This window comes from Capra hircus (assembly GCF_001704415.2).
Source record: "Capra hircus breed San Clemente chromosome X unlocalized genomic scaffold, ASM170441v1, whole genome shotgun sequence".
In the NCBI taxonomy this organism is placed as follows: domain Eukaryota; kingdom Metazoa; phylum Chordata; class Mammalia; order Artiodactyla; family Bovidae; genus Capra; species Capra hircus.
The window spans coordinates 10,380,247-10,524,425 of NW_017189516.1; the positions used below are offsets into that span (position 1 = coordinate 10,380,247).

Here is a 144,179-nt window from a genome sequence, read left to right on the forward strand (position 1 = left end):
TCTTTATAGTCCAACTCTCACATCCATACATGACTACTGAAAAACCATAGCTTTGACTAGATGGACCTTTGTTGGCAAAGTAATGTCTCTGCTTTTTAATATGCTGTCTAGGTTGGTCATAGCTTTTCTTCCAAGAAGCAAGCATCTTTTAATTTCATGGCTGCAGTCAACATCTGCAGTGATTGTGGAGCCCAAAAAAATAAAGTCTCTCATTGAATCTCAAGGAACTCCCAAACAGTGAAAATAATCTTGAAAATTAACAAACCTGGAGGTCTCACATTTCCTGGTTTCAAAATTCACTACAAAGCTATACAGCAATCAAAACATTGTGGCACTGTGTAAGGATATACATAGACCAATGGAACAGAGTAGAGAGCCCCCCCAAACCCCTCACATCAGTTGATTTTTGACAAGGATGCCAAGACCATTTATTGGGAAAGGACAGTCTCATTAAGAAATAGTGTTAGTTTTCTCCCAGAGCTGGTTCTTCCCTGGGAAGATGACTTCAGGGGTGGCCACTCCCCTGTTCCCCATCCTCAGCTGAAGTTTGATGGAACAACTGGTTATTCACATACAAAAGAATGACATTAGACCCTTACCTTACACCGTACACAAAAAGTAACTCAAAATGGATCAAATACCTAAAATATAAAACCCTTAGAAGCCAACAACAACAACAGCAAATTCAAAAATTGATAAAGGACTCAAATAGGCATTTCTCTAAAGAAGATTTATAAATGGCCAACAAGCACATGAGATTTTGCTCAACAGTACTACCCACAAGAGAAATGAAAATCCAAATAACAATGAGATACTACTTCACGTCCACTAGGAAGGCTATTTTATATATATATATAAATTTATATATTTATTTATATATATGAAACTAACAAGCATGGTTGAAAATGTGGAGAAATTAGAACCCTCATGCATTGCTGGTGGGAATGCAAAATTGTCCAGCTGCTATGGAAAACAGTTTGGCAGTTCCTCGAAAAGTTAAACATAGAATTACCATATGATCCAGAAATTCCATACCTAGGTATACACTCAAATGAATTGGAAACAGGGACTGAAACAGATACTTGTACACAAGTATTATTCACAGCATTATTCACAATAGCCAAAAGGTGGAAACAAACCAAGTGTCCATCAACAGAAGAATGGTTAGTAAGTAATATGTGATATATACATACAATGGAATATTTTTCAACCACAAAAAAAGAATGAAGTTCTGATACATGCTACAACATGGATGAATCTTGAAGACATTATGCCAAGTGAGAAGCCAGTCAAAACTGGAAAAATACTGTATGATTCCATTCATATGAAATACTTAGAGTAGTTAAATTCATAGAGTCAAAAAGTAGAATAGCGGTAACTAGGGGCTAGGGACAAGAAGAAATAGGGAGTTATTGCTGACTGGGTACAAAGTTTCTGTTTGGGTGATAAAGGGTATCAGAAATAGTAGTGATGGAAGCAAAACATTGTGAATGTAGTTAATGCTAGTCAAGTATACATTTAAAATGGTTAAAACAGCAAATTTTATGTATATTTACCATGATTTAAAATACACACACACACAGCACAGCACATCATAATCACATTGTTTACAACTGGTGATAAAGAAAAAATCTTAAAAGCAGCCAGAGAAAAAAGATATGTACAGAGAAATAAAGATAAAAATGACAACAGGTTTCTTGTGAGAAATATAAACTAGATGTAAACCAGAATTCAGCAGAGCAACATCTTTAAAGTACTGAAAGAAAAAAAAATGTTGCTAACTTAAAGTTCTATGCTCAGGGGCTATAATGGGGTAGCATGAGGGCTTCCCTGGTGGCTCAGTGGTAAAGAATCTGCCTGCCAATGGAGGAGACACAGGTTCGATCCCTGATCTAGGAAGATCCCACATGCAGCGGAGCAACTTAAGTCTGAGCGCCACAACTACTGAGCCTGTGCTCTATAGCCCAGGAGTGGCAACCACTGAAGTCCAACCATCCTAGAGTTCTTGCTCCACAGCAAGAGAAGCCACAGCAATGAGAAGCCAACTCACTGCAACAATAGAGTAGCCCCTGATTACCACAACTAAAGGAAAGCCCTCAAACAATGAAGACCCAGCACAGCCAAAAAAAAAAAAAAGGGGGGGGGGAGGGTAGCATGAGCCATCCTGAGCTGGAACTGCTCTATATTTTGACAGTGGTCGTAGTGGCACAAAACTACATGCATGAGTGGGGTAAGGAGAGGGTGGGACAAACTGAGAGAATAGCATTGACATATACACTACCACATGTAAAACAGCTAGTGGGAAATTGCTGTATAACACAGGGATCTCAGCCCTGTGCTCTGCAAGGACATAGAGGGGCTGGATGGGGGAGTGGGGAGGAAGGCTCAGAACGGAGGGGAATATATGTATACTTATGGGTGATTCACATTGTTGTACAGCAGAAACTAACACAATACTGTTAAGCAATTATACTCCAATTAAAAGATAAATTAAAAAAAAGAAAGCATTGGTTTACATTTGTTAATCCCAAACTAGCAGATGCAAACTAGTTTATACAGGATGGATAAACAGCAAGTCTTACTGTATAACACAGGGAACTATATTCAGTACCCTGCAATAAACCATAATGGAAAAGAATATAAAAAAGAACATATATGTGTATATCTGAATCACTTTGCTGTACAGCAGACATGAACAGAACATTGTAAATCAAGTATACTTCAATAAAATAAAAACAGATTGGTAACTGTAAAACACGTGTGATAAAATTGCATAGAACTAAACACACATACAAACACAAGCCCAGATGAGCATACAGAAAGCTGGTGCAGTATGATAAGGTTTATGGATCTATGTGTTTCCTGGTTGTGCAGTACACCATAGTTATGTAACATGTTACCACTGGGAGAAACTGCGTGAAGGGTGTTGGGATCTCTGTATTACTTTTTTTTTTTTATCAACTGTCTGTGAATCTATACTTACCTAAAATTAAGAAGTTAAAAGAAAACCATATATTTATTTAAAAACAAAGAAAGGGGAAAAAAATTAAGTTAAAAAAAAAAAGAAAAAATCCCTAAATCGTACATTTACCCTCTCACCATTTCTTATGGGTCAGGAAACTGGGCACTGCTTACGTAAGTTCTACAGCTCAGGATCTCTCACAAGGCTTTGATCAAAGTGTCAGCCAGGACGGTCTTCATCTCAAGATCTACTTTCACATTCACTCTGTGGTTGTTAGCAGGATTCAGTTCCTTGTGGGCTGTTGGACTGAGGGTCTCAGTTACTTGCCATTTTGGCCTCTCTGCTGGGAAGGTCACAACATGGCAGCTGGCTTCCTCAAAGCAAGCAAGACAGTGCCAGCAAGATGCAAGTCATGCCTTTTGTGTTTTAGTCCTGGAAGCAACATCCCATCACCTTTGCTGTATTCTGTTAAGTCACAAGGTCCAGGCCACACTCAAGAGGAGGGGATTATACAAACACATGAATACCAGGAGGAGAGGATCATTGGAAGCCATCAGTGCTCCACAGTAGCCAAAGAAAATAATTTGAAGGATGAATAATTAGGTCATTTGACCCCTCAGATATAATTAAGTGCATAGTAATTAAAAGTTTTATGGTGGTCTGAAAATAAACAAGAAGATTAAACAGAATGGAATAGAGTCCAGGAGACTCAAGCAAAAAATTGGAAAATTAAATGTCTATCAATAGGTTGTTAAAAAATAATGAGGAAAACTGGAGAAATCTGAAAAAGATTAGTGGGTTGTATTACTGTCAATATCCTGGTTGTGATATCATACTAGTTTGGCAAACTATACAAGAGATCACTGTTATTTTTTACATTTACCTCAATGAAAACTTAAATTAAAAAAGAATAGCTGTGTGGCACAGCCAAAAAAAAAAAAAAAAAGAATGAGGGGTGTGTATGTGTGTGGAGAGAGAGAGAGTGAGATACATTCACAATATATTAAGTGTAAAAAGAAAGTATACCTGTCAGACTTGCCAGTGGTTAGGAATCCACCCACCACTGCAGGGGACATAGGCTTGATCCCTGGTCTGGGAAGATTCCACATGCCAGGGGGCAACTAAGCCTGGGCACCACAACTACTGAAGCATGGGCTCCAGCCACAAGAGAAGTCAACACAATGAGAAGCCTGCACACTACAACTAGAGAGTAGCCCCTGCTTGCCACCCATGAATAGCAACAAAGACTCAGAGAAGCCAAAATTCAATGTATTTTTTTAAAAAGTATACCTCTCATCTAACACACACACATGCACACACACAAAACTTCTAGATCCTCACATTCCCCTTGAGATATTATCTCCTTTCTCTCTTCCCCTTAATAGGAAAACTCAAGTGTCTATTACTCACTGTTGCCACTTCTCACCATCCATTCTCTCTTAAACCAACTTTAACTAGGCTTTCACTACCACTGCTGCATGGAAACGGTTCTTGTCAATAATACAGTTACTTTCATTTATTTAAATCCATTTTGCCTCAGTTCTCAGACAGCATCTTACTGGACCTCTGAGCAGCATTTTATATAGTTGATCATGACAGTACGTCTTTGTTGTTTATCTATTTTATATATTGTATGTGGTTAGGAATCTGCTAATCTGTATCTGCTAATCTCAAACTCCTAATTTATCCCTTGCCCTCTTTCCCTTTTGGTAACTATAAATCTGCTTTCTCTGTCCGTGAGTCTATTTCTGTTTTGTGAGTAAGTTTGTTTGCATCATTTTTTTAGATTCCACATATAAGTGATATCATATGATATTCATTTTTCTCTGTCTGACCTGCATTATGTATTATGATAATCTCTAGATGACTTCCTTTTTAAAATTCTTTTCACTTGGCTTCTAGAAATTGTACTCCCACCTCCTAGTTTTCTTTTTACTTCACAGTCTGTTCCTTCTTGACTTCCTTTAATGAGTCCTCTGCATCTTCCTGGACTCTCTATTATCAGAGGACCTCAAGATTCAGTCCTTTAACCACTTCTCTTCTCTGCATTCAATTCTCAGGCATCAATCTCTCCTAACCCTATGGCTTTAAATACCATCTACATAGTGATGATTCCCAGATGCATATCTCTAGCCCCAACCACTCTCCTCAACCCCAGACTCATAGAGCCAATTTCTTATTCATCATCTCCACTTGGGTGTCTAAATGGCATCTCACTGGGGAGGGAGGCTCAAGAGGGGTGGGACTATACATGCTGCTGCTAAGTCACTTCAGTCGTATCTGATGCTGTGCAACCCCATAGACGGCAGCCCACCAGGCTCACCCATCCCTGGGATTCTCCAGGCAAGAACACTGGAGTGGGCTGCCATTTCCTTCTCCAATGCATGAAAGTGAAGTCGCTCAGTCATGTCTGACTCTTCGTGACCCCATGGACTGCAGCCTACCAGGCTCCTCCGTCCATGGGATTTTCCAGGCAAGAGTACTGGAGTGGGGTGCCATTGTCTTCTCTGGGATATATATATATATATATATATATAAATAATTATGACTAAAGCACATTGTTGTATGGCAGAAAGCAACACAACACTGTAAGGCAATTATTCCCTAATGAAAAAAAGAAATAAATACAGAAGTTAGATTTAAAAATTAATGGCATCTCAACGTAATATGTCAAAGGGTATTAGTTGCTCAGTTGTGTCTGACCCCATGGATTGGGGCCCAGCAGGCTCCTCCATCCATGGGATTTTCCAGGCAAGAATACTGGAATGGGTAGCCATTCCCTTCTCCAGGGGATCTTCCCGACTCAGGGATCAAACCCAGGTCTCCCTCATTGCAGGCAGACTCTTTACCATCTGAGCCGCTAGAGAAGACTAATATGTCAAAAATGGAACTCTATTTTCCTCTCCAAACCTTCTTTTACTTCAGTGTTCTCCATCTCACTAAATAGGATCTCCAGCCTTCCAGTCTCTTAGGCCTGGGAGTCACTCCTGACTTCTTTCTTTCATACCTCACATCCAATCCATTAGCAAATCCTGTTGGTTCTACCTTCAGAACACATCCCTACTCTAATCCTTTCTCACCATCTCCATTACTACCAACCTCATCCAAGCTACCATCATCTCTTGCCTGGATTACTACAACTGCCTACTAACTAGTCTCCCTGCTTCTGCCATTGTCCCCTAATATTTACCATAAAGCTTAAAGTGAAAGTGAAAGTTGCTCAGTCGGGTTCGACTCTTTGCAACCCCATGGACTATACAGTCCACGGAATTCTCCAGGCCAGAATACTGGAGTGGGTAGCCTTTCCATTCTCCAGAAATCCAGGATTCCTTTCCAACCTAGGAATTGAACTGGGGTCTCCTGCATTGCAGGCAGATTCACCAACTGAGCTATCAGGGAAGCCCAAAGCCTGAGAGATCCCTTTAAAAAAATAAAATAAAAATCATGTCACTCCATGCCTAAAACCTTCTAACAGCTTCCCATGCCACATGAACTTACATAATCTGGCACCTGGAAACCTCTCTGACTTCATCCCCTTCCTCTCTCTCCCCATGTTTACACTACAGCAGACATGATGACCTCCTTGCTGTTCTTTTAACACGCCAAGCACCTCAACTATCTCAGTGTCCTTGTACTTGCTGTTCTCTCTGCCTGGGATGATCTTCCCCCAGATATCCACCTGATTTATCTTTTCAGTTCATTAAGTTCTCTGCTCAAATATCACCCTCTCAGAAAGGCCTTCCCTGAACACTCTGTCTAAAATAGCAACTCACTCCCCTCCACACACACTCTCTCTCTACACCCTTACCTGACTTCAGTTTTTTCATAGTACTTATCACCACCCTCCACATACAGTCATCCCTCGGTATTCTGGGGGAGGGGATTGATTCCAGGACACCCTCCCCAACACCAAAATCCCTGGATGCCTGAGTCTTTTAATTGCATATAACCTATGCACATCCCTCCATATATTTTAAGTCATCTCTAGGTGATTTGTAATACCTGTGTGTGTGCTCAGTCACTTCAGTCATGTCCGACTCTTTGCAACCCTTATGAACTGTAGCCTGCCAGGTTCCTCTGTCCATGGGATTCTCCAGGCAAGAATACTGGAGTGGGTTGCCAATTCTTCCTCCAGGGGAATCTTCCCAACCCAGGGATCGAGCCCACCTCTCCTTTGGCTCCTGCATTGCACGCAGATTCTTTACCTGCTGAGCCACCTGGGAAGCCCATTTGTAATACCTGGTACAATGAAATGCTATGTAAATAGTTGCCAGCATGTACCAAGTTCACGTATTGCTTTTGGAAACTCTAAAGTTTTCCCCTCAAATATTTTCAAGCCATGGTTGGTTAAACCGTGGATTTAACACCCGCAGATGTGGAGGGCCAAGAGTATTTGTTTACTGTCTCTCTCCCCTCAGGAAAAAGGGGATTTTATTTTATTCTGTGCTATATTCCCAGCACTGAGATTACAGCCTGGCAGAGTATTCACTCAATAAATATTTGTTGAATGAATAAATGAATTAATGATTTCTAGACTGAGTGATTTCACTTTCACTTTTCACTTTCATGCATTGGAGAAGAAAATGGCAAACTACTCCAGTGTTCTTGCCTGGAGAATCCCAGGGATGGGGGGAGCCTGGTGGGCTGCCATCTATGGGGTCGCACAGGGTCGGACATGACTGAAGTAACTTAGCAGCAGCAGCAGCTCTTAGAATAGGAAGTAACTACATAATTGAATAAATGTATCTCTATACCCCAGGGCCCAGCTTAGATGGTATCAACAAACTTTTGTTGAATCAATGAAAAAAGTCTATAAACATGCTATAAGTATTTTAAAAAATCTGATGATGATCCCATTTCTCCCTCTAGTTATTACTATTATTCTCCTTCCCTTCACAGCCTTCCAATTATCATTTCTTAGCCTAAAACTTTTTTAAAATAGGTATTTTTATTTATTTGGCTGTGCCAGATTTCAGTTGCAGCACGAGATCTTCAATCTTTTTTTCTTTTTCCACCATGTTGAGTTTATTATTCCAGTGGCACTAATACAGCTGGAGGTGCTCAGTGACACTGTGCGGGCGGGGTTTCCTGCCTTCTAGCTTCTGTCCAAAGAGAACATCTACCCGCTTGTTTCTTGCCCCCTTCTGGAGGAAAATCCACTAGGGGCCATTTACCCGAATAAACCTCTTACTGCGTTTATTTTTAACTTTTTTTGACATTAAGTTTCCCTCTCAACAAAAAAGTATTGGTTGTCCCATCCCCTCACCCATCCCCACCGGCCAGATAAGTCCCTGCTCCGAGGGCACTTGTTGCCCCTGAAATCTGGGAATAAATATCGAAAGAAACAGCATCAAGTGTTATCTTTATTTCAGCATGTGGGATCTTTTTTTTTTTTTTTTTTTTTTTTAAGTAGCAGCATGTGGGATCTAGTTCCCTGATCAGGGATGGAAACCCAGCCTCCTGCTTTGGGAGTGCGGAGTCTTAGCCACTGGACTACCAGGGAAGTCCCAGCTTAAAATTTTTTGAAACATATCACAAATACAAAACAATATATACATATATACTCATATGACTTAATTATTTAAATCATATATATGAAGAATAATAAAATCATATATGTATGTGATTTAAAGAATAATAAAATGAATACCCATGTAACCCACCAATCAGCTTGAGAAACAGAACATTGACAGAGATTTTAAAGCCCTCTGTATGCCCTTCTGCATTGCATTCTTCTCCTTCCCTGCAAGACACAACTGCCCTGCAGGAATTTTGTTTTTCTTGATTGCTTTCTCACCTATGGTTTGGAGTTTTACATACATAGAATCATTCTGTATGAATTTTTTTGAACCTGACTTTTCTGTAGGATGTGTTTGTGGGATTTATCCATGTTGATATTGTAGCTGTAGTAGGTATTCATTTTCACCAATGTGTAGTTTTCCATTTTATGATTATACTGCAATTTATGAAGCCAAATGTCCTGCTGAGGGACATTTGAGCTGTTTCCAGCTTCTTGCTATTAAGATCACTGCTGCCATGAACACTCTTGAACTCTTGTACATGCTTTCTTGAACTTCAATGCAAGACTTTTTCTAGTGCTCATGGCCAGGAGTAGAGTTGCTGAGTCAGAGAGCATGATCATTTCAGATTTACTCAATGTCAAAATATATCCAAAGTGATTGTATTAATTTACCCTTCTGCTAGCAGGATTTTCATTGCACAACCTCCTTGACTACAGTGATATTATCAGACTTTTTAAATATTTGTCAGTCTGATGGGTATAAAATGAATCTCTTTGTGGTTAAATTTTGCATTTCACTGATTACTGATGAACTAGTTCATCTTTTCATTGTTTGTCATTCCTTATTTTTCTGTGTTTCATTGTTTGTCTTTTGGCCAGTTTTCTATTGTGTGGCTTGTCTTTTTCTTACTGATATATGGTAGTTAAATATACATTTCATACATCCTATATATATATATACATTTTATATATTCTTTATATATATATATTCAGAATAGTTATCCTTGAAGTTATCAATTAAGTTAGAATACTCTGTCACACCATACACAAAAATAAACTCAAAATGGCTTAGAAATTTAAATATAAGACATGACACAGACTTCCCCAGTGGTCCAGTGATTAAGACTCTGCCTTCCAAAGCAGGGGGCATGAGTTTGATCCCTGATTGAGGAACTAAGATCCCACATGCTGTGGGGTGCAGCCAAAAAAAAAAAAACATGCCACCATAAAACTCCTAGAAGAGACCATAGACAAAATATTCTCTGACATAAGTCATACCAATGTTTTCTTAGATCAGTCTCCCAAGACAATAGAAATAAAAGCAAAAATACATAAATGGGACTTAATCAAACTTAAAAGCTTTTGCAGAGCAAAGGAAACCATCTACATAAAAAGATAAGTCATGGAATGGGAGAAAATATTCTGCAAATGATGCAACCAACAAGGGCTTAATTTTCAAAATATACAAATAGCTCATACAACTCAATAACAACAACAACAAAATTCAATCCAAAAATGGGCAGAGGACCTAAATTGACATTTCTTCAAAGATGACATTTCTCCAACAGGCACATGAAAAGATGCTCAACATCACTAGTTATTAGGAAATGTAAATCAAAACTACCTTGAGGTATCACCTCACACCTGTCAGAGTGGCCGTCATCAAAAAGTCTACAAATAAAATTCTGGAGAGGGTGTGGAGAAAAAGGAACCCTCTTACAATGTTGATGGGAATGTAAATTGGTGCAGTCACTATGGAAAACAACATGGAGGTTCCTTAAAAAACTAAAAATAGAGTTACCATATGATCCAGCAATCATACTCATGGGCAAATATCTGGAGAAAACTCTAATTTGGAAAGACACCTGCACCCCAATGTTCAGAGCAGCAGTATTTACAATAGCCAAGACATGGAAGCAACCTAGATTTCCATCAACAGATAAATGAATAAAGATGCAGCATATATATATATATATGTATGTATGTATGTATGTATGTATGTGTGTATGTGTTTATACACATATACACACCCAATGGAATATTACTCAGTGATTAAAAAAGAATGAAATTAAATAATGCCATTCACAGCAACATGGATGGGCCTAGAGATTATTATACTTTATGTACTAAGTCAGACAAATATCATATGATACCACATATATGTGGAATTGAAAAAAAAAGTTTCAAATGAACTTTTTTACAAACCGGAAGCAGATTGACAGACATATGGTTACCAAAGGGGAAAAGGGGGGGCGAGAATAAGTTAAGATTTTGAGATTAACAGATACAAACCACTGTATATAAAATAGATAAACAACAAGGTCCTACTGTAGAGCACAGGGAACTGTGCTATATATCTTGTAATAAAGTATAATGGAAAAGAATCTAAAAAAGTACATATATATCCATTTATACATATATATTGTTATATATATATATATCCAGTTATATACATATTCAGTTATATAGAAATATTCAGTTATATATAAACTGAATCACTTTGCTGTACACCAGAAATTAAAACATTATAAACCAACTATACTTTGATTTTTAAAATAATTATGTCTTTTGATGAACAGAAGTTTGTCTTTAAAAAAAAAACAATGTTAAATATATCAAACTTTTCTTTCATGGTTTGTGCTTCCTATGTTTTGTTTAAGAAATACTTCCTCATACCAAGGTTACAGAAATATTCTCATATTTTCTTGTAAAAAGTTGCAAAATTTTGCCTTGTACATCTAGGTCCTTAATCCATCTAGAATTGTTTTTTGCTTGAGGTATGAGGTAGTGATATCATTTCGTTTTCTTTTTCCTATATAGATAAGCAACTGTTCCAAAGCTGTTCATTGAACAGTCCATCCTTTCCCTGCTGATCTGCAATGCCACTTCTATCTTCTAGGCTCTCTTTTCTGTTCTATTGTCACATTGCTGATTCCTGTGTCAATTTCAAAATCTCTTAATTATTGCTTTATAATATATTTTGATATATGAAAGTTCAGATTTCCTCACCTTCTTTGTCTTTTTGGCTATTCCTCTTCCATACAAAGTTTAGAATTATTTTGTCAAGTTCTATGAAAAACCCTTATAGAATTTTGGTGGAAATTGGAATCCATAAATCAATTTAGGACATCTTTACACATTTACAATATTGAATCTTCTTCTTCATGAATCTGGTGTCTATTTATTTAAGTCTTTAATATCTTTTAGTAAAATTTCATTATTTTCTTCATAAAGGTCTTAGAAACCTTTTATTTAAAATTATTCCTGGGCATCTTATTATTTTTGTTATTTTAAGTGGTATATATATATTTTAAAATTATATTTCTGTCCAACAATTCTTTGAGTCAGTGAAAATCTAGTACTTCCTACTCGTACCACTCCAAACTGGCACTCTAACTGCCAAATTCAATGGGTGCTTTTTAGTTCTTACTTGACTTCTTTTACACATTTGCTCACTGTTCTTTTGCAATCACCCTGCTGACTCCCCTATCTTTCCTCACGCATTAAATATTGGCTCTTTTCCCCAGAGTTCTGCCTTTGGCCCTGATCTCATTTCCATCATTTCAACTGCCATCCGTAGGCTAATGAAATGTGAGGGAATTGAAACTTTCCCTTTCCTATATCAAGATGCATTATAAAGCAATAATTAAGAGATTTTGAAATTGGCACAGGAATAGGCACATGTGACAAAAGAACAGAAAAGAGAGCTGCAATTCTGGATGCATTAAGGACTTAGATGTGCAAGGCAAAATTTTCAACTTTTTGCAAGAAAATATAAGAGACCATTTTTATAACCTTAGTATTGGAAAGGATTTCTTAGATAAAACATAGGAAGCACAAACCATAGAAGAAAAGTTTGACATATTTAACATTGTTAAAAGACAAACTTCTGTTCATCAAAAGACATCATTTTTTTTTCTTTTTTTTTTTTTTTTAAAGACATCATTTTTAAAAATCAAAGTATAGTTGGTTTGCAATGTTGTTTTAGTTTCTGGTGTACACAAAGTGATTCAGTTATACATATAACTGAATATATATAAAAACAATATATATGTATATATATATATAACTGAATATATATGCATAACTGAATATATATATATACTCAGATCTTTTACATTATAGTTTATTACAAGATTTTTAAAAATTAAAGTATATAGTTGTATTTCTTTCCAGAGTATTTCTATACTTATTTTTTTAACAAAACAAAAAAAAATGGTCATACTTAATTTTGTATACTGCTTGTCTCACTTGACATTGTAGCACAAATATTTTCCCACTTCCCCTGTCCATCTTGTGGCTGTATCTTAATTTAATTCTTTATTGTTGAACACTCATGGTTTCCTTTTTTTTTTTTACCATGCTGTGCAGCTTGTGAAATCTCAGTTTATCTCGGTTCCCCGACCAGAGACTGAACCCAGGCCACAGCAGTAAAAGCCCAGAATCTTAACCACTAGGCCACCAGTTTTTAATATTAAAAATAGAATGCTCCAATTTTTAATATTAAAAATAGAATGCTTCGATGAACATTTTTTACATAAATCTTCGTGTTCATCTCTGATTATTTCCTTCAGTTCAGTTCAGTTGGTCAGTCGTGTCCGACTCTTTGCGACCCCATGAATCATAGCACGCCAGGCCTCCCTGTCCATCACCAACTCCCGGAGTTCACTCAGACTCACGTCCATCTAGTCAGTGATGCCATCCAGCCATCTCATCCTGGGTCGTCCCCTTCTCCTCCTGCCCCCAATCCCTCCCAGCATCAGAGTCTTTTCCAATGAGTCAACTCTTCACATGAGGTGGCCAAAGTACTGGACTTTCAGCTTTAGCATCATTCCTTCCAAAGAAATCCCAGGTCTGATCTCCTTCAGAATGGACTGGTTGGATCTCCTTGCAGTCTAAGGGAATCTCAAGAGTCTTCTCCAACACCACAGTTCAAAAGCCTCAATTCTTCGGCGCTTAGCCTTCTTCACAGTCCAACTCTCACATCCATACATGACCACAGGAAAAACCATAGCCTTGACTAGACGGACCTTAGTTGGCAAACTAATGTCTCTGCTTTTGAATATGCTATCTAGGTTGGTCATAACTTTTCTTCCAAGGAGTAAATGTCTTTTAATTTCATGGCTGCAGTCACCATCTGCAGTGATTTTGGAGCCCCCCAAAATAAAGTCTGACACTGTTTCCACTGTTTCCCCATCTTAATATAATGTTTTTAAACTGGAGTTACTGATGGTGGTGCCGAGGCATGAGAGGCTAGTATGAGCGAGAAAAGGAGAGAGCGCGTGCAGAGACTTGGTGGTGCATAATGGATATTTTTTAACTTGGCGAGATGTGTCTCTCAATCCTGTGGCTTTGGTGAGAGAGTGTGCAGAGAGCAAGGATAGCAAATAACGTACGAATGTTTTTGCATTCAAAGGACATCCACATCTGTTGGAAGACTTTTAAGTGAGTTTTGTTCTTAGATGACCCACGTTAGCTGAATGTGTTAAGTGAAACGATACTTGTATTTCCCCTACCCCTTTGTCAACTGCTGTGAATGTTGTATGGTGTGTGTTCTCTTCTGTTACTGATCTGTAAGTGTGGTAATGTGAACTGAAGCTGATGGGTTGAGAACATGGACTGAGCTTGTGGTGTGCTTTGCAGGAGTACTTGGAAGCAGAGTTCACCAGTGAGCTCGGGGTGTCTCAAAGCAGGGTGGAAGTTCTCATGTCTGTTAGCTACCCATAAGAATGCTGTTTGCTGCAGTTCTGTGTCCTGTGCTTGGATGCTTTTTATAAGAGTTGTCACTGTTGGAAATTCTTAAATAAAACTGATTTAAATTTAAAAAAATAAAATAAAATAAACTGGAGTTACTCGGTGCAAAGGGATGAAAATTCTTAAGGCTCATGGTGCAGTGTCAAATGGCTTTCAGCCAAACTGTACTAAGTTATACTCCCACACACAGTGTGTCAGGGCCTGCTTTATCATATCTTCATTATAACATTTTCTTTAAAGCAGTATTGTGTTCAAAAACATGGGTTTCAGAAACAGATAGTCCTGTATCCAAATCCTGGCTCTACCATTTATAAATATGTGACTTCAGAAGGTCACCTAATTATTCTGATCTTCAGTTTTCTCATCTGTAAAAATGGGTTTACTATCACCAACCCTGAGGGTTATTGTGAGGATTAAAGAAGATAATGTATTAGGTTGAAACATATTAAATCACCAACATTCAATCCTTTTGACCTATAAAAATGTTTTTTATATAGTTCAGTCTAATACATAAAATATGCCATCTGGCATATTGTGTGATCAATAAATGATAGTTATTGAAGTTATTATTATGGAAATAGGATAACAAAAACATTGCCCACCCCCTCTACCTCCCCACCCTCCCACCCCCCACACCCCGGCCTTAGAAGAAATAAGCAGAGATAAACTCCTAAAGAAAAACTTCTGGCCTTTTTGCAAAAACAACAGAGGCTCCAAGAACAAAAGGGACAATGGGAAAAAGAGACTAAAATTAGAGGGAAAGAGTGGGGAGACCACCTACCCTTTCCCAACTGGAAATATTTCTCGTCATTTACATTCAAATGTCCTTACTTTGTGAAAGATGGGAAAATACAAATTTCCTAAATTTGAAAAAGGGAAATGAGGAAACAAACTATATAAAACAAGGAAGCTATAAACATAAAGAATACGTTTTGAGTCGATGTTTAGCTATTGCAAAACAGGGAGAAGGGAGAAATGGTGTAAGTCAATGTTTCTCAAACTTGGTCTCATAATAAGAATCACGTGGGACGCTTTAAAGCTCGTTTCCAAGCCCACATCCTAGTCAAACTGAACCATACTGTGGAGGAGGGGCTGGGAAACTTGTTAAACAAGTACCCCAGGGCATTATGATAATCAGACAAGTCTAGGAAACTGCTGTACAAATACCTGCAGCTTTCAAGAAGGCAATAACAAATTCATAATTAACTCCTGGGTGAAGAATAAGGAAGTGGTTGGTGGATAGTGTAGGTAATAGGTAATACTGGTAGTAATAATACAATTAAGAGGAGTTGAAATGTAAGGAGTCTGGCAGAATTGCCTGTAGTTCTATAGCAGTTATCTCAAATTGCAATTCTCTGCTATTCCTGAATGAATCCATTTTTCTGGTAAAATAACTGGCTGTTTTATTTTTAAGGTCAACATCTTCAGTGGACGTTCATACAAAGCAGCCTTTCCCAACTTTCCTTTTTTTTGAAAAGTAATATTCCTCTCCTTGGTCTCTGGTTTGCTATAGTTTGCATGTCCTTAATTACCATTCCTCTGCCACTCCTAAGTAAACTCATATTTCTGGTAAAAAAGAAAAAAGTAAGAAATCTATCACAGGTTCACAACTTCCTTGTTATTTCTCCTCCTAGGAGGTGGAACTTAATTTCCCCTCACCTTGAGTGTGAACTAGACTTAGTAACTTGCTTCTAAGGAGCAGTATGTGGGAAAGAACTAGTAATTTTATAGTGCAGAAACCTGGCAGACAGTTCTTTAACCAAGTGATTGAGATTTTACATCACTGGTGATAAGTTATCTTGATATTCTGTCCACCACCTGGTGTGATGTGACGAGAAATGAGAAATGCACGTCACTGCTGTGGCTTTCTTCCTCCACATGCATAACAGCAGGATAATGAGAAAAATATCAGACTAACCCAAATTGAAGGCCATTTTACAAAATACTGGACCAGTACTTTTCCAAAGCATCAAGATCATAAAAGACAAGAAAAGATCAAGCAACTTTTACAGACTGAAGGAAACTAAAGAGACATAATGATTAACTGCAATGTGGTATTCTGGATTGGATCCTAGGAAAGAAAAAGGGCGTAAGTGAAAAAGCTAGTAAAATTTGAGTGGAGTCACTAGTTTGGTTAATAGAACTGTACCTATGCTAATTTCTTAGTTTTAATAAATGTACCATGCTGCTGCTGCTAAGTCGCTTCAGTCGTGTCCGACTCTGTGCGACCCCATAGACGGCAGCCCACCAGGCTTCCCCGTCCCTGGGATTCTCCAGGCAAGAATACTGGAGTGGGTTGTCATTTCCTTCTCCAATGCATGAAAGTGAAAAGTGAAAGTGAAGTCGCTCAGTCGTGTCCAACTCTTCACGACCCCATGGACTGTAGCCCACCAGGCTCCTCTGTCCATGGGATTTTCCAGGCAAGAGTACTGGAGTGGGGTGCCATCGCCTTCTCCGAAATGTACCATGGTAAGATGTTAACATTAGAGGAAATCAGGTAACGATACGGGGGGAATTCTCTTTACTATATTTGAAACTGTACTGTTAATCCAGTTATTTCAACTTAAAACTGTTGAAGAAAAAATATAATTTGTTATGTGGTACATGCTCAGTTGCTCAGTCATGTCCAACTCTTTGTGACCCCATGGACTGTAGCCCTCCAGGCTCTTCTGTCCATGGAATTTTCCAGGCAAAAATACTGGAGTGGGTTGCTATTTCCTTCTCCAGGGGATTATCCCCACCCAGGGATCAAACCCATGTCTCCTGCGTTGCGGGCAGATTCTTTACCACTGAGCCACCAGGGAAACCCTTCTTACGTGTTTGGTACACATTTAATGGTTTTACTATTCTTTATATCTAATATATCCATTATGTTCTTTTTTTAAGTATAGTCGATTTACAATGTTGTGTTAATTTCTGCTTTACAGCAAAGTTATTCAGCTATAGAGACATATACATTCTTTTTAATATTCTTTCCCATTATGGTTTATCACAGGATACTGAATATAGTTCCCTGTGCTATAAGTAGGACCTTTTTCATCCATTCTCTGTATAATAGTTTGCACCTGCTAATCCCAAACTCTCAATCCATCTCTCCCCTACTCTCCATTAAATTTTTATACATATGAACTATTTCATAATTTAAATACCAATAAAGGAACAATGTAAGGGGTCTAAAATAAGCCATCTGTGGAAGGGATATATGAAAAATTTTTAAATAATTTTATTTGGCTGTGCTGGGTCTTCTGGATCTTTGTTGCTGTGCGGGCTTTTCTGTAGTTGCAGTGAGCAGGGGGCTACTCTAATTGCAGCATGCATGCTTCTCACTGCAGCGGCTTCTCTTGTTGCAAAGCACAGGCTTCAGCAGTTGCCTCACTGCTCAGTATCTGTGGTTCCCAGGCTCTAGAGCAACAGGCTCAGTAGTTGTGGTGCACAGGCTTAGTTGCTCCACAGCACATGGGATCTTCCCAGATCAGGGATTTAATCTATGTCTCCTGCATTGGCAGGTGGATTCTCTTCTTTTCTTTCTTTCTTTCTTTTTTTTTTACTACAGAGCCAGCAGGGAAGTCCAGCATATAAAAAATTTTTAATACTCCAGATTCAATAAAGTTGAGTTGGGATAAGCACAGGATGGACTGTTTCTGTAGGTAAGAACCTTTTATTTTAGCAAATATACTGAGCTCCATCTGATGAAATGAGATACTAACAGAATAAAGATAGTCTGTAAGTCACCAGGTAAGACAGTCCAAGGTAGAGGCCAAAGTCATCAATACTCTCCAGCACTGTGTAGGGGGATGTTCTGGTATCAAATCCATTCCTATACAGAAGGTGTATACATGAGGTTATCACAGCTTGATCCCAGTCACTCAGATCAGCCCATGTAACAACCAGATTTGTTACCAGATTGCTTCCTGATGTGATGCAATAGGAAGCACACACCATCACTTACGAAACATCTTGTTTCTCCCTCTCCCTCGAAAATAAAAGTATTTTGAACATGAATAATTAAACCTCCTGGTCTAACTGCCCAGGATATATTTACAGAATATACAGGGAATAGGAGATTGTTGGGGGTGCAATCAGCCACACTGGAAGAAAGTGAAATTGACTGGTTTTCTAAACAAACAAATGCCATTTTTTTTTTTAAAAGAGGTGGAACTGTTAACATTTAGAAACAACTTAAAAGCCATGGGTTTTCCTGGTGGCTCAGTGGTAAAGAATTCGCCTGCCAATCCAGGAGACGTGGCTTCAATCCCTGATCTAGGAAGATTCCACATGCCATGGAACAACTAAACTTGTGCCCAGGGACGGCAACTACTGAAGCCCACATGGCCCAGAGCCCAGGCTCCACAATAAGAGAAGCCCCTGCAATGAGAAGCCTGAGCACTGCAACAAAGAGTAACCCCAACTCACAGCAACTAGAGAAAAGCCCGTGCAGCACAGAAGACCCACAAATAAATACATTTATACATAAAAAAAGGCATGTGAACCAAATACAAAAGAATACTGACTTCAACAAGCCAAATGTATACCTTTTTTTGGCGACATTTGAACACAGGTGGGGTATTAGATAGTTTGGGGGGATTATTGTTATTTTTGATATATGATAAAGGTAGGGGAGTTCTTAAAGTTTTTATCCATAAGAGATGCATATTGGAAAATTTTCTGGCAAAATACAGTATCTGGGATATGTTTTAAAATACTGCAGCACCTCTCCAGGGCTCCCTCGGTGGCTCAGACAGGAAGAATCTGCCTGCAATACAGGAGACCTGGGTTTGATCCCTTGGTTGGGAAGATCCCCTGGAGAAGGAAATGGCAACACACTCCAGTATTCTTGCCTGGAAAATCCCATGGACAGAGGAGCCTGGTGGGCTACAGTCTATGGGGTTGCAAAGAGTTGGACACGACTCAACAACTAACACAAACACACACTAAGCACCTCTCCAAGAAAAGGAGGAAGATTAGATGAAAGAAGACTGGCAAAATGTTGATAATTGTTAAAGCTAGAGGAAGGGTTCATGAAGGTTCATTATACTCCTCTTTCTACTTTTAGGTATATTAGAAAATTTCCATAGTAAAAATTTAAAGGTAAAATCCAACTTACTGCCCTGGTTCCAATTGTCTCCTCACTGAGCAATATTCTTAATACAGTATCTTCTGATGTAGACTCGTCAACTAGTAGAGAATGTACTAATTAGCAAATATGAGTACTTGCCTATTTGTTAAATTTCTCATTGCTGGTTGATAAATTAATAAATGTTTACGTATTAGTTGGATTTAAGGTTTAGACACAGCTTCTGATTGGTGAGGCAGAGACCATGGGCTGGAATGAATGCTACCAGTGGTCAGCTCATTGGGCAGCCAATTGGTCTTCCTTGAGTGGACATATTACCTCCCAACAGTTCTACATTCACTTTTTTACCAACATGTCTTGCTTTCCTACTTAAACTGAAACACTGGCAGATGGTGATTTAGGAATTGATGAACTGTAGAATTAGAACAAGGGAAGGTCCACCTCTCTTCTCCTATTCATCATTATTATTCATAATAATAAAATAAGAGTTAAGAGTTAACATATACTGAGTGTTTACTATGTGCCAGACATTATTCAAAGCACTTCACAATGTAGTTTTCATTTAATCTTTAGGATTATCCTTCTATCCTGCATTTACAAATGAGGAAACTAAGGCCCAGGCCCATTGCCTAAAGAGCCCTATGAGTTTGACTTAAAAGCCCTAGAACAGGTTATCTTCATCTGAAAACAATGCTGAAGTCATCTGGTTTACTTTGCAAATCACATCCAGGAATGTCTATTATCTCAAGGCTCTGAAGCAGCATATCACAGAGACTCAGAAAGTAAATATCTCCCTGGCAAAATGTACAAGGGTAGTATATGTTGGAGAACAGAAGAGTGAATGGAAATTCAGTTATTATTTTGTAATGAGTACTGAGGGAAGGGGAACAGGGCAGTACAGCCTCAATCTATCTGTATACTGAGAGACTGTCTTTTAAGTCTTGGGCACTATCTGTGGTAGGACATGACACCTAGGGAAAGTGCCAGGCTGTCCTCTTTACACAGCTGCCACTGAATCAAAAGCAGTTTAATTGCTTGAAATTTGAATAATTAGAGGTTTGCATGGAAAAGCTTGGAATTTGTATGTTACAAAATGAAGAGCCCTTGAAACTAGAAATTAATTGACTAAACTGGTATGTAAAATGTGTATAAACTGAGTGGATGTATTACTGTGTAACTTACTTTGAAATAATAATTTAAAAAATCATCATGCTTGGATGGAGTTAAAGGGAACAACTTCTCATTTAGTTGCAATTTCTCATCTCACCTTTTTTTATTGTTTGCCTTTTATATTTATTTATTTTTGCACTTTATTGTTCAGTTATACATTTTAATATGAACACAGTCGGTTTTTAGTTTGGGTAAGTTGATCTGATAGAGTAACCTTCACCTTTTTTAAGAATTTATATTTTCTGGCAAATTCTGCCCAGTCTGATATTTACTGCTCACAGTTAGGAGAAGCCATACTTACTTGCTGACCTGAGAGTTAAATATGATAACTTATTGTTTGATTCTAAAGTAAAAAAAATAAAATGAAATCATAAGAGAAAATGAAATGAGAAGCAAAAGTTTTAAAACCCCAAGTTTTGGGAATTCCCTGGTGGTTCAGTGGTTAGGATTCAGTGTTTTCACTACTGCTGCCCAAGTTCAACCCCTGGTGGGGAAATTAAGATTCTGCAAGCCTCATGGCCCAAAAAAGAAAAACAACTGTAAATTTTTATTCTAAACTTGAATTTCAGAAACACATCCAGAAATTTGGAAGAAAAGCTAAAATAATATTTAAATTACAAAAGATAGTGGTGAATAAATTCTTATGCTTTTTTCATATTTGTAATACTTTGGCTTTATTATAGTACTTGGAGCTGTCTAGAGCAGGGGTCCCCAACCCTGGACCAGTAGTGGTCTGTGACCTGTTAGGAACTGGGCTGCACAGCAGGAGGTGAATGGCAGACAAGCAAGAAGAGCTTCATCTGTATTTATAGCTGCTCCCTATCGCTGACATTACTGCCTGAGCTCCGCCTCCTGTTAGATCAATGACATTAGATTCTCACAGAAGCATGAACCCTACAGTGAACTGTGCATGTGAGGGATCTAGGTTGCGTACTCCTTATAAGAATCATCCTGAAACCATCCCCCAACCCTGCCCTATTCCATGGAAAATTTTTCTTCCATGAAACTGGTCCCTAGTGCCAAAAAGGTTGGAGACCCCTAGTCTAGAGCCATCAGGTATTTGTTTTACTTTAAATATATTTATTTACTTGGCTGTGTTGGGTCTTAGTGACACATGTGGAATCTCAGTTTCCTGACCAGAGGTTGAATCCATGCCCCCTGCATTGGGAGCATGGAGTCTTAGCCACTGAAGCACCAGGGAAGTCCCTTGTATTTTACTTTTATTTGACTGCGTCATTAAGAGTTGTTTATTTGAAATAAAGGAGAGTCAAGTAAACTGAAATGTTGTTTTCTGACCCTGCCAGAAAGAGAGATGAAGTCATTACATGGTTCTGAAGCTTTCCCCTCTGTCGGTGTATATTCTCATCTAACAGTGACTCACCAAGGCACTGATTTTCAGCCAAGGGGATAATAAAACTGTAGGTGTGAGTGAAAGTAACTCTCCATGTGGGGGGAGAAGACTAACAGGGAATGGGAGTTTGAAAATGCCTCAAGTAATTCTAACAAACCCTCCTCTCCAGAGTATTTCTATTTAGTCTGGAATATGACTAACTGGTATTTGCAATTTCACATTAAGATCAAGATTTCACTTTAAGTTGCTAAAATAATTTAAATTGGTCTAAATGTGTGAACTACTGTCTATTCAGAAGAGACAATAACCACAGCTAATACTTATTGGGTGTGAACCATGTGCCAGGCACTGTGCTGAGCACTTCATAAGCACTATCTCATTTAATTCTCACCACAACCTTAGGAAACTGAATGTTACTTAATTGCTAGTAAGCTGTGGAAGCCACAAATGTAAGACTGTATTTCAAACCACTACAAACACTATTTCTAAGACACTTGGATATGAAATGTGGGATTTTGTTGATTTTTTTTTTCTTTGTAGTCCAGAAATAAATTCTACTGGAATCTGGAGTTACAGCTGGCAATTAGAAAGTTGCAGAATGAAAATGCATTGCCCCAACTTTTCTATTGTAAATTGACTATCCAGCCTATAACTAGCTTATGATTTGCAACTTAGATACTTTTGGAGAGTAAATATCATGAAATCTCAGACTACATCTCTTTTTAGTTTCTTAACCAGGAGTCTAAGAAGTACCTGATATTATATACAAAACTTATGCACACACTGCTATATTTAAAACAACTGACAAGAACCTATAGCACAGCACAGTGAACTCTGCTCAATATTCTGTAATAACCTAAATGGGAAAAGAATCTGAAAAAGGATATATATATATATATATATATGTATAACTGGATTACTATGTTAACACACCTGAAACTAACACAACACTGTTAACATATTCCAATATAAAGCTTTAAAAATTCGAGACAGCAAAAGAGACACAGATGTATAGAACAGACTTTTGGACTCTGTGGGAGAGGGAGAGGGTGAGATGATTTGGGAGAATGGCATTGAAACATGTATAATATCATGTAAGAAACGAATCGCCAGTCTAGGTTCGATGCAGGATACAGGATGCTTGGGGCTGGTGCCCTGGGATGACCCAGAGAGATGGTATGGGGAGGGAGGCGGGAGTGGGGATCAGGATTGGGAACTCATGTACACCCGTGGTGGATTCACGTTGATGTATGGCAAAACCAATACAATACTGTAAAGTAAAATAAAGTAAAAAAAATAAAAAAATAAAAAATAAAAATTCTTTAAACAAAAAAAACTTTATGTATATTTATATTTTTTGTGGAGGGAAAATTCAGTTTTTACCCTATTTTCAAAATTGTCCATACTCCAAAAACTGGGTAAGATCCATTGTTTTAACCATTGTTAGATAGAAAACAATGATAAAAGGCTGAAAATTCCTTACTGATAAGAAATCAATTAGTTTTAAGTTTACATATTGAGGCCTAGGAATTTTTGTAATGTATCAGTAATATTGGAAAAGCTTTATCAAATTGTCCAAATCAGGGATTAGAGAAGGATGGGGTGAGGGGTTGGAACAAGTCTCCCTATCACTTGTTTTTTTGATTAAGTCGTGCCCAACTCTTTGTGATCCCATGGACTGTAGCCTGCCAGGCTCCTCTGTCCATAGGATTTTCCAGGCAAGAGTACTGGAGTGGATTGCCATTTCCTTCTCCAGGAGATATTCCTGACCCAGGATCAAACCCATGTCTCCTGCATTGGCAGGCGGATTCTTTACCACTGAGCCACCAGGGAAGCCCAGCTGGGAGGCTTAAAAAAAAAAATTCTCCTTCTAGACTGGTGAGCTTCACCACTACATACCTAGGAGTTACCTCACACACCCCTCCCAGAATCTAGAACCTTTGTTTACTAATAAAAGTTTATCTTAGTTCATTTCAGTTCAGTCGCTCAGTTGTGTCTTGACTCTTTTCGACCCCATGAATCACAGCACGCCAGGCCTCCCTGTCCATCACCAACTCCCAGAGTTCATTCAAACTCATGTTCATCAAGTCAGCGATGCCATCCAGCCATCTCATCCTCTGTCATCCCCTTCTCCTGCCCCCAATCCCTCCCAACATCAGGGTCTTTTCCAATGAGTCAACTCTTCGCATGAGGTGGCCAAAGTACTGGAGTTGCAGCTTCATTAGTCCTTCCAATGAACACTCAGGACTGATCGCATTTAGGATGGACTAGTTGGGTCTCCTTGCAGTCCAAGGGACTCTCAAGAGTCTTCTCCAACACCACAGTTCAAAAAACATCAATTCTTCGGCACTCAGCTTTCTTCACATTCCAACTCTCGCATCCATACATGACTACTGGAAAAACCATAGCCTTGACTAGATGGACCTTTGTTGGCAAAGTAATATCTCTGCTTTTCAATATGCTATCTAGGTTGGTCATAACTTTCCTTTGAAGGAGTGTCTTTTAATTTCATGGCTGCAATCACCATCTGCAGTAATTTTGGAGCCCAAAAAAATAAAGTCTGACACTGTTTCTGCTGTTTCCCTATCTATTTGCCATGAAGTGATGGGACCAGATGCCATGATCTTCGTTTTCTGAATGTTGAGCTTTAAGCCAACTTTTTCACTCTCCTCTTTCACTTTCATCAAGAGGCTCTTTAGTTCCTCTTCACTTTCAGCCAAAGGGTGGTGTCATCTGCATATCTGAGGTGATTGATATTTCTCCTGGCAATCTTGATTCCAGCTTGTGTTTCTTCCAGTCCAGCGTTTCTCATGATGTACTCTGCACAGAAGTTAAATAAGCAGGGTGACAGTATACAGCCTTGACGTACTCCTTTTCCTATTTGGAACCAGTCTGTTGTTCCATGTCCAGTTCTAACTGTTGCTTCCTGACCTGCATACAGATTTCTCAAGAGGCAGGACAGGTGGTCTGGTATTCCCATCTCTTTCAAAATTTTCCACAGTTTATTGTGATCTACACAGTCAAAGGCTTTGGCATAGTCAATAAAGCAGAAATAGATGTTTTTCTGGAATTCTCATGCTTTTTCTATGATCCAACAGATGTTGGCAATTTGATCTCTGGTTCCTCTGGCTTTTCTAAATCCAGCTTGAACATCAGGAAGTTCATGGTTCACATATTGCTGAAGCCTGGCTTGGAGAACTTTCAGCATTACTTTACAGGTGCATGAGATGAGTGCAATTGTGTGGTAGTTTGAGCATTCTTTGGCATTGGAATGAAAACTGACCTTTTCCAGTCCTGTGGCCACTGCTGAGCTTTCCAAATTTGCTGGCATATTGAGTGTAGCACTTTCACAGCATCATCTTTTAAGATTTGAAATAGCTTAACTGGAATTTCATCACTTCCACTAGCTTTGTTCACAGACATGCTTCCTAAGGCCCACTTGACACTATATTCCAGGATGTCTCGCTCTAGATGAGTGATCACACCATTGTCATTATCTGGGTTGTGAAGATCTTTTTTGTTTAGTTCTTCTGTGTATTCTTGCCACCTCTTCTTAATATCTTCTACTTCTGTTAGGTCCATACCATTTCTGTCCTTTATTGTGCACATCTTTGCATGAAATGTTCCCTTGGTATCTCCAATTTTCTTGAAGTGATCTCTAGTCTTTCCCATTCTATTGTTTTCCTCTATTTCTTTGAACTGATCACCAAGGAAGGCTTTCTTATCTCTCCATGAGTTCTCGGAACTCTGTGTTCAAATGGGTATATCTTTCCTTCTCTCCTTTGCTTTTTGCTTCTCTTCTTTTCACAGATATTTGTAAGGCCTCCTCAGACAGCCATTTTGCTTTTTTGCATTTCTTTTCCTTGGGGATGGTCTTGATCCCTGTCTCCTCTACAATGTCACGAACCTCCATCCATATTTCATCAGGCGCTGTCTATCACATCTAGTCCCTTACATCTATTTGTCACTTCCACTGTATAATTGTAAGGGATTTGATTTAGGTCATACCTGAATGGTCTATTTCCCTACTTTCTTCAATTTAAGTCCGAATTTGGCAATAAGGAATTCATGATCTGAGCCATAGTCAGCTCCTGGTCTTGTTTTTGCTGACTGTATAGAGCTTCTCCATCTTTGGCTGCAAAGAATATAATCAGTCTGATTTCGGTGTTGACCATCTGGTGATGTCCATGTTTAGGGTCTTCTCTTGTGTTGCTGGAAGAGGGTGTTTGCTGTGACCAGTGTGTTCTCTTGGCAAAACTCTATTAGCCTTTGCTCTGCTTCATTCTGTACTCTAAGGACAAATTTGCCTGTTTCTCCAGGTGTTTCTTGACTTCCTACTTTTGCATTCCAATTCCCTATAATGTAAAGGACATCTTTTTTTGGGTATTAATTCTAAAAGGTCTTGTAGGCCTTCATAGAACCGTTCAACTTCAGCTTCTTCAGCAGTACTGGTCAGGGCATTGACTTGGATTACCATGATATTGAATGCTTTGATTTGGAAACAAAGAGATCATTTTGTTGTTTTTAAGATTGCATCTAAGTACTGCATTTCCAACTCTTGTTGACTATGATGGCTATTCCATTTCTTCTAAGGGATTCCTGCCCGCAGTAGTAGATATAATGGTCATCTGAGGTAAATTCACCCATTCCCGTCCATTTTAGTTCGCTGATTCCTAGAATGTTGACGTTCACTCTTGCCATCTCGTTTGACCACTTCCAATTTGCCTTGATTCATGGACCTGACATTTCAGGTTCCTATGCAATATTGCTCTTTACAGCATCGGACCTTGCTTCCATCACCAGTCACATCCACACCTGGGTGTTGTTTTTGCTTTGGCTCCATCTCTTCATTCTTTTTGGAGTTATTTCTCCACTGATCTCCAGTAACATATTGGGTACCTACCGACCTGGGGAGTTCATCTCTCAGTATCCTATCATTTTGCCTTTTCATACTGTTCATGGGGTTCTCAAGGCAAGAATACTGAAGTGGTTTGCCATTCCCTTCTCCAATATCCTGATAATTAAAAATTTGCAATTCTATATTTTTTCTAAAGCACTTATGTTTACCAAAGGATCATTATGAATATTGTTACAAGGACTATGTGTATCAGAATTATAGGTATGCATACTGAAAATGCACATTTCAAGCCCAGGAATTTAAATTTACAATAAGCAACCCCTATTTCCATATTGCTGTGATGCTTGTTTTAAAAACAGTTGATACAGAGGATAGCATTAATTTGGGAATGTTGCTGCTTATTTAACTTATATGCAGAGTACATCATGCAAAATGCTGGGGTGGATGAATCACTAGCTGGAATGAAGACTGCCAGGAGAAATATCAACAACCTCAGATATGCAGACGACATCACTCTAATGGCAGAAAGTGAAGAAGAACTAAAGAGCCTCTTGATAAAGGTAAAAGAGGAAAGTGAAAAAGCTGGCTTAAAACTGAACATTCAGAAAACTAAGATCATGGCATTTGGCCCCATCAGTTCATGGCAAATAGATGGGAATAAAGTGGAAACAGTGGCAGATTTTATTTTCTTGGGATCCAAAATCACTGAGGATGGTGACTGGAGCCACAAAATTGAAAGACACTTGCTCCTTGGAAGAAAAGTTATGACAAACCTAGCAACGTATTAAAAAGCAGAGACTTCACTTTGCTGACAAAGGTCCATCTAGTCAAAGGTATGGCTTCTCCAGCTGTAATGTATGGATGGGAGAGTTGGACCATAAAGAAAGCTGAGCACTGAAGAACTGATGCTTTTAAACTGTGGTGTTGGAGAAGACTTTTGAGAGTTTATCCCCTGGATTGCAAGGAGATAAAATCAGTCAGTCCTAAAGGAAATCAGTCCTGAATATTCATTGGAAGGATTGATACTGAAGCTGAAGCTCCAATACTTTGGCCACCTGATGCAAAGAGCTGACTTACGGAAAAGACCCTGATACTTGGAAAGATTGAAGGCAGGAGAAGGGGGTGACACAGGGTATGAGATGGTTGGATGGCATCTCCAACTCAATGAACATGAGTTTGAGCAAACTCTGGGAGATAGTGAAGGACAGGGAACCCTGGCATGCTACAGTCCAGGGGGTCACAAAAAGTCGTACATGACTTAGTGACTCAATGACAGGGAACTAAGATCTCTCAAGCCACATGGTGTGGGGGAAAAATCACTTGGAAAGAAAAGAATCACTTGGGGTATCTGTAAAATATACAGACCACCAATTTTCCCTAGGCATTGTGATTCAAGAAGGTTGAACTGGGGCCTAGGAATCAGTGTTCTTGAAGCACACCAGTGATTTATCTTCAAAGTCAGGGGAGAATATTAGATTATTATATTCAGCAAATATTTGCAACATAATTCCTAAAATTATGTTGCCAAAGAAGCTTAACTAAACTACCAACAGGAAAAGACTGGCTATTTTTACACTGATACAGAACTCATGTTTTGGAAACACAATCCTGAGGTCACCTTTTCAAGCTCAATTCTACTCCCACTGAAAAATTTCCCACTACTTTCAGGATATAGACAAAACTTCTTACCAGGGTCTACAAATGCCAAGAGGTATGGTTTCCTTCTTACTGCTTCTCTATCCAATACTCATCTTTCTGGTCTTAAAGGTGACCCTTCTCCAGTCCAGTTTCCCCATTAGTAAAACAGGAATAGTAACACCTATCTCAGATGGTTCAGGATCAAATGAGATCAGGTAAGAACTCTCTGTACGGAAGCTGGCAAAGTGAATGGCAGCTATTATTTAATCAAATCAAGCTCTGTTTCTACTTATTCACATTGAGTTCTTCAACCCACCTGCCATCTGGTTTTTGTACCCACCATTACAAGGAAACTATTTTCACAAGGCTCACCAACTGCCAAGTCCAAATGACAAATTTCAGTCTTTATCTGATTGACCTTTCTGCAAGTAAGGGAGAGACAGAGGATGAGACGGTTGGATGACATTACTGACTCAACGGACATGAGTCTGAGAAAACTCTGGGAGATAGCGAAGGACAGGAAGCCTGGTGTGCTGCAGTCCATTAGGTCACAAAGAGTTGGACACACCTTAGCAACTGAACAACAAAAAATGTGTATCCTGGTTTCCTCATACTTCTGGCCAGTCTTTCAAAGTAACTTTCTTGGTTCTTTCATTGCTTCCTTTTTCAGACTTTTATGTTTTATCACAACAACACATGCTTATTTATACACCGATGACAGCTACTCAGCAAGGTCTTCCTTGACCATTAAATCAGAACCTTCACCCCAAACCCTCTCATATCACTTTGTCTTCAGAGTACTTCTCTCACTCTCATTCACTTATCTGTCTTCCTCTCCCATGTTTTATTCACTGCTATAGTCAGAGCACCAACAATAATGCCTGGTACTCACTAGGCTCAATCAATGTTTCTTCACTAATTAAGTGAAATATCCCTCACATTTAATCATTTGTAGATTCTACCTCCCCTCAATTCTCTCAAATCTTTGCCTATTCTTGCATAAGAACAACTGACTCATACTTTGCTTAAATGACTCACAACCATATCCAGTCCTGTTCTATAGTCCATAGCCCAAACTGCTGCTAAAATTATCCAAATCCTTCAATAGATTCTTACTATCTTCAGGATTAAGTCCAGATTCTTTTGCATAGAGAGCTCTCTGTGACCTTCGTGTGTGCTCAGTGGCTCAGTCGTGCCAGATTCTTTGCAACCCATGGACTGTAGCCTGCCAGGCTCCTCTGTCCACGGGATTCTCCAGGCAAGAATACTGGAGTGGATTGCCATGTCCTCCTCCTGGGGATCTTCCTGACCCAGGGATCAAACCTGTGGGTTTCTTATGTCTCCTGCATTGACAGGCAGGTTCTTTATAACACTAGCGCCACCTGGAAAGCCTGGTGGCTCAATAAATGCTGAATGAATGAATGAATCCCATGTACCCATCCAATCTCCTAAACCAAAATTCTGGAAGTCACCTTCCATTTTTCCTTCTCCACTCCCAAATGCCAATTGGTCATCAAGTCCTGTTGACCTGTCCCCTAAATATCTTTCAAATTTACCCTCTTCCTCCCTATCCAAATGCCACAGTCCTAGTTCAACTATATTTGCCACCTTCCAAACCATTCTCCACACTACCACTGGAATTATTTTTTTGTAATTTTTATTACAAAAATAATATGTTCTTATAAAAATTCAAATACAGAAATAAAAGTACAATGCCCCACCCTGTATACAAATAAGCATATAGCCCCTTCCCCTCCAATTTCATTGCCCAGAGGTTATCACTGTCAACCACTTTGTGTAAATCCTTTCAGACTTTTTCCTTTGCATATACAAGTATATATAAATACATATAAATATATACATGTGGTTTTATCATTTATAAAAATGGGATCACACTTGTTACACATGACTCTTCAATTTATTTCATTCAATATACTGAGAATTTCTAAAACACAAATCATATTTTATCACTCCACTAGCACATTTCATTCTCCACTAGCACATTCTCATTAATATAAAATTCACATTCATTAGCATCAAATTCAAAGCTCTTGATGATATGCTTCCTGTCCATCTTTCAGTCTCACCTAGAGCCATTCCAGCATGGAGGGACTGGAACATAAACCACCTTAAATCCTTTCTGGAACAAGGCAGGTACAAACAAACAAACAAACAAACAAGGAACACACTCTGCTATTTGCCATTTCTGGAGTTTGGCCTTTTCATTTCATGTGACACTCTGCCTGGACTTTTCCATCTGGCAAGCTCCTACTAATTCTTCAACAGTCAGCTTAAAAATTATCTCTAAGAAGACTTCCCTGACTTTTTCAGACATGACTGTTCCTCTATTTTCTCCTATGTTTTATATCTAGCTTAATTGCACTTATCTTACAGTACTGTAATGATTTATTAACATGTTTTGAATTTCACTCTCCCTCCCCCAATTTAATGGTGAGATCTTTCAATAAAAGGAATGTGTCTTATTTAATTTTGCATCCCAAGGAGCTGATAGAATGCTTATCATGGAGCAGATGCTTAACAAATCTGTTGAGGATTTTATGATTCTAGGAACATTTACTGAGTACCTATTCTGCACAGAACCATATCCTAAGCATGAAAAGAAACAGAAGACACAGTCTTTGCCCTAAAGAACTTACCATTTCCCTACCATTTCCCCTGGAGGGGGAGGGACAGAACACATTTACATGGCGACATATCATTTCTGACATATATGCTGTTTCAAAGATTTATAATTTATTTGCCTCCAATCCACTTAGGAACAAGGCATTGTATAATCAAATAAATAATAAATAAAGGGCAGTTCAGTTTGTCCAATAGGTTTATGGTTTTAGTGTGGTACAGAGTCCACCAGAACACAATTCTCTGTCCCAACAGGGGGCTGTCAATGGTTACAGCCTGCAAATTAGAAAACTGAGATGATATCATGCTTGGCAATTTTCTAATACATCAAGAGGACATAAAGTTATTAGATATTTCATAATTTCTCTTCCTTCCCCAGGAACAAAATGATACCAAGAGCAATTAATAGAGTTATGGAGAGCATTGCAGAAGGAGGAGAGTGCTCTCTTTTTGTTAGTGGTGGGGGAAGGGGGTTGCCTGGTTTTAAATCAAAGGGTGGCACTGCCCCAGGAAAATCAGAAGAGTTAATTTATTATCATTTACTTATTATTTTTTAAAAAGCTACAGTATTAATTAATTTGGTAGTTTCAGGATCAGACACTGTAACAAATAAATATAAACAAATGGGGGAAAGGTGAGCCACCTAGGCTGGAGAACAGGGAAGGCGGACCAAGGAGGCCGAAAGGAAGCCTCATTCATCAGAGTCCAAGTCACTGTCCCCAGCAATGGAGTGGAAATCCTCACTGTCCTCCTCGTCCTCTGACAGCTGGACCTGGCTTAGTACGCTCGGCCCAGAGCGTTGCTCTTCCTCCTCATCTTCTTCCTCCTCTGATACCTCATACCCACCGATGCTGCTGAAGCTTGTGTCTTGGGTGTTCGACTTGGGATCAGGCTCCTCATAGCTCCCATAACTGAGAAAAGAAACATGTCATCTCTCAAGCTCGGACACCATCCTCTAGCTGACCAGTCCCGTTCTCAGTGCCACCAAGGGATCAGCCCATCTCACCTCCCCTGGCCACTAAAATGATGGCTCTGGACTGTTCTATGGGTACCTGAGAAAAAAATGATCCTATTCTAAAACATCAACTTGCCAACTTCATATACGCAAGAATCTGAATGAAACTCCCCTACACCTGAACAACACGCTGCTAGCTTACGTGACCATAAATGCTCTGATAAGCCTCGTAGGTTTGTTGACCACTTATAGCCTCACTCACCTACATATCCAATTAGTCAACAGTCCTAAAGATTCTACCTCTTCAATATATCTCACCTTTATCCCCATCTTTCCAGCCCTATTCTGCCTGCTTTGGCTTCATTCTTTGAGATCTCTGGCCTGCACCACTGTAATCAGTCTTCTTCCAGTCTTGCTCTCCCCAATTAATTTCTTCACATTTCTGCCAGAGTGCTCTTTATTTTTGTTTGTTTGTTTATTCTTAATTTTACTTAAAAAAAAATCACACAAGTAATGAACGTTTACTGGTTTTAAAAAAATTAGAATATACACCAGAAAAAAAAGAAAAAAATCACCAATAACTCTACTACCCAGAGATAATCTTTCAGTATATGACCTTCCAAATTTTTTCTATGCAGTTTACTTTGATGCTTAAACATTTTTTTTTAATTTACAAAATTGGAATGCTCTATATACTCTTCAGGAATCTGCTTTTTCACTAACGTTTATAATGAACATCTTTCCATGTCAATAAACATACATTGATAGCATCATTTTAATAGCTGTGTGGTATTCCACTGTGTGGCTGTAACATGATTTATTTCAGTCTCTCACTAGAACATTTAACCTGTCTTCAATTATTCCACTATTAGAAACAATGCTGTGATAAACATCCTTGTACAAACATCTTGATGAAGGTTATTTTATTATTCCCATGGAATAACTCCCTAGATATGGAATTGAGAGGCCAAAAAGGATATGCATTTTTTAAGTTTCTGATTTGTAAGATAAATTGCTATACCTTTCTCACCTACCCCATTTTTTCAATTTCTATTACCAACCAGTGGTTTCTGAATGTCCTTTTACTCACATCTTTTCCAACACTGGGCATTATTATTCATTTTAATCTTTGCCCATCTGATAGGTAAAAAATTGCATTTGGTTGTTTTATTGCATTTCTTTGATTCTTAGGGAAGCTAAGTTTTCATAATTTATTGGCCATTTGCATTTCTTCTGTGAATTAATTCATGGCTTCTGCCCATCTTTCTTCTGGGGTACAGAGCAATCTTTTTAAAATACAGATTTGATCATACTACTCTCATTCAATGTCTGCTCAAAATTATCAGGCCCTTCATGATTTGGTCCTTATCTACCTCTTTAAACTGTCTCTATTACACGGATCATGATGAAAAGCACCAACCACACTGAGCTACTTGTATTCTTGAGAAGTGTTTCATGTCTCTGTGTGTTCATACATGCTCTTCTTGGTCTCTGGAATGCCTTTCCCTTTCTTCTTCATTTAGCTAATTCCTACTCTGATTCAGCTTAGTTTCTCTAACCAGCTCCCCTACTCCACTCCTACCCGAGCCCCAGAAAAATCCTGTGGTTTCCTATCACAGCACTTTTCATGTTACACTGTGATCATCATCTGTTTGCCTGTTTTAGACTTCCCACTAAACTGAACTCCTTGAAGGAAGGGATAACATCCTAGTTGCTTTGTACTTGTGACAAATATTTGCTCGATGAATTAAGACTCTTAACTGCTTGCCGGATGTGTGCTTAGTCGCTCAGTCATGTCTGACTCTGTGACTCCATGAACTGTAGCCCCCCAGGCTCCTCTGTCCATGGGGATTCTCCAGGCAAGAATACTGGAGTGGGTTGCCATGCCCTCCTCCAGGGGCTCTTCCCAACCCAGGGATTGAATCCCAGGTCTCCCTCATTGCTGGTGGATTCTTTACCGTCTATGCCACCAGGGAAGCTTGCTGGATACCTTTGGCTTAGATGTATCATATTATCTTAACATATCCAAAGACAAATTCATTTTTTGCCTCCTTTCCCACTCCATCTAATACCTGTATTCCCTCTTTCTTATGTCAATGACATTCGCATTCATTATGTATCTAATCTCCTTACCTCTTAAATCCAAATGATCTATCCTCTAAACAGCTCTTAAATATGTCCCTTCCCTTTCCTCCACTCCTAACAGATCCTAGTTGAATTTCTTATTATTGCCCTGAAAGTGAAAGTGAAGGCTGCTCAGTCATGTCTGACTCTTTGTGACCCCATGGAGTCCATGGCATTCTTTAGGCCAGAATACTGGAGTGGTTAGCCTTTCCCTTCTCCAGGGGATTGTTCCAACCCAGGGATCGAACCCAGGTCTCCCACATTGCAGGAGGATTCTTTACCAACTGAGCCACAAGGGAAGCCCAAGAATACTGGAATGGGTAGCCTATCCCTTCTCCAGCAGATCTTCCCAACCCAGGAATTGAACCAGGGTCTCCTGAATTGCAGGTGAATTCTTTACCAACTGAGCTATCAGGGAAGCCCAATCATTGCCCTAGAGTTATTTAACACATAAACTTGATGTTACTTTCTTTTCCTTAAAGTGATGATTCTCATTAACCACAATCCACATGTCTTAGCACACCAGTTAAGGTTCTCTAACGACATAATCCCTTGCTGCTTCTAGAGTCACAACTCCCAACAACTTCCCTTTGGTCTGAAATTTCTTTGCTATATTTCTGTGCCTTTGAACATACTGTTTCACCTCTAAGGATCTCCTCACCTGCTGCCACTTATATACTTAGTAGACTTCTATTCATCCTGTAAGGCCGAGTTCAAATGTCCCCTCATTTGTGACACTCCCTGATTACTCCAAGCACAGTGAGACACTTCCTCCTCCTCAGTGTGACTTGGCACTTTGTACTAAACTTATGCTATATAGCTCTTCTCACACTGTATTGCAATGATTTTGTATCAGTCTCTACCACTAGACTGTGAGCTCCTCAAGGGCGGGATATGTCTTGCTCCTTTGTGTATCCCCAAGGGCCTAGCATAGTGCCTGGCCCTAGTAGGTGCTCAAGCAATGTTTGATGGATGAAAGTAATATGATGCTGGGCCCTCTGACATCACAGCTGAGCACTGATGCCACAGCCCCCGTAGCATGTTGCTATCGATTACCTGATATAGCTATCCTCCAAACCATGAGAAGCCTCCCCACCGTCTCCCTCATAGGACATCATGCTTTCTTCATTTTCCATGCCCATCCTTGTGTTTTCTTGAAGCATGCGGGGCTGTTTGGGTCTTATCCCACCAGATCCTACATCCGAGTCACTTCCACTTTCACTCAGCTGGATAGCTATGAAAAGAGAGAAATCCTGAGATAAGCTTGACAGAATTAACATCTTTGGCTTAGTCCTCCAAAACTAGTTAATCCCATGCATCTACACAGGTATCTTGCCTGGACTCTTCACCTCAGAGGACTGCCTAGGGTCAACACTGACAAGATTTATAGTTTTGAAAATGAATTAAAAAACCATTTCAGTCCAATCTGTTTTTTTCCCCTATCATCTCCTTCTATATTCTTCCCCTACTATGGCAATTAATTCACAAAACATCTCTTTTTCTTAATTTTCTTTCCCTATTGCCACATATAACACATCTTTCTCATTTTTATCAAGTATTCAAATCAAACTTGCTGCTTTGGCATTGCTTTTCTGACTATCATCTTTTTCCACCTATGCTGTATTTTTTCACCTCTTCTAAGACCAATGAATTTAATCATCCTATGAGTGAATGCTCAGCACCCTGAGGTCTATTAATGGGACTTCAATAAAAGAACAGCTTTTGGTAACAGCATATGTGGCCCAGAGCTTCCTCTGAGCCCTGAGTGTGCTATGGTGGGCTATGTACCAGAGAAAGGATTATCTCCTTCTTCATCACTCCCAGCATCTTCCTCATCATCTTCTCCTTCAGACATAAGCAAATCCTCATACAGGACACTGGCTTGAGGCTGTTGCACAGTTCCTTCCTCTTCATCTGCAAGATCACCATCTGCATCTTCACCTTCCTAAATAAGACCAGTTGAGACCATTAACTGACCAAGTAAGAGACCAGAAGCCACCACCAGCCGCCCCCTTGCTGCCTTATAAGATATAATTTTGGTGGATAGATTTGGTCAGCTGGTTCCAAGGATTAAAGTCATACTGGGCCTCACTATAGAGACCCTATGGTGTCACCTGGGGACTTGGCCTATCCTGTACTTCTGGGGCACCTACCATATAAAGGTATAATGAAACCATAAGCTTTCTGTAAGCATACTCACTGGGGCTGGTGTCTTAGGTTTCCCATCCTCCTCCTCATCATCATACCCTTCAATATCTACATCAGAGTCTTCCTCGCCCAGCCTACCTCGGCCCTGGTGCATCTGAGTAAGGAACACAAATAGCACATCATTGAGGGACACGCCGGTAGGAGGAGTTAACCAGGGGCTCTCACCCAGGACAGATGCTCCTCCCTGATATCCCGGCCAACCCCACAGCTAGTGGGGACTGTTACACAGCTCAAAGCATGTGCATTTTCCCCCATTCATTCTTTGGAAATCACAGGTAGGGTAAAAATTAAACCCAAAGAATAGGAAGGTCCTTGGTCTGTTATTAGTATAGCATCACAAGGAGACTTCCTTTCTAAACAAGCTTTCCCTAGCTTGTGTTGGACTCTTTGGGACAGAAAAACCCTCCTGGATTTTGCACTCGCCAGTGGAACCTTGACCGAGATCAGCTGATAAGATTTCTGGCTTCAGATCAGGAGTATCTGCTGATACCTCTAGAAAAGGCCAATTTAAAAAACTTAATTTTAAAAACAACTTTGATAACAGATGTACAGTAAAGTAGCAGGGCAATTATTTTGAACTATGTCTCTGAATGCAGCTGGTCTTTCCAGTCAGGCTACTCTGATGCCTCACACACTTTTCACACTTGTGTCTTAAGTTCTGCTGTGCCTGACTCTGCCCATGATGACAGAAGACAAGCCAGTCACGTGACCTGCCACCGTCCCACCTTGGAATCACATTTCCAGGCTTTCACTCCCAGGGCCAAGGGGTCTGATCATCATCCTTGACACATGTTATATATCACCACCATCACTCACCCATCCCCTACCCCTAAGCATACTACCAATCTCACTAAGAGAAAAAGACTATCCTACCTGTGTCACCTGCTTTTCTGGAGTGGCAGTGGGAATATCCAGGACAGACATATTGCTCTCATCTTGAAATACAGAGGCATCTCGAGACATACTGAGGGATGTGTTGGTATCATACAAATCAGGAGGCTGTGGCACAAATCATACAACTTAGCTTCTATTTAGTAAAGGGAGTAAAAAATTCAGAGAACTCCCCTTTAGTGCATTCACTGAAGAGAATGTCATGCAGAACAATCCATTTAAGGAAAAAAAAAACATAGTTTTGACACAGCGTTATGGGCAAGTTTTGGGGTATCTCACAAATCTTGTTCATTCTATCAAAGAGGCATCCAATGTATATGATCAGAAGCCTGAAGTAGAAAAGCATCCAAGCTATGGGACAATTCTATGTCCTAATAGCCTCTCTGGTCAATAACCTAATTTCTTCTAAGTGTGGTCTTATTGCTTTTAGGCCCAGGGCTCCACACCACTGCTATTCTGACTGTTTTGGTGTAGAGACATCTAAAATGGGATAAAGAAATGTCAATTCCAACCAGAACATGGAAAGGGGTAATAGCTTCTGAGCTCACTAGAGGATAATACGAGGCAAAATAGCATGGTGAAAAACCACAGACTTTGGAGTAAACTGTCCTAGGTTTGAGTCCTAGCTCCACCATTTGCTAGCTGAGTAACTTAAACAAATAACTTAATGTCTCTAAATCTTAGTTTCAACTTTAAAACATGGATGGTAATGTTCACCTCACATGGTTGTTGGGAAAATTAAGAGATGTGTATATATGCTCCTTACCCCATGCCTGGCAGTCAAAAAATTATAGCTTCCTTCCCTCTTCCCTCTCCTAAAGTGAAGAGGGATTTAGCAAATGGACTATTTAGTGAAAGGAGGGTGTGCGAAGTAGCTTCAGTCATGTCTGAGTCTTTGAGATCCTACTCTGTCCATAGGGATTCTCCAGGCAAGAATACTGGAGTTGGTTGCCATGCCCTCCTCCAGGGGATCTTCCTGATACAGGGATTGAACCCGAGTCTCTTATGTCTCCTACATTGACAGGTGGGTTCTTTACCAATAGCACCACCTGGGAAAGGAGGGCAGGAGGGACTAAAAATTAACAGGCTAGCAAAGCCTGCTCATTTAGGAAAGGGCTCTCTAAAAAGTTGGCTGAGGGTAGAAATATCACACAGTTATTAAAAATGTCTTCAAAGACCATTTAATGAAATAAAATGCTCATAATATAATGTGAAGTGAAAACAAGACACAAAATAATAATGACCAATTTCACATTATAAATGCACACACACGCACATTATAGATTTGAAGAAACACACCAAAATGTTCACAGTGGTTTGGTTCTTTCTCAGTGGTGGACTTGATTTTTAAGTAATTTATTTATTCTGTATGTTTCCCAATTTGTCACAATGAACATGTTACTTTTATCAACAAAGAAGCCACATATGTGTTACTTTGCTGTTGGTTTTGTTTTTAAAGCAAACAAACAAGGCTGAACGGGAACAGGGTTCTGGAGAAAGGAAAAACTGAATTCAAAAGGATTACAAGTGCAGATAAAGTAGTTGTGGAACAAAAGAAGAGAAAATTAGGGAATGAAACACTATGTGGAAAAATATACAGCAAGCAATTTTAGATAACATGTCAAGCTGAATGTATAGTGCAATATAAGCTGGGTAGAAAGAGTTGAGTGAAAATACATTGATTACCACCCATTTAGAGGTGGCAGTAAAGTATGATTACTGTCACATTTCTACACAACAAAATTGTATTAAAAAGGCAAAGGCAAAGCACTCGCTCAGTCATGTCTGACTCTTTGCGACCCCATGGACTGTAGCCTATCAGGCTCCTCCATCCATGGGATTCTCCAGGCAAGAGTACTGGAGTGGGTTGCCATTTCCTTCTCCAGGAAATTTTCCCAACCCAGGGATCGAACCCGGGTCTCCCACATTGCAGGCAGACGCTTTACTGTCTGAGCCACCAGGGAAACTTACACACATTTTAGTATTTAATAGCATTTGGGTTTGAGAGTAATATTAAGTAAGGACAATCACTCACATGCATCTTCCTCAGGTTCAGAGGTAATGAACTGGGCTTACTAAATGTGTATATATGAGTGAAGGCAATGATAAGAGAGTGAACTGGAATAATGAAGAGGCAATACCTATACCCTACTCTTACCAGGAGATCCTTTAACTGCACCAAACAGCTACTGCTCAGGAGGGAGCACAGTTGCCAGGTTTTCCTCAGCTATTTTGAGACAGTATGGGAGGGGAAGGACTCACCACAGGGCTAGACTGATGCTGTCATAGACCAGAGCAAACCATATGCCGCTCTCCTGAGGAATGATGGCTAAAACCCAGGCTTTAACTTACCAGAAAGGGTCTGTGGAAGCTGCTGGGCCTATTAGCAAATAGGACCTTCCTGGGGAACATCACTCACCCAAGCCCCCTTGACCCAATCTGCCCACATACTCCTAGAGCTTTTCCTTGTTCTGGGCCTGGAGGAAGTATCTTAGGGCTCTTTGTATTTGGCCCCTCAGTGACCTAGGTTTTAGGGTGAAAGAGAGAGTAAAAGATAGATAGGGAGACTGTATGAATGAGATATAGACAGCAATTATCCAACAAAGATCACACAGGCTGCATTTATTAGTTCAGAGTGAAACCTGAGCAGAATGAAAAAGTTTTCCAGTGGGAATTGGGAGAAACTTGCATTAGAATATTTGTAAATTTGAAAGAACCTCTGAGAACCCTGTAGATGACTTTCATACACATAAGGAAATAAACATTTACGAATGTCTACTGTGTGCTAGGCAAATGGCCTCATTTAATGTCTACAACAATCTTGAAAAGTACATTTTAGAGAAATGGAAACTGGATTAGAGGGGTCAACTTCCCAAAGTTCACAAAGCTAGATAGCAGCAGAGCTAAGACTCAAAGCCAGGACTGTTTTATACCAAACTTCATGTATTTTCCACTTTACCACAGTGCCTCCAACACAGTTATAGTCTGGTTAAGTCCTAGTCTTCAAATATGCTGGCCCTCTAAGAGTACAGTATAGATGAAATACTCTTAGCATTTTCAAGGGTCAGATCAGAAAGACTAAAAATTTCTTATTAATCTTGTTCTCTAGTCTTTGACATGGAAATTTAAGAACATTATAAACATTACCTTCTTCATTTACAGGGAGGGAAAGTCAATCCAGGAAAATGGGTGATGTCTGAGCTACACTAAGACAATTCAGAGGGAATAATGTGGCCCATGTCCATACTCTTGGGATGTCACAGAACCCTAATGGGTGCTTCCCAGGTGGTGCTAGTGGTAAAGAACCCGCCTGCCAACACAGCAGATGTAGAGATGTGAGTTTGATACCTGGGTCAGGAAGATCCCCTGGAGGAGGAAATGGCCACCCACTCCAGTATTCCTGCCTGGAGAATCCCACAGATAGTAGAGCCTGGCGGGTTACAGTCCAAAGGGTCGCAAAGAGTTGGACACGACTAAAGCGACTTAGCACAGCATACACAGAACCCCAATGCTGGGGGCAAAGGAACTCCAGGGATTCAAGAGGATGCCTTTGGCCATGGTAGTCAGGAGTCTGGTACTCCTAAATACTGCCTAAATGACTAAGACCCCACCCCATTCATACATCCCACACCTGTCTCTTTTGGATCCAACAAGGCTACCAAGACCCATGGCCCTCACTCACCTTAGCCTTTGAGAAGACAAGAAAGCACACGAAAGGCATATGAAGAGGAAGGACAGAGAAGAAGGGTATCTCAGTAAATACATCTGTTAACATGCTCCCAATTTCCAAAATCAATAAGAAAACTGTAAGAGGAAGTTTCTAGTCCTCAGACTTACCTGAGGTGTGTAAGGCCCTGGGGTCATTGGGTCCAAGCTTTCTAATTCTGCTTCCTCCAAAGCTGCTTCTTTAGCTGTACAAATATCCTTCTCAAGTTGAGTCAAATGCTCATCATACTGAGAAAGAAAAGTAGAGAATTCATTCAACATGTGTTTTAGACATTAAGCAGCAAACAAAAATCCCTGTCTTCGTGGGAGGGAGGTTCAAGAGGGAGGGGACCATGTACATCTATGGCTAATTCATGTTGATGTATGGCAGAAATCAAACCAATGTTATAAAGTAATCATCAGTCAATTAAAGATAAATATAATTTAAAAAGTTAAAGATGAGCACAGAAAAATAAGTTTATAAAAACCACTTTCTGATGAACTTACTAAAGTGATGTCAGCCTGTGAAAAAAATCCCTGTCTTCATGAAGCTTCTATTCTCGTGGCAGGATACAACGATACATATGGTAATAAAGTAAATAATTATACACTTATTAAAAACATTTAGTGCTGGGTAAGAAAATAAAGCAGGGAAGGAATACAGACTGTGGGTTGAGGGTTGAGGTGGGATATTACATATTAAAAAAGGATAGGCAGAGAAGGCCTCCCTCAGCCCTAGGGAACAAAAGGGTTCCAAAAAGTTAGATCCTACAGGGACCTCCTCTTTTTCACTTACTTCAGTCAGTGTCTGGTAACAGATGTTCACAATCTCCTGAGCAGTCTTAGTATACTGACTTTCAGGCCCTATAAATGAAAAAAGAGAATGCCATTACTTTAGCTCCAGAAATGCACTTTCTGTCACCAGCAGTGGTATCCTCTTGTCCTGCTGCTGCTGCTGCTGCTGCTGCTAAGTCGCTTCATTCGTGTCCGACTCTGTGCGACCCCATAGATGGCAGCCCATCAGGCTCCACTGTCCCTGGGATTCTCCAGGCAAGAACACTGGAGTGGGTTGCCATTTCCTTCTCCAGTACATGAAAGTGAAAAGTGAAAGTGAAGTTGCTCAGTTGTGTCCGACTCTTAGCCTAGGTCCAAAAAATCATGCTTCAGCTTTAACTTGGACTCTTGCTCTAATTTTGGAGGTGGAAAATTTCAAACACACACAAAACCAGAGACACTAACATAATGAACTCCCATGTACCTCTTACCCATCTTCAACGATTATCTATAAATGGTCAATCCTGTTTCATTTTACACACCAACTTTCACACTCTTCCCAAATTATTCTGAAGCAAATTCTAGCATTTCATCCATAAATTGTTCACTATGTGTCTTAAAGGACTCTTTAAAAGAAATGAACATGGACAATTCTATAATGGTAGATACATGTCATTATACATCTGTCAAACCCATAAAATGTACAATATCCAGAGTGAACTCTAATGCAAACTATGGACTTTGGGTGCTAATGATGTAGATTCATCAGTTGCAACAAATGTATCCCTCTAGTGGGGGATGTGGATAACAGGGGAGGCTGTGCATGTGTAGGGGCACAGGGTACATGGGAATACTCTGTACCTTCTGTTCAATTTTGCTCTAACTGCTCTAAAAAATAAAATACAGTAACAACTATTGAAAAAACAATGACTGAGGATTTCCCTGGTGGTCCAGCGCCTAAGACTCCATGCTCCCAAAGCATGGGGCCTGGGTTTGATCTCTGGCTGGGGAACTGGACCCCACGTGCTGCAACAAAGAGCCTGCATGCCACAACTAAGACCCAGTGTAGCCAAATAAATAAACGTTTTTTTTTAATTAAAAAAAACTGTATTATACCTAAGGTAGCTAACAACAATTCTTTAACATTATTAAATGGCCAGTCAACATTCACATTTCCCCAATTGTTTTATAAATGCTCTTTTACATTTTTTTTTGGAATTATAATCCAAATAAGGTCCACATACTGCATTGGACAGATGTGTCTCTTTAAGATAGTTAACCTACTGGGTGATTCTTAACCTAACTACACAGTTCCCCATACAGATTTTGTTATAAGTTGTAAATTGGTGGCTTGCAGGTCTATCAGTTTTATTTGGCTCACAAAAAATCAGTTCAGGTGGTGATCAGTTTGTGATGTGAAGAAATATCAAATTATTGTATTATATACCTGCAACTAATATATTGTTGTAGGTCAATTATACTTCAATTTAAAAATCACTTCAGTCTGTGAAAACGGATTGAGCTGCGTACTCATACACTTCTGTATGTAAATTACACCTCAATTAAAAGCTTAAAAAGAGCTTAATTAGTTGGCAACATTTAACAATCAAGAGATTTCATATAAAAACCCAAATGTCTGGCTTCTCTCAAAAAATTAAAAGGTGGCAACACACGGTCAGCATTCTCACGCAGCACCAGTGGGCTGATCTGAGTAGCAGCTGCCTCTCTTAGATAAGGCATGTGTTTCACACAGTCCCTACCAGCTCTGCTTGTTTATGCCTGGAGCCTGAAAGCATCTGAGTTGTTATTCCCTGCCTTAAGTGCTTTATAATATTCTTTAATATACTATTTACTCACCTCCTCATTTGTAAAACAAATTTTTGAGTACCTCTAGGTGCCAGGCATAATACACAGACATGACTAAGATACAGACTATATCCTCAAGAAGCTTATGGTCTAGCACAGTGTGCATGTTAGTCACTCAGTCGTGTCCAACTCTTTGCAACCCCATGGACTGTCGCCCTGCCACGCTCCTCTATCCATGGAATTCTGCAGGAGATCTTCCCAAGCCAGGGATCAAACCCAGGTCTCCTGAAATGAAGACAGAGTCTTTACTGTCTGAGCTACCAGGGAGCCCAGTGAGACAGACTATAAACAAATGAGGTGATACAATGCAGTGAAAAAATACATAAGAGGGTTTAGTAGAGGCATACAGGAGGAAGTGACCAATGCTGGGATGGAAGAGGTAAAGAAGAATTAGGAAAGGCTTCATAGAGGAGGTGATCCTTGACTTAAACCTACTATTTATCAGGATGTAAAGTATAAAAAATATACCCCATGTGACATCTTCGTGCCATAACTACATAACTACTCTGAGTATTGTTATTAAGCTATTCTTCCCTGGTGGCTCAGCTGGTAAAGAATATTTCTGCAATGAGGAAGACCCAGGTTCGATCCCTGGATTGGGAAGATCCCCTGGAGAATGAAATGGCAACCCACTCCAGTATTCTTGCCTGGAGAATCCCATGGACAGAAGTGCATGGTGGGCTACAGTCCACAGAGTTGCAAAGAGCTGGACATGAGTGAGCGACTAACGCTTTATATTTTTTATACAAACAAATAAGTTCACTTAAGATTAAATTTCTCACAAGCATAGGTCCATCCACTCTTCACAAAAGATGTAAAATAAAGTTGTATCCTCACACAAGCTGCCTGTGCCAAACCAGAAGGAAAACTTAAGTCAACTAAAAGATATTCAGGACATAAAGACAGCCAGAGCTGGCTCACAGTCAGGAATAGTTTTGAGAGATAGGAGTCCACAGCTCAAGTTTCTGAGTTCTAATCTCCTAAAGCCACCAGTAGGTTGGTCCTCAAAGTACTGATGGAGACAGACTGCAAAAGTTCTCATACAAGCTTTCATGCTGATTAGAAATGCATGATGCTAGATAAAATAGGCTGCATACAAGTCACAGGCTTCCTTTACTGAGCAAGTACATCAGCAGCTTATGGCAGTATCCTGGCTCATACACCTACAAGAACCTGACTCATCGCTAAAATTCCAGCCTACAGATTAATTCAGCTCTTCAGTTCTGAAACTGAAACATAAACCAACCCTTTCAATATCTCAATCTTCTCATTTATAATGCAGGGAAAAATTAATTTTATACATTTGCAAAGTCTTCTCCCTTAAACCACTTTAAAGATGTGACCTCTTCACTCCCCATTTTCTTTGCAACACATAACTCTAAAGAAATATCCACTAATAATACTCCAGAATATAAAAAATATACTTATTTATATAGCTAATACACTTCTCTATGTGTTTTAATTACTAGCTGTGTCTGTTCTCAGTTTTTGACAATCCACACTCTTAGGAATTCAAGCGTTTCAGCTACTTAACTCTACATATATGAAAAGTAACACTGAAGTATTTTTTAATGTTTTTTTTGGTATCCTTTTATTGTAACCTTTTATTTTGTATTGGTGTATAGCCAATTAGCAATATTGTGATAGTTTCAGGTGAACACTGAAGGGACCCAGTCATACATATACATGTATCCATTCTCCCCCAAACTTCCCTCCCATCCAGGCTGCCAGGTAACATTGAGCAGAGCTCCACAGCACTGAAGTATTTTTGATGAAAGATAGAGGCAGAGTTGGCAAACCACTGTTACCACCACCGAAAAAGGATAAAAATACCCAGATATCTATACTTATACCAGAAATTCTTGAATGGGGTGGTAATGAGAGCTCCATGAACCCCCTGAAACTGCAAACAGAATTTTGTATGTAATAGGTATTTTTTTGAGTAGAAGATCTACGCTTTTCCATCAGATTCTCAAAGGGGTCCATAACCACCTCCATGAAGCTAAAAATTGTGCTCTATATTCTGCAGTAATCAGGTGCTTACTAAAAGTAGGATGATCAGCTTCAGGTTTCACAGCTAAGGAAGAAAAGAGCCATCCAGTGAAAACACATACACAGACAACAAGGCCTCTGTGGGAATAATAAAGATGCTGGGGCTATTGTGGGGGAGAAGAGAGTAAATAGAAACTGAGTTTCAATTTCCCAGTCCCTAAAGAATTACTATACAGAAAATCAGAATTTAGCAAGAATAACTTCCAGAATGAAACAAAAATGAATATGAAAGATAAGGCTGTCTATGAATTACCACTGTGTCTTATAAGAGAACAAGTGACCCATTTGCAAAAAAGAAATGTTTTTGTTTGTAAAAAAGAAAAGTTTTGTTTTTCTTCTCTCTCCTTATTTAGTAAATCATGGCAAAGCAGCTTCAAATGTAAAAAAAAATATTTATATTTATACTTTGCCTCATTCATAAGGACTGGCAGTGGCCTACAGAATCATATGTAATTCAAATTCAATGTCCCTAAATAGTGATAATCCCAGTGACAGCTTTGGAAAGTTGATACTTTACTAAAATCAAAGAAAATTCCTTTTGTCATTTCTAAGTTAATTTCGCTCTTTAGTAATGTCAGGAGAAGAAAGCTACAAGCTTTGTAGTTCTAGTAGTGAGATAGCAAACAAATATTACTGCTATCTAAAAGGTTTCAGAGAAAAAATACCATTAAAGTTAAAAAATAAAATCTCAGTAGCAGTAGAAAGCTTTAAAATCAGTGCCAGATTTAATATATATATAAACACTCACATATTTTTTATTGAGGCATAGTTAAGTTACAACATAGTAATTCAAAATTTTATACATTATATTCCCTTTAGTTATAAAATACTGGCTAATATTCCCTGTGCTATACAGTATATCCTTGTACCTTTTTTATACATAGTAGAAGCCACAGTATTTTTTTAATTGAAGTATAGTTGATTTACAACATCGTGATAGTTTTAGGTATACAGCAAGTGATTCATTTATTTATATACATTCTTTTTCAGGTTCTTTTTCATTATTGGTTTTTATAAGATATTGAATATATTAATAGTTCCCGATATTTAGCTATTTTACATATAGCAATGTGTATCTATTAATTTCAAACACCTAATTTATCCCTTCTTCCACCTTTCCCCTTTGGTAATTGTAAGTTTGTTTTCTTTTTTTAATGTTTTATTTATTTATTGACTGTGCTGAGTCTTTGCTGCTGCAAGAGGCTTTCTCTATTCATGGTGCATGGGCTTCTCGTTGTGGTAGGTTCTTTATTGCAGAGCACAGGGTCCAGAGCATGCAGCCTTGGTAGTTGTGGCACACAGGCTTAGTTGCCCCATGGCATGTAGGATCTTCCTGGACCAGGGATTGAACTCGTGTGCCCTGCATTGGCAGGCTGATTCTTAACCACTGGGCTACCAGGGAAGCCCTGTAAGTTTGTTTTCTATGTCTGTGAGTCTATTTCTATTTCGTAAATAAGTTCTTTTGTATCACTTTAGATTTCACATATAAGTAGTATCATATGATTCTTTTTTACGGTTGAGTGATATTCCATTGTGTGTGTGTGTGTAAATTCTTTTTTTATTCATTCATCTGTTGATGGACATTTAAGTTGATTCCATATCTTGGCTGTTGTAAACAGTGCTACTATAAACACTGGGGTGCATATATCTTTTTGAATTAGAGTTTTCATCTTTTCCAGACAAATGCCTAGGAGTACAACTGCTGGATCATATGTAACTCTATTCTTATTTATTCTTTTTTTAAAAAAATTTTTATTGGAGTATAGCTGCTTTACAATGTTGTGTTAGTTTCTGCTGTACAACAAAATGAATCAGCTATATGTATACATATATGTCCTCTTTTTTGGATTTCCTTCCCATTTAAGGTCACCACTGAACATTGAGTAGAATTTTCTGTGCTATACAGGTTCTCATTAGTTATTTTATACATAGTATCAATACTGTATATATGTCAATTCCAATCTCCCAATTCATCCCACCTTGCCCTTCCCCCCATTCCCCTCTGGTATCCATATGTTTGTTCTCTAAGTCTGTGTTTCTATTTCTGCTTTGCAAACTAGTTTATTTTTAGTTTTTAAGGAATCTCCATACTGTTATCCATAATCAGCAGCCACAGCAGTTTTAAAAGCAAAGTAGAAATTCAATTTTTTTTCTGAAGCATTCATAATGCTATACAGTTCATTCTTTTGCCTTTTTGAGTCATATAGAAACAGAATTTACTTAAACAATATCACATACTTAGATGAATGAAAAATTGTCCACAACAATGTCAAGTGAAAATTGTACAACCAAATATATGCTTTCATTTGTTAAAAAAAAAAAAAGGAAAGAAAGAAAGAAAAAATATATGGTATGTATAAAAAAGGCCCAGATGCTTCACACCAAACCCAACGGTACTCTGGAGAACAGGATGGGGAAAGGGGAAGGACAGGGAGATTTTTCCTTTTCACTTTATACAATTTTATATGGTTTGATTTTTTTTTAACTTTTCAGCATGGAAAATTTCAGTTTAAGTTATATACTTGAATTTTACAGACATAATTTGGCAAAGACTTTAAAATACTGATAATCCCAGAGCTGGAGAGGTTGTAGGGAAACAGACATTCTCCTTCACTGTCATTTTTATTATAAACAGGCGCAACCCTTTTAGAACACAATTTTAGAACATCTATCAAAATTTCCTACAAATGTACGAGGATATCAATTATGATACAAATATACATGCTATGGAATACATTAAAAAGAATGATAGAGATTTCTATGTACCAACAATAAGATAGGATCAGTAAAGACGTTAATTCTCTCTAAATTGATCTATAGGTTTAACTCAATTCCTATTAAAATTCCAGCAAGACTTTTTTTGTAGATATAGACAAAATACTTCTAAAATTTATGTGGAAAGGGAGAAGAATAAGAACACAATTTATAAAAAGAATAAAGTGAGAGGAATCACTCTACCTGATGATAACATTTACAGTAGCTTAGCTACAGTAATCACGGCAGTGTGCAGAGGGATAGGTCAGTGGAACAAAATAAACCCAGAAACAGACCCATGCATTTAGCTGATTTTTCACAAAGGTGCTCAGAGCAATTTACTTAAGTAAGAATAGTCTTCTCAACAAACAGTAATGGAACAGTAGAACATCCATTGGCAAAAAGAAAACGAACCTCAATCTAAATCTCATATTGTATATAAATTCAAAATGGATCATGGATTTAAATGTACAACACTAAAACTATAAACTTTTAGAAAAGAAAATATAAGAGGGCTTCCCTGGTGGCTCAGAGGTAAAGAATCCATCTGCCAATGCAAGAGACACGGGTTTGATCCCCAATCTGGGAAGATCCCACATGCTGCAGAGCAGCTAAGCCCATGTACTGCAACTACTGAGTCTGTGCTCTCAAGTCTGGGAACCCCAACTACAGAGCCCATGTGCTGCAACTACTGAAGCCCAAGAGCCCCAGAGCCTCTGCTCTGCAACAAGAGAAGCCACCGCAATGAGAAGCCTGCACACTGCAACTAGAGAGCTGCCCCCACTAGCCACAACTAGAGAAAAGCCTGCACAGCAACGAAGACCTCACAGAGCCAGGAATAAATAAGTAAATAAATAATAAAACTTTTTTTAAAAAGAAGATATAAGAGAAAACCTTTGTGATCCTGGGTAAAGCAACAACTCCTTAGAGACGTACCAGGAGCACAATGCAAAAAGAAAGAACTGATAAATTGGATTTCATCAAAATTAAGCATTTCTGTTCTTCCAAAAATACTGTCCAAAGACTGAAAAGATACAGACTAGAAAAATTCTTTGTAAATCATATCTCTAATAAAGGAAGTGTACCTAGAATACATAAAGAAACCTTAAAGCTCATTAATCATAAGAAAACAATGCAATTAAAACTGGGGCAGGACTTCTCTCATGGCTCAGTGGTAAAGAATCCGCCTGCCAATGCAGGAGACATGTGTTTGATCCCAAGTCCTAGAAGATCCCATATGCAGTGGAGCAACTAAGCCAATACACCATAACTACTGAGCCCACGTGCTGAAACTACAGAAGCCCACACACTCCAGAGCCTGTGCTCCACAACAATAGAAGCCACCACAATGACAAGCTTGCACACCACAACTAGACAGTGGACCCCACTCGCCATAACTGGAGAAAAGCCCAAGCAGCAACAAAGACCCAGAACAGCCAAAAAAAAAAAAAAACACCTGGGGCAAAGAAACAGATACTTCACCAAAGAAAATGCATGGGTGGTAAATATGCACATGAAAAGATATTTAATATCAATAGCCATTAGGGGAATGCAAAATAAAAACACAATGAGAAAGATGAACAGATACAATTTATTTAAATAGTGGTAATACTAAATACTGCAGAGAAACTGTATGATTCGTTCATTGCTGGAAGAAATGCAAAATGGTATAGGCATTTTGGAAAAGAGCATAGCAGTTTCTCACAAAACTACACATATATCTACCATCTCATTCTTGGGCGTTTATCTCAGAGAAAGGAAAATTTACATTCATACAAAATCTTGTACACGAATGTTCATACCAGCTTTACTCACAATGGCAAAATACTGGAGAACTGAATATCTTTCAATGACTGAATGGCTGAACAAACTTCTGGTATGATGAACACTACTCAACAACTTAAAACAGGAACTACTGACACATACAATAATTTGAATGGATCTCAAGAATTATGCTTAGTGAAAAAAAGGTCAATCTCAAAAATTTTGTACTATTCTTTATATAAGATGCTCAAGTATCAAAAGTATAGAGATGGAAAACAGCTAGGTGGTTGCCAGGGAACAAGGAGAAAGGTGCGTGCACGTGGAGGGACAGGAATACAAAGAGGTATCATCAGGGAGTTCTTTTGTGATGACAGACCAGTTCTAAACCTTGATTGTGGTGGTTAGGTGATGGCATAAAACTGCATAAAAAATACACATGCACAGATGAATATAGATTCTTTTCAAGGTGCAAACTGAATAAGGTCTGTAATCTAGTTAATGATAATGCATCAATTTCCTGATTTTGATATTGAACCACAGTTATCTAAGATGTTGCCACTGGAGGAAGGTATATAAAGGGTATACAGGTCTCTATAGACTATTTTTGTAATTTCTTGAGTCTAAAATTATTTCAAAATAGAAGCTTAAAAAAAGAGGATTGGGATATATTCATGAACAAAGAGAGCAAATTACAGAATAATTATCTATAAAAATGTCCATTGTTGCCAAAAGAAAAAAAAGACAAAAGTTAAACTAATGTGTAATTATTTACCATGTTTTGAGTCAAGTACAGAAAACAGTATAAAAGGATACACACCAAACTGTTACCTCTAGGGAATAAAACCACAGAAATAGGAATGTGCAGGTAGGAAGAAACTTTTCTCTTCTTTTTCAGAAGGAAAGATTTATTACTTGCAGCAAGTAAGAACACTGGGGATCTTTCCCAAAGCAGTGTCTCCAGAAGTTTTAATATTTAATTCTATTTCTGTATCATTTGACCTTTTTTATAAGAAGTATGAATTATTAAAGAGGTCTGTTGTTTAGTCACTCAGCCATTCCAGCTCTTCATGACCCCATGGACCATCATGGGATTTTCCAGGCAAGAATACTGGAGTGGGTTGCCATTTCCCTCTCCAATTAAAGAGGTCTATTTGACAAAAATGCAAATGACAGGTTAGAAAGAGGTAAGTCTAGAAGTCTAGGCTGGGATATTGGCTAGGTGACTATTTATTGTAATAATTTAGGCAAAATATAATGAGGGTTTTAGTGATATGCTAGAAGTCAGGGATTTATTCAACAGGAAGAATCAAAAATAACTCTGAGGTTTCCAGCTGCTACTCAGTGATGCTCAGTTCAGTTCAGTTCAGTCGCTCAGTCGTGTCTGACTCTTTGCAACCCCATGGACTGCAGCATGCCACGCTTCCCTGTGATCACCAACTCCCGGAGTTCACCCAAACTCACGTCCATCAAGTTGGTGATGCCATCCAGCCATTTCATCCTCTGTCATCCCCTTCTCCTCCTGCCCCCAATCCCTCCCAGTATCAGAGTCTTTTCCAATGAGTCAACTCTTCGCATGAGGTGGCCAAAGTATTGGAGTTTCAGCTTTAGCATCAGTCCTTCCAATGAACACCCAGGACTGATCTGCTTTAGGATGGACTGGCTGGATCTCCTTGCAGTCCAAGGGACTCTTAAGAGTCTTCTCCAACACCACAGTTCAAAAGCATCAATTCTTCGGCGGTCAGCTTTCTTTATAGCTCAACTCTCGCATCCATACATGACCACTGGAAAAACCACAGCCTTGACTAGATGGACCTTTGTTGGCAAAGTAATCTCTCTGCTTTTTAATATGCTGTCTAGGTTGGTCATAACTTTACTTCCAAGAAGCAAGGGTCTTTTAATTTCATGGCTGCAGTCACCATCTGCAGTGATTTTGGAGTCCAGGAAAATAAAGTCAGCCAATGTTTCCACTGTTTCCCCATCTATTTCCCATGAAGTGATGGGACCAGATGCCATGACCTTAGTTTTCTGAATGTTGAGCTTTAAGCCAACTTTTCCACTCTCCTCTTTCACTTTCATCAAGAGGCTTTTTAGTTCCTCTTCACTTTCTGCCATAAGGGTGGTGTCATCTGCATATCTGAGGTTATTGATATTTCTCCCGGCATGATGCTAGTAACTCATTAAATCCAGACTGGAAACAGTAAAGGAGTGAGTCAAGTAAAGGACAGAGGGAGAAAGTTGGAATAGAGAAGGATAGTAAAATATTCAGTTTGAAGCATGCTTCAAGTTCCACTGGGACATCCAAGAGGAAATGTTCAGCAGGTGGTTGGGATATATATAGATCTTTGCCCAGAATAGAGTTGAGAGTCATCAGAAAGAGGTGGTGGTTAAACTTGTAGTAACAGGCAGAATAACATTCAGTAAAGGAGACTGAAAAGTAATGGTCTAAGAGGTAAGAGGAAAGTAAGAGCTGAAAGTTGTCATGAAGCCAGTCATACTATAATTTCAAGGAAGAAATGCTCAGTGATGTCAAAGAGTGGGGTGAGGTAAAGATAAGGACTGGAAAGTGCCCACTATACCTGGCAATTATGTGATCCTGTTCACTTGGTATGCTTGGCAGGGTAGAAACTAGATTAAAGCTGAGTGAGACATGAATGGCAGGTAAAGAATAGGAGAGACACATTACATGTTCATTTAAAAAGAAAAAAAAAAATTCTGATCCATGCTACAACATGGATGGTTGAACCTTGGAAGCATTATGCAAAGTGAAATAAAAGCCAGATACAAAAGGACAAATATTCTATTTATTGTATGAGTCTACTCATATGAGATACCTAGAAGAGGCAAATTCACTGAAAGAAAGTAGAATAGAGTTTACCAAGAACTGGGGGAATGGGAGAATGGGGATACTGAGCTTCTGTTTGGGATAAAGAAATGGTTCTGGGAACCAATAGTGGTGATGGTTGCACAACATTATGAATGTACTTAATGCCAGCGAATTATAAACTTAAAAATGGTTGAAAAGGTAAATTTTTATGTCATGTATATTTTACCACAATAAAAACAAACAAAAAGTCAGCTATGAAAAGAATGGATGGTAGCAAGGGGCTGAAGCGATATCAAAAGAGATTTTATTCTCTTTAATTATGTGAGACTTAACCTCTATGTAGGAATACTTATACCTTGGCCCCAAGCTAAGGAATGTTGTTGACAGAAAAAAAGAACCTTAATATTTATTAATGGCCAAACTTACAGACTTAGAAACTAGTATACAAAAATACTTTAAGCATTATATTAACCTGTTAACAATACTATTTTTCAAACTGACTGAAACCTTTAGATTTAATAACCACTTTGCAGGAGGGGAGCACATGTACAATAGTGCAAAACTTTTAAATTAGCCAGGAATAAACTCAACAACAAAAAAAAGTAGATGCTCAATAGCAATAAAAACTATAAAATATATAGAAATAAACAAAAGATGCCTAGAAATTATACAACATAACCTAAAAGTCTTTACTGACAAAGGTAAAAGAACATGTGAATAAATGAAGAAACATGAGCTTCTAGATGGAGAAACATAGTACAAAGATATACATTCTCTTCAAATTAATCCATAAATTAAAATAAGATTTCAAAATTATCTGTCTGTCACTGACAAGTTAGAATTTAACAAAATGATCCTAGAGTTTATTTAGGCTAATTGGGGAAAGATAGTCACATCAGAGGAATTTAAAATTATACAGTCTGAATGATAATCAGAGACACTATCTGGTGATAATAGTGTAGATTAGATAAACAGATAAATAAAACAGAAAGCTCCAAAATAGGTTAAAGAATATATAAGAATCTACTACATGATAAAGGTAGCATTTTGTACTAATGTACAAATGGACAGACCATTCCATAAGTACAACTTGGACACTTTGGCTAATTCTTTGGAAGAGAAAATAAGTTAGGTATTTACCTTATATCTTAGATTCTATTTTTAAAAATCAGTAAATGTTTAAATACTATACATATTAGAAGAAAATATAGTTGGTTATCTCAGAGTAGGGAAGGTCTTTTAAACAATTATACAGAAATCTAAACAGCAAAGACTGATAAATATAACTACATAAAAATGAAATTTCTATGTCAGAAAATACAATACACCTAAAGACCTTCTTGGGCACAACAGAGTAATTGCTACTGAATTAGTCTTCCCACTGTTACCAGAAAACTGCAAAAAAACAAATGAAATAACTGTTTCTGACCAGGAAGTATAGGACTGTCATTTTTGAGAGAAAGGAAATAAAGGAAGTGAGCCCTACAATTGTCCTTGGCTTTCTGCTGAATCCAAGAAAAGCACAGCAGTCTGACTAAGCCATAGAAACAGATACTGGAGTTTGAGGAGCCTAGAACAGTTAGAAATTGCAGGACAGAACTGGAGAGGCAGGAACTCCACAGACAATCTAAGATCTGCAGAAAAGCTCTTAAATCTTTGGCTGAATGCTAAGCTGCACGTGTGTATATGATGAGCTCCACAAAAGAGTCCTATACACAGAACTATTAGAGATCACACAGGGTTGGGAGTTACTCAAACAAAAGTGTAGAAAAAAACTTCCCTGGAGATTTTTTGGGTAAATTTATTGTTTTATCTAATCTAGATTGTAGGGTCCTGCTGAACATTCTAAAACTTCAGGCACTGAGATTTTATGATACGTGATCTACTTATCATAGGTATGATGGTTTCTTATTAATTTTTGGTTTGAAGAACACTGGAGGAGGAACTTGTTAGGAAATTCTTTGGGAAAAGGGGTTTCATCACGAATAGTTTGGCATCATCTATTTGTACAGACTATGCGGGCATGTGTGAGTGCTCAGTCATGTCCAACTCTCTGCAACCCCATTGACTGTAGTCCACCAGGCTCCTCTGTCCATGGGATTCTCCAGGCAAGGATACTGGAGTGGGTTGCCATGCATTCCTCCAGGGGATCTTCCCGACCCAAGGATCAAACTTGTGTCTCCTGTCTCCTGCACTGGCAGGTGGATTCTTTACCACTGAGCCACCTGGGAAGCCCACAGACTATGCAGTTTATCTTAAATTTAATCAAACATTAAGTATTAAGGCCTCTGGCAACTACTTTACGGTTTTGCTAAGACAGGTATAAAGTTTGGGTTGTGTTTTTCAGACAGGATTTCTTTATCTGTATCATTCTCACTGACATGGAATGTTATTTGACTTTTAAGACTATTGTGAATAGTTCTAATCCCAAGTTTTGGGTTTCTCTGATTATTAATGTTCCTTCAAATATAATCTGAACATGAACAGAGGCTCTGTGATTGATTCAGCACCTATGTGGTAGCTGAACAGACCCCCTAGAAGCTTGAACACTAGTGTGCAGTCTATCACCACCACCTCGAGTACAAGACCTGAGTCCTCCAACATGTACTGCATACTTGTAGGTGAAGTATCACTTGTTGCCTGATGATCCTAACCTTAGTGCTAAGCATTCTAGCTATGTACAACTTAGCTCATATGTTATATACATGATAATGAAAGTATGTAAAATGCTATAGAAATATGCCATATGCAATGTGGTATGTGTGAAGAATTTGAATGGAAAGGGTCAAAATAATGTTAACCAGAGATACCATTCTACTAACTTTGCTAGAAAATTTTTTGAAATCAAAATGTTAAAGCAGGGAATAGATTCCACATGGACTTTATTACTATTAATTAGAAATAGAGGCAGGTTCATATCTGGCCAAACCAACACAGTTTTAAATAAAAGTATTATTTTGTATATAGTACCTGATGGTAGGAAACATCTCATATGTGCCTTCAACTCCATTATGGATATCCTTTTAGCACACAAAAAAGATCACATTTCTTATCTCATGACACCACTACCCCTTTCTGCCCTATTCAGAGGTTTCTTATACTCTCACCCACTGGTTAAGGATAAGGGGAAGACAGCCTTCTAGACTGTCTACTGCTGCTACCAAATTATCATTTACTTTCCCTTGGGGGAAAAAAAAAATTCCTCCTACTTTGAGGCTTGTTCTCTACCATGCCAGAGGTTGAAAACGAGTTGCCTTGGAGCTAGATTTGGCCGGTAGATAGATGCTTTTATTTGGCTTTCAGAGTTAAAAATTTTTTCTAAACTATTTGCAAATATGTAAAAATGGGAAATGTCACAGGTACACAAAATCCAGATTTTTAGCTTCTCCTGAAAAATTAAGATACCAAGTGACATGGATACTCATTTCCTTAGGAAACAATCAGATGCAGTAAAGTACAAGCTTCTTTAGATGGAATATACATACTCTTCCAATTTACCTCAATCCACACTTGGCCCACTGCAACTCATTTACATTACTAGCCTGGATCCTATAGGCCACTTGAGTTTGAGATCTCTGCTCTTCACCTTTACTCACCATCATTAACCAACTCACATTCACCAAGGACTTATACACCTGGCACAATCTTCTTGGCTCCAAATCCCTCTCCACTATGATGGGTTACTCTAATGTTCATATGTACCACCTATCTAAAATCCTTGTAAATCTTCATGCCAATGGTTTGCACCTCCATTCCAGCCAAACATATCCATGGCTATATCTAGAATGCTGTCTTTACTGCTAACTGTTAAGCAGATTTTACTGCTTAACCTCTGAAAGTTTCAATTCCAATATCCTACATTTCCTTATCACAGCCTTGTATCCGTCCAGTCTCTTCATTCTCTCTCATCCAAAGGAAACTTGCATCCCCATTAAATCCTGTCTCTATCAGGCCTCTCCTAACTTTAGTTCAAAAACTAAGGCAATGTACAGCAGTATACAAAAGTAAGCTATAGGACTGTTGTTATTTATCTTTCTTCACCAGGAGGTGGGGGTGGGGGGATTTAAAATAACTTGGTAAGAAATTTGAAACATGTTAAACTATAACAGATTTTCCCTAATACAAAATTTGTATTAATTCAAACCTTTATCTACATTTCTCTTCAAATTCTCTCTCCCACCACCTCACTCATTCTTAGCAAAAGACCGTTTGCTATTTTGCAGAGAAAATGAGACACTACTGGGCAGAAACATTCTCAATGTATACATTCCCATTCTCACAGGGATCTTATCTCATATTCTTTATTTTCTTCTCTTTCATCTATACAAAGATCCCCTCTGTCCAACTGACTTGTCCCTTCTAACACATTGATTACAGTCTTCCTTCTTCCCTTCTTAGGCAAATTTCACCCTCCACTTTTTAAATTCTCATTCACTCATATCCTCTGTAGTCTGGCTTTTGATTCTACCACTGCACTGAACTAGCTCTTCTAATGACCATTCTCTTTGGTCTTCTCTGTAGCACTTGATCTGTTGGCCATTTTCCTATTCTCTAGGCTTCTAGAGCATTACTCTCTTCTGGTTTTCCTTTTTTTTATCCTGGTCACTCCCCAGTATTCTCCACCCTATCCCTTAAATGCTGGTTTGGTATCTGTCAAATATATTCTCATCCTACATTCTCTCTTAACAGTGGTTCTTAACCTTTTTGGGTCACATATAACTTTGAAAATCTGATAAAGCTATGGTCTTTCTACCCAGAAAGACATACAAGTGTATTTCAGCTACAGCATCAGGGGGTTCAAGGAATGTACCTGACTCCCTATTTGAACTCATCCACTTATATTTTTATATGCTGATGATTTGAAAAAATATCCATATATACAAACAGTACAGACTTCTCTTCTGAGCTCTAGACCTCTATTATCTACTCAAAGTCTTTACTTGGATATCCTACCTCAATACAACACAGCCCAAATTGAACTCTACCACTTTTCCTCCAAAACTACTCCTCCTTTATTTCCTATTATAGTCAGCCCTCTGTATCCATGGGTGCCACAATGATGGAATCACTGAGCAAAAACATTTGTGAAAAAAATTTCAGAAAGTTCCAAATTGCAAAACTTGATTTTTCTGCACACTGGAAACTATTTACATTGTATTTATAACTATTTACATAGCATTTACATTGTATAGGTATTGTAAGTAATCTAGAAATGATTTAAAGTATATGGGAGAATGTGTGACAGTTAGATGCAGATACTATGCCAATTTATAAGTGACTTGAGCATCTACAGATTTTGGTATCCCTGGGAGTCTGGACATCGAGGGACGACTATATTAGTCAATGATACCACCAGTTTGCCCAAGTCAGAATTCTGAATGTCATCTGACTTATCCACCCTTCCAAAAACCAGATTTTTTAAATTAACAAAAGTACTTCATTCTCAATTAAAAAAAATTCAAACACCTAAGTACAAAAAAGCATAAAGTGAAGATTATCCTCCACCTCTCCCTTTAGTAATTCTGCCTTATGACAACAATTGAACTAAATAGTGACTGAGCCCTTTAGATGGGCTTTTCAGTTCATCATTACTACTGAGCCCATTTCACTCATTTATGTTACCTGTCTGGCCTCCATAGGATATAAATTTACAAATCCTTCTGTATATACTGTTGAGTGATCTAGTTTACATCAATACATATCTTGGATATATTTGGGTATCAGCATATACAAGATACAGCTTTATTTGTTAGCTAATCTACTATTCTGATGGCTAAACAGTATGTACCACAGTTTAACTATTAATTATTTCTTATTGTTGGATATTTTAGAATGCTGTTTTCTTAATTACAAAGTTGCAGTTACAACCATATGTACATTTGCACATATGCCTTTGCAAACTTGTATGAATATTCCTTTGAGATGAACTTGCTTAGTCAAAGGGAATATACATTTATTGTCCTCTAAAAAGTTTATACCAATTTATGTTTTCACCAAGGAAACAGGAGTACTTGGCATCATTTTTAATTCTCCCTGTCCTTTACCTTGGAGAAGGCAATGGCAACCTACTCCAATACTCTTGCCTGGAAAATCCCATGGATGGAGGAGCCTGGTAGAGTGCAGTCTATGGGGTCGCAAAGAGTCGGACACGACTGAGCAACTTCACTTTCACGCATTGGAGAAGGAAATGGCAACCCACTCCAGTGTTCTTGCCTGGAGAATCCCAGGGACGGGAGAGCCTGGTGGGCTGCCGTCTACGGGGTCGCACACGACTGAAGTGACTTAGCAGCAGTCCTTTACCTATACCCTCAATTTCCAACCATTTATGAAGGTTATCAATTCTATTTCCTCAGTATCTCTACCATCTGTCCCCATCTTTCCATTTTTATTGCTTCATAACTTAGTTCAAGCTCTCAGTGCTTTAACTTGGATGGTTGTCAATAGTTTCTTTATTGGTGATTTGTCCTTTTAAAGGCTTAGTGAGACATACTAGGCACCTTTCATGATTTGGCCCCACCTAACTTCATTGGAAGGACTGATGCTAAAGCTGAAACTCCAATACTTTGGCCACCTCATGCGAAGAGTTGACTCACTGGAAAAGACTCTGATGCTGGGAGGGATTGGGGGCAGGAGGAGAAGGGGACGACAGAGGATGAGATGGCTGGATGGCATCACTGACTCGATGGACGTCAGTCTAAGTGAACTCCGGGAGTTGGTGATGGACAGGGAGGCCTGGCGTGCTGTGATTCATGGGGTCGCAAAGAGTTGGACACGACTGAGTGACTGAACTGAACTGAACTTTAAAAACACCTTTATTAACACCCAAACTAGCTCCCACTCTGCACCATACCCAAACTCAACTTTTTGCACTTCCCTGTCCAAGGTGCTCTCATCTTTCTAGCATTTGCACTCTCTATCTGGAAGTTCTTCCCTACTTTTCTCCACTTGACTATCTGCTCAGCACAGCAGGTGCTCAATAAAGAATTAGCTGCAATAATCATCATCCTTTAAATTTTACTCAAAAACTATCTCCTCTCGAAAGAGTTTCCTGCTTTCCATACCAGTAGAAAACTTGGAAAACTACAAAAGATGAACATGAAGATAATCCTAACCTTACATCTCAGAAATAACCACTATTATCATCACTTTTTTTAAAAATGTATGTATCTTTTCATAAAAAGCATAACTGAGATGAAATTAAAGTGATGTGTTTTACTTTTCTCACTTAACATTCTAAGCACTTTTGTCATTAGTTTTTTAGAATAAGCTTTCAATCTTTACACAATAATCTATCATGCAGGTGGCACACTAACTAGTCATTCCCTTTACATTAACCATTCAAGTTATTTCTCATTAATATAAATGACATTATTGTGAATAGCTTTTTCTGTATCTCTGATTAGGACAGATTATCTTACTACATGCTAAGCACTTACAATCATTATTTCCTGTAATCCTCACTGTAGCCCTCTGAGGAGGGTATTATTATTTCCCCCATTTTACAGATGAGAAAGCAGAGTCTAAGTTGCTTGTCCAAAGTCATACTGCTATGAAGTTGGGGCGGGGGGCAATATTCAAGTCTACCTGACTATAAGATCTGTTCACTTAACTATTTTTAAGTCTCAGTGCTGTCAAAGAGCTTTCTAGAAATGTCTCATAATTTTATACTGCATATGTAAGAGTACCTACCTGACTAGCATTTTGAATACTTCCATTAAAAAAGAAACCAATCTCATCTAATAGGCAAAAAAAAAAGATAGTTTATCTGCTTCAATTTTCATTTCTTTGATTACCAGATACAACTGAATATTTATTCATTTTTATTTTGCATTTAATTTTTATCTTGTGATTTGTCTACTGCCCTCTGCTCATTCCAATTAGCATCTTCTGGGTTTTTCTTCTTATTGCCTTACCTAAGCTCCTCATAAACCTGCCCTCTATCTTAAGGCAGCTATCCCCAGGCCAAGCATCATCTCTGTAACATTCCTGCTTGCTTATTACTTGTTATATTCATTTTAAGACACCTGTGAGGCTGCTAACTTCTATTGCCAGAATTTGGGCTGACTAGCTTTTGGTATTTTCAGGAAACAATAATGGAAAGATAAATGACCTGTGTTTCCACTTTATAATCAGCAATAAGAAGGGTACAAGGGACAAAGTAGATTCTTTTAACCCAACCTAGATGGAATAAACTAGAAGGCTCATCTCCTACCACTTCTCTTAATGAAATATATAGGTTCTAGCCAAGTTCAGTTCCCTGAACTTGCCCTGTTCTTTCATTCCTCCATGATATTCTATCCTCTATACCCATAATACCCATTTTCTCATCTGTCTTTCCGGTTGTCCCCTCCTTCACCTCCTCCTCCTAATTCTCTGTCCCTTCTGATGAACTTAACAGCCACACTACTTGGGCTGCTGAATACTGTAGGAGAAAAGTCATATAGACATGCAGATTTTTAGTTGAGACCTCAGTATGCTAGGCAATGCTCTTAAATTCCCTTAGCTCCCTCTTCTTTTTTGCTTCACAAGCTACATGGGATTGTCATTTTGCTGCTTAATTCTTTCAGTGTTCTTCCATTTAGGATAAAGTAAAGGAAATCAGTTCTGAATATTCATTGGAAGGACTGATGCTGAAGCTGAAGCTCCAATACTTTAACCATCTGATGCCAAGAAGCTGACTCACTGGAAAAGACCCTGATGCTGGGCAAGACTCAAGGCAGGAGAAGGGGACAACAGATGGTGAGATGGTTGGATGGCATCATCGACTCAATGGACATGAGTTTGAGAAGCTCTGCCAGTTGGTGATGGACAGGGAAGCCTGGCGTGCTGCAGTCCATGGGGTCGCAAATAGTCAGACATGACTGAGTGACTGAACTGAAAAACTCTTAAGTATGATATATGGCATACACTAGGTCCTCTTATGATTTGACATCTACTTATCTACACATAACCCGTCATTCACTACATTTAACTCTACACTTAATTGCAACCCCAATAACTCATTTCTTAAACTCAAGATGTAATTTCAGGCTTCTGAGGCTTCACATATTGCTATTCTCTCTGCCTATAATGCTGTCTTCTCCACATCCTTTGCTCAGTAAACTCCACTGATCCTTTAGAACTCAGCTTAAGAAAATTCTATTATAGGAAGCTTCCTCTCATCCCACTCTGATTAAGATATTTTGTTTCTGTTTTACTTTGGCACTCTGTGCATGCATCTAGCATTACAACAAGTTCTGTGATTTTTCTTTTGTTTTCCCAACTAAACTATAACCAATTTGGGGGCAGAGAACATATGATTTTATATTTGTAATATCTATCAGTGCCAGCACATACTAAGTGCTCAATAGATGTTTATTTAACAAGTGAGCTGTTCAAAACTGAACTTTATTAACTTGTTTACAAAGCCTTCCTAACCCCTAGGTGAAGGTGCTCCTTCCTCTCCTCTACAGCACTTCGTACATCCTTCTAATATAGCCCGATAAGCTGCATTTTAACTGTTTCTCTTCACTGACTGGACTGTGAATTACATGAGGACAGTGATGTCTTTCCACATCAGTAGATGGGAGTAGCTAGCACAGAATCTGACACATATCATTCAATCAGTTCATATACTGAGCAGGAATTCCATGCTCTAAGGAAGCACACCATGGTCTATGTTATGTTAACACATTTCCCTAAGTTCCCTCAAAGGGCCTGGGGAATAGGTAATCTTTCACAACTCATGGAAAGTAGTGATGGCCCAAAGTGACATCCACATGATTTTTATTCTCATTTCATTTGTCTGTGCTTTTTAAGTTTAGAAAATAAATGTACATTGCTTTGTCATCATTAAACATTATTAGCAAACTTTACAGAACACACTAAAATATATCTTTTTTTAAAAAATGCAGAGTTAAGTCACTTGATTGACTCTGCTGACTATCAAAGCTCAAGCCTGCTTTATGCACTTAACTTTTAATAATGCTAACTAATGTTGGGTGGATATACTGATGGAAAGAGAAAAAAAGTAGAAATACTCACCATTGTATTTAACACTGTTGGCCAGAATAAGGTTGACATCGTCTAGAAAGCTCTCCCGACTCTGATATTTGTGCTTGGAGATATTCTGTGATTAAAAGAAATCAAGGGACTCAGATACACATATAAAGTTACTTGCTTCCAAAAAGGTATTTTAGACCAAATCACTCACTTTACGTATGGTCTCTAAATCCATTGGACTGACAATTACTTTGTAATAATCTGGAACAAACTTCTTATTAACTGGGTGATGAAACGGCCAAGACTAGTAAAAAAAAGCATGAGAAATTAAATGGAAACCATTCTTTATACCAGAGCTTCTCAACCTTCACTGGGTCATAATGTTAAGACCCTGACAAAAGCTATGAACTCTTTTCCCAGAAAGATACATTATCATACAAAACTCTGCATATAATTTAAGAGGTTCATGAATTCTTTTAAGGATTCATGTGCCCTGACAGGGTAAGGACCCCTGCTCTATATTCACAATTAAAATCTCGCATCCCCTAGTCCCATAGCAAAAGGTTCATAGCATTACTGCATACACAACATATGCCTATAACACAAAAGGAAACTCAGTTCAGAATTCCCTAGGGAAGATCATTATAACAAAATGATATAGAGACCCAACATGGTAGCCCTGTCATAAAGTTGCAAAAGGGAAAAACTGAAACAGAAGACAACAAATGCTGGGTAATTATCAAACTCTCGTTTGTTAAGAAGCACCTCTAAATCCAAAGCCTCCCATATTACCTGGCATCCTAATTTCTCTCCCAAGCTACTCAGAAGCATTAAATACTAAATGTCAACAACAGGAATAAAGAACCTCTCTATATCACAGATTCCTGGCGTCTTTGATTTCAATGATAATGCACTCATACAGCAAAAAGGTTTCTTTTTAAAACTATATACCAGTTTGAAAAAAAGAAAAAAAATTACATACCAGTTTGAATTGACAAACACCACACTCCAGACTCCCCAGTGATACACACACATACAGACACTCTTTTGACCTTTCCTTTCCTTTGTACTATCTTCACAATATTCAACACACAGACCACTTACATCTGGAACTGCCATCATTTTCTGGGTGACAATGTTGTCCAGAATAAAAGAAAATGCCACTTGGTCATCATCATCCAGCAAGGGGTTGATTGCTTTCTCTAAACGAGCCAATTTATCTTCTTTCTGACATGAAACAAAGCAAAGGAAACATAAAGGCTTCCCTGAGGTATAATCACCATAGAGTATTAAGGCCAATTAATATTTCTCTTGTCCCAAAAAGTCTAACTTTGAATTGTAAACTCATCTGTTCCAGACAAAAATTCAGCTAAGAAATAATACTCCAGTAAAAGGATCAAAAGAGATGTGTCAACCATTCTTATAGGCAGTCTATCTTCTATTCTTGTAGATCATCAAAAATATACACCTTGGATAACAACAGCTTAGTTCCCACAACAAAAACATCTTCACCAAATTAAGTTTTAATATCACACTCTTTTTGCTGTAAAACTATCACTGAAAACACTGAACACATTATTGTTGATTAGTAACTTTTCTACAAGGGAATCTAACCCAATAAATTTTATTATTTATACAAGGGAATCTAACCCAATAAATTCATTTCAGACTGACTATACTACGAAAAAGTCTGTGTATCAATTGCTCCATGTCTTAACCCACTAAAACTCAAATCTTCTTAAAAATTATCATGGGCTTCTCCTGTTGTAGAGCACGGGCTCTAGAGCTTGGGCTCAGCAGCTGTGGTACACAGGCTTAGTTGCCCTGTGGCATGTGGAATCTTCCCCCACTAGGAATCAAACCTGTGTCCCCTGCATTGACAGTTGGATTCTTAACCACTGGACCACCAGGAAGACCATGTCTTTTGTTTAAGTTTTTTTTCTTTTTTAGCCTTTCTAAGTGGGTATGAAGTATTAACTGGTTTAACTGGTTTGAATTTTTATTTCCACAGTGATCAACCAAACTTATAATCTTTTCATGTTTATTGGCCATTTGGCAATCTTCTTTTACAAAATTTCTACTTCAATATTAACATCATCACATTTATATTTTTTAGGCCTGCACAGCTGCCATATTTTGTTGTTGTTAAGAAGATAAAATACAGATCATCTTTTAAAAATTAAAATTTATCCCTGCCAAAACAGTCTCTTAGCTTCAGCTGGCTTTCCAGGAAGTCAATTTCCTTAGCCCTTTCTGAAGTGTTATGTGGATTTTAGATTTTAATCCTAGCTCTACTATTTAACAGCCACGATGCCCAAGACAAGTTAGTTTCTCCTATGGACCTCAGTTTTTCCATCAACAAAAGGGAGGGAATTAGACTATATGATTTCTAAGGTTCCCTCCAGACTCTAATATATGAAAGACCTGCTTCTCCCTCATTTCTCTAATCTTCTGTTACATTTCCTACTTCCTCAATTCTGGTACCTGTCAGCTTCAAATTCTACTGCCTTTCTCTCATTTTAAATGTCTTACCTCTTTAAGTTTTTCATCACAGAGATCCAGCATTGATTGAGAGATCTGGGTCAGTGAGTGCTTTGGCCCTACATTACAGAGAAACAAACAGGAAGAGATGAGACCACAGACATGGGAAGCAAGAGTACCAACACCTCTCCAGACTTGCACCAACCTAGCTGCTGAGTCAGAGAGATGTATCAGTCTCACCTCCATTTTTCAGTGCCTAACACATACCAGATGCATAATATGGATGAATAAACTAATTTTAATTCTCTCCCTTAGTTGTGTATATCCACACACAGCAGTACAACCTTTGATACTGCTGGCTTTAATACCTTGAAAATAATACTATGGCTAGGGAAATGACAATTTATTTAAGGATGACTAAGGAGATCATCTTTAGCATTCAAAATTTGTGACTGCAATTTTCGTTTGCAGAACTCATGGTCTGTGATGTCCGCCCAGCATATGGCTAATCCAAAGCCTTTGGCAGAAAACAATCTCCATCCTAGCTCAGACTACTACTTTAGTTTCCCTGAAGTCCCTAACAAGAGTTTCACAAAATCCTCCAACTATCACCTACATTCCCTGCTTATGGCTACCCTAGTTTAAGCTCATCATAGGGATAGTTAAAACATTTTCTTCTAAACAGTAATTCTGACTATTTCCTTGCAGTATCCTTTATTTATCTTCCTGTTAATTCTTTCAAAGTAAGTGCTCCCCAGAGCCTAAACCTCAGCTCTATTCTCAACTACTTATTAATTAATTAGCTGGCATTTATTTGTTCACTCAGCAATTTTTTTACAATGTAACTTGCTTTATTTTTTTAATTTAAATTTATTTTAATTAGAGGCTAATTACTTTACAATATTGTATTGGTTTTGCCATGTAACTGTTATGTTCAATGATGAGATTAAAGGGAAAATAAGATACAAGTCCTACCTTAGAGAATTCTTGGTTTAGTCAAAGAAAATGACATGAAAATAAATTGCTATATGACAAGGTATAAGTGCTTGAAGTATCTATGAGTGAAATGATATGATATCTGAAAATATAAATAATGAACAAGACTGGCCATATGCTGGTAAGTGCTGAACTGGGTGAATAGGTGTACTGAAGTTTATTTACTTTCTCTCTACTTCTGTATATGCCTAACAATTTCCATAATAAAAGTTTCTAAAAAGTGAGTATAAGTGCAAATAGAGGAATATACTGATTACTATGAACTGTGGAGGGTTTGCAATAGTTTCAAAACAATTAAATCTGAGTACCAGGAAGGAACAGGAAAGGCTTGTTGTGACTGACACTTGAGCAGTGTCACTAATGAAGAGAAGTCCACCAGGTAGATAGTATTGTAGAAAAACATTCCAGAGGGAGGAAAAAGTGTGCAAAAACATTTAAGTAAGCAAATTCATGGAAACATGAAGTAACACATTTCACAACAGGAATCACAAGTAGTTCTGTACAACTGGACTACAGGTATGTGTGAGGAAGAAAAACCGGAAATGGAACTTGGAAAGGCTGGATGGGACATATTACAATGGTCTCATAGGAGATACAAAGGTACTGAAGATTTTAAGCTAGAGAGTAATTTTTCAAACTTGTATATCAGAAAAAAATACCGTCAACAGTATGAAGAATTAAGGCAAGCAGCAGAGAGAAAGTCTGGAAGCAATTGCAAGAGGTCAAAGAAGAGATGACAAGGGCTTCAACTAAGATAGTAGCAATGGAGACCAAAAGGAAGGGAATTTGTTCTAGCAAAATTTAGAAGGTACAATTTATGGAACTTAGTGATCTATGAGTGCAGGAGAGGGAGAGTGAATCAACGATGAGTAATATTTCTAGGTCGTATAACTGGAAGGATAGTAATACCACTGATGGTGGTACTATTACTATTACCATCATTTGGGTATAAGGAAGAAAGAAGATTGAGCTAGAGGGGGATGTAAGGAGAAAATCATTTCCAAATTTTTACTAACATTGCCCCTAAATGACCCACAGGTACCTCAAGCTCTGCATTTTCAATGTCAGCTCTTACCTTGCCATTCCCCTTCCAAGAGGATTTTTTTTTATGCATTTATGCTTGCCAACTTGAATGATAGTTGGAGCTAACAAATTTATTCTTTCTTTGTATGTGTCAGGTACTCTGCTAGGCCCTTGGAATAGAAAGATGAATAGTCTCTCTAGGAGGTCACAAAGTGGTAGGAAAATCAAATATATAATCAATTATATGTAATACAATAAGAGCTATAAAAGTTGACTTAATTGTGCTAAGGGGCACAGATGATTGAAAAATGGGTACTATGGGCAATGTGATACATCTTCATGAAGCGAGGATATGAGCTGGTCTGGAAATATGAATGGAAAGAGAATAAAGGGCATTCCTTACAAGGGGCAAAGACTGCGCAAAGGAATGAAGACATGGGATAGGATATTTAGTGAAATACAATGCTGAGTGTGGCAGGAATCACATATCTATAGTAGGTATGGGAGCCAGTCACTGGAAATGAGACTAGATAAATGGGTCAGGCCTGCTTGTGAAAGGTATTAAAATCTAGGTACAACTATTGTCCCATGTGTACAGGTGAGAAAACAGAACCGGTTACAAGATGCTAAATAAGTCATCTAAGGTAATTCAATTATTAAGTGCCATGGTTAATCTGTATCCTTAATCTCTATATTTATAGACGAATCTGTGCTCAAGGATACAACTGGAAATCAGAAAATTTTACCCTTTACCTGCGGAAGCTGTATGTACTATATCTTAAACTCTTTAATACTCAGAAAACAGATTTCTTCCTCCTTGTCTTTTCAGTTTTTGAGCAAAGGGGACATATAACAGCCTCTATAACATATTTGTAGATCAAATCAAAGACAAATACAGTCACAAGCACATACTCTGTGGGGGTTCCATCCACAGCGAACGCCTCTTCTATTTACCTAGGCTTACTTCATCCTCCCATACACCACATGCAATTGTTTTATTTTAACAGATACTTAAAATTCTCCAGAGGATACATTAAAAAGTGGGAATAAAAAGCAGCAATATCTATTAAATGATTAAAACCATACGTTACCTGATTTTCATAACCCTCAAATTCACTAATACATTGTAGGTCCTTTCCATCCATCCAATCTAGTCTGAATTTAGGACTAGTAAGGAATTAGGTAAGGATCTGAAAAGTGACCTTTGCAGTCAAAGACAGGTGATTCTTACCATTGTAGGTTGCACTATTTTTCACAATTAGCTCCAAATGCTCCCTGAACTCTTCCCGAGATGGGTAGAGGCGTTTACGCACATTTTCACGGAGTGTCTGTAAGTCCATTGGCCGGGTGATGATCTTGTAGTAGTCCTTTACGACCTTTGCATTGACTGGAGTGTGGAAAGGGTATGTCTGTGCAAACAAGAGCGAGCACCATCCATGAGCAAAGAACATTTGCCATAACCAATTCCTCAAGACTCTCTCACATCTTACCTGTCTCTACCTGGCCATCAACTCTCAAAGGAATCTCTCTAGATGGAGCAGGTCTGACTGTTTCCTCTACTAACTGTTAAGAAATAAATAAAAACTATATCCCGAAGAATAAGGAGTTTGAGGTTCTTAGGACTATACTGCCCTCTATCTGAAATCAGACAGAACAAAGGGCCTTGCCATCCATACTGTAGACCTGAATGCAGTGAACTCACATTCGGAAGATCTCTCATGTCATTGATGATAGACTCCAAAATGGATGACAATGTCACCATGGGGTCTGTCCGGCGCCGGTGAATGGACTTATGAGGTCTCTAAGGAGAAACAAAATATCAGAATGCTTCTTTCAATTAAAAAAAAAAAAATTGGAAACCTTGTAATGAGCAGTACACGTAATTCTCAGGGCAACGCCACAGGGAGAATCTAAGGCTGTATCAGGGCCACGGCTTAGAGGACTGGGGGAATTAATGAGAATCCCATCTGGTCAGAAAGCAGCAATGCGGATACTCACATTCAAATAGTCACAGTGAACAGTAGTTCCAACTCGCCGTTTCTTCTTGGGAGGAAGTTGCTGCTTAGGGAACTTGAGAACCAAAGATTTTCTGCGAACCTCATCTGCACTGTAATAATCATAACATTTTCATAGCATGCAGTCCCTATTTCTAGCCCCCAGAAAAAAATCAACCACAAAGAAAAAGCCCAAAGTACCTCAGCATGAGCCTGGGGAGTAAAAAGCCAAACTAAATGCCAGACATCCACATCCTAAGGCTCAGATCAAGCAAGACCTCATAGTATCTCCAAATTAATAAAGAACTAGGCAAGCCACAAGTTCACCTCAGTTTCCTACTTGGAAGATAAAGGAACTAGGCTAAAGGAATTTCAAGAATCTTTCTATCTTGAACATTCTATCTCAGGATAAAAGGACTAGGAAATTTAACTTATTCAGAATAGAAACAAGGAAGAAATTAAAGCTTGTTTGAAAAGAAAAACTAGGGACTTCCTTAATGGTCCAGTGGTTAGGACTCCATGCTTTCACTGCAGGAGGCATGGGTTCAATCTTTGGTTGGGGAACTAGGATTCCGGATGCCACATGGAGTGGCCGAAGAGAAAAAACTAGTTTGAGTTTCCCGCAATCATTAAAAGCCCAACTACCTACTTCCCATTAATCATAAGATATCAAGATATTATTATTTTCTTTTTTTAATGTGTTGCAAAATGTGACTACTATAGATGTTGATAAATTAACAAGGATAGGAAAAAAACTCTCAAATCTGAACAGAATAAATGAGTATGACTACATATTAAATTAAAAATTACATACTCAAAAAATAAATATATTTTGAATGTAATACCCTGATTGTACAACGTCAGTGGCATATAATCCAAGGACAACAAATTACAGAAAATACCTTGGATCTACTTTACATGTTTGTTGTTGGTGGTAGTATGTGTGCTCAGTTGCGTCTGACTCTTTGCAACCCCATGAACCGTAGCCCGCCAGGCTCCTCTGTGCATGGGATTTTCTAAGCAAGAATACTGGAGTAGGTTGCCATTTCCTTCTCCAAATTCTCAAACTATCTTGCACATATCACAGCATGGGCAACCAAAGAGGATATAAATATAAGCAGAAAAAGAATAAAACTTAATGATGTACAAATAGAGGTGATACAATGTTTAATTAAATCAAGAACCTAAAAAGTGTGAGCTAAAAATAAAATGCAAACTATAGCTAAAAAACAGAAAAAGACAAAGAATCTATAGATATAATTTGTATTGGAAGTATTGAATGAGGTTGTGACTTACAATATTTGTGTATTTCCTAGTTCTATCTACTAAGAACCTAGAAGCAGCGACATCTCAGTGGCAATGAGCACACCTAACACCTAGATATTGGTTCCAAAATACTATTCCCCAATAAAAGGAACCAGGACTCCCTGAGAAAGGGCTGATTCTGGGTCTGGGACAGAGAAATTTCAAGGAAAGCCTGACATCTAGTGCCAGAAAGCAAAGAAGTTTGCAAAATTTATAGGTTCATTTCAAAAGGACACAGGTTCTGGCTTGAAGGGATCAAATCTGGGACAATCTGGGCATTCAAATTAATAATGATGTTAACAGATAATATATTATAGTTTACAAAAGGAAGAATTTCAGAATCCATAGTAATATTCAAAAAAAGAGGGAGAAGTCCTGCTTTACAGAATGTTAGTTAGTATAAAGAATGATAGAATTAGAAAAACAATTAAGCAACCCCCTATGTAATAACTGAGTTAGGTAATGATCATCAATGGATGTTAAAACTATTGAGAGAAATATTGTAAGAGAACAAGATATTCACCCACAAATTAATTACAGTGGGAAAAAAATATCTTTATTACAGAGGAATCTGAGTATTACCACTTTAATAAGATGATCAAAATACTGAGGAAACCTGACATTATATGCTTTCTCATCTGGTGCAGTAAATGCATAATATTACTTCTGCTGCAATCTTGCCAAAGATAAATATAATCAATACAAAAACAGACATATGTAGAATGTGGAATATTTTATGAGACCATTGACCTGGACTCTTCAAAAAATTCAATGTCATGAAAAACAAGGTGGGGAAGACAGTTCTACATTAAGAGAGATTCAAAATACTTAATGTTTGAACTAGAATTGGATCCTGAATGGAAGTAGGGTGTAGGCAATAAAGAATATTGAGACAACTAGGGAAATTTGAATAAGGACTGAATATTAGATACTACTAAATTAATGTTAAATTTCTTAGGTGTAGTAATAGTATCATGTTTGTGCATGCTAGGTCACTTCAGTCATGTCCAACTCTTTGCGACCCCATGGACTACAGCCTGCCAGGCTCTACTATCTATGGGATTTTCCAGGCAAGAATATTGGAATGGGTTGTCATTTCCTTCTCCAAGTATCATGTTTGTTATGTCCTTATTCTTTGGATATGTGTGCTAAAGAATTTGAGAGAAATGTCACGATGCCTACAACTTTCAAATGTTTCAGCAAAAAAGAAAATGTTTTAGATATATAAAGATGAAACAAATGTGACAAATGTTAACGTTTGGTGAATTTAGAGAAAAAACATATTATTCCTTCAGCTTTTCTGTAGGTTTGCAATTTTCAAACTAAAAAGCTGGATTTTTTTATTTAAAAACTTTTCTCATTGTACAGCAGAAACCAATACAACATTGTAAAAAATGAATTAAAAAAATAAAAACTTTTCTACCTGATTATCAAATTCTCTGAGGACAACGGCTAGGTAAGTATAAGCATAGTCTGTCTCCTCAATCTTTTTGGCTGGTCCATTATCAGAACATCTGAGATCAGGGACCTTACAAATATTACAAGTGCCTGGAATTAGAACAGGAAGAACATCTAGTATATACCAGGTACTGTACTACTTGCTTTATATAGTCTCCTTCATTTTATCTTTTTAAAAAATATATAAATTTATTTATTTTTAATTTAATTTTATTTTTTAATATAAATTTATTTATTTTAATTGGAGGTTAAGTAATTTACAATATTGTATTGGTTTTGCCATACATCAACAGTTACCCTTGAAAGGGTGATTTTATTTTGTAAATAAGGAAACTAAGACTCAGAAAAGTTGAGTAGCATGCCCAAGGGCAAGTAGGTGGTGGAGCCTAATGAGTGCTTTACAAGACTGTAATTTCCATTACTGGCAATAATTACCGAGGAAAGTCCATTAAAGTTCCTATGTCTTCAGTTCCACTTCAGAGAACACATCACATCCACCCCTGGCCCCCACCAGTATCGCCAACCTCCAACAGATCTCTCCCACCGCTCTTACCTCTCAATTAGCTGTTTCCCTAGGACAATCTTGGTCCCTTCAACCTTGATAAGTTCCTCATTATCATTATGAATGACTGTCTTTTCCAACTCCTCCTCCTGCTCCTCTGTCATGGCAACAGGGTTGGAAGGGGGAGCATTTGTTTGATAATAAAGAGGGCAGAATTTGTTTGTTCTCATGTGCCCAATGGCACCACAAGCCCCACATTTCAGCTGTAAAAGGAAAAGTATCAACATGTCAGAGATAAGCAGGCTTCTTCATGTTAGCTTTAACAAATACATAGAAGGCAGAAGAGAAACAAAGGCAGGCCCAGAACTTTTATTCTCATAGACTCGTTACACACCTTTCAACCAGAAGCCACTGAACAAAAGTACATGTATGGAAATGACACATTAAAAACAAAATGAAATCCAGAGACTGAACATTACTTTAAAAATTAAGTGAGGAAGAAAAGGCAGAGGATTTCTAAGCCAACTTAAGTTGTAAACTATGAAAACATTAAAAATGCAGAAGAAAGACTACTGGAAGCCCAAGGTTGCATTCAGCAGCACAGGTAGCCAGAATGAGTATATTCCCTGTCTCAAGGAAAAGGCTTAATAATACTAAGTCTCTTGAAATTCCCTAGCAGTCAGTGGTTAGGACTCTGTGTTCTCACTGCAGAGGACCTGGGTTCAATCCCTGGTCAGGGAACTAAGATCACACAGGCAGTGAGTGCAGTGCAGTAAAAAAAAAAACAAAACACTCCACACACAAAAAAGCCAAAACAACAACAAAATAAGTCTCCATCTTAGTTGTGCAACTGACCTGTCATCTGTAAAATGGGATCAATACTGTATCATATAATATCACATACAAGAAACATTAGAATACTTAATGAGCTCAGTACATGTTAACAGTTCACATTTGTTGAGAATTTTACCAGGTATAAAGTGCTTCCCATGTATTACATTCCTTAATACAATACCACTGTGATATAGATATCTTAAAGAAGGAAAAACAGGTTGGAGAGGTTATGGTCACAGTTACTAAATGGCAGAATAAGAACCTGAACCCAGATCTTCTGTTTCCAAGTCCATGGCTCTTTCTACTGTACCACAGCTGCCTCATTTTGTGCTGCACATTATACTGTACAGTGATACCTAAACTATGCAAAGCAGCCTGTATTGTCTGTTTTCTCAGTCACTGCTTTTAATACATGCAATTTAAAAACAAGATGTGTCTACATACGTACATAAATATACACGTCAAAAAAATCCACCACACCTGTCTCCACTCACAGAAAATATTTTCAATGGATGAAGCATAAAATGATACCCAATGACACCAGATTAAATCTGGTATTGTCAGTTCCAGTTGTACTAGCGTTTGTAACACCCAAGTGGCCACATCAGTTCAAACTAGCTTTCCATAGTACTGCCTTCATTCCCAGTAAGGGAGGATGCCAAAAGCTAAGGGAAAAGGTATGCTTTCTTTCTCTGCTGTGTTAGTTATGATCATATTACACTATACTTACTTTTAGGTCAGGACGCTCCTTCATTTTTTTGGGCTTCTTCTCAGGAGGACCCTTAAGCTTCTCCTTTTCTTGGTTTCGCTTAAGTCGCCTCAGTTGCTCTTGAATCCTCCGCCGTTCTTTTCGCATCTCTTCTCGATGTTGTTCATCAAAAAGGGCAAATTTTCGACTATATAAAGGGGAAAAAAATTCACGGATCCATAAGCAAACTTAAAACCAAGAAGACTGTCCTGATAACAAACATCTCAGAACTAAAGTAATATTGAAACAAAAGGGGCTACATGGTACTCCTACTTACCCTGCTCATCAGTCTTCCATGTGCAGAGGGGTACCTCTCAGAATGAGGAGCCCTGAGGAGTCCCTAAGATTTTTGCCAACCAACCAACAAAAACACAAAGGACCCAAAGAGAACTTAAAACATGCCTTTATTTTACAGCAAACTAGGGATTCTCCCTGTGATCTGGCTCTGTTCAAACCCAAAGTTCTAAAGGCAAGATGGTTCTCAATTAACACAGATTTCCAGGGACAACTGTGCAGAATCTTGTTACTAAAATTCAAGTATCCGTCCTCACCCCCTTCCCCATCATTATCATTCTCTTTATCACACTGGCAAGTGGGGAGTCAAACTCACATAAATTCCTCGTCTTTTGTGGTCCGTATGCGCACATAGGCATCAATGACAGCTGGCTTTCGGACCGTCTCACAGCGAACATATTCTTTCCCCTCCTCATCTCGAAATGTGCGATAAATCTTGAGACAGCGGCCAGTGGCAGAAGAATTAAGGCTTGTCACAGAAGCGGTGTCATCATCTCTGTGATTGTTTCCTGATGCTGCTGAGCCTGCTGCTGCAAGGAGAAAAAGACACAGTCCCCCTACCACCTAAATGGCTATTTTCTTGGGGTTGAGTAGAGACCCCAAACTCAACATGCCACAGAACTACTGTTCTATAGAAAGCATCAAAGTCACCACCAGCCCCAAGGATACACTAGTTGTCCTTTCCTGACTTCATTTTATCACTGTCAATGTTCCCATTTTTATAAGTACAGAAAGTTCCGAGAGGATCTCAAAGAAACACGTTTGTCATATGGAGGACAGCAGAGCAGTAGCTGTATTCTGATTTCTTTGAACCAATGCACAAAAGGAAAGTCCAAGCAGGAAGTACTTGATGATCACACCATAGAAAAGCACCCAAGCACTGGGGATGGCGGGGGTGGGGGCTAGGGCGCGGCAGGCAGAAATGATATCACAGAAAAACTCCAGTCTTAAGGCCTAGAGTATGCTTCTCAAACTTTAATATGAATGAACAGGAATCATCTGAGGATCGTGTTAAAATACAGATTCTAATTCAGTAGGTTTGGAGTGAAACCTGAGACTGCATTTCTAACAAGCTTCTACATGATGTAGACATTGCTGGTCCAAGACCACATTCGAGGAAAGGCTTTATCACATCTTTACAAAGTACTCAGAACAACCGAATCACACAAAGCTTTTACAAAGGGAAAACAAAGGAAAGACTACTGTGAGTGTAGTCATTTAAAGCGTTCACCTTCAGCCTTTATCCTCTCTCAGTATCTACATCCAAGTTCTCAATTGCCTGTTTGACATCTATACTGGGGAGTGTGATAAGGACCTTGAAACCCACATATTATACCTTTCCTTCTTAAACCTGCTTTTTTTTCTGAAATGCACTACCCTAATCAATGGTACCACCATCTTTACAGCAAGCCAGAATGAAAGCTTAACATCACTTTGACCTCTCTCTTTTTCTCATTCCCAATGACCACATCTCAAACCAGTTCAGGTCTTCATCATCCCCACCCTCAATTTATGCAATTTAGGGTTGGTGAGTTTAAACTCTTTTTAGAATCCAAGACTCCTCTGAGAATCTTCCAAAAGCCATGGATCTTTCTCCTTAGAAAAAGTACACTTGTACAGACTTCCCCCAAATTCATCCACGGATTTTGTATTAAAAACTCTTACCCTCTAGGATGAATGCCCAGAAAGCTCAAGTGATGTAGAGCACTGACAGTCCTGGTTTGGCCAGGCCTGATACAAACAAAGGCAGTAGCAGACTGGCAGCATCTCTTCAATTTGTGCCCCACAGACATACCTAGAGTCCAGTTTGCAAAATCTCTCTAATTCATCTATGGGCTTTTCTATACTAATCTCCCACTTCTCCTGCCTCCATCTTTACCTTAGTTATTAGTGAGCAGTTATTTACAATTTTTCGATCTTTCTTTTTTTTGTCTGTCTATGTGTAAAGTCACTACCCTCACCCAGTATCATCCTCTGTAGTTCCTTCCGTTCCTGCTCCTCCCGTTCACGTGACAGCTGAGAGCTGGTTTTCTTATTCTGCAACATGTTCTCTATGTTTTTTCCCATTTCCTCAAAGTCACTGTCTTCAGCTGAGCTGCTGTCTGTGTCAGTTGATAAGATTTCAGTTGATGATAAAACCCTAAAAAGGCAAAATATAAATTAAAAAGGAGGGGAAACCTAAGTTTTAAAAAAAGCTGAAGAAACAATTTTAGTTTAGGCTAGAGTAGGAAATTGAGAAATCAACCTTAAAAGAGAAATATTCAAAAATCCACTAAGACATGGAACCCTGAACAGAAAAGCTCCACAAGTTTTCCTAGAAATTCAGTCAACGAGGCAAGTTCAAAATATGAAATAGTATAGCAACTCTTTCAGAATTCTTGGGAAAAGCCTGAGAAACAACAAATCAGCATAGTAGTCATTTTTAATAGGGCATTATATTATCATCCTCTAAACACTAAGCCTCCAAAAAACCCCCACAATCCCCTATCACCACTGAATGGCTGCCAGGCTCAAGTAGGCCACAAGATTTGCCATGGAACCTAGCACTTCTTGCCACTGAAAACCTCTGGCAGGCCTGGATGGGAGTGGAGTTTGGGGAAGAAGGGATACATGTATATGTATGGCTGAGTCCTTTTGCTGTTCACCTGAAACTATCACAACATTGTTAATTAGCTATATCCCAATACAAAATTTAAAAAAGTACAACAAACAAAAAAACAAAAACTTTGCCTATTGTTTTGAAGGGAGTGGGTACCAGAGCACTCTCATGAATAGATACCACCTGAAATCTCAGATACCTGACCACCTAGTCACATTTTTAGGTGACCTTCTCTCCCCTATAAAATAATGTGAGACCCCCTCCCCTTTCCAGCTTAGATCTTCTGCAGTACTAAAACAACACACTTGTTCTGCAGGTCAAAGATGCGCTGACATTCCTCTTTGTAACGCTCTTGATGCTCAGCCACAGAAAACCTTGATCCACGGGCAAATTTACTCATGGGTCCCTCTCCAGAGCGGGCTTGTTCTGTTGACATTGTGCGTACTACATCGATCACTTCCCAGCGGGACAACTTCTTAATCTACGAGAGACACACACACAAATCATTTGGAGATTTCAAAGGAAAAAACCAGTGCACGTGGTTAGAAAGCCTCTAGATCAAAAAAAAAAAAAAATCACCCAAAGCAGGTTAGACAGAAAGCTTTGAGAAAGCTAACTCTTGAAGAAGTCTCTAAGATTCAGTCTACCACAACATGAACGACAAAATTCTCCAGATAGTTCTTAATATCTGCCTCCCAGCTTTCCCCTCTCTACAAAGAGCCCCAGGGAGCCTCTAAGTTTTTCTCTTCCATGCCCACCTCTTCCTCAGGCACACCAAATTTACGTAGAAGTTGCTTGGCATTTTTCAGTGAAAGGCGACGGAGGTCTGCGTCTGTTCCTGTCACTGTCTTCTTCACTGGCTGAGGCTCCTTATCATCCTACCTCAGAAACAAAACAAGAAAGAATCCTAGCAAGCTGAACTCTTTATAGTAGGCATCTAAGATATACTGTTAACATTTCCATGGCTTCCCAGATCCCCATCCATTCATCTCCATTCCTTAACCTCTATTTCTTCCTCCCCTGATTTTTCACCTTTCAGATATTCAGACAGTCTCACCTTCTGCTGTGTTGGTTTGTTTGGAATCTTCACATAGGAGAATCCTTCACCACATCCTGTGGGATCTGCCACCCCAGTCACCTCCAGGAGACACTTGCCCTTCATGGCAGCAATGAAAGCCCGTGTGGTGTTCCAAGGAGCAGTGCGAACCTGAAGTATAAAAAAGATAAATTGAATTTGGTTGGTTTATTTGTCTCTCCCTCACTGACATTAGGCCCTTGAGAAAGTAGTGCTTGACGTGTAGATATTCAATAAATATTTGCTAAATGAGTGAATGCTTGTCAGTGAGGTATAAAAATACAAAATTTTTATACAAAAAGTATAAAAATTCAGGGGGTGGTGAAAAACATTTGCTCTATATCTAGCCACACTTAGAAGGTGGGGATAATAACAATAATGTACAATCTGATGCTTTCTTAAACTATTCACAGAGATCAATAGCTACATAAAGCTGCCCAGGACACAGTCTGTTCTTTTCTATGGTACTTAAATCATGATAATAAGTAAGAGGCCAAAGTCTCAGTCAGTATAAGTAGGAATATGTGGAAAAGTGGTACCCCCTTCTTCAGCTCCATATCACTTGGGTTTGACTGAGAGTTCTCAAAGACAGTGTTGTCCCCACCCTCATGACTTTCAAAGAGTTAAGTTAGACTGATGACCACATTTGATTGTCTAATTGCTCAAACACCTTCTTTAGAATGACCCATATACATACTCTCCCAATTAGATGATAAACATGCTCTACAAAGTATTGGCCCCAGTCTCAGTAGCAATAAACCAAAGTGTATTCCACCTCTGCCACAGGTTTGGTCAAAAAGACCTGTCCTCTCCTAGAACCCTAAATGGTATTTATTGACCACATAAAATAAGCAGGCAATTAAGACAAGGGGAATGTGCTTGTCTAAACAGACTAGAAAAGGTATATGTAACTAGCTTAGCTATAAAGTGGCCAATTCTCTATTCGAGATTCAATCTTGAAGGCCGTCAAAAGAATCTTTCATTTTGGAAATTCTGACATCCACTCATTGTTCACTCTAACCTCAAAAGTACAGTGAATACAACAATGCTTCTTTACTCACTCTGCCTGACCTCACTGACAAGCATTCACTCATTTAGCAAATATTTATTGAATATCTACACGTCAAGCACTACTTTCTCAAGGGCCTAATGTCAGTGAGGGAGAGACAAATAAACCAACCAAATTCAATACTGCATGATCAGTGCCATGATAGGAAAGTAAAAAGTGCCATATGTATACAAAGAAGGAAAGGATGGTAATCCAATCTGAATGAAGGGTGGGAGTGAGGGCAAGAGTCAGAGAAAGCTTCCAAAAGAATATAACTTGCAGATGAAGGTCAGATGATAGAGGAGGGGAGAGGAAATAATCTAGGCAGAGGGAATAACATTTGCAAAATCCTAGAAAGCAGCAGAAATAAATTTAGAGAACTGAATGAACTTTAGTACGTTTGGAGCTTAAGAGTATAAGATGGTCAGTGACAGATGAGAGGAGATGAGAGCTATATTACAAGACCAAAATCACACAGAGCCTTGTGAATCATGTTACAGATTACTTCCTAAAACAAATGAGGACCCAAAGGAAGTCCTAGAGCAAGAGTGATATGATCAAACTTTTGTTTTAAAAGACCAATTAATTTTTTGACAAACGGTACTAGAATAACTGGACATTCATATGCAAAAAGATGAACCTTAATCTAAACACCCTGCATCCTAAACAAAAATTAACTCAAAATGGATCTAAACCTAAAATCTAAAACAATAAAACCTTTAGAATAAGAATAAATCTTTGCAACTTTGAATTAGATAAAATTTTTGACCTGACACAAAATTCGTAAGCGAGAAGATTTACAAGTTAGACTTCTGCTCTTCATAAGACACTGCTAAGATAATTAAAAGACAAGCCTTAGATTGGGAGAAAATCTTTGTAAATCATATACCTGATAAAGGACTAGGACCCAGAATACATAAAGAACTCTCAAAATTCAAGAAGAAAACAAGTAACTAATTAAAAATAAGAATGGGTTACCCATTTAAAAATGGGTTACCATTTAAAAAAAATAATAAAAAATTAAAAAAAAATAAGAATGGGCAAGAGATAAATAGATCCTCAACCAAAGAAGATTACTGGATGATAAGCACATAGAAAGATGCTCAACATCTTTAGCTATTTGGGGAATGCAAATTAAAACTGCAGTAACACACCCACTATAGTTGGGCAATAATATAATAAATGGAAAATAACAAGTGTCGACAAGGATGTGGAAAAACTGGAATGCTCATACACTGCTAGTAGGAATGTAAATGGTATAGCCACTGTGGAAAAGTCTGGCAGTTCCTCCCAGGTAAAACAGAGCTACCATACAATCCAGCAATTCCACTTCTAAATATTTACCCAAGGAAAAAAAAAAGAAACATATGTCCTTATAAAGATTTATACATGGATACTCATAGCAGTTTTATTCACAATAGCCAAAATCTGGGAACAACCAAAATGTCCTTTGACAGGTGATTAAACAAACGGTGGTACATCCATACTATGGAATATTATACAGCAGTAAGAGTAACAAACTATTAATACACACAACCACCTGGATGAATCTCAGCATAATTAGAGTGAAGAACACAGACAAGAAAGAATGTATACTTTTAACAAATGGTACTGGGAAAACAGAATACTCACATATAAAATAATAAAGATGGACCTTTACTTTACACCATATACAAAAATTAATTCAAAAGGAGTCAAAGACTGAAATGTAAGAACTAAAAATGTAAAACTCTTAGAAGAAAAAAAAACAGAGAAAAAGCTTCCGGACACTGGATTTGGCAGTGATTTCTTAGATGTGGAACCAAGAGCATAGGGACAAAAGTAAAATTAGGTAAACTGGACTAGCCTACATCAAAATGTAAAATTTCTCTGCATCAAAGGACACAACAAAGTGAAAGGCAACCTACACAATGAGAGAAAATATTTGTTAATATACACCTGAAAAGATGTTAACATCTAGAATATGTAACTCCTACAACTAACTCAATTACAAAAAAACAAACAACCCAATTCAAAAATTAGCAAAGGACTTGAATACATGTTTCTCAAAATAAGACATACAAACAGCCAACAAGCACATGAAAAGATTCTATCAGGGAAATGCAAATTGAAACACCACCGAGATACCACTTCACACCCATTGAGATGACTACTTTTCAAAAAAAGACAATAAATAACAAATGCTGGTTAAAGTGTGAGGAAACTGGAACCCTTATACATCATTGATAACATGTAAAACAATGCAGATGCTTTGGAAAACATTATGGAGGCTCCTCGAAACACTGAAAATAGAACCACCATATGACCCAGTAATTCCATTTCTGGGTAGATATACAAAAGAATTGAAAGCAGGGTCTTGAAGAGATATTTGCATGCCCTTGTTCACAGCAGCACTATTCACAACAGCCAAGATGTAGAAATAATACAAATGTCCATCAATGGACAAATGGATAACCAAAACAATATTGCATGGTTTGTGTGTGTGTACATATATACCACAGAATATTACTCAGCGTTAAAGAGGAAAGAAATTCTGACATATGCTACAATATGAATGAGTATTAAGAATATTATGCCAAATGAAATGAATCAGTGACATAAAAACAAATACTGTATGATTCCACTTAGGTGAAGTACCTAGAGTAGTAAAATTCATAGGGACAGAAAGTAGAATGGTGGTTGCAGGGGGTTGGGGGAGGGAAAAAGGGGGAATTACTATTTAACAAGTAATCAAGTTTCAGTTTTGCAAGATGAAGAGAGTTCTGGAAATTGGCTGAACAGTGTGAATGTACTTTAACACTACTGACTACACACACAAAGGTTTAAGATGATAAATTTTATGTTACTTTTATTTTAACACAATTTAAAAAAAGAGTACATCATATAACCGTATGATTCCATTTATCTAAAACGCTAAAAAATACAAACTAATCTGTGACAGAAAGCAGATCAGGTGTCAGGGGACAGGGAGAGTTAGAGAGAAAGGAGGAGAGGGGAGAAAGGGATTTTAAAGAGGCACAAACTTGTGGAGGTGACAGGTATACTCATTATCTTGTCATGACAATTTCACAGGTATAAACATGCATCAAAACACACCAAATAGTACACTTTAAACATGTGCCATTTACTGTATGTCAATCATCTCAATAAGCCTGTTTTTTTTCAAGGATAAATGGGATATACTAATAAAGATTAAAATCTCACCTCATCATCAATCTTCATCTGGAAATCTTCCTCATTTTCCTCTTCTGGAGCAAAAAAGGACTTCTCACCATAGCCAGCATCCTGGAAGAGGACAAATCCGTGTGTAAGTCAATCGATAAATTGGAAAATGCAAAGCACAAGTTTCACCAAATACCAAGTACAGAACACCAATGCACAGTTTTGCATAGAGAATGGAGTCTGTAAAGTCTTAGGTATACCTATCACCACTCTACACCCTTAAGCTAACATATGTGGATAGTTAAGGCCCATGAGGAAGCTGAATAGAGATGCTCATTAACTTAGTGGGACACAACTGTGCTGTCCCACCCCAGCTAGATCTTTCCTATTTTGGCCTAATAAGGATATTATGCTTCTCCAAATCACATGTCCAGCACCATCAGCATCTCTGCCCACCTGGAAGGCTGTGGAAAACAACTAAGAAGCACTTTCCTTGCTTATACACCTGTTTTACAAAGAATAGAGATTAAAGCCATCACCCAAATGAATGAGCAACCATTTTCAAGGCAAAACAATATTCCCTAAGTCCTTCACTAAGCCTTCCCACTGGTATTTCTCTACAATGTAGTTTACTCCAGAACTGGTATACATGGAGTACCTTATACAGTTTGACTTTTGAAACAATTAGTAATAATCTAGTATGCATCATTCCTAAGCTAGTGAGAAAAGTTCTTCACCCTCATCTCTCTGAAAAACACCCACAGGCATAGGTGGTGCCCAAAAGGAAAGTGTTCACCTTCAGTCGCTGCTCTGCAGCTATCATGCTGTAATAAGCACAGCACTGCTCTGGAGACACCATAGCCCTGATCTCCTCTTCAGTTGGTAAACGAAAATCAGACTTCAGCACCCACCAGTTTGAATCCATGCCTAGAACAGATAAAAGAAAATGAGACCATTCGGAATTCCAAAGGCCCTTTCATTGCCATTAACAGGAACAGCAAACCAAGACTGAACCAGGCAATGTCCCAGAAGGCATCAGGCTTAGCCAGTCTGAATGTCTGGCCAAGAAAAGCCCTGCTGCTAGGTTTCCTACATCTAAGACATCAACAATCACACTGAATTTCCTGACTGGCAAAATTAAATTAGCAATCAGAGCCTCCATAATTAGAAGATTTGCTACCTCCTTTTGATGACTTCAATTTTTTTTCTATTTTATTAGTTGTATGCTTATCCTTTAACTGGAAGCCTTAATCCTTTCTTGGAAAGAGGCAGAGAGAACATATAATCAGTCACAACTGATGACCTGTGCGTTTGAAGTCAGCGCAGAGCTTTAGCCTCTTCCGGATGCTGCTTTCTGAATGAGAAGGAAAGGCTTTTTTTATATCTTCCATTCGGATCCGTCGTGGGCGATCTTTACTCTTCCAGAATAGGCGGTAAATAAAAACCTGCTCAACATACCAAATTTTTTTTTTATTTGGCAAAATAAGGATAAAATTCCTCACCATGGCTCCTTCCCCTGCTAAGCCCATAATATGTTTTATCTTCCCTGATATGCCCCCAAATCCAAATATCCTTTTATGTACATCCAGACCCCCTCCCTATCCTCTCGTTCTTACCTGGAGAAAGTCTCGAATATGAGTATTGGCCCTTTTCGAGTTGGGCCCAGGAACTTCAAACAAAGGGCACTGCTGGCCAACCACAAAAATATCCACTAATTCCCGAATATAGTAACCTTGTCTTGTGCGAATGATAAGGAAGTCAGTTTCTGGCATCTTATGAAGATAAATTGGAGCACGAAAAAGGTTGTTCTCAAATGCCTAACAAAAATAAAAACACAAAAGTAATATAAAGAGAAGCCTTGGAAATTTAGTAAACTCATGAGAATGGAAAATCAAGCTTGTTGGCTCTCCATCCCCATTATGCCATCTAAGGTCTATCGAGTAACATAAATTAAAATATGGAATATCAAATGGGATTAGACAAATAATATAAATTAAAATATGGAATATCAAATGGGATTAGACAGATAATTTTTTACCCATTGGTCACCTTTAAGAGTCAGTAGTGGGGCAACTATAGGATTTGACACTATAAATGACACTGGCTGTGCTAGCTCACTGTATGATGTCAGATAAGTTACTTAATATCTATGAGCTCAATTTTCCTCATCTACAAAATGGAGATATTTAAAACTCCTATACTCACAGGATTACTATGAAGATTACATCTGAAAATCACTTTATAATCTAAAAAGTACCACACTGCTTATCCTAGACCCCAGCAGAGCCCCTGACATAATATGTGAAATCAAAACATTTGTTAAGTAAACTAATTAAAAAAACAACTAATGAATTAGAAACTATGCTTAAAAAAGACAAACTAAAGATGCAGGACAGAAACATTTGAGCTTGTTTAAGTGGCAGCCAGATGAGGATCAAACTGTCATTAAGAATCTGTCGTTAAGATTCCAAGGAAAGACTTCTCAAAAAAATCAGAAAAGTAGACAGAAAGAGGGAGGATCTTCAATACATAGGTGTGGAAAGAAAATTCTAAATGTGGAAAAAGAGTCACAGGGGAAGATGAAAAAGGATATCTGAGAGACTACAAAAGTAGCCACAAAAGGGTAGGAACTGGTAGAAAACTTCAACAGAAAGTTATAGGGACAGGAACTCTAGGAACAGTATGAAGGTGATACTCAAAATCTGGTGGAAATGGACTATAGATGCAAAGGATTAAAAAAATGTGCTTTGTAGATGCTTTAAGAGAATAAGCAATAGACACAATGGGATAAACTAGGTATAAGAACAGTTAAATTGGTCAAGATTGCCAAGGGAAATAAACTGGGGAGGGGGTCAGGGGGAAACAAGGTAGTAGAGTGCTAAAGATTTCCTCACAGCATTCGTGGACCTCTATACCTTCCCTTAACAAAGTATGTAAAAGCTAGGTTACCAGGAGGTAACAGAGAGGGGAAAAACCATTTCTATACCCATCAGAACAGAAAGGGGAAAAACCATTTCACTATAGCTGGGGTGTGGTTCAATACTCAAAATATACCAATCTTACACATACAAATTAAACATTCATAAATTAACTATAGTAAATTATTAATCCAGTTGACTTCCCTATGCTACCCAGATGTTTTTGGACTTCTTACCACTATGTATTTCCAAAGACTATTTAAAATTTAACTTATAGAATAACATAATAAGGAGCCAGTTTTAATAAAAAGATGCAAAAACAAATTTTTGGATTATAATAATTTTTAGCTTATATTGTTCTTTCCCATACTTTAGTTAAACAGTATCTCAATCAAACAGAATTGGTTCTTTCTGGGCTGACTAGCTCATCTGTCAATTTCCTTAGGAAAAAGTTATAGTAGGAAATAATTCCTCACCTGCAGCAATTGTCCAGGATGGAGTGAGCCTAGAAAAGGAGATGTATGGCAGTAAACAGTTTCTCCATATTTACAATCTGGGGCTCCAGGATCTTTTCCGGGTTTCTATAAAGAATGCAACAGACCCAGTTACTCTCCCAGAACATAATCAATAAGCCTAAATAAAACATTCCATGAGCATAGCATTCTACTAATATTACTAACTGCAAAACAGATACCATTCCTTTCTTCCAATAAATTTCTAGTATTAAAAAAACATATATATGTTCACATATGGTAGCTGAATATTTAACTACAATTATTTATTAACAACAAAGATTTTTCTGAGAAGACTCACTCGCTTATAGTAGTTTTTTATCTTGGTTGCCATGCCAACTTGCATCATTAATGGTCCGTTTTCCTCACTATATTCTGCAAGAATAAGATCTCCATCTTTGCCTGTGAGGTCCTGAGGTGTGCGCATGAAAAACATCTCTCCACCACCTGAAGCTTGCCTCTCTTGTTCTCTCATCTGCAGAGAACAAGGAGAATACAGTACAGCTACTGACAGGACAATAATTACACACAGTGATATTGTTCATTGAAACATCAAAAACTTTGCTTTTTTTCCTATTTTATTGCAAAAATGTTTATGCATAAAGTCAAAACTATGAACACTTATTATGCCACCGCTTATATATTACTTTATATTTTACCATATTTGTTTTAGCTATAACTATCAATAAATTTTGCTGAAACCTTTTTCCTTTTTTTCTTTTTGGCTAAGCTGGGTCTTGGTTGCTGTGCACAGGCTTTCTCTAGCTACAGTGAGTGGGGACTACTCCTTCACTGTGGTGTGTGGGCTTCTCATTGTGGGTGACTTCTCTTGTTGCAGAATACTGGCCCTAGAACATGCAGGCTTCAGTAGTTGTGCACAGGCTTAGCAGCTCTGTGGGATATGGTATCTTTCCAGACCAGGGATTGAACCCATGTCCCCTGCATTGGCAGGTGGATTCTTAACTACTGGACCATCAGGGTAGTCCATGAACCAGTTTTTAAAGTTGAAGTTATCATGACACTTTACTGTATTTTCACATGCATCTCCCAAGAATACGGACATTCTCCTAAATAACCACAATAATATTTTATCACTTCTAAGGAAACAGACAATTTCCTAAAAGCATCTAATATCCAGTCCATCTCCCCCATTTGTATTTCAATGCCTTTTATAGCCTTTTTTTTTTTTTCCTAACCAAGATTCAATCATACCTTTGCCTTCTTTTTGATGTGCTTTAGCAAGGGCTGGACTGAGTGGGGACCTGGTTGAGATAGTGCCCCAAAAGAGTACTTCTTCAGAGGTGGGCGATGGAACTGCCGGAGTTTGATGGGCCCCATGTGGGTAGGAAAGAAGGGCTGCCGTAACTCCACAGCAGGAATTGAATGCTAAGATAGAAATATAAGGGTTCAAATTGAACTCCAGTCAAAGAAAGATTTACTCATGTCTACACCAAAACAAAGCAGTGGTTTGCATTCACCACAGAAAAAAACAAAAACAAAAACAACGCTACTTTTACCTGAATAATATTTCCTCCAAAGGTGCCTCGAAGACCTTGTTGCTTAGGGTAGTAATATTCATCATTGGAGAGATTCCATGGATCTTTCACTTCTGGTTGAGACATGTTCTAATGAACAGGTTATCAAATAAACCTTAGTCAGACTACCCTTCTTCATTACCTTTCTTTGTTCTTCTAAACACCAAATCCCTTTTCCCTTCACAGACCTGCTGTGGTTCCTCCTTGATGACTCCTGTTTTCCCTAACAGAATTCGACTCTTCTTCAGAGATGATTCTTTCTTACTCTCCTTGGAGGGAGAGTTAGAAGTAGCCTCTTCCTTCTCATCCGGAATTTCTAAGGAGGAAACAAGTCACCCTGGAGTTGTTATCCCTGAAGATTCACCTTTCCTACTGACACCTTTGCAATTTCTAAACAGATTTTCATTTCCCCCAAGACCACTTCTAGTCCAACCAAACTACACTCCTAACATCTCCAAGGTACTACTTTCCAACATTTCTACATTATGAGTTTTTCCTAAAACAATACACAATATTAGAAACTGACAGCCGCAACTTTGCTGTCTCAAACTGCTATCTAGAAGCATCCAGTCTTGACCTTCCCAACCCTTCTGATTTCCTCTTGCCTGCTGACAGCAAGCTATCAGTTATGGAGAACGAACACTGACCCAGCCAGTACCATACCCAAAATGAGGTTCTCATCATTGGGATCAAGTGTCAAAATAGGAGGCTCCAAGAACCGGGGCATGGCCTGAGCATCCCAAATGATATTGTCCTCCCAGCGTCCATATACCAGCTCCTCATTGTCAATGGGAAAAATGGAGTACCAAGGCTTGTCATCATCCAGTGTTGCTGCAAAACCTAGTCAAAACATGAGGAAAGAATAAACAAAACATTTCATGATCCCTTCAATTCTAGCAAAGGGAAAAGGAGTCTCCGCTAGTAGTTACTCATGTAGCTACTGAAAAAGAAATTATTGGAAACAATGTATTTCTCACTTTTAAAAAATATTGCAGACAAAAATGTTCACTGCAGTATTTTTTATAATAGTCAAAATTTAAACCACCAAATATTTAACATCAGACTGATTAAACAAATTATGGTAATAAATAATACAGTAAGATATGCTAACAATAAATGTAATAAAGTATATTTAAAATACAATAATAACTAAAAATATGAAGATATCCATATATGACTACTATGTAACCAATAGTGTTTATAGATAGAATGGAAGGAAAAAAGAAAAAAATTATTTCTTATATTTAAAAAATAAGACATTTTTGGTTTTCCACTGAATTACAAAAGAAATCCAGATTAACATAAGAAAATTTGGAAAAGACAGTAAATTTCCTGTTTATATAGTGTGCATATCTGGGCTTTTTTTTCCCATTTAAAATGAGTTTCCCATGTTGTTAAAAATGTCTATGAAGAATTTTATTTTATTTTTTAATTTTTTTATGAAGAATTTTAAATGATATAAAATAACATTAAGTAAAAAGCACAACACGTAAAACTGTACCTCTAGGAATAAGCTCAGCTACATACACATACAGGATAGAACACTGAAAGCCTAATACACCAAAAAGGTAGAGCTGATAGCCTCTAGAATTACCAGTTATTTTTGACACTGCATTGTATTTTCAAAGTTTTCTACATTAAGCATAGCATACCATTTGTGTGTGTGCGCATGTGTACTTAAGGAGGGAAAAAACAAATTCTAGAATGATAAAGGGGCCTTTGGAAACAAAAGTAGACTATAAAGATAAAAGCATTATTATATCTCAGAAATATTTTTAACTTCTAAGTACTTTTCACATTTTTTAATGAGAAATCAGAGTCCATCCTAGCTCATCAATAGTGTAAAAAAAATTACAGACTAGAATCAGGGCTCAGATCTAAAACATTTCACTGTCCCTCAGCAGCAAAGATCACAGCTAAGCTTACTTAGGATGACTGAGGTGAAGGACAGTGTGCTGGACACAGTGGGCACAGATGCAAACCTTGTTGAACATTGTAAGCCATAGCATTCCTAGTCATGCTGGAAGGAAGCCAGCCTGCCAGGCTAGCACGCTGTGGTTTTGTCCCTTTGTGTTTGACATCCTCCCCATCCCAGATGATATCATCCTCCCAGTGCAGCTGTGTCACCATCAGGAAGTTTTCATCAGCCAGAAGATCAGTGCCACTGCTTTCCTCAGGTATCCTGTATTCCTACCAAAGTAGGGGAAGAACAACAAATCCCTGAATGGTCACTGGTCAGAGTTCCCACTTCAAATCCCACAGCAGATAAATCAGATACATCAAATGTGGTCCTGACTTGAGAGACACACACCTGATAATGAAGGAATACCTGCCTCCTCCCACTCCTAGTCTGGCACAACACTCATTTCACAAACAAGAATCCTTGCAATAGGGCCAAGTTGCCAGGGCAATATACCACACCAAACAAAAGGTTTAGACACCTCAATTTCCCACCAAAGAAACCCTACTCAGTACCTCCCCAACTGAAAAGTAAAGTAATACTGATAGGGCTCTGGGCACAGTGATTCCTTTCTTACATACCGTGTTGCTTACGTCCGTCATTCTACATTTCATCACAGGTTCCTGTTCCATCTTTCTTAGTTTGAAGCCATAGTCAAACCCACTGCCATCTTCAGGGACACCCAGCATATCATACCACAGTCGAGCAGGCCCATAACGCCACTCAGCCACTCTTGGTTTGGTGTCTGTCACTTTATCTGTATCTCCAGTTGACTGAGAAAACTTGGATTCCACAGGTGCCATCATTGTGATCTGTAACAGAACAAAGTAGAAGGGGAGGTAGACATCCTGATCCCAGATGCCCAGGCTATAGGGAGTTAATGGGCAGGAGGGGGAACTTAGAGAAGCCATAAGGATGATTCTTGAACAGGACTGGGGTTAAAATGCAAACAATGGAGGTGTATCATGGCACACTCTGCCTATCATTCAACTTTCCTATTCACCAGTATATCACCATCTGCCTGCCCAAAATACTATTACAACAGGGAAGGGATAGCTACTGGGACTGAAATCATGATTACTTAATGATAATAGGCACAGGACACTAAGGTGTTGCTTTCAATTTAGACATAAGCTAGGAAGAACTCATTTGTTGCCCTCCTGGGTCTTAATTCCAGATCTCTATTTTGCCTACTTCATCATCAGAGAGGCACTGCTCTGGAGGTGGTGGTGGGGCATAGTCATAGTTCCACAAAGATTTCTGGTTGACTTCTGATTCTACTGAGCACTCCGTCTCCTGGATCTGCTCTTCCTGTATCAGTTCACGGTGTTTCTTCTTCCTCTTTCTCCGAGCACTGCGCCAAACAGATGGGACATTCTTTCCTGGTCCAAAAAGACGTAGGAAGCGCAACACCTAGAACACAAAACATGTTTCTATGTAAGACACCCAATGTCAGATAGGAAGACAGTAGCTCTGAGCTAGAACTCCTTTGAGAAGTCTACTCAACTGTGAGGGAGGGATCAAGAAATGCCAAACTCAGATTTACAACACCAACCAAGAAAGTAAAGTATTCTTTAATAATTTGGACTAGTTCTTTTAAGATGGAAAGGACAATTCCTAATGAGAACTATATAAATCACATGTATTAATATGACCAAGGCATAAAACTTAAAAAAAGACCCAATACAGTATCACTGAATAAGAAAACCTTTACTTTCTGCTCATTCTATATTCAATATCTCAACAACACAACTCAATATTTACAAGAGGGCAGTGGTTTGGAATGCAGGCATTCTCCACCAAAAGTACCTTCCCAGGACGAAATTCTGGGAAAAGTTCTGTGACACTCGGCAACAGCTTGGTGGCATCGTGCTGCATAATCCCAGCCAATGGTAGGGTCAGCTTTCCATCCTCAGATTCTGTCTGTGCTGCTTCCTGAGGTCCCATCTCAGATTCTGAGTCAGAGGAACTACTGAAGTCCACTTTCTCTGAGGCCAAAGAGGAAGGGGCAATGATGGAGGGCAAGATGATGCCTTCTCCATCTTCAGACACTGCAACAAGGAAGAGAAACCCCTTTGGCATGTAACTGTGAGCATATTTCCTCAAATTCAGCCAACACCCACTCTAGGCTTAAGCATGGCTCAATGGCAGGGGATACAGTTCTAAGCACCCAGATTACTAGGTATGCAACCCGGAAAACTCATTCCAACTCATTATCTCCCACCATCCACAACTCACCTTGTACCTGGTACCCTGGGGTTGTGATGAGAGAAAACAAACACTATTACTACATTTACTACTTTCTATATTAGGTTAAAGAAATGTAACCAATAGAAAAATTACATAACACTTTTATACCAATCAGGCCTTTTCCTGCCCAATTCAGGGACCCATAAACTGGAAACATTTAAGCCCACAGGGTAACCATGAAATTATTTAGCGTAAAACAAAATCTAAGACACAAAGTTACCAAATGCTATTTAGCCTGCAGACTAAAAAGGAAAGGGCTTAAAACTCTCCTAGGAGACATTTAGGTTGACATAAGCCTCAAAACACTGGAGATCAAAGACACTGCTCTTCCCCAACCTTCTAGCCTAGAACAGGATTACTTACCACAGTTGCAGACATAGGAATAGGTGAGATAAGTCCCTGCCTTTGAAATCTCTGAATCTGACAACTGGCTGTAAATGATTTATACCCATTCTAGGTACCTTCTCATTTAATCATTTTTTAAAGAGACTCATCAGACAGGTCATTTCCAAATACCAGTACAGATCAGTTGTATCAGAAATGACTTGAGGAAATTCTATGAAATCCCTGGGCTCTACCCCAGATCTTCTGGATCAGATTCTCCAGGGGTGAGACCCAGAAACCTGCAATTTTTTGAAGACTTGAGGTAACTATGATGGGCAGTCAGATTTGAGAACCACATCAACCTAAACTACTTTTTCTTGAGCCCATGTTAAAATACTATTGTCAAATGTTTTAAATTTTACCTTTAATACTGAAATTTGAAAATTGTATGAATCTCTTATAGAAGTTGTATCATTTGCTAGTGGCTTAATCTGAATAGCCCCCTATGAACATGCCAAAAATCTGGACCAGAAATAGAACTTGCTCCTTAGATAAAAGTAAGTAAGTCTCTACTTACCACCAGCAATTGCATCCTGGTCCTTATCCTTTTTCACTGGTCCTGGAGGTGGAGGTGGAGGAGGCATCAACTTGCAATCAATGTCTTCACAATCAGCATCATAGTCATCCTCATCATAATCTAATAATACCAAGAAAGTGAGTTCAATATCCAGAATGTCACACAACAACCTTGAACTCCCTCGTCACTCAATATTTTAAAGCATCATATGAAGAACTATGCAGATTCCTTGAGAATACACAAGGGGCACAGCTTCTGCCTTCAGAAAGAGATGACACCGTATTGCCAAATGCTGTAACACTACGTATATCTCATACAGGAATTTAGGGAGCCCCCAAGAACTGTTTATCAATAAAACCTCTGCTCTTTCCCCTGGTCAAACACTGTTTCTTTTCAACCTGCTCAACCTCATAATTAAATTTAATAATCTTCTTTCTCTGTCAGTTTAAAACTGGACTTTTTTCTCACCTCCCAAGTCTTTGACACTTTTTCTGTCTGACTTCTATAGCCTGCTATTCCTTCCACTAACCTTCAACCACTGGCATCACTCAATACTTTGTCCTGAACACTCTGCTTTTATTCCTCTATAAAATTCTTCATTCCCTTTCTCAAGAATCGCCTTTATCTAGACTAAATCCAAATCTGTATGTCTTGCCCTGACTTAGCCCCTCTACAATTGTACTGCATGTTCTGCTGCCTAAAGAGCTTTTCCATTCAGCTATTCAACAATTATACTTCACTATCACACTGAAATATCCTTCAACTCTTTTTAATTCCCTTTTGTTACTATCAATACCACCTCCATCCTCATTTTCCCAGCTTACGATTTTAGGCTCCTGTCTCCTTCAACAATCTCTTACACACAACACATTTTTTCCAGTAAATCATTAATAGCAGTCATTAGGCAACTTCTAGGCTCCAGGTATTATGTGCCAGGTATTTTTAGTTATTTTATCTATAATCCTCCCAGTAACGCTACAAAGCAGAAATTATTCTGAGCTACAGAAGTTAAGTGACTTCCTTAGGGTCATATAATTTTAAGCAACAAAGTCAGAATTTAAGCCTGGTTTAACAACAGTGCCTTTGTGTCTTTCCAACACACTTCCTCACTTACCAAGTCCTACTGATGTTTTATCAGCAACTATAAAGTCTGACTCTGCCTATCATTTTCCTCAACTGTCACCCTATTCCAGACCTTGGTAACTTTTGGTAACTTTACATCTAGCTCACAAAAACAGTCTCTCAGTTAGTTGGCCTCTTTATCCTTTTCCTTTATTATTTTCAGCTGCACTGAGTCTTTGATGCTTTGTGTGGGCCTTCTCTAGTTGCAGCACACGGGCTTATCACTGTGGTGACTTTTTTCATCCTGAAGCAGGCTCTAGGCATGCAGGCTCCAGAGAAAGAGGGTTTCAATAGCTGTGGCATGTGGGCTTACTTCCCCCAAGGTATGTGGGATCTTAGTTCCCTGACTAGGGATCAAACCCATGTTCCCTGCATTGGCAGGTGGATTCTTCATCGCTGAACCACCAGGGAAGTCCCCCTTTACCCTTTTCCTAATCAAAATCCCAAAGCAACAAGTATCCCTTTTCATCTGCATTTAGGAAGGGAAGACAAGCAACATTTAAGGAGCTCCTACCGTGACACTGTTCTATGTAGGTGATTTCATACCATGTGATAATGAACTTAAATTCCCACCAAAGTCTTATTAACGAGGTAACTATTAACACACATAAGCAGACAAGAAAATTGAGGGATTATTACAAATGAGAAATACAAGCCTCAGGGACTAAGCAACTTTCCCAGGGTCAAACTAAATATGGAGTTGGGATTTGAACCTATGACATTCTGACTCCAAAGTTCATCTTCTTTTCATTATACTACCCTGCCTCTTATTCAACAATCTATATCAGATTACAATTCTTTACAGCATGAAACTCCAAGTAATGTGTACAGAAAGGTGCTGTCAAACTGCTCTATGGGTGACTTCCCTGGTGGTACAGTGCTTAAGAAACCTGCCTTCCTAGATCAGAAGAATCAATATAGTGAAAATGAGTATACTACCCAAAGCAATCTATAGATTCAATGCAATCCCTATCAAGCTACCAATGGTATTTTTCACAGAACTAGAACAAATAATTTCACAATTTGTATGGAAATACAAAAAGCCTCAAATAGCCAAAGCAATCTTGAGAAAGAAGAATGGAACTGGAGGAATCAACCTGCCTGACTTCAGTATACTACAAACCTACAGTCATCAAGACAGTATGGGACTGGCACAAAGACAGAAATATAGATCAATGGAACAAAATAGAAAGCCCAGAGATAAATCCATGCACCTATGGACACCTTATCTTTGACAAAGGAGGCAAGAATATACAATGGAGAAAAGACAATCTCTTTAACAAGCGGTGCTTGGAAAACTGGTCAACCACTTGTAAAAGAATGAAACTAGAACACTTTCTAACACCATACACAAAAATAAACTCAAAATGGATTAAAGATCTAAATGTAAGACCAAAAACTATAAAACTCCTAGAGGAAAACATAGGCAAAGCACTCTCTGACATAAATCACAGCAGGATCCTCTATGACCCACCTCCCAGAGTAATGGAAATAAAAACAAAAAATAAACAAATGGGACCTAATTAAACTTAAAAGCTTTTGTACAACAAAGGAAACTATAAGCAAGGTGAAAAGACAGACTTCAGAATGGGAGAAAATAATAGCAAATGAAGCAACCAACAAAGAATTAATCTCAAAAATATACAAGCAGCTCCTGCAGCTCAATTCCAGAAAAATAAACGACCCAATCAAAAAATGGGCCAAAGAACCAAAGAGACATTTCTCCAAAGAAGACATACAGATGGCTGATGTTGATGCTCAACAAAACTCATTATCAGAGAAATGCAAATCAAAACCACAATGAGGTACCATTTCAGGCCAGTCAGAATGGCTGCTACCCAAACGTCTACAAGCAATAAATGCTGGAGAGGGTGTGGAGAAAAGGGAACCCTCTTACACTGTTGGTGGGAACGCAAACTAATACAGCCACTATGGAGAACAGTGTGGAGATTCCTTAAAAAACTGGAAATAGAACTGCCATATGACCCAGCAATCCCGCTGCTGGGCATACACACCGAGGAAACCAGAATTGAAAGAGACACGTGTACCCCAATGTTCATCACAGCACTGTTTATAATAGCCAGGACATGGAAGCAACCTAGATGTCCATTGGCAGATAAATGGATAAGAAAGCTGTGGTACATATACACAATGGAATATTACTCAGCCATTAAAAAGAATGTATTTGAATCAGTTCTAATGAGATGGATGAAAACAGAGTGAAGTAAGTCAGAAAGAAAAACACCAATACAGTATATTAATGCATATATGTGGAATTGAGAAAGATGGTAACAATGACCCTATATGTGAGACATCAAGAGACACAGATGTAAAGAACAGTCTTTTGGACTCTGTGGGAGAAGGCGAGGGTGGGATGATTTGAGATAATAGCACTGAAACATGTATATTATCATATGTGAAAGGGATTGCCAGTCCAGGTTCGATGCATGAGACAGGGTGCTCAGGGATGGTGCACTGGGATGAACCTGAGGGATGGGATGGGGATGGAGGTGGGAGGGGGGTTCAGGATGGGGAACACATGTACACCCATGGCTGATTCATGTCAATGTATGGCAAAAACCACTACAATGTTGTAAAGTAATTAGCCTCCAATTAAAATTAAAAAAAAAGAAATCTGCCTTCCAGAATCAATATTGTCAAAATGACTATACTACCCAAGGCAATCTAGAGATTCAATGCAATCCCTATCCAATAACCAATGACATTTTCCACAGAACTAGAACAAAAACAAATCTCAAAATTTGTATGGAGACATTAAAGACCCTGAATAGCTAAAGGAATCTTGAAAAAGAAAAAGGGAGCTGGAGAAATCAGACTCCCTGACTTCAGACTATACTACAGAGCTAGTCATCAATATAGTATGGTACTGGCACAAAAATAAAAATATAGATCAATGGATCAGGACAGAAAATCCAGAAATAAGCCCATGCACCATAGAATCCACCTTCCAATGCAGGGAAGTGGGTTCAAGCCCTGGTCAGGGAACTAAGATCCCACATGCCACAGAGCAACTAAGCCTATGCACCACAACTAAGACCTGATACAGCTAAAAATATATTAATTAATTAAATACCAAAAAAGAAAGAAAGAAAAAAAGAAAATCTGCTGGCCAATTACCTTCACACTACTTATTTCTATCTCCAAACCTTTACGAAGCCATGTTACCAAACCAAAAGGTCCTGCTGCTCCTCTCCGTCAAACCTTATCCTTCAAAATTCACCTCCATGAAGACTCTAGAATGACTGATACATACTTCTAATTATTCCAAAGAAACACCCTTGTAAATCAAGCCGTGTGAAGGGGCCAATGCCAGGGAAGGAGGAAGCTAAGGGCATAGATGAAGGTACCCTCAGAAGACAAGATAACTTGGAAATGAGCTTCCAGAGTATCAACACTATCAAATATAGCATCCTCCTTTTCCAGGAAGTCAACTCATACAACCCAAAAGAACCCCCTATCTAGCCTCTTCCTTACTATCCCTAGCCATGACAACAAATCCAAATCTGAAAATTATAACATTCTCTGAAAACCAGAGCTCCTACCACCTTCCCCTCAGTCTATCAGGATGCTAAAACTAATAGCTATGCTCTGACTTAGCTAGTTTGGCAGCCTTTCAGAACTAAATAAAGCATTCTATACAGAAATATGAGCTGGCAACTGGTTTATGTCTTCTTATTATGAATAATTACATTTAGCATTCGTTTATTTTGCCTTTCCCAAATGATGACAATATTCCTGAAAGTAAAGCTTGTATTTTCTGTTTTTCTAAGTTACTTCTTGTATATACAGTGTAGTTAATCTCTTTATATAAGAAGCACCCAGGGACTTCCCTGGTGGTCCAGTGGCGAAGAATCTGCACTCCTAATTTAGGGGGCCCAGGTTCGATCCCTGGTTAGGGAACTAGATCCTACATGCTGCAACTAAATATCAACTAAAAATCTTGCATGCTTCAACAAAGACTGAAGATCCCAAGTGCTGCAACTAAGATCTGGCAGTCAAATAGGTAAACAAAAATAAATATATTAAAAAAAAGAAGCACTCAAATCCATTAACTGGCTCTGAAGAAACTTAAGTTCAGCTATTTACCAAGGTTTGACCTACATTTCTCCACAAGCTGAAATCTAATTCAAAGAAATGGATAATGAATAAACAATGAACAACTTCATACAAAAGTCCCAAGATGGTATAGTGCAGCGGAAAGAATGAACTATGACCAGAACTGAACTCCTCAAAAATCAGAAAATGGATTTTATTATCTTTGTACAATACTATTACAGTTTATAGCATATAATGGGTGCTCAATGTTTAATAAACTAAAATGTTTAATTAGTCAAGGCCTGCCACTAGCTAATTATAGAACTTTTAATAAAGTTCCACATTTTACTAAAGTTCTCTGAAGTTCAAGTCTATCTATGATGAAGTTAAGAATAAATAATCACTAAAATCCCTTCGAGCTCTAACATTCTGATTCTATAATGTAGCAACTTATACCAAGAAGGAAAACCAATATTGTGAGCAAGCATTAAGTGCACTGTGTTGTCATACAGGTAGTGAGCGACCAACAGAAGCTGAACCAATAAATACATGTGCTCATTTATATATGAACTGAATACTTAATCTTTCTTGAACTACCAATTCCTTGAGGGCAAAGACTGAGTTCAAACAGCATCTAAATTAGTACTGTGAACCGCACAGGAACTCAAATACCAGATGATAAGGAGGAAAGCATTATCATTCTTATTTGGCATTCACCAAGAATTTGGGACTAACCAGTATGAGGAATAAAAGCCTAAGTACAATAATGCTGCCCCAGAACATAAAAAGGATAGCAGCTACTTGGAACTGAGCTGACAAACGGAGAGAAGCAAAGACATAAAAAGCAGGAACAATGACAGAAAGCTTGGATAAAAACAAACTGAACTACACAGCAAGAAAATGTACTAGGGCCTTCCTTGGTAGCCCAGTGGTTAAGAATCCGTCTGCCAATGCAGGGGACTCGAGTTGAATCCCTGATCTGGGAAGATTCCATATGTCTCAGAGCAACTAAGCCTGTGTGCCACAACTACTGAGCCCTTGCTCTAGAGCCCGTGAGCTGCAATTATTGAGCCCGTGCACCACAACTACTGAAGCCTGTGACTAGAGCCTGTGTTCTGCAACAGGAGAAGCCACCCACCATAACTAAGAGTAGCCACTGTTTACCACAACCAAAGAAAGCTGGTATGCAGCAACAAAGATCCAGCACAGGCAAAACATTATAAATAAATAAACCTTTTTTTTTTTTTAAGAAAAAAAGTACTAGAATGTTCTTATTGATGGCACTGAAGAATCACCTGCATGGCAAAGAGGCTGCAAGCTCCCCATTGTCTGCTGATATCTTCGGCTTTCATCTTCTGCTACCTCATTGATGTCTGAATAGTCTACAGCATCTTCTGTACTCCTGACCCATCCTATAAATAGAAGTGGGGGGGGGGTAGATCTAAACAAAGTGCCAGTAACTCTCACTCCCTTAGATAATTCCCACTGAAAAGTACATGTACAGTAAGTGGCTAGCTTCCTCCCCCACCATACTCCCCATGACCCAGACTTCACCTTCATCATTTACCAGGGCAGCATCAGTACCAGTCAATTCTTCATTTGCTGTGAGTTCAGTTATCAGGCTGCCCAGCCCCAAAGCCCCCAAGCCTGCCAAGTGCTTCTTACACTCCTGAAAAAGGGACAGCACCAGAGTCAAAGACAATAACTAAACCTAAGTTTCCCACACCACAAGGTTTATTTCCAGATCCACAACAAAGTTATAAACCCATATAAATGACTCCACAGCATGCTAAAAGAAGCATCACATTTGAGAACTGTGAAGTACATCTTCCACGTCCGCACTGATCAGATATAACACATCATATTCAATTTTATTACCATACTTTAAAGTTACGTAAGGAAAAATTATTCAAGGAACCACCGCCAAGACTAAATAAATTAAATAGCAGATCCGTGAATAAAGTCTAAGAAAACAGGTAATTCCGACTAGAGAAAACAAATCAAGAACTTTATTGTTATCTTTACTGTATGTTGCAGCGAAGGAAGAATACTGGTCAGTACTTTCTCCTTGAGAAAATGAACTTAAATGAAGATAGGTCTAAGAGTCGACTGGGCACAGGAAACAATTTCATCGTTCAATGTCAGTGAATGGTGGAAAAACTATGTAAGCAAGTGTGCACTGGGACCAGAAGGGGCCTGCAATGGATGGTCTGAACATTGGCTGTTCTAAGAACTGGGGCCTGAACCACAGGATTTGGTGCCGGTCTGTCCTCTAGCTCTAGAGCCATCTCTATCTAGTCAGTGATGTCACAAATGCAGACAGTTTCAAGAATCTCCAAGAAGGTTCTCATAGTAACCATTTGAAAGTAATCTCAGTAGCTTAGGCTATTTTTCCTCCAAAGCCACCCACATCAGCGCCGCTTGGCCTACCATTCACCTCTTGTCCCCACCCTCGCCCAGAACTGAGCCCCCCCGCTCTGTTGCTAGTAGATTGTTACTACACAACCTACTAGCAAGACAACCGCTTCTCTCTTCGCATACGTTAAGTGCGCCCTCTTACTAACGGAGGGCCACATCGTCCTCTCTTCTAGTTTCCTAAGCACTCTCAACACCCTAAACTCTCCTCACGCCTTTTCCTCAGCCGGTACATCCTCTAGCTCTATGCCACGCCCATCCCCTCACATCGTCCAAGACGCTTTCTCCCTCCAGCTGCCCGGCTCCATTGATGTTGCCGAAAAGGAAACCAGTTAAAGAAAATGGGCCGCCTCCAGCGGAATCTTCATCGCTATCCGTGTCTGACATGATGGCGGCGGCGGCGGCGCTGCCTCAACGGCTACAGGCGGTTACAAGGCACTGTCTTGTCCCATAGCCCGGAAATAAAAAACATTCGCCCAGAAGTAATTCACTGAGTTCCTGGATACGACTCGCTCCCACCGGAAACGGAATAAAGAACCGGAAGGACCGCCCGTCCTATGAGAAAGGGAGAATTGGTGACACTACGTTACTAGGGGCTTTTGATTGGACAATACGCGAACAGGAGGCTGGATCTGTGAAAAACCGTTGGTCGAGGAGAATGTTTGGTCCCTCCCGCCTCTGCTAATCTGCGCAGGCGCTGTCTCAGTACCTTGGGGAAGAGTGACGGATCTTCCTCCAATCAGAAGGTGATCTGTGGGTCACGTGACCCACTTCCTCGTTGCCACGGAAATGAGAGTTAGAACCGTTTCTTCGGTTTTGTGGGCTTCTGGGATGGCTCAAGTAGTAAAGAATGTTCTGTCTGCAATGCAGAGACACAGGAAACGTGGGTTCGATCCCCGGGTTGGGAAGATTCCCTGGAGAAGGAAATGGTAACCCGCTTCTGTATACTTACCTGGAATGAACAGAAGAGCCTGGCAGGATACAGCCCATAGAATTTGCAGAGTCGGACACGACTGAGCACGCACGTTCACGTTCTTCCCGTCTGCGCTGTCGGCTCCTTTATTGCACGTCCCAAAGAAACTGGCCGTGTATCGCACTGTGCCGAAGGCACTAGTGCAAGTTGGTTGTTTTGAATTGACATTCCCTTATAAAAATAGATTTCCTTCCCTCCTTTTTTGGAAAATATGAAAGTAAGAGATGAGAAAAATGAACACCTGACCCTTCACCTAGATTCATGATTTTAACATTTTGCTAGTTTTTCAAATCCTGAACCATTTGAATGTGGGTTACAGATACTGTGATTCTTCACCCTTAAAAATAGTCTTCCCTAGTGGCTCAGACGGTAAAGAGTCTGCCTGCAGTGCGGAAGACCCAGTTTTGATCCCTGGGTCGGGGAGGTTCCCCTGGAGAAAGGAACGGTAACCCACTCCAGTATTCTTGCCTGGAAAATGTCATAGATGGAGAAGCCTGGTGGGTCCCAATCCATGGGCTTGCAGAGAGTCAGACTTGACTGAGTGACTAACACTTTTCTACATAGTTCAGTTCAGTTCAGTCACTCAGTCGTGTCCGACTCTTTGCGACCCCATGAATCACAGCACGCCAGGCCTCCCTGTCCATCACCAACTCCTGGAGTTCACTCAAACTCATGTCCATCGAGTTGGTGATGCCATCCAGCCATCTGATCCTCTGTCGTTAACCATAATACTATTCGGAAAAGGCAATGGCACCCCACTCCAGTACTCTTGCCTGGAAAATCCTATGGAAGGAGGAGCCTGGTGGGCTGCAGTCCATGAGGTCGCTAAGAGTCGGACACGACCGAGTGACTTCACTTTCACTTTTCACTTTCCTGAATAGGAGAAGGAAATGGCAACCCACTCCAGTGTTCTTGCCTGGAGAATCCCAGGGACAGAGGAGCCTGGTAGGAGGCCATCTATGGGGTCGCACAGAGTCGGACACCACTGAAGCAATTAGCACATCTTTAAAACTTAACGTTAAGTCAATATCATTTAACATACAATCCACATTTAAATTTCCTCAGTTGTCTTAATTGGAGCATTTTACATTTCAATTCGAGATCAACTCAAGGTTCATGCATTTATCTTTCTTTAGCCTCTGAATTCAGAATCCACCAGCATTTTTCTTTGTACTGCATGACACTACCTATTTGAAAGGATCCAGGGAAATTGTCTTGAAAATATTTTATACTATGAATTCGTGTAGCCTTTTCTTCAAAGTGATTCTGGTTAAATATCTTACTGGCCATCAGAAGGCACAATGTCAGGTTGTCCCAATGTTGATAATGCTAAATTTGAGCACTTCAAGAAAGTGGTGCCCAACAGATCTCTCCATTGCAATGGCACATTTTTCCTTTTGTAATTAGTAAATAATCTATGGGGGTGATACTTTGAAATTGTATGAACATTCTGTTCCCCATTGTCCTTACACCCAAAGGTTGTAGCATCTGTCCATGATCCTTTCCTGAATCAATTATATTAGGAGAGGGTTCAGGCAGTTGGAACACAGTTGGAAGAGAATTTCCAGACAGAGCATTTATGAATGGAGTGAGTTTATTATGAACAAAAAGAGATAAAAGTGGGCACTATGAGTGAAGCAGGCCGACCTCCTGACAGACCAAGGAGAGTTGATGGTGTTTGTGGGTTAATAACCGATTTATATAGCCTTAAGACAAAATTCTGGCTGGAAGGTTGACGTTAGGTGATTTTTGGCTGGGATGCTATAGGGTATTTACTGGAGTGGGCATCTTTGCTTAATTGAGAGTGAGGAAGCTTGTTACTGATGATCAGGGGGCTCTTGGCAAGGTTACAAAGGAGCTCAGTCAGCTTCAGAGGTGACTTTGGTTCTGGGCTCTGCTTCTGAGGCCTTGGTGCAATGCCTCATACCTATGGCCTGGGGCAGGATTCAACATTCCCCCCCCCCCTTCTTACTAATGGGCCAAATCTTTGGCCCCTGAACACCCTGTTCATGTCTAACTACCTGCCTATCTCCACGGGACATGGGGACACAGGTCATTGGGGAAAGGGGCAGAGACTGCTCTGGCTTCTTCCTGCTGGACAGGGGCATCATGGGGTCTGGGTCCCGATGCCCACTCTCTGTCAGGGTGCACATATGGAGGAAGATGAGAGTCCATGGAATGACAAGACCACTTGTTCCAACATAATCCATATGTCAGCCAGCTGATGTCCTTGTAGTACCATTTGGAGATTTATTTACCGTATTTTAGAAGAAACAAACTTAACAGGAAGTTAGAGATACATAGCCCCAAGATGAATAGAAGTAGAAATGCTGCTAAGGGGCCTAGAAGAGGTGCTAGCCAGGAGAACCAGGGCTAGATGTTGACTTGTGATGTTGGTATTTCTCTAGGTATGAGAAGATGCAAGAATTTGGGCTCATGAAAATCTTTTCTTGAAAATATATAACAATCTGAGGCCTGTCCTGCCAGTTTTCCCCAGAGCACAGAATGTCTCATTCATGATTTCTACCCTGAACTCCTTTCAGGGGGTGTTGAAAGTCAGCAACTGGAGTGGCTCCTGATTTACTCTTTGTACAGGCAGATGGCAAGTGCCAGTTTTCAGTCGGCAGGGCCCCTTCATTGCCTTAAATTTGACCATGGTTTAGGGGCATTTTATGATCATTTTGTCCCACATTGCTAGGAATGCTCATTCCCAAGTCTAGTGAAGATATTTTGATTGGCCACTCAATGTGCTGTTACTGGACTAGGCCATGAAAGTAGCAAAAGTCCTGGACCTCATCTGTGTTACTAATAGTCTCTTACAGTCCAGGAAAATATTCCCTCTTGTTACTTATTCCCGTCTAGAGTTACATTATTACAATCATTGATTTCATATGGAACTATGTATCATCATTTTATTAGAGGCTCAGTCACACATTTGGTAATGTAAGAGAATAGTCTTATAAAACTGGCAATATGGAAAATAATATAGTTTGCAGTAATAGTAAGTTCACAAGTAAAAATTTAAGAACTTTTTTTAGGTGTAGTCCAGTATATACCATGTTGTCTGACTTAGTTTGTTGAATGACTATAGTCTGATGTTAATCTCCTGGTTGCAGATCATGAAGCATCTGATTCTTATCTTGTAACATTATAACATAACAGCAAGGGACTAAATGAGAAGTGAATCTTCAGTAAACACAGACCTTAACTAAAAAAACTAGAATTTAGTATTCAGTGAAATATTTTTTTTTCTGAAATTATTCCCATTTTTTAAAAACACAGCCAAGACTAATTTGTTTTTAAAATAAGTTTGGTCCATTGACTACAGATGCCACAGGCCTGTCATCAGTTTTTGTTGAGGTGGAGTTTTTTTCTTCTAGAGGTCCCCACTATACTTTGAGATGTCTGTATATGTCGGGAGACAATCTTTTTATTTACCTGATAAATCTATTCAGAACTCAAGTGTCTCCAATTTCTAGAGGGACAAGGCAGAGAGAAAAGAAAAATGTTTTAATTTTACCCACAAGTGTAGATTACCAAATTGTTTTAAACCATAAGTAGCTTGAGGAGAAAAGCTTCTTGATATCTGAAAACAAAGATCAGAAGCTAGTAATATGTCAGACAAAAAGTCATGAGAATTGTAATCATATTTAGCAGTTTGTTTAATCCCATGTAATTAGTTTTTCTTCTGTTGTCCTTACCTAATGATTGAGGTTGATAGTGACAGTGATAGTTTTAAGAAGTTTGAAAAGTTTTTGTTAATGATGGTATGATTTGTCCAGTGAAGTGTGTGCCTTGGTCACTGGAGATTATAGAAAGTGTACCCAAAGTGCAAAGCACATTTTAACCATTTTTTCCTCTGTTGTGAGAGCATTAACCCTGAAGTTAGGAAAGACTTTATCCCATCAAATAAAATTGAAGTTTGTCAAGGAGCCAGGAAAAGCCAAGCGGCTATCTTGGATTTCCCATAACCCTGATTTACGGCCATTGTTTATCCATTTTTAATTCCCTAATTTAGGAGTAAATGAGGGATTAATTTTTGTAGAAGTGGAATGAGCTTTGTCTATATTGTCATAGTCTTCATAGATCATTGTGAAATAATAGTTTACCTAAGTAACAAAAGATTTTAAAAACAAATATAAATCACTTAAAGGCAAAGGAATTTACATAGTCTGTTATCAAAAAGCTGCATTCTAAGAAAACTTTGTTCATTTAACAAGGAGAGAAAACCAAATTCCAGTTTGGTACCAGCTTATATTCACTGTGAAACAATAGTTATTCACTTAGGCACAGTAAAAATAAAAGATTTCAAAGGCAGTTTAATGTCTTAAGAAATTTGTACCATGCACAAAACTCTCTTCTCGGGGTCCACTTCTCACAAAACTTTCTTCCACTTTCTGTATTCATCACTTTATTTGCCCGTTCAGAGAACAGCCACCAGTAAGTTCAGACTTACTTCATTTTCCCTTCAGTCAGTTCAGTTCAGTCGCTCAGTCGTGTCCGACTCTTTGCAACACCACGGACTGCACCATGCCAGGCTTCCCTGTCCATCACCAACTCCCAGAGTTTACTCAAACTCATGTCCATTGAGTCAGTGATGCCATCCAACCATCTCATCCTCTGTCATCCTCTTCTCCCACCTTCAGTCTTTCCCAACATCAGGGTCTTTTCAAATGAGTCAGTTTTCAGCATCAGTCCTTCCAATGAATATTCAGGACTGATTTCCTTTAGGATGGACTGGGTGGATCTCCTTGCAGTCCAAGGGACTCTCAAGAGTCTTCTCCAACACAACAGTTCAAAACCATCAATTCTTCAGCACTCAGCTTTCTTTATAGTCCAACTCTCACAACCATACATGACTACTGGATAAACCATAGCTTTGACTAGATGGACCTTTCTTGGCAAAGTAATGTCTCTGCTTTTTAATATGCTATCTAGGTTAGTCAGGCTTCCCTGGTGGCTCAGAGGGTAAAGCATCTGCCCACAACGTGGGCGACCTCTGTTTGATCCCTGGGTCGGGAAGATCCCGTGGAGAAGGAAATGGCAATCCACTCCAGTATTCTTGCCTGGAGAATCCCACGGACAGAGTAGCCTGGTAGGTAGTCTACAGGGTTGCAAAGAGTTGGACATGACTGAGCGAGTTCACTTCACTTCACTTCTAGGTTAGTCATAACTTTTCTTCCAGGGAGCAAGTGTCTTTTAATTTCATGGCTGCTGTCACCATCTGCAGTGAGTTTGAAGCCCCCCAAAATAAAGTCTGTCACTGTTTCCATTGTTTCCCCATCTATTTGCCATGAAGTGATGGGACTAGATCCCACAATCTTCATTTTCTGAATGTTGAACTTTAAGCCAACGTTTTCACTCTCCTCTTTCACTTTCATCAAGAGGCTCTTTAGTTCTTCGCTTTCTGCCATAAGTGTGGTGTCATCTGCATATCTGAGGTTATTGATATTTCTCCCACCAATCTTGATTCCAGCTTGTGCTTCATCCAGTCCAGCATTTCTCATGATGTACTCTGCATATAAGTTAAATAAGCAGGGTGACAATATACAGCCTTGACGTTTTCCTTTCCTGATTTGGAACAAGTCTGTTGTTCCATGTCCAGTTCTAACTGTTGCTTCCTGACCTGCATACAGGTTTCTCAGGAAGCAGGTCAGGTGGTCTGGTATTTCCATCTCTTTCAGAATTTTCCACAGTTTGTTTTGATCCACACAGTCAAAGGCTTTGGCGTAGTCAATAAAGCAGAAGTAGATATTTGTCTGGAACTCTGTTGCTTTTTCTATGATCCAACAGATGTTGGCAATTTGATCTCTGGTTCCTCTGCCTTTTCTAAATCCAGCTTGAAAATCTGGAAGTTCACGGTTCACGTTCTGTTGAAGCCTGACTTGGAGAATTTTGAGCATTACTTTGCTAGCATGTGGGATGAATGCAATCGTGCGGTAGTTTGAGCATTCTTTGGCATTACCCTTCTTTGGGATTGGAATGAAAACTGATCTTTTCCAGTCCTGTGGCCACTTCTGAGTTTTCCAAATTTGCTGGCATGTTGAGTGCATCACTTTCACAGCATCATCTTTTAGGACTTGAAATAGCTCAACTGGAATTCCATCACCTCCACTAGATTCGTTTGTAGTGATGCTTCCAAAGGCCCACTTGACTTTGCATTCTAGGATGTCTGGCTCTAGGTGACTGATCACACCATCTTGATTATCTGGGTCGTGATGATCTTTTTTGTATAGTTCTCTTGTGTATTCTTGCCACCTCCTAATATCTTCTGCTTCTGTTAGGTCCATACCATTTCTGTCTTTTATTGTGCCCATCTTTGCATGAAATGTTCCCTTGGTATCTCTAATTTTTTTGAAGAGATCTCTAGTCTTTCTTATTCTATTGTTTTCCTCTATTTCTTTGCATCGATCATGGAGGAAGGCTTTCTTATCTCTCCTTGCTATTCTTTGGAACTCTGCATTCAAATGGGTATATCTTTCCTTTTCTCCTTTGTCTTTAGCTTCTCTTTTCTCAGCTATTTGTAAGGCCTCCTCAGACAAGCATTTTGCCTTTGCATTTCTTTTTCTTGGGGATGGTCTTGCTCCCTGCCTCCTGTACAATGTCACAAACCTCTGTCCATAGTTCTTCAGGCACTCTGTCATATCTAATTCCTTGAATCTATTTGTCACTTCCACTGTATAATTGTAAGGGATTTGATTTAGGTCATACCTGAATGGTCTAGTGGTTTTCCCTACTTTCTTAAATTTAAGTCTGAATTTGGCAATAAAGAGTTCATGATCTGAGCCACAGTCAGCTCCTGGTCTTGTTTTTGCTGACTGTATAGAGCTTCTCCATCTTTGGCTGCAAAGAATATAATCAATCTGATTTCAGTATTGACCATCTGGTGATGTCCATGTGTCGAGTCTTCTCTTGTGTTGTTGGAAGAGCGTATTTGCTATGACTAGTGCGTTCTCTTGGCAAAACTCTTATTAGCCTTTGCCCTGCTTGATTTTCCCTTAATAGAATGAAATTCCATTCCTTATACCTTTTTATTAAAAACACACATCCTACTTTCCTTCAGCAACCATGAACTGTCCTTTATATCATCATTTTGTAGATTGGTAAATATAAATCACCCAAAGCTCTTATGTTATTTGCATTTTCTTTCCTTAAAAGTTTCTTCACAGTGAATTCTTAAGATACATCTATATTAATCGCATTAACAAATGTTAGTACCAGGTATTAATTTAATAGTGGATACTTCCCAGTTCACATGTACCTGAAATTCATTTAGTTTTTTAATTTTTCTTGAATTTAGAATCATTTTATTTATAAGCACTTACTTGTCTTTAGGCCAATTAAATAGAGCTCATTGGCAAAATAACTTCAGCAGTATTATTCAAAGATAAAGACACACACTGAGACATACATAAATCTGGACCGAGATCTCAGTTTTCACTTCAGATTTAAAATGTCTCTTTACTCTTTTTTCCCCTTGGCTTGAAGTTCTACTAATTTGCTCACAGCTGGAGTCTCAGGCAGAGTGGGCTCTGTATCTCAAGGACATGATAGGCATTAACCTCAGGTTTTTTTTCCTAGGCATGTTCTGTTTTCTCATGTAGGGTCAAAGCTCTAAAAAAAAAAGAAAAAAGTATTTTAATAAGCCAGCTTTTTCCTAATTAATTGCACATACAAAAAGAACCAGTTTTATAATTTCAAAAATATTTCATTTTAACCAGTTTTTCCCCCGGGTCTAAAGAATATCATGGCCATCCAGTGTCAAAAATGTCATCTCTCCTTTTTGTAGTCATAGTTTCATAGCTAAATTTAAATTAGAGTTCTCAAATTGGCTCTGATGACAGGGGCAGACTGACTGATAAGATGGTGTCCCCGCAGGGACTTTTTTTCTGGGGAAATGGGATCTTAATTTGATCAGAAGAATCTGAAGGAGTAAGAGAACTTGAAGCATTAGGGGAAGCTTGGTTCTTTTTCCACTTTCTTCTCCCCCGTCCACGCCCACTCCTAGAGACAGAAGGAGTTAGAAGGGGATTCTTTAGAATGTTAGGAGAATTTTTTCCTGCCTTTTGATTATAGGAGAAAGTCCTGAGCTAGGAGATCTGATGGAGAGGGAGAGACAGAGGGGGAATGAGGGGACAGGGCAGCAACAGAAAGACATGTGGCATGAATCCCTTACGTCCAGATTCTGACTGAGTGTCATAAAGGTTTGAGCATAAGGAACAGCAAATGAGGTCAAGGTGGAGATTATATTATAATTTAAGCATGCCATTCAGAGGTCATTTTGCTTGCTTCCCCAATTTGTACTGGCTCCATGTTTTGTTGCAAAAGAATGTGAGTCTTTTCTTTTTTATGATTTTCAGGGTCAAATTTTTTCTAGGTCCTGAGAATACAACCCAGAGGTGAGTCTGAAGGTGGTTTTTGAGACATACCTGAGCCCATTCTTGGAATGGGGGTACCGAGAGTTCACCAGCCACAGAAAGAGTCCTCCATGTCCCAATGAACCCTCTGCGTGCAACAAGGCACCGTGTGGCTAATGGCCAACTGTCCTAACAATTGCATCCAATAGTTAGAGGTGACCCCTGAACATGTGACAGAGTGGCACAAAACCCTGTGGCTAGGAACAAGCCTAGGCACAGTGTGAAAATGCATGTGGTGACTAGGGCCAGAAAGGACAGAAAAGAGTTTCCCAGAACCAACAGTGACTCACCTTTTAGCAATTCCCTGAAACATGGAAGGCACTCTCTAGGATGATTCAGAGGTTGCTCCTAGGTTCCTGTAAATTAATCCGGACAGAGAGAGGAAAAGTGAGAGACAGAGAAGACAGGCTGAGGAATCCACCTTGTAGTCCTGCCAGGAAGCCGGTGGCCTGGGGAATGGGCTGGGTTTTGCTTGAACCAATATGTGCCTAACATGGTGCACAGAAGTTGTCTTGCTGAGGGCAGATGCTCTGGTAGCCTGGTCTGTTCTGTGACCCCCCTTACCCTGCCATGGGAGTCTTTTCTAGTGGCTTTTAAGTGCCTGACCTGTGCCTGCAGTTTTATTGGCCTGGTCCTCAGCTCAAGGGAGAAGGAGGAAAAAGGAAAAGAGAGCCCTCATCTACTTGGGTGGTAGCTACTGGGGTACTGTGGGCAGTGGAGCCTTTGGAACACACCAGAGAGTAACTCTGGCAGAGTTCTTTAATTGCTTCCACAGCCACTTGCCTGTTGGCAGAGGGCTCAAGGTAAAGAAAAGAAAGAGGAAAGGAGAGAGGGGGCTCTCTCACAGGGAGAGTAGTACGGGCCACCAAATGTTGAGACAGTCCAAGCGCGGGTTGGAAAAGAATTTCCGGACACAGAGCATTTCAGAAGGGAGTGAATGTATTAAGAACAAAGAACAGAGATAAAGTGGGCACTGCAAGTGAAGCAGGCAGACCTCCTGACAGACCAGGGAGAGTTGTGGTTTTTTTTTTGTAGGTTAATAGCCAATTTGTACAGATAGCCTCAAGACAAAATTCCTGCTAGAAGGTTGACGTTAGGTGATTGATTGGGACACTATAGAGTATTTACTGGAGTGGGCATCTTTGCTTAACTGGGAGTCAGGAAGCTTGTTAGTGATGATCAGAGGGCTCTTGGCAAGGTTACAAAGGGGTTCAGTCAGCTTTGGAGGTGACCTTGGTTCTGGGCTCTGCCGAGGCTTTGGTGGCCTCACACCTGTGGCCTGGGGCAGGACTCAACAGACAGTGCGAGTGCCAAAGGGTGATTTTTCTAATTCTTAATTCCTTCTACATTTATTAATCGGACTTACTCAGTAAAGAAGAACTTTCCCTTTACTTACCTCCTTTCTTGGTGTTACAGTCTAACACCATCATTTTCCTTTTTTGATCCTCAAACTGTTCCAAATTTGTCACTCTGGCCCCTGTGTCCTTTTGACATGACTCCATTAGTCTTTGAGCACTTCCTTGCTTTTTGACACAAGATGTTCCAGGCTCACTCTGCATTCCCTGTGCTGGACCTGGTATACGTTATTTGTCCAAGGAGCCCTGGTTCCTTTTAGTGGGGAATGGTGTTTAGAAACTGGGAAATCATCGCTTTTAGGCCCTTTCAGTGGAGAGAACTAAAAAAAAAAAAAAAAAAAGACTTTATACTAATACCTTCAATTCAAATCTAACACTACAGAGTCCTCCCTTGTCTTTCCCCATTTCATATTCGTAGCTTGCTTCTCTTACAATGAAAACTCTGGTCCCCAACACCAATATATATGTACTCTTCAGAATTATAAGACCAATACCACTACCAACAATTAGCCTAAGTAAAGTTCAGAAGTTCTTTGCAGTCTTCTATCCTTAGACTATATCCTATTAAGGATATACAGTGTACTATGTTTAAAAATTACGTGAATCAGGGCCTTCTCTGGCAGTCCAGTGGTTAAGACTCCATGCTTCCACTGCAGGGGGCACAGGTGCAATCCCTGGTCAGGGAACTAAGATCCCACATGCCTTGCATCCTGGCCAGAAATAAGAAAGAATTTTTTTTTTAATTACATGAATCATTTTTTTTTCCTCTGTGGAGTTTTTTCCATTTATATTCAAGTTTAGGATTTGCTTTTATCATCCTTTTTAGTAAAAATGATACATTATTTTTAAAATACATAAACTTTCATGTGGCTCAAAGTCAAAACTATATAAAAAGCTATTTCCAGACAAGTCTTGCTTCCATGCCCTGTGCCCCATTGCCACCGACTCCCTCTAAGTACCCATTTTCATTAATTTCTGGGTATCCTTCCTGTGTTTATTTTTTTTTCAGTTGAAGTATAATTGACACACATTAGTTTCAGGTGTACAGCATAATTCATTATTTATACTTCCTGTGTTTCTTGGGCAAATATATGCAAATGAGTGTATATATTCTTTTTTTTTTTTTTGGTTAAACACAAAAGATAGCATACTATATATATTCTTTTCACCTTGCTTTTTTTCCCACTTACTAATATAGTCTGGAAACCACACCATACCACTTAATAGCATTCTTCCTCATTTTTTTTATGTCTATGTATTACTTCATTGTATGACTATTCCGTGGAATTTTTCTTTTTCAGAGACAAATGTTGGTCTGGTTCAGAACAAGAGAGGAAAACAGAAAACAAACCCAGGAGGAGACTGGAATATTTTGATAGTAGTTGCATTTCTAGACCAGATGACAAGTCTGCCAAAACCTGCATGTAGCTGAAATGCATTTTGGTAATGAAAAGTTAATAGAATACTATTGCCTAACTAATGGAGAAGGCAATGGCAACCTACTCCAGTACTCTTGCCTGGAAAATCCCATGGATGGAGGGGCCTGGTGGGCTACAGCCCATGGGGTCGCTAGGAGTCGGACACAACTGAGCGACTTCACTTTCACCTTTCACTTTCATGCATTGGAGAAGGAAATGGCAACCCATTCCAGTGTTCTTGCCTGGAGAATCCCAGGGACAGGGGAGCCTGGTGGGCTGCCGTCTATGGGGTCGCACAGAGTCAAACACGACTGAAGCGACTTAGCAGCAGCAGCAGCCTAACTAATAAGACAAAAAAGCAAAGTAGATGCTTTTTAATGAATCTTGTGCTTATGGAAAAGCAGGTTCAACGAGGTAGAGACTTGTAGAATATGGAAGGGGATTTCAGTTACTATAAATATTAAAGATGCCATTCTTGACTCAAAATGTGGTTTTGCATTAATTTACTATATGACTTTATTTTTCTGGGCTCCAAAATCACTGCAGATGGTGATTGCATCCATGAAATTAAGATGCTTGCTCCTTGGAAGGAAAGTTATGACCAACCTAGACAGCATATTAAAAAGCAGAGACATTACTTTGTCAACAAAGGTCCGTCTAGTCAAGGCTATGGTTTTTCCAGTGGTCATGTATGGATGTGAGAGTTGGACTATAAAGAAGGCTGAGCGCCAAAGAATTGATGCTTTTGAACTGTGATGTTGGAGAAGACTCTTGAGAGTCCCTTGGACTGCAAGGAGATCCAACCAGTCCATCATAAAGGAGATCAGTCCTGGGTGTTCATCGGAGGGACTGATGTTGAAGCTGAACTCCAATACTTTGGCCATCTCATGCGAAGAATTGACTCATTGGAAAAGACTCTGATGCTGGGAGGGATTGGGGGCAGGAGGAGAAGGGGAATGACAGAGGATAAGATGGTTGGATGGCATTACCGACTCAATGGACATGGGTTTAGGTGGACTCCGGGAGTTGATGATGGACAGGGAGGCCTGGCATGCTGCGGTTCATGGGGTTGCACAGAGTCAAACACGACTGAGCAACTGAACTGAACTGAACTACATGACCCAGCAATTCTACTCCCAGGTATATACCCAAGACAGTGGAAAACATACCCACACAAAACCTATATGAAGGTTCACAGCAACATTATTTGTAACAGCCAAAGTGTAGAAACAATCCAAACGTCCCTCAACTATGAGTAGATAAAATATGGTGTACCCCATACAGTAGAATATTACTCAGTAATAAAAAGAAATGACTACCCATATTTGCTACAAAATGGATGAACCTTGAGATTTTGCTAAATGAAAGAAGAGTTCCAAGTGGCCACATATTTGATTCCATTTATATGAAGGGCTGGGGATGGGAACAGGGGATTAACCACATGAGGGATCTCTTTGCAGTGATGGAAATGTTGTCAAACTGAATTTTGGTAATGGTTGCATGACTCAGTAAATTTACTCAAAATTGTTACATTGTACACTTAAAATGGGTGAATTGTACAGTATGTAAATTATACCTCAATAAAGTGGTTTTTAAAAACAAAAAACATGGTTTTGCTCTTCCTTGTGCACTTACTAGTATACCAGCATTATTTACAGTTGCCAGCCAAGATTAGGTATTTTGGGGGGAGGAGGGAGGATCGAACCTGTGCCTTCAGTAGTGAAAGCACAGTCTTAACCACTGGACCACCAGGGAATTTCTTAGTTCATTTTTAAAACAAACAGGAGGAGATTTTCCTGAGCTAAGTGGAAGAGGCAAAAGATATTAAATGCAGAATCTTTCCTAGCCCCTGACACAGTCAAGCCTGTAACACAATAAGAGCTTGATAACTGTTTACTGAATGTAGTGTAATAAGTGAGAAAAATCACCAACAGGGAACTAACTAATCCGTCATTATTGAAAACCAGGATATGAAGCTAAATCCTGGAGATGAATAGGTGAGGGGTGGGCAGGAACTAGAGAATCAGTGTTAGCAGGACAGACAATTCCTTACGCTGATTATGTGATATAGAAAAATAAGTACAGTTACACATAGGTGCCATGTGCAATATGACAGTATAGTTATTTCATCCTTTGCAAGCTGAAAAGCATTTAGAAACCATTCACTTTCCCTGGTGGCTCAGACGGTAAAGAATCCACCTGCCAAGGCAGGAGACCCGGATTCAATCCCTAGGTTGGGAAGATCCCCTGGAGAAGGGCATGGCAACCCATTCCAGTATTCTTGTCTGGAGAATTCCATGGACAGAGGAGCCTGATGGGCTACAGTCTCTGAAGTTGCAGAGTTGGACAAGATAGAGCAATTAACACACACACAAGACAAAGGGGTGGTGGTGAGGAATTGCTTGGATTTTTAGAAAGCAACAGACCCCATAAAATCAGAAAAGTTTATTAGCATTCCTTATGAAAAATTTAAAAGTGATATTAGCAGTTAGTCTTCATATAAATTAAATATAAAAACCAAGATGTCAGTGTATACTTAAGACTATTAAATCAGAGCAATACAAAACCACTCACTCAGACTTGTGGATCACAGCACCATTTATTAGAGAATACAAGTTTGCCCAAACCAAACCCAGGCTTACATTTGCGGATTTGACAGGCAAAAGAGGAGCAGGAGGCACTATTAAAATAAAAGCTAATAAAAGATTTCAGTAGCTAAATAGAAAGTTCCCAGAGACCTAGATGACAGCCATGTTTCTAGCCCCTTTCAACCATGAAGTCCTGTGAGCACCCAAGGTGGCATCCATCAGAACATCGTGAGACTGGAATACACTTCCATTTGACTGTCTTTGGAAAAACCCAGTGACTTTACACAAGGCCAGTGGGCCCAGTGCCCAGAAGCCAGTTGACTTCCACAGTGGCCACATTACGGTAATAGCCCCACTTTCCAAAGTGCTATTGAGTCTTAGTTGAGGAGGGCCACACTCACCCTCTTCCAGTTAACACAGTACTCATACGGAATCCCTGCCAGCCTCAGGAGACCCTGAGTTGCACACTGGAAAATAGATACAGTACATTGGAACTGAGAAGGCAAGTGTTGGACAATAGTATTCATCCTGGATTCTCCACAGCTTCAGACAATTAACATTGTAGACATACACACCAATGGAATATTGCGTGAAGTGGCGAGTACAGTGATGAAGGAAAAAGAAAAAGCACTTTAGTCCACTGTGAGGGAAAAGGGAAACCAGAAGAAAAGGAGGAAGAACAGAGTATTTATATAACCTTTTATCTTCTATCAATACTTGATATTTGCTTGACCTCCAGGTTCCAGATTCTCAAAGAGTAGAGTTAACAGATTTAGCAAATAAAAATACAGGATGCCTCATTAACTCTGAATCTCAGATAAACAGAAAATAATTTTTTAGTGTTAAGCATGTCCCAGATATTGCAAGGTACACACTTACTTACACTAAAAAATTGGTTTAAAAAATTATTTTATCTGGCAACCCTATCCAGGAGGTTCAGTCAGCTTGAGGTTACTATGATCTTATCCTGTCAAAGAGCAACAGCAAGACAATCACAGAGCAAAGCACAGGCACTTCACCCACCCCAAGGGGAGGTATGAGATCCTTTTAGCTCCATTTCCTAAACTCTCAAAAATCCCATGCTATTCTGGCAGGATAAGAGGACATGTGCATGATGGAGCTGCTGACCACTATCTGTCAGGTAGAGAAGTTTTTCTTCCATATCAAATGAAGAAAGTAAAAAATATAGCTGGGGGAAGAATCAGCAGGTCCACGGGGATACAGAAGTCAACTTATCTCACCCCAGAGCAGACTGAGGAAAGCCAACAAAACTGCCACAAGGGTGAGGACAGCCCCTTCGGCCTGGAAACCCAACATACTCCAACACTCTTGGAGCAAACTCAAAAGGCACACAGGGATGAACACACACAAACAGGGAGACATACAGAGGAGGGAGGAACAGGAAGAGAGCAGAGTAGCCTTTATAATGACTCAGAGGAATGACAGCAGAAGAGACGTCTCAGAGGGAATCACAGAACCCCTTGAGAGTGACTGGCAGGACATCTTACTTGTTTGGTTGTTTCATTGGTTTCACTTAGAGGGTTAATCTTCAGTGGTCTTTCCTTACAGTGGAAGGGTGATGTGAGAAGAAAGGGCCACAGAGAAGCCTCAGAGACACAGTTTTTCACTTCACAGGGCCCAGAATGCTAGCAGAATCAGAGAGCAAATCTGAACATCTGATCCCACAGACAATGTACTGTTATGACTAAGTGCCAAACCTACCTCCTGAGGGTTGGAAGAGGAATCAATAACAAGGTCATGGCTGGTAAACATTCCTTTCAAAGGCACAGAGAAGGAAACATCACAAAGAATAGGACCACGTTATGTTTTTTTAAGTCTCCACCATGGGAATACCCAGTCCCCAGTAACCCAGCATCTCTGTAACTGTGTTCCCAGAGATGTTAATAGGTGCTGGATGGGACCAAAAAACAAAAGTTCAGTGAAATAAGTTTGGGAAATATTGCATACTTATTTAAAGTTATAAAACCTCCTGCAGTAAAAGAAACTATTTGGCATTACTTAAATCAATGATTCTTGCCTTATTTGACCACAGAACCGTTTTTTTGTTTTAGGTAAGAAGCAGACTTATTAAGAGAGAAACACACTCCACAGATGGAGCATGAGTCATCTCAAAAGGCCAGAGGCCCATAGAACCCTTTTAAGAAACATCTGTTACGATCTCACAGAACTCTAGAAACGTCTCATCTCAAGAATGGAAAAAATATGTCAACACTGGGAACACCCAGGAATCACACCTAAAATGGTTTCCAAAAATCAGTATATCAGAAAGCTTCAGGTAATGATTTGAAAACTTGGAGAACCCTGTCCTTCTGTGAGGTACTAGCTCAATGATAAATACATCCAGGAAAGCTGAAATTAGATTTCAAACAGTCAAGCAAAAGCCTACAAAGAACAGTACTAGGCTGATCTGCTTAGTTGTGGCCTGGCCAGTGCTGAAAAGAACATCTGGTGACGTCTCCTCTCATCACTTCGACAGTAGAGACACACACTCTCTCACTCTCAAACTTTCTCTAAAAGGTTCAGACTGAATTTCAAAGCAGCCAAGTACAAACTAGCCTCTCTTCATTCCTCCAAAGCCAAATAACCTGGAGTGGAGCCTAGGGTTTCCAGGAGAAGAGATAAGTGGCTCACGCTGGCAATATTAAATGCTATCAAGGGAATTTCCCCTTTTTTCTCCATAGGCGCAGTTCCGAAGCAGCATCCCAAAAGCTATAAGAGGACACACTTCTTGGTGTTCTTCTTTGTGGCAGGGTAAAGCACAGCCCGGATGGCTTCCAAAAATACCTCACGGACCCCATCATGCATCAGGGCTGAACATTCCAGATATTTCACAGCCCCCACCTGCTTAGCCAGGGAAGTGCCTTGCTGAGGAGTTGTGGGCACTTGGCTCTGTTCCTTTAGCTTCTTCACTGTCTCAAGGTCACTTCGCAGGTCCCTCTTGGTGCCTACCAGCAAAACAGGTACATTGGGGCAATGATGGGACACCTCGGGGTACCACTTATGCCTCACATTGGCATAAGAAGATGGGTTGCCAATGGAAAAGCAAATGACGAAGATATTGGTCTGGGGGTAGGAGAGTGTTCGCAGTCGGTCATACTCTTCTTGGCCAGCTGTGTCCCAGAGGTTCAGGATGACAATCTGGCCATCCACAGACGTCTGGGCACTATAGTTGTCAAAGACAGTGGGGATATATTCCTCAGGAAAGGCATTTGTTGTGTAACTGATGAGGAGGCAGGTCTTACCTACAGCCCCATCTCCCACAACCACACATTTGATCGTCTGCATTCTTCCTTTGGAGTCCTATGTATAAGAGAGAAGGAAAGAATGTTCATAGACGTTTGGTTAATCTAGGAACCTAAGCTATAGAAACATTTCTCTCTGAGAAGAAAGGAGGTAAGGCCCTCCCCACCACCCCCACTACCTGGCCTCCTGACACCAAAGAAGCTGGGAAAGGTTGTATGGGGCAAGAGTTCTTACCATGGAGTCCATGGCCTGCTAGAAGATAGGCTTCAGAAGATTCTAGAAGCCACCTCTGCAGTTGTGCACAATATTATGTGTATGTGCATAGGTAAATTTTTCTGGAAAGAAGATCCAAAGCTGTCATCAGACTCGGACTGTGAGCCCCACAAGATTAAAAACTATTATATACAAAGGTTACAGTATTGTCATAAGGCCTCACACATACTGTATCAAAGCTACTAAAATATTATAGGTACTAAATAAATGTTAACTAATTTTTTTTAAATTGGTGTAGAAAGAAGATTCCCAAGGTTGAAACAAAAGGAAAGACAGCTCTCACTTCGGATCTGTGGCTACAGACTCAGCAAAGATACACTCTCTTCCTGAAAAACTGTTGTTTGTTATTGTTCAGTCGCTCAGTCATGTCTGACTCTTTGTGACCCCATACACTGCAGCACGCCAGGATTCCCTATCCTTCACCATCTCCAGGAGTTTGCTCAAACTCATGTCCATCAATGATATCTAACCATCTCATCCTCTGTTACCTCCTTCTCCTCCCACCTTCAATCTTTCCCAGCACCAGGGTCTTTTCCAATGAGTCAGCTCTTCACATCAGGTGGCCAAAGGATTGGAACTTCAGCTTCAGCATCGGTCCTTCCAATGAAAATTCAGGGGTGATTTCCTTTAGGATTGACAGGTTTGATCTCCTTACAGTCCAAGGGACTCTCAAGAGTCTTCTCCAGCACCACAATTCAAAAGCACTAATTCTTCGGCGCTCAGCCTTCTTTATGGTCCAACTCTCACATCTGTACATGACTACTGCAAAAATCACAGTGGCATCAAAATACTGGGGAGAAAAGTACGCCAGTCAGATTCAGCCATATAGAGAAGTGGCTAAGAGTGCAGACTCTGAAGTCAGATCGCCTGGCATCGAAAACCAGTCCTCTCTCTTCCTAAGCTCTGTGAACTTGGGCAAGTTTTTAACCTGAAGCTTAAATGAAAGAATGCATGCGCTGTACTCATTAGTGCCTGCCACATAGGAAGTACTCATTAAAACGTTAGAAGCTACTATGACTTCACAAAAATTACTATTCTGCTGGGGAAGGTAAAAGTTCTATGATGTTCTACAATGCTAGACAAACCCTTCTGTCTCATCCCTTCTGTCCTTATCTGAGTAAAACTACAGTTCATAACACCACTATATTCTTGTCCACTTCTTCATGAATCAAGTATTTGCGAGTTAATGATGAAACACAGATGATATCCAAGGAACATGTTTACTACGAGCTCCCATGTTCCCAGGTGGTGCTAGTGTTAATGAACCCACCTGCCAATGCAGGAGACATAGGAGATGTGGGTTTGACCCCTGGGTTGGGGATATACCCTGGAGGAGGGCATGGCAAGCCCTCCAGTATTCTTGCCTAGAGAATCTCATGGACAGAAGAGCCTGGCGGGCAACAGTCCGTAGGGTCGCAAAGAGTCAGACATGACTGAAGCGACTTAGCATGCACACATCCATGTTTATACCCCCATATTGATATCCAATCAATGTCCTGCTGTGTCAGTGCCCCCACAGCACTCCATTTTCTTTAGCTTCTTAACTACTGCCCTAATTTCAGACCTGATCCTCATATCATTAACTTCAAGTATCAGAACATGGAGGAAAGGGGATACATTATCATATGTATTTGATCACAGAAAAAAAAATTGAGAATCAGTTTCTCACCTTGGGAATTCAGAGGAATAGATATATCTTCCATCCTGTGGTCTTATTAGGCCCATATCATAGCCAAAAACTAAACCAAACCAAACACTTCATTTTGGGTCAAGGTAAAGAAAACAGCTTCCCAGATGGTTTAGAGGGTTAAGCGTCTGCCTGCAATGCAGGAGACCCAGGTTCGATCCCTCAGTCGGGAAAATCCCCTGGAGAAGGCAATGGCAACCCACTCCAGTACTCTTGCCTGGAAAATCCCATGGATGAAGGAGCCTGGTAGGCTACAGTCCATGGAGTCACAAAGAGTTGGACATGACTGCGCGACTTCACTTTCCTTTAAAGAAAAGTTGGCCCTCTCAGTATGCTTTGCACAGGCCCACAAGGAATAGCTTTCTGCTCACACAGCCAATTCTGACCAGTGAGGCATTCCCCCTAGAAGTCTTCCTTTCCTTGGCACAGGTCCCACAGCTATAAGTCCAGAGCCTAGTAGGCAACCATCCCAGAGTATTCACTGACCATTGGCTCTGTCTTTTTCCATCTAGGAACAGACGTGAGGATCAAACATACAAAGTCAATGGAAATAATTTGGCCACCTGATGTGAAGAGCGAACTCATTAGAAAAGGCCCTGATGCTGGGAAAGACTGAAGGCAAAAGAAGGGGACAACAAAAGATGAGATGGTTGGATAGCATCACCAACTCAGTGGACATGAATTTGAGCAAACTCTAGGAGATAGTGGGACAGGGAAGCCTGGCGTGCTGCAGTCCATGGGACTGCAAAGAGTTGGACACTTAGCAACTGAACAACAACAATAGAAATAGGGCAAAGTCACCACCGCATTCCTTGAAAATAACCTTCCTTGGCTTTCCCAGTTTGGATTAATTTCTTTTGCATCTGATAGCAATTACTCCCTGTATGACTCATCTTCCCAGCCTCCTCTAGGTACCATTCAGAGTGACTGCTTTAAGGACAATAGTGCATCTGATGCGGGGAGGCGCTACTGAATCAGAGCAAAACTCTCAGGCACAAAGACCACTTTGCACCCTAAGTTTAGCTCCTCATCTCTGTAACTAGGAAAAGTCAACTACACTCTTTTCTACTAGTTTACATCTACTAGTACTCCTGGTATCTATAATAAAATGATCTGCAGATAGGCACTCAAGTCACTAATGGTGGGCCTAGATGATGAAATGTACCTGAACATTGCAGGTCTGAACAAAACAAAACATAATCACCTGGTGCAAACTCTCAATAAAAGGGAGGGGTTCAGCAAAAGGAGGGAGGTGCTTTGTACAGCTGATTCATTTATCCAGCTCACATATTCATTATACAATTTTCTCTACTTGTATGTATATTTGAACTTCTCCATAGTCAACAAGTTTAAAAATAATACTAAAAACTAAAATCCAAGAGAAATGACAATAGGATCTCAAAAAGATAATTTCACATCCATGTTCATTGCATCATTATTCACAATAGTCAAGAGGTGGAAGCAACCTAAATGTCCATCGATGGATAACATATAAAGAAATACATACACACACACACACACACACACACACACACACATATCTATAGATAGATGGATCAGCCTTCAAAAGAAAAGGAAATCTTTTCATACACTACAACATGGATGAACCTTGAGGACATTATGCTAAGTGAAATAAGCCAAGTCACAAAAAGCCAAATATTGCATGATTTCACTTATATGAAGTATCTAGAATAGTCAAACTTATAGAAAGTAGAATAGTAGTTGCCAGGGGCTGGGGGAAGGGGAAATGGGGAGGTGCTTAAGGGGCATAGAGTTTCAATTTTTCAGGATGAAAAAATTGTAAAGATCTGTTGCACAAAAATGTGCATATAGTTAATGTACACTTTAAAATGGTCAAAAATACTGAAAATAAAAACAATACTTTTTAAAGGGCTGGGAGCTCTGAGAGAAGGCTAGGAGTTACAAGAGAAAGGCAAATATTCTGTTTATCACTGTTACGAGAAAAGCTTGTTTCTTTAGCTCCAGCATCCAGCACAATGCTTTCTCCTTACAAATGACCCATAGCTTTCCTCTCATCACCACCACTATCCACCCACATTCCCTGGTACTACTATGCACAATGTACTGCTAGGAGGGACTCAAAAAAGGGTTAAAAACAACAAATGATGATAGAAGCTTATAGTTTTATGGTAAAGGCAGGACTTTTATAAAAAGGTAAACAATAATACACAGTAATGCATGGCCCAGAGCAAATAGTTGCTATGAGGAAGCAAGTGGAAGTTAAAAACTGAGAGCTTGTTATAGGCATTGTGTAAAATACTTTCACATATCTTATTTAAGTTTCATAGTAGCACTATGAAGTGAAGTAGATACCAGCTCAGTTCAGAGATCATTAAGTATGCCTCTAGGATTGGAAACTGAAAGTGGCCTCAATCTGCAGAGACCAACATCTCAGAAGGCACTCACTTTTAACCTTGGAATTATAATTTCTTCCAAATCTTCCAATCTCATCTGACAAAGCATCCTTCTTCAGATGTATACCGCTCAGCAATCAATTTTCTCCTAGGTTAGACACACAACATAAAAGGCACAGTAAGGACAAGAATACAGATCAAAGTATTACTATTTCTAGCACATTCTCCCCCAAGTCTCACCCTTTCCAGAAGTCTAATGCACTTTAAATCACTCTGCAACTTTCTGAAACAAAACAATTCAGAAGATCCTCATTTTTATTTACTACTTTCTGCAAATTAGTTATCTAAGTCCAGGAAGCTTTTTCACGTTTAAGACTGACTCTTTTGGTTCAAGTCCAGTCAAAGACAACTTCGAGAATCTTGGGGAGGAAGGAAGCCATGTGAACACTCCCCAACTCGGAGCCAGGGGAGACTATCCTGTGCCTGGAAATTTAAACCAGGGAGGCAATTGTAGTGACCCATCCATAGCTACCACAAGCCCACTCGGCACTTCCTTCGCAGCCTTTCCACCAGGGATACTTGGTTCTGGAATTTCGGTTGGACTCGTGATCCTGGGACAGATAAGTGCCTAACGTCGGCTTCCCAATAAGAAGGGCAGGCTCAATCTCCCCCGAATATATACAATTCATCTCATTCTCAAATCCCTCCCATCCAAGGAAGTGGATCATATACGAAGGCAACCGTCCTGGAGATGGGGAGACTCAATGAGAAAACAGCGAACAAGGGGCCCGCCTAGCGGGGTGGTTCTCCATAAGGATTACCTGGCAAAGCGGTCGTCTTCCAGCGCCGTTCAACCGCAGCTCACATAGCCTCCCAGGTTTCTCATGGCTGAGCGAACAAGGCGGGATCGGGGCTTCATTCCGGCAGCGACCGAGTCCCACCCCTGTCGTCAGACGCAGTCTCCACCCTGTGCCCCAAGACCTCCTGGGAAATGGAGTTCTAGCGCCCGCTGCGCGGTCTGCAAGCCACTGGCTTTTAAACTACACTTTTGGGTAATCAAGGATCACTGGGGTGTGGACCCCAATACCAGTTCCTCGGTTCGGAAGTCCCCAAGTTTCACATTTCCTGTGACAAAATAAGACCACTTCCTCCTCCGCAGACCCGTGTTTTCTCAAGACAAATATTAACATAAAGAGGCAATCAGGGAATTGAAAAAGTGTTAGGAAAAATGGAAGTAGTAAAAGAAAACGTGGTAGTGAATTAAGGCAACTGTCACCATATATAAGTTTGTGTCTTCTAGAGTTTTATATAAATGAAATCATAAACTATGGACTCTTTTTTTAACAGCTTTATTGATATATAAATTCACTCATTTTTTTGTAGCCATGCATTCCTGGAAACAAACTCACTGCAGATAGTGGAGTGCAATTTATTACACCATGGGGCCCAAGGCAGAGTCTCCTCTTAGCCAAGGACTCCGACCAGTTTTTGTGAAAACCTTATATACCTTAAGTGTATGTGATCAAAGCCACCTCCCCAAACTCCTTGAAACTAGTCTAGACAAGGTAAAAGAGAGATATGATCAAAGTTAACCCATGATTCATGTGTCATAAGCCTAGATAATTAAACAGTGGACATTTATCGATAGGCCTGTGGTCATACCCCTATAAGCATAATAGGATTTACGACTTTGTTCTGTTACAGAGATAATTAGTATATTCTTTTAGGTGATGGAGCATCTAAGTACAAGTCCTGAGGCTCCTTCATCCGGGGGGTCTGGTTTTCCATTGGTATGTCGTTTCCATAGATACTAAACATATAGCTCAAAGTCCACAGTCCAGCCCAAGATGGAGTCCTGCTTTCAAGATGGAGCCTGTTCTGTTTCCTCCTTCAATTTAAATTGTACAATTAGATAGTTTTTGATATACTACATTATTAATTTTTTAAAATTGTAGAAAATATATATAACACAAAATTTGCCACTTTAAAGTGTACAGTCCAGTGGCATTTGGTACATTCACAATGTGTGCAACCATCAGGATTGTCTATTTCTGAAATTTTTTTGTCACGATGTCAGGGAGTTTGTAATTTCCTCCTTTGTCTCATCGCAACAAAAATTTGAAGGAACGGACAGACCAGCCCTTAGATGGACCAGTGTTATAGCTCTCGGATGGACTAGTGTTACAGTTCCATGTTACAACTCAGTTTTATTTAGAAAGTAAAGGAAAAATACACCCTCAAGGCATGAGGGCATGCCTACCCAGGCTCCTCTTTTTATATGTTTTTTCTCCTCCCCCTGGGCCTGCCCTATGTAAATTTGGCTAGCCAGGAGTGCTGTTTGTTTTACTTGAGGTCCTCTCGCCAGTCCTTGGACCTTTCTTTGTTCTATTTTCCCAGGCTTTTCCCTTCCTTGTCTTTTAGCCACTAAGCAATAGCTGCTCATTCCCCTCTTTCCACAGCCCCTGTAAGTCATCCTATAATCTACTTTCTCTCTCCATGGATTGAACTTTTCTGGCTGCTATTTATCTACTGATGGACATTTGGGTCATTTCCAAATTTGACTACTGTGAATAATGCTGTGATAAACATTGGCATGCCGAAAGAAGCTGAACAGTTCTATTAAGACCTACAAGATCTTCTAGAACTAACACCATAAAAGATGTCCTTTTCATCATAGGGGACTGGAATGAATAAGTAGGACGTCAAGAGATACCTGGAGTAACAGGCAAGTTTGGCCTTGGAGTATAAAATGAAGCAAGGCAAAGGCTAACAGTTTTGCCAGGAGAATGCATCGGTCTAGTAAACACCCTCTTCCAACAACACAAACGATGACTATACACATGCATGTCACCACATGATCAATACTGAAATCAGATTGATTATATTCACTGCAGCTGAAGATAAAGAAGCTCTATACAGTCAGCAAAAACAAGACTGGTAGCTGACTGTGGCTCACATCATGAACTCCTTATTACTAAATTCAGACTTAAATTGCAGAAAGTAGGGAAAACCACTAGGCCATTCAGTTCAGTTCAGTTCAGTTCAGTCGCTCAGTCGTGTTTGACTCTTTGCAACCCCATGAATCGCAGCACGCCAGGCCTCCCTGTCCATCACCAACTCCCGGAGTTCACTCAGACTCACACCCATTGAGTCAATGATGCCATCCAGCCATCTCATCCTCTGTCGTCCCCTTCTCCTCCTGCCCCCAATCCCTCCTAGCATCAGAGTCTTTTCCAATGAGTCAACTCTTCACATGAGGTGGCCACAGTACTGGAGTTTCAGCTTTAGCATCATTCCTTCCAAAGAAATCCCAGGGCTGATCTCCTTCAGAATGGACTGGTTGGATCTCCTTGTAGTATGACCTAAATCAAATCCCTTACAATTATATAGTGGAAATGACAAATAGACTCATGGGATTAGATTTGATAGACAGAATGGCTGAAGAACTATGGATGGAGGTCTGTAACATTGTACAGGAGGCAGTGATCAAGCCAGAAAGAAAAACACCAATACAGTATACTAACACATATATATGGAATTTAGAAAGATGGTAATGATAACCCTGTATGTGAGACAGCAGGGGAGACACAGATGTATAGAAGAAACGAATCGCCAGTCTATGTTCGATACAGGATACAGGATGCTTGGGGCTGGTGCATGGGGATGATCCAGAGAGATGATATGGGGTGGGAAGTGGGAGGGGGATTCAGGATTGGGAACTCATGTACACCCGTGGTTGATTCTTGTCAATGTATGGCAAAACCAATACAGTATTGTAAAGCAAAATAAAGTAAAAATAAAAATTAAAAAAAAATTCTCCATCCCACCCCAAAAGAAAACAAACCATACCCAAGAAAAAGGAAAAAAAAAAAAAAGCAAAATGATTGTCTGAGGAGGCCTTACAAATAGCTGAGGAAAGAAGAGAAGCAAGAGGCAAAGGAGAAAAGGAAAGATATACCCATCTGAATGCAGAGTTCCAAAGAATAGCAAGGAGAGATAAGAAAGACAAGAAATAGGGGAAAACAAGAGAATGGGAAAGACTAGAGATCTTGTCAAGAAAATTAGAGATACCAAGGAAATATTTCTTGCAAAGATGGGCACGATAAAGGACAGAAATGGTATAGACCTAACAGAAGCAGAATAAAGAAGAGGTGCCAAGAAGACAGAGAAGAACTATACAAAACAGGTCTTAACGACCCAGATAACCATGATGGTGTGATCACTCACCTAGAGCCAGACATCCTGGAATGTGAAGTCAAGTGGGCCTTAGGAAGCATCACTACAAACAAAGCTAGTGGAGGCGATGGAATGCCAGTTGAGCTATTTCAAATCCTAAAAGATGATGCTGTGAAAGTGCTGCACTCAATATGCCAGCAAATTTGGAAAACTCAGCAATGGCACAAGACTGGAAAAGGTCAGTTTTCATTCCAATTCCAAAGGAGGGCAATGCCAAAGAATGTTCAAACTACCACACAATTGCACTCATTTCCCCTGCTAGGAAAGTAATTCTCAAAATCGTTTAAGCAAGGCTTCAACAGTACGTGAACTGAGAACTTCCAGATATACATGTTGGATTTAGAAAAGGCAGAGGAACCAGAGATCAAATTGCCAACATCCCTTGGATCATAGAAAAAGCTAGAGAATTCCAGAAAAACATCTATCTCTGCTTCACTGTCTATGCTAAAGCCTTTGATTGGGTGGATCACAACCAACTGTGGAAAACTCTTCAAGAGATGTGAATACCAGATCACCAGACCTACCTCCTACAAAACCTTTATGCTGGTGAGGAAGCAACAGTTAGAACCAGACATGAAACAATGGACTGGTTCCAAATTGGGAAAGGAGTACATCAAGGCTGTATACTGTCACCTTGCTTATTTACCTTCTATGCAGAGTACATCATGCGAAATGCCAGGCTGGATGAAGCACAAGCTAGAATCAAGATTGCCGGGAGAAAATACCAATAACCTCTGATATGCAGATAACAGCACCCTTGTGGCATAAAGCTAAGAAGAACTAAAGAGCCTCTTGATGAAAGTCAAAGAGGAGAGTGAAAATCTTGGCTTAAAACTCAACATTCAAAAAACTAAGACCATGGCATTTGGTTCCATCACTGCATGGCAAATAGATGGGGAAACAATGGAAACAGTGACAGACTTTATTTTTGGGCGGCTCCAAAATCACTGTAGATGGTGACTGCAGCCATGAAATTAGAAGATTGGGAAGAAAAGCCATAAAATTAAAAGACTTGGAAGAAAAGCTATAACCAACCTAGACAGCATATTAAAAAACAGAGACATTACTTTGCGTACAAAGGTCTGTCTAGTCAAACCTATGGTTTTTCCAGTAGTGATGTGTGGATGTGAAAGTTGGACCATAAATAAGGTTGAGTGCCAAAGAATTGATGCTTTTGAACTGTGGTGTTGGAGAAGACTCTTGAGAGTCCGTTGGACTGCAAGGAGTTCAAACCAGTCTATCCTAAAGGAAATCAACCCTGAATATTCACTGGAAAGACTGATGCTGAAGATCTGGTACTTTGGCCACCTGATGCAAGGAGCAAATTCATTGGAAAAGACCCTGATGCTGGGAAATAGGGAAGGCAGGAGGAGAAGAGGGCGACTGAGGATGAGATGGTTGGATGGCATCACTGACTCAATGGACATGAGTTTGAGCAAGCCCTGGGAGATGGCAAAGGACAGGGAAGCCTGGTGTGGTGCAGTCCATGGGGTCACAAAGAGTTGGATACGACTGAGCAACAGAACAACAACAAACATTGGCATACAAGAATATGGTTTTGTTGATTTTCTCTATTGTTTTTGTTTTCTCTCTCACTGATTTACACTTGATCTTCATTATTTTTGTTAATTTGAGTTTTATTTGCTCTTCTTTTTACTGAGTTGAAGGATGAAGTTATTGTTTTGAGACTTTCTTCTGTTCTGATATAGGTGTTTAGTGCTTAAAATTTACCCCCTACCTATTGCTTTAGCAGAATGTCATCAGTTCAAAATATGTTCTTACTTTTTTTATTTCTTCTTTCTCCCATGTGTTATCTCAGTTCAGTTCAGTTCATTCACTCAGTCATGTCCGACTCTTTGTGATGCTATGGACTTAGCATGCCAGGCTTCCCTGTCCATCACCAACTCCCAGAGCTTGCTCAAACTCATCTCCATCGAGTTGGTGATGCCATCCAACCATCTCATCTTCTGTCATCACCTTCTCCTGCCTTCAATCTTCCTCAGCATCCGGGGCTTTTCTAAGGAGTCAGTTCTTCACATCAGGAGGCCAAAGTATTGGAGTTTCAGCTTCAACATCAGTCCTTCCAATGAATATTCAGGACTAATTTCCTTTAGGACTGACTGGTTTGATCTCCTTGCAGTCCAATGGACTCTAAAGACTCTTCTCCAACACCACAGTTCAAAAGCATCAGTTCTTCAGTGCTTCAGCCCTCTTTATGGTCCAACTCTCACATCCATTCATGACTACTGGAAAAACCATAGCCTTGATTAGACAGACCTTTGTTGGCAAAGTGATGTCTCTGCTTTTTAATACGGTGTCTAGGTTGGTCATAGTTTTACTTTCAAGGAGCAAGGGTCTTTTAATTTCATGGCTGCAGTCACCATCTACAGTGATTTTGGAGCCCCCCAAGATAAAGTCTGTCACTGCTTCCATTGTTTCCTCATCTATTTGCCATGCAGTGATGGGACCAAATGCCATGGTCTTAGTTTTTTGAATGTTGAGTTTTAAGCCAAGATTTTCACTCTCCTCTTTGACTTTCATTAAGAGGCTCTTTAGTTCTTCTTAGCTTTATGCCACAAGGGTGCTGTCATCTGCATATCAGAGGTTATTGGTATTTCTCCCGGCAATCTTGATTCTAGCTTGTGCTTCATCCAGCCTGGCATTTTGCATGATGTACTTCGGTATATAAGGTAAATAAGCAGGGTGACACTATATAGCCTTGACATAATCCTTTCCCAGTCTGGAACCAGTCTGTTGTTCCATGTCTGGTTTTAACTGTTGCTTCTTGACCTGCATACAGGTTTCTCAGCAGGCAGGTTAAGTGGTCTGGTATTCCCATCTCTTGAAGAATTTTCCACAGTTTGTTGTGATCCACCCAGTCAGTCTTTGGCATAGTCAATAAAGCAGAAGTAGATGTTTTCCTGGAACTCTCTTGCTTTATCTATGATCCAAGGGATGTTGGCAATTTGATCTTTGGTTCCTCTGCTTTTTAAATCCAACTTGAACATCTGAAAGTTCTCAGTTCACGTACTATTGAAGCCTGACTTGGAGAATTTTGAGCATTACTTTGCTAGCGTGTGAGATGAGTGCAATTGTGTGGTAGTTTGAACATTCTTTGGCATTGCCCTCCTTTGGAATTGGAATGGAAACTGACCTTTTCCAGTCTTGTGCCATTGCTGAGTTTTCCAAATTTGCTGGCATATTGAGTGCAGCACTTTCACAGCATCATCTTTCAGGATTTGAAATAGCTCAACTGGCATTCCATCACCTCCACTAGCTTTGTTTGTAGTGATGCTTCCTAAGGCCCACTTAACTTCACATTCCAGGATGTCTGGCTCTAGGTGAGTGATCACACTATCATGGCTATCTGGGTTATGTAGATCTTTTTTGTACAGTTCTTCTGTGTATTCTTGCCACCTCTTCTTAATATCTTCTGCTTCTGTTATGTCCAATACCATTTCTGTCCTTTATCGTGCCCATCTTTGCAAGAAATATTCCCTTGGTATCTCTACTTTTCTTGAAGAGATCTTGAGTCTTTCCCATTCTCTTGTTTTTCTCTATTTCTTTGTTTTGATTACTGTGTTATCTAGAAGTGGATTGTTTATTTACAAATATTTGAGGATTTTCCAGAAATCTTTCTGTTATTAGTAGGTAATTTAAATTCCATTATTCGTATTTTGTGTGACTTGAATCCTTTCAAATTCATTGACACTTGTTTTGTGGACTATAACATAGCCTATCCTGGTAAATACTCTATGTACACTTGAAATACATATTCTATGTTCACTTGTGTGAAGTCGCTCAGTCGTGTCCGACTCTTTGCGATCCCATGGACTGTAGCCCGCCAGGCTCCTCTATCCATGGGATTCTCCAAGCAAGAATACTGGAGTGGGTTGCCATTTCCTTTTCCAGGGGATCTTCCCAACCCAGGGATCAAACCCGGGTCTCCTGTATTGCAAGCAGACGCTTTATCCTCTGAGCCACCAGGGAAGACTTCACATTCCTCTGAGCCACCAGGGAAGACTTCACATCCTGGTAAATATTCTATGTACACTTGAAAAGAATGTGTATTTTGTTATTACTTGGTAGAGTGTTCTATAAATGTCAACCAGGTCAATCTGGTTGATCATATTGTTTGCTCTACTATATCCTTGTTGATTTTATGCCTACTCACTCTATCAATTATTAAGAGGAGAGTATTGAAATATCTGACTAGAACTGTGGATTTGTCTATTTCTCCTTGCAAGTTTATCAGTTTTTGATTCATGTATTTTGTAGCTCCTATATTAGAGGCACAAACGTTAGAATTATGTCTCTTCATTCATTGATTTTCCAGAGAAGGCAATGGCACCCCACTCCAGTACTCTTGCCTGGAAAATCCCATGGATGGAGGAGCCTGGTAGGCTGCAGTCCATGGGATCACTAAGAGTTGGACACAACTGAGCAATTTCACTTTCACTTTTCACTTTCATGCATTGGAGAAGGAAATGGCACCTCACCCCAGTGTTCTTGCCCGGAGAATCCCAGGGACAGGGGAGCCTGGTGGGCTGCCATCTATGGGGTCGCACAGAGTCGGAAATGACTGAAGCGACTTAGCAGCAGCAGCAGCATTCATTGATTCCTTTGTCATTACAAAATCACTTTCTTTATTCCTGGTATCTTTGCTCTGAAACTTACTTTGTCCAATATTAATATAGCTCCTGCAGCTTTCTTTTGACTAGTGTTATCATGATACATCTTTTTTTTACATACTATTAACCTATTTGTATCTTTGTATTAAGAATATTTCTTGTAGGCAGCATACGATTGGGTCTTGCTTTTTTACCCAGTCTGATCATCTTTACCCTGAAACTGGGGTCTTTAGGTCATGTACATTTAACATGATTAGGTTTGAGTCTGTCATGTTGCTATTTTTTTTCATTCCTCCACTCCTCTTTGTTCTTTTTCCACCTTCTTTTGAATCAACGAATATTTTTATTCATTTATCTCCTTTGTTGGCTTCCTGGGCTTCCCTGGTGGCTCAGAGGTTAAAGCGTCTGCCTCCAATGCGGGAGACCCAGGTTCGATCCCTGGGTTGGGAAGATCCCCTGGAGAAGGAAATGGCAACCTACTCCAGTATTCTTGCCTGGAGAATCCCATGGACTGAGGAGCCTAGTGGGCTGCAGTCCACAGGGTCACAAAGAGTCAGACATGACTGAGCTGTACCTCTTTGTTGTGTTATTTTAGTGGTTGCTTAAAGGTTGACAGTGTACATCTATAACTTATCAGTCTACCTTCAAGTGTTATTATACCACTTTACAAAAAGTATAAGAAGCTTAAATTAATATTGATCCATTTCTCTCTTCCTGGACTACTCTTGTTACACATTCTACTTGTATCTCATAAAACATGTTATTATTTTTGTTTAAACAGTTACTTTTTCAAAAAATATTTATTTGGCTTTGTTAGGTCTTTATGGTGGAATGCGGGATCTTTAGTTGTAGCACATGGGATCTTAGTTCCCTGAACAGGGATCAAACTCTAATCCCTGTCCTCAGCATTCGAAGTGAAGTCGCTCAGTCGTGTCTGAGTCTTTGTGACCCCATGGACTGTAGCCTAACAGGTTCCACCATCCATGGGGTTTTCCAGGCAAGGATACTGGAGTGGGTTGCCATTTCCTTCTCCAAGAGATCTTCTGGACCCAGGTTTTGAACCCAGGTCTCCCACATGGGCAGACGCTTTACCATCTGAGCCACCTGGGAAGATCAGTATTGGAAGGCGGATTCTTAATCACTGGACCACCAGGGAAGTCCAAAACATTTACTTTTTAGTACTTCATTTTTTTAGAGCAGTTTCAGGGTCACAGCAAAGTTGAGTGGAAGGTACAGAGTTCCCATGATACATTTGTTACAATCAACATACCTACATTGACACATCAGTATTATCCAAAGTCCATAGATTACATTAGGATTTACTCTTGGAGCTGTACATTCGATGAGTTTTAACATAAGTATTCACCATAATAGTATTATACAGAATAGTTTCACTGCCCTAAAAATCCTCTGTGGCCTGTCTATGCATCCCTCCCTCCCTCCTAACCCTGGCACCCACTGATCTTTTTACTGTCTCTTAGTTTTACCTTTTCTAGAATGCTATATAATTGGAATTATACAGTATGTAGCATTTTCAGATTGGCTTTTTCCACTTAGTAATATACATTTGAGGTTTTTCCATGTCTTTTCATGGCTTGATAGCTCATTCCATTTTGGTGCTGAATAATATTTCATTGTCTGGATGTATCACTATCCATTCTCCCACTGAAGGACATCTTTGTTGCTTCCAAGATTTGGCAATTATGAACAAAACAATATAAACATCTAAGTGCAGGTTTTTGTGCAGACATAAGTTTTCAACTCATTTTGATAGATATCAAGGAGCGTGGTTGCTAGTCAATTATGTTTTAAAACAGCTATATTGAAATATAATTTACATACCATAAATTCACTCATTTTAAGTGTACAATTAAATGAATTTTAGTACATTTAAAACTTTGTGCTATTATCATCACAACTTGATTTTAATATATTTCCATCACCCCAAAATATCTCTCATGCCCAGTAACAGTCACTCCCTGCTCCCAACCCCCAGGCAACAAACACTGATCTACTTATCTCTAAAGTTGTATTTCCTGACCATTTCACATAAATGGGATCACACAATATATTATCTTTTTGTCTTTGGCTTCTTCTACTTAGCATAATGTTCTTGAGTGTCATCCACAATGTAGCATGCATTAATACTTCATCCCTTTTTATTGCTAAATTATATTTTTTCTTTTAAAATCAGATTTATACAGGTATAATTTATATGCCACTAAATAAGCTCATTTTATAGTTTGATGACTTTTGACAAATGTATGCACTATGTAATTACTACCACAATCAAGACATACATTTCCATTACCCCCAAATAGTTCCTTTGTATCTCTTTGCAGTCAATCCCAACCACTCCCAGTGGACCACTATTCTGCTTGCTATCACTAAAGATTAATTATACTTTTCTAGAACCTTATATAAATGGAATCATAGAGCATTTACTCTTTTGTATCCACTTCTTTTGCTCAGTATATTTTTTAGATTTATTAATGTGGGGCATAATAGTAGTTTCTTCCTTTTTATTGCTTAGTAGCAAGAATATGCAGTTTGTTTCCAGTTTGGGGCCATTATGGATAAAGCTGCTATGAATATTTGTGTATAAGTCTTACTGACAGAAATAATAATAATAGGAATAGAAAAGAGTTTTATTTGAGCCAAACTGAGAACTGTAGCCCAGAAGACAGCTCTCAGATAACCCTGAGGAACTGCTCCAGATAAGCATGGTTTTCAGCACAATTTTGTATCTTGCCAGAACAAAGAACATCAAAGAAGTCATGGATACATTCTTTTAAGGCTTTCAAAAACAAACCAAAAAAAACAGATCAGCATGTACACCCTGAGTCAGTACTGGCCTTAGCACCTGGAAAAGACATCTTATCTTGAAAGGATTATCAGTATCGGCATCTCTAGAAGGGAGGAATTTAATTTTTATTTTTAACATGGACATTTTTTACTTCTGGCCAATGCATCCTTTTCTTTAATAACTGAAGCAGAGTTACAATGTATGCTTGATAGGCCACAAACAGGCTGTGTGTATAAAATTCAAGTTAACTCAGGTATAAGCCAGAATCACTTGCCCCCACACCTCAGTGCTTGAACATTTCTTTCATCAGTCTGTTTTTAAACATATATTTTCATTTCTCTAGAGGGATACCTAAGAGTGGAATTGTTGGGTCATTGGGTAGGTGTATGTTTAACTTTTGAATATTTGACGTCTTGAGAAACCATCAAACAGCACACCAAAGTGGTTGTACCATTTAAGATGCTAATGTATGACAGTCTCAGTGACTCCACACCTTCACCATCACTTAGTCTTGTCTTAAGTCTTTATTTATTTATTTGATTGTGCTGGGTCATACTTTCAACACTTGGGATCTTTGTTCTTCATTGCAGCATGTGGGAGCTTCAGTTGCAGTATGTGAACTCTTAGTCGTGGCATTTGGGTTCCAGCTATTGAAACCAGGCCCCTTGCATTGGGAATGTGACATCTTAGCAACTGGACTACCAGGGACGCTCCTACTGTCTTAAAAAAAATTTTTTTTTTGGAGGGGAGCTATGGTGGGTCTTCCTTGCTGCATGTGGATTTTCTCTAATTGCAGCGAGCGGGGGCTACTCATCCTTTTGGTGTCCAGGCCGTTCACTGCAGTGGCTTTTCTTGTTGCAGAGCACAGGCTTTAGGCACATGAACTCAGTAGTTGTGTCTCGCAGGCTCTAGAGCACTGGCTCAGTAGCTGTGGTGCATGGGCCTATTGACTTCACGGCATATGGGATCTTTCCAGACCAGGGATCAAACCAGCATCCCTTGCATTGGCAGGTGGATTCTTAGCCACTGGATGACCAGGGAAGTCCCATATTGTCTTTTTAATTTAGCAGTTCAGGTGGGTATATATAGTGGTATTTCATGGGGGTTTCCACTTGCATTTCCCTAATGCCCAATGATTTGAACAGCATTTCATTCACTTAATTGCTATTGATATAGCTTTCCTGTATAGTACGTGTTCAAATCTTTTCGATTCAAGGGATTAAATGTGATAGAGTGCCTGAAGAACCATGGACAGAGGTTCATAACATTGTACAAGAAGCAGTGATCAAAACCATCTCCAAGAAAAAGAAATGCAATAAAGCAAAATGGTTGTCTGAGGAGGCCTTAAAAATAGCTGAGAAAAGAAAAGCAAGAGGCAAAGGAGAAAAGGAAAGATATACCCATCTGAATGCAGAACTCCAAACAATAGCAAGGAGAGATAAGAAATGTTCTAAAGTAAATAGTACAAAGAAGTAGAGGAAAACAATAGAATGGGAAAGACTAGACATCTTTTCAAGAAAGTCAGATATACCAAGGGAACATTTCATGCAAATGTGGGAATAATAAAGGACAGAAATGGCATGGACTGAACAGAAGCAGAACATATAAAGAGGTAGCAAGAATACACAGAACTATGCAAAAAAGAGCTTAATGACCCAGATAACCATGATGGTGTGATCACTCACCTATAGCCAGACATCCTGGAGTGTGAAGTCAAGCATCACTATGCTTGATGCTTCTGAAGCGTTAGGAACCATCATTATGAACAAAGCTAGTGGAGGTGATGGAATTCCAGCTGAGCTAATTCAAATTCTGAAAGATGATGATGCTAAACTGCTGCACTCAATATGCCAGCAAATTTGAAAGAGCAGTGGCCACAGGACTGGAAAAGGTCAGTTTTCATTCCAATCCCAAAGAAAAGCAATGCAAAGAATGTTCAAACTACCACACAATTGCACTCATTTCACATGCTATCAAGGTCATGCCCAAAATCATCCAAACTAGGCTTCAACAGTACATGAACTGAGAATTTCCAGATATACACGGTAGATTAAGAAAATATAGAGGAACCAGAGATCAAATTGCCAATATCCATTGGATCATAGAAAAAGCCAGGGAATTCCAGAAAATCACTACTTCTGCTTCACTGAATACGCTAAAGCCTTTGACTGTGTGGATCACAACCAACTGTGGAAAATTCTTAAAGAGATAGGAATACCAGACCACTTGACCTGCCTCCTGAGAAGCCTGTATGCAGGTCAAGAAGCAGCACTTAGAACCAGACATGGAACAACAGACTGGTTACAAATGGGGAAAGGAGTAAGTCAAGGCTGTATAGTGTCACCCTGCTTATTTAACTTATATGCAGAGTATATCGTGAGAAATGCTGGGCAGGATGAAGCACAAGCTGGAATCAGGATTGCCAGGAGAAATATCAACAACCTCAGATATGCAGATGACACCACCCTTTTGGCAGAAAGCAAAGAGAAACTAAAGAGCTTCTTGATGAAGGTGAAAGAGGACAGTGACAAAGCTGGCTTAAAATTCAACTTTCAAAAAACAAAGACCTTGGCATCTGGCCCCATTACTTCATGACAAATAGATGAGGAAACAATGGAAACAGTGACAGACTTTATCTTCTAGGGCTCCAAAATCACTATGGATGGTAACTGTAGCCATGAAATGAAAAGCTGCTTGCTCCATGAAAGAAAAGCTATGACCAACCTCGACAGCATATTAAAAAGCAGAGCCACCACTTTGCTGACAAAGGTCCATCTAGTTAAAGCTATGGTTTTTCCAGTAATTATGAATGGATGTGAGAGTTGGACCATAAGGAGTGCTGAGTGCCAAAGAATTGATGCTTTTGAACTGTGGTGTTGGAGAAGACTCTGGAGATCCAACCAGTCAGTCCTAAAGGAAATCAGTCCTGAATACTCATTGGAAGGAGTGATGTTGAAGCTGAAACTCTAATACTTTGGCCATCTGATGCGAAGAACTGACTCATTTAAAAAGACCCTAATGCTGGGAAAGATTGAAGGCAGGAGGAGAAGGGGATGACAGAGGATGAGATGCTTGGATGGTATCACCGACTCAATGGACATGAGTTTGAATATACTCCGAGAGTTGGTGATGGACAGGGATGCCTGGTGGGCTGCAGTCCATGGGGTCGCAAAGAGTTGGACACGACTGAGTGACTGAACTAATTGACTGATAAGTTTCAAGCAAAGGTGATCATTGAAACAATAATATAGATTAGTTACCTGAAAGAAGGAAAGGTAGAGAAAAAGAGAAGAGAGTTCAACATTGGGCCTCAAGGGTACAGGTAAAAGGAAGTACAGGAGCCAATAAAAAGGATTTAGAACAGAACATGGAGAATAGCTTTAAAAGTTATAAGAAATATACGCAATAGTGTCAAATAGGAAAAAGAGCTTAAGGAAAACAGGGAGCAGCAGTGGCAGAGCTTCCGTTGTTGTTGTTCAGTTGTGTCCTACTCTGTGATCCCATGGACTGCAGCATGCCAGGCTTCTCTGTCCACCGTCTCCTGGAGCTTGCTCAAACTCATGTTCGTTGAGTCAGTGATGCCATCCAATCATCTCATCCTGTCGCCCCCTTCTCCTCCTGCCTTCAAACTTTCCCAGCATCAAGGACTTTTCCAATGAGTTGGCTCTTCCCATCAGGTGGCGAAAGTACTGGAGCTTCAGCTTTAACATCAGTCCTTCCAATGAATATTCAGGATTGATTTCCTTTAGGACTGACTGGTTTGATCTCCTTGCAGTCCAAAGGACTCTCAAGAGTCTTCTCCAACACCACAGTTCAAAGGCATCAATTCTTCAGCTTTCAGCTTTCTTTATAGTCCAATTCTCACATCCATACATGACCACTGGAAAAACCATAGCCTTGACTAGACAGACCTTTGTTGGCAAAGTAATGTCTCTGCTTTTTAATATGCTGTCTAGGTTGGTCATAGCTTTTCTTCCAAAGAGCAAGAGTCTTTTAATTTCATGACTGCAATGAGAAGCCTGTGCATTGCAACAGAGAAAGCCCATAAGCAGCAATGAAGACCCAGTGCAGCCAAGAAAAAAATTTTAACAGAAAAAGAAAATCTAAAGCCAAAGAAGAGATTCAGAAAGTACATTTCAACCCACATAACAAGAACCTGATTTACTTAGGATACAAAAAGCTTTTACAAAGCAGTAAGAAAAGAGAAATAGAAAACTAGGCAAAGGACATGAGTAGTATACCCACACACATGCAGAAAAAAAGGAAATATATGTGAATTTTAAGTACATTAGAAAGCTTAGGGAATTCTGGTGGTCCAGTGGTTAGAACTCCATGCTTCCATACAGGGGACACAGGTTCAGTCCCTGGTCAGGGAACTAAGATCCCACATGCTGAGCAGCATGGCCAAAACATAAACAAACAAAAAGTTTAACCTTACTCAAGATAAAAAAAGACTGTTAAGATACCACTCTTTTCCTATAAAAATGGCAGTAGCAGATAGTTTGATAATATATTATTTGGCAAGGCTATGGAGAAACACTCATATTTTGTTGTTGGATTGTAAATCTGCACATCTTTTGTAAGGCAACTTATCAAAAAATTTTAAAATGTGCTCACTTTGGCACACTTTACTACATTACTACAGCACATTACTACAGTTAGAATGATCTAAAGGTTAGCACAGCTCCTGAGTAAGGATGATACACAAATTCACGAAGTGTTCCACATTTTTGAATACATGTATATGTATAGCTGAATCACTTTGCTGTACACCTGAAACTAATACAGCATTGTAAATCAACTATACACCAATAAAAACCTTTCTAAAAAAGGAAAAAAATAAAGTTTATATGCTTTTTTATTTGTAAGTTACAGAAAACTCAACTCCAATAGTCTTAAACAATAAAGATGATCTATTGGTTCCAGTAATGCAAATTCCAGGGGATGAGTGGGCTTGGAAATTGGTTTGCTTCTGTGGATCAACAATATCACCAAGGACCTAATTTCCTACCATCTGTCAGTTCAGTCATCCCAAGTGTGAGCTCCACTGTTTGACTCCGTTCTTGGTAGCAAAGGGGCTGCAGCACTTGAACTCTTCACATCAGCTACAACATACTGTGCAAAAGAAGAGACAAAGCTGGCTTTTATTCTCTCTCACAACAGCAAAGGAAAAAAAAAAAAACGAAAATCAACCTTCTTCCTCCCAATACATTAACAAATATCTTCTAACATTTCATTGACTTGGTATCACTGGACCATTCCTGAACTTTCCCTTTGACAGGACAGTATGCATTGATTGGCGAAGGCCTGGCTTGCCTGAACCAATAACCAAGGCATAGGGGATAGACTTACTTTGATCATGTTACACGGTGGTGCACCCACTCTTGAAGCTGGGAGTGAGATCAATTCCACTCTCTTCAAACTTTATGACTGCTGAACAATGGTGAAGACATGGCATGGATACTGGGCTGGGAATGATATCAATCACTATAATACATTGATACAACAATCATACCTCTAGGAATTTTCCCTAAAATATACTAACCCACATGAACAAATAAGTATGTTCAGATGTTTTCATCAGTAAATCAGACAGACAGATATTCAAATCCATGTGCACACACACATATACACCCGTTTATTATACTTGTATATACATGGTTTACATACAAGATATCTGGAGGAATAAACAAGAAACTGACAGGGGGCATCTCTGGAAAGGGAACTGAGGGAACAGAGGTTATAATTTCAATTGTATATCCTTTTATATTGTTTGTGTTGTTTTTTGCCATGTACATGTATTTTTAGTAAAAAAAAGAATTATTAGTTATAGGTTCCTAACCTGTCAGATTGTCAAAGATAAAAATATTTCTTACTAGTTTCTTTATTGGTCAAAATGGCCGAGCAGGAAGACTCTAAGCTCATCTCCTCTCACTGGCACCACCAAAATTGCAACTATTTGATGAGAGCAACTATTGATGAGAAAAGAACAGAATCTAGCAGAAAAGATATCCTACAACTAAAGTTGTAAAGAAGGAACCACAATGAGATGAGTAGGAGGGCCAGAGTCACGGTATAGTTGAGACCCACACCCCAGAGTGAGCAACCTATAGATGGGAGCCCCACATCAGGCTCCCCAGTCCAAATGTCCAATATCAGGAAGATGATCCCCAGAATGTTTGGCTTTGAAGGCCAGTGGGGCTTACTTTCAGGGGAGCCAGAGGGTTATGGGAAATAGAGACTCCAGTCTTAAAGGGCATACAAAATCTCATATGCTCCAGGACCCAGGGCTGAAGCGGTAATTTGAAAGAAGCTTAGGTCAGACCCACCTGTTGATCTTGGAGAGCCTTCCAGAGAGGCAAGAGGCAACTGGACATAGACATATGTCTCATCCTGGAGACATAGACACTGGGGCTGGCAAGCACCATTTTGGAATCCTGCTTCTAGTTTATTAGCCTTGGGATGCTGCCCCACTCCTGCCCACCAGCCTGTAGGCACCCATATTGGGATGCTTCAGGCCAAGTAACTAGCCAGGCAGGAACAGCCACACACACCAGCAGGCAGGCAGTCTTAAAACCCTCTGAACCCACAGCTGTCTCTGGACATGGCCCTGTCCGCAGAGGGCCCAGGACCCAGTCCTATACACCAGAGCACAGGCACTAGACCCAGGACTCCCAAAGCCCTGCAGCCAGAGACCCCCAGGACTCAGCTCTGTCCACCAGTGGGCAGGCACCAGCCTCAGGACACCCTGTGACCTGGACCCACCCACCCATGAGCAAGCTCTAGCCTTGGAACCAGCCTCACCCACCAGTGGGCAGACACCTGCCCAAGGACCACTGTAGCACCACAACCTGCCATGGCAGGACCTAGCCCACCCACTAGCAGGCTGGCACTAGCCCTGGAACCTACTGGGCTATGCCCTCACCCACCAGCAGGCCAACATCAGCTCTGAGATCTCTTGAGCCCCTCAGCCACCAGGATCCATCCTCAATCACCAGTGGGCTGACACAAGCTTGAGGATACCCCAGACCCTGCAGCCATGTCAAGAACTGGTCTCAACCACCAGTGGCCAGACATCAGCTCTGGGACCCCTCAGCCCTGCAGCCAGAGACCCCAGGACCTGGTTCTACCCACAAGTGGATTGGCACTAGTGCCAGGACCCAGCTTCACCCACTGGTGAGTGGGCACCACTGGTGAGATCTCTTGGACTCCAACCCTGCCAACCAATGGATAGACACTGGCCTCAGGATCACCACAGCCCCACAGCCTGCCTTCTCAGGACCCAGGCAAAACATCAGCAGGCAGAGAGCAGCCCAGGGACACCCTAGGCTCCTTAGCCAGCAGCTCTGGGATCCAGCCCCATACACCAGTGAGCTGAAACCACCTTTGGGATGCATAGGGCCCTGAAGCCAGAGATACCAAGACCTGGCTCTGCACACCAATGAGCTGGCATTAATTAGCCTTGGGACCACCTGGGCCCTAGCCACACCTATCAGCAGGCCAATACCATCACTGAGATGCCTTGGACTCCTCAGCCAGCCACCTAGCCCTATTTACCAGTGGGCCAGTATCAGGAATGGAATACCCGGGAACCTGCAGCTAGGCACATCAGGAACCAGCCTCATTCACCAGCCCCATTCAGAAGGCTGACACTAGATGAAGGAAATCCATCCTAGAAACTGATTCTGCCCACCAGTGAGCAAGCACCCAGGACCACCCCCTACCAAACCTGGGTCCTTTAGCCAAGATCTTGTGACCTGACCCTGCTGACCAGCAGCTAGTAGCCTCTATACAATGCAGGGTCTGAAAACCAACCAAACCAGGGGTGGGCCACACCTATGAGACCACCCATAGTAGTCAACCCACCATAACAGAAGGAACCATTTCTAGAGCATATAGCTCTGGTGACAACAGGGAAGTGTGCTGCTGGGACACATAAGATGTCTCCTACAAAAGGCTACTTCTCCAAGGTTGAGAAACATAAACAATCTACCAGATACATAGAAATAAAAACAGCAAATTAGGCAGAATAAGGTGACAGAGGAACAGGTTCCAAATGAAGGAACAAGGTAAAACTCCAGAAGAACTAGGTGAAGTGAAGATAGACAATCTACCCAATATAGAGGTCAAAGTAATGATTGTAAACATATCAAAGAACTCAGGATAAGAAGAGATGAATAGACTGAGAAGTTAGAAGTTTTTAACAAAGACTTAGAATATATAAAGAACAACCAAACAGATGAAGAATACAATAAGTGAAATGAAAACTACACTAAAAGGAATTAAAAGTACACTAAATGATACAGAGGAATGGATCAGCAAGCTGGCATACAGAGTAGTGGAAATCACCAAAGTAAAACAGAAAAAAGAATGAAAAGAGGACAGTTTAAGAGACCTCTGAAACAACATCAAGTATACTAACATTCACATTACAGGGGTCCCAGGGGGAGAAGAGAGAGAAACGGACAGAGAACTTTTTGAAGACATAATAACTCGAAACTTCCCTATCCTGGATATCCAGATATCCAGGTCCAGGAAGCACAAAGTCCTAAACAGGATCAATTCAAGGAGGACCATACCAAGATACACTGTAATTAAAAGGGCAAAAATTAAAGATAAAGAGAATATAAAAAGCAGCAAGGGAAAAGCAACACATACCATACAAAGGAATTCCCATAAAACTATCACCTAACTTCAGCAGAGACTTTTCAGGTGAGAAGGAAGTGGCACAATACATATAAAGTGAAGTAAAGGAAAAAAACAAATATAAGTAAAGGAAAAACCTGCAATCAAGAATGCTCTACCCAGCAAGGCTTTCATTCAGATCTGATGGAGGAATCAAATCAAATCTGTAAAAGTCTTACAGACAGGCAAAAAAATGAGTTCAGCACCACCAAGCCAGCTTTATAAGAAATTTTAAAGGGAAGTAAAAAAGAAAAGGCCACAGCTATAAACATGAAAATTACTAAAGGAAAAAGCTTACTGATAAAGGCAAATATACAGTAAACGTAGTAAATCAACCACGTACAAAGCTAGTTGGAAAGTTTTAAAATAAAAGCACTAAAAATCAATAAGTTGTTAAAGGCTACACTAGATGAAAAGATGTAAAACATGATGTCAAAAACAGTAATCATGGGGTGAGGAAAGTAAAAATGCAGGGCTGTTAAAATGCCTTTGAAATGAAGAGATTAGCAGCTTAATCACATATATGTGTATATACATTGATTTTATACATGCACACACACCTGATAACCACAAAATAAAAATCTATAATAGAAACACATACACAAAAAGAAAGGAATCCAAACTAACACTAAAGACAGTCATCAAATTACAAGAGAATAGAACAAAAGAATAAGAGACGATCAAAAAAATTACAAAAATGACCCCCAAGTAATTAACCAAATGGCAATAGGTATGTATCCATCAATAATGGGTAATACACTAAATGGAAATGCACTAAATGCTCCAATTAAAAGACATGGAGTAAATGAACGGATACAAAGACAAGATCCAAATATACACTGCCTACAAGAGACACACTTCAGATCCAAAGACACACACAGATTGAAAGTGAGGGTATGGAAAAAGGTATTCATGCAAATGGAAATCAAAAGAAAGCTGGGGTAGCAATACTTATATCAGACAAAATAGACTTTATTTTATAGGTTATTAAAAATTTTATTGGAATTTAGTTGCTTTACAATGTTGTTAGTTTCTGCTATAGAGCACATTGAATCAGCTATACATGTAATACATCCCCTTTGTCACTACAGAGTATGAGTAGAGTCCTCTGTGCTATATAGTAGGTTCTCACTACTTATCTATTTTATATAAGTAGTGTATATATACCAAAACAAAGACTGTAACAAGAGACAAAGAAGGGTATTACATAATGATTAAGGGATCAATCCAAGAAGAAGATATAACAGGGATTTCCCTGACTGTCCAATGGTTAAGACTCTGTGCTTCCACTGTATGGGGCACAGGTTTGATCCTTGATCAGGGAACTAAGATCTTGCATGCTGTGGCAAAGCTTCCTCACAAAAAGAAGATATAACAATAGGAAATATATATGCGTCCAACATAAGAGCACCTAAAT

The 144,179-nt window shown here is 39.5% G+C and overlaps 2 protein-coding genes and 2 non-coding genes across 9 annotated transcripts in view; 1 reads left to right on the forward strand and 3 right to left on the reverse strand.

The window, feature by feature from the left end:
• Positions 1–29,980: 29,980 nt before the first annotated feature.
• On the reverse strand, positions 29,981–100,516 carry TAF1 (TATA-box binding protein associated factor 1). 5 transcript variants are annotated; one of them, XM_018043788.1, is made up of 39 exons: positions 100,322–100,515; positions 99,194–99,308; positions 98,935–99,051; positions 92,462–92,581; positions 91,120–91,298; positions 90,505–90,723; positions 89,892–90,122; positions 89,333–89,540; positions 88,014–88,190; positions 87,539–87,666; positions 87,333–87,440; positions 87,028–87,201; positions 86,117–86,290; positions 85,780–85,884; positions 84,002–84,202; positions 83,689–83,830; positions 83,182–83,312; positions 82,428–82,508; positions 78,158–78,307; positions 77,859–77,978; positions 77,406–77,581; positions 76,463–76,641; positions 74,818–75,031; positions 74,190–74,355; positions 72,677–72,888; positions 69,365–69,473; positions 69,069–69,167; positions 68,598–68,775; positions 65,399–65,466; positions 63,971–64,093; positions 63,078–63,170; positions 62,909–62,993; positions 41,648–41,715; positions 40,984–41,100; positions 37,129–37,254; positions 36,248–36,349; positions 35,836–35,992; positions 35,104–35,281; positions 29,981–31,879 (listed from the first exon to the last, which is right to left on the reverse strand). In XM_018043788.1, exons 1-39 carry the CDS (start codon positions 100,439–100,441, stop codon positions 31,660–31,662), a joined length of 5,670 nt encoding a protein of 1,889 aa, XP_017899277.1. In that variant the 5' UTR covers positions 100,442–100,515; the 3' UTR covers positions 29,981–31,659. The 5 variants fall into 5 exon arrangements, with proteins under 5 accessions (XP_017899277.1, XP_017899276.1, XP_013831856.1 ...); XM_018043787.1 differs by having other exon boundaries at positions 74,818–75,028; positions 91,120–91,361; XM_013976402.2 differs by having other exon boundaries at positions 91,120–91,361.
• Positions 100,517–114,797: 14,281 nt separating this feature from the next.
• On the reverse strand, positions 114,798–123,368 carry LOC102188390 (rho-related GTP-binding protein RhoG). 2 transcript variants are annotated; one of them, XM_005700662.3, is made up of 4 exons: positions 123,226–123,368; positions 122,457–122,552; positions 118,304–118,404; positions 114,798–118,126 (listed from the first exon to the last, which is right to left on the reverse strand). In XM_005700662.3, the coding sequence occupies exons 3-4, from the start codon at positions 118,313–118,315 to the stop codon at positions 117,536–117,538; spliced, it is 603 nt and encodes a 200-aa protein (XP_005700719.2). In that variant the 5' UTR covers positions 118,316–118,404; positions 122,457–122,552; positions 123,226–123,368; the 3' UTR covers positions 114,798–117,535. The 2 variants fall into 2 exon arrangements, with proteins under 2 accessions (XP_005700719.2, XP_005700718.2); XM_005700661.3 differs by lacking the exon at positions 118,304–118,404 and having other exon boundaries at positions 123,226–123,339.
• Positions 123,369–131,649: 8,281 nt separating this feature from the next.
• TRNAW-CCA lies at positions 131,650–131,721 on the forward strand. The gene has a single exon. It is a non-coding gene; the product is annotated as a tRNA-Trp (tRNA).
• Positions 131,722–138,934: 7,213 nt separating this feature from the next.
• LOC102188837 overlaps positions 138,935–144,179 on the reverse strand; it is an 8,354-nt gene continuing 3,109 nt past the window's right edge. Inside the window, exons 2-3 of the transcript XR_001917584.1 lie at positions 139,430–139,545; positions 138,935–139,192 (exon numbers count right to left, since the gene is read on the reverse strand). This is a non-coding gene — a transcript (uncharacterized LOC102188837). The remainder of the gene's footprint in view (positions 139,193–139,429; positions 139,546–144,179) is intronic.

Coding starts and splice junctions, on each gene's coding strand:
- LOC102188390 (XM_005700661.3), bottom strand. CDS start 122,513: ATGCTTTGTCAGATGAGATTGGAAGATTTGGAAGAAATTATAATTCCA. Junction 118,127..122,456: donor TTATAATTCCAAGGTTAAAA/GTGAGTGCCTTC, acceptor TCTTATACATAG/GACTCCAAAGGAAGAATGCA.
- TAF1 (XM_013976402.2), bottom strand. CDS start 100,441: ATGTCAGACACGGATAGCGATGAAGATTCCGCTGGAGGCGGCCCATTT. Junction 76,642..77,405: donor ATCTTTGACCTGCAGAACAA/GTGTGTTGTTTT, acceptor TTGCCTTTTTAG/GGTTTTATCATCAACTGAAA. Junction 35,282..35,835: donor AGGAGATAATCCTTTCTCTG/GTACATAGCCCA, acceptor CTCTTTTCATAG/CTATCCAGCTGAGTGAAAGT.